Source organism: Prinia subflava, chromosome 2 (assembly GCF_021018805.1).
Source record: "Prinia subflava isolate CZ2003 ecotype Zambia chromosome 2, Cam_Psub_1.2, whole genome shotgun sequence".
In the NCBI taxonomy this organism is placed as follows: Eukaryota; Metazoa; Chordata; class Aves; order Passeriformes; family Cisticolidae; genus Prinia; species Prinia subflava.
The window spans coordinates 15,494,174-15,606,530 of NC_086248.1; the positions used below are offsets into that span (position 1 = coordinate 15,494,174).

Below are 112,357 nucleotides of genomic sequence, written 5' to 3' on the forward strand. Positions count from 1 at the left end.
CAAGAATCAATAAAAAAGGAATGATGACTCACAGTTTTATTAGTATATTCAGTTTTTCATGAGCTGAGTCTTCAACAGTTTAATCGGGCCACTGAGATCTTGATGAATTCATATATTCCTGACTATTTATCTTCTGAAACCTCAGTTTCTGCTTTTCCATAGCACTTAAAATCATGAGGGAAAGAACTTCACTACCCTCAGAGAACCTGAGAAATTTCTAAAAGCTAGAGAGGTTTGTCAAGGCAGAATTCATCTTGGCCACAGTACCTGAGGCAAAGAGGTGGTGCTCAGGTCTGTGAGGAGCCTGAACTGGGGAGGAAGTGAACTGCCAAAACAACAAACATAACAGGTGGTCCAGATGACTGACAGATGTCCTTCCATCTTCCACCCTCACAAGGCATAAAAACCCCCATTGCTAATGGGACTACCATTTCTCTCTGCCTAACTAGAGGATCAATGTAACAGGAGAACCTTATTTTGACCATTCCTTGTGATTTTTGGTCTTTTATCACAACCTTTGATAATAACTTTATTTGTATTAAAAATTCATTATCATATTTAAACTTGTTGCTACTATTTTTTTCCAGAAAATTTTATTCAAATGCAGTTTGAATATCTATGGACATCAGAATATAAAGTTCATACAATCATCCCTAACAGAATCAGATACAAATGTGTTTCTTTGCTTACAGCATAGTCCTTAACCATGGTTTTCTTTTTCCAGCAAATGGGAGGATTTGTTTCCTTTACTGCTTCATACACTTTCTGCATCCTTTTTAGCTGTTGAATCCTGCTATTAACCCCCTCCAAGAAGTAATCATTTGGTCTCCCCAATGTTGTACAACATCAAACAATATATTATTTGATATAACAAACCTCCTTTGCTTGAAATCATTCATCTCTGACTGCACTCGTGAAAAAAGTCTTGATAAAAATCATAATTGAGTAACAGTTCTTTATTTTCAGTGTTTGTCAAGTACAAATTCTTGAATATTTTGGCCAATTCTTTCTATCAACTTTTCTTTTTTCTCCACACCAAAGTTTAAGGACTGCAGGTAAAAAGCAATTTGCTACTAGATTAAGTATTGACTTGTGGTGCATTTCATTCAGAACAATTTGTCATAACTACATCAACAGCCTAAGAAGGGGCCACCAACTTTCTGTGGAACAACATGCACTTCTACATAATCCTAGAATAAAAATGTCTATTGGAGTTACATTCAAAGGTGTTAATAGTGGAAAATTAAAAAGCCCATCTGAATTGCATGAGGCATGCACTGGATTTAATGCTTAGGACTCACCTTTCTCTAGGTTGTGATTTATGTCAGCCAGCACTGGAAACTCATGGCCTGTTTTTCAATCACATTTTACATCTGATTTTTAGCTGTACATAGAAAGAAAAATTAATAAGTTATTCTAAATGCAAAAGCAAGGTTTTCTTCCTAAGTGTAGAAGAGATTCCTCTGGCTGTCCGACAGTGGTTTAAAAGTGACTTAAAGTGGGTTGAACAGCTGAAATGACTCCAAATGTACAGCATTTATTTAGTGCCAGCAAAGGAAGTGTACAGCTTTGTTAACTTGATCTCCCTTCTTTCTGCTAAGGATCCATGAATATTGCCAATGGAAAAGAAAGAAATCTTGTAATGCCAGGCAGCACAAGTGAACACTGAATTCGGACCTGTCAATCCAATCCAGCATGCTGAGTGGCTAATTCAAAATAATGCAGAAATGTATGAATGGAACAGTTAAAGGAAACCTTTAAAACACTCACAGCAAAGCAAATGCAGTTCACCGTAGTTAAACTGTTGTACTTACAACAAATGATCTGTACTGATTACTTTAGGGCACTGACAGCAACTGAAAGAAACATTGGAAATATTGGAAACAGCAATAAAGTCAGGTGCCCTGTAAGGGAAGTTCCTAGTGCAGGGTCAGCAGTGGGAACAGGACTTTAAACTAAATTTTGAGTTAATGAAGCAGATGAAAGGAGGTGTGCTCTTCAAATTAAAGCACACAGTAGGTATCAAGGTACCCAAGCTGATTTTTACTGACACTAGAATAAACTACTGAGTTCCTGAAAAAACTTTCCAACGGGAGGTACAAGGAAAAATAATAAAACAGAACTTATAAACTGATTTGATTAATTTATAGAAGGAAATATGTGAGGTGGCTGTCAAATAAAGCCAGAGACTGGCTATGGAGAGGTGACAGTACTCTGGTATTCGTCTTATACTTTCTTTATCAAATATCCCACCTCAAAGCAGATGCAGTTCTTATCAGAAGAGATGTTGTGCCCAGCCTTCTCAGTCACAAAACCAGTGTAACTTGTCCCTTTCTGGAATTCGACAATGATAAAAAATAAATAAAATGAGGAAATAAAAAGCTTTCTGCCTTGTGTTTACAGTGTCCCACCCTATAAAACCCTTCCTGCTTGTACAGTCCTTGCCCCTTGTCCTACACAGCCACTCCCCAGTTCCTTTAACTGGATTTTGGTTGCATAGTGAGTCAACAGGCTTAGTAAATCAGCATAAAGCATTACATACTTTCATTAGTCACATGCATTACCAGAGTGGTTTCATGTTGAGTGCCTAAATTATGCTTACTTACATTATCTTGGCACTATCACACTAACTCCATCAATATTTGTAAAGTGCTATGCACCTGCTGTAGAATAGGAACTGTACATGTAAAATTAGTAATTACTACTGTTTATCATTAAACAAAAATTTGCATTTAAGTCCAGATTCCTGAATAATCTTGTGCTCAATCTAGAGTTCTACTTCAGAGCACTGGAAAGAAAAAAATAGTACAAAGGACAATAGTTTTATGGTAGTGTCAAAAATCAATAATTATATCATATGTTAAATTAAGAAATCTCAAGCTTATCATTGGTGGGAAAGAAGGATGTAGTCACATAATGAAAACATGTGCTGGATGAATCAGGATGATGTGGCCACTTGGTTCCCCCCTGCTAGTTGCCCTCTCAGCCATTACTTGGGAACACTCAGACTGCTCCAGAAACTCAGGAGAGTGCCTGCCTTCCTGGGACGATGCAACAGCTATACAAATAAAGAAAATGTGTGTCCAGTTGTGTTATGTTTAAAATCTTGCTTATGGGCAAAAAACGCACGTTCCTTATGAGGAAAGACAAGAAATTATTTTTGGTATAATCCAGTCCCTGAGCACCAGCAACTGATGCCCAGCTGGGCTGGGAGTGAGTTCCTGCTCACGCCTCTGCTCAGAGCACGCGGGAAGCATCTCCATGCTCCTATATTCGCTCTGTGGCGTAAAGTCAGCCTGACTCAGGGGCTCAGATTTCACTCCTACACCTGCTTCAGCTGCTGGCCCCACTTCATCCTGCCCATTTGCACTGTGGCTGCAGCAGAACCACAAGCTGCTGGGAGTTAAGCCAGCACATCCTTCACTCATCACCCCCAAATCTCCTGCTCTTTGGACAAACTTTCCCATTTTGCTGCTTTACTGAGGCAGCAGTATTGCACAGCTCCGTTTGGCCTACAGCCTCTCATTACTGGGGGCTGCTCCAGGCTGTCAGCCCAAGCCATGCACGTTCCTGACATGCAGTCATCAGTAGGAAGAGTACAGTCAAATCCTGGTCAGATCCCAGCAGAGACACACGGCCCCATGACTTCAGCTGATATATTAAGCACATTGCAGCAGTGCCATTTTGAGAGAGGTGCACACAGCAATTTGAGGGGAGCATCAGGCATATGTCTCTAACTTCCTGGAAGGCAATGGAGCTGAACTGTGTCTGGACATGCCCTGACCTCCAGTCTTTGCTAATTAGAGCCCAATAAAGTGCTTATATTGCCTTCAGTACTGAGCTTTCTGAAATCTGTTTGTTTTTTGTTTTAAGAAGTCAGTTTTTCAAAGGACAAAGAGTAGAAAGGTTTTCCATGAAGTGTTAGTACAACACAAATGTGGCCATTTTTCCTAACACCTTGTCTGGAACAACTTCTTAACAAATAGTTCCCTTACATGTTAGAAGAATTATTGGGTGACTTGATGCACTGGGAGAAATCCTTCCATGCTCTGAGTGATATTATCAAAATATTAAGCACTGACTTTGCTATGGTTTGACGAACATCTCTGTAAATAGGAAAGAGTTTTCTGGACAGACAGTTACAATCTACAGTTAGAAATGGAAGAAACCAAGTAAGAAGTTTATGGCTGCTGCTTGCATGGATGATTGCCAATAGGAGGGGGTTTATATACATAAACTGAGCAATTGTATCACTTTGAATTTCATAGTGTTGAGTTTTTAAATTTATGTAATAAAGTATGTCTCAGCACTTCCCACAAAAGGTTAATATATTTTAAATATGCAATTATGTGTATAAATAATAAAATTGCAAGAAACCTGGTTTTGTCATGGTTGCAGCACTTGCAGACAAGTACAGTCAGCTCACATCAGAAATAGCTTTCAGAAGCAGCTGAGAGCTTGTGCTGCATTACTTGGTTTGAAAGCTGTCTCCAGCCAGATATGGGATAGTGATCTACAAAGAAAACCATCTCATACAGTTTTTCCCCTATGAGAAACTGCCTTGTATACTTGGCCAATTTCTTCACAGTGAGACATCACTGATGGACATGCTGTTTTGAAACCCGTGATAATGGTGGAGCATCTTCCCCAACACTATCTCAGTAAGGGCTGTAGAACTGTTAAGTCAACATCTCCTTAAACCTCCTTCTCCAAGGTTAATTTATACTAGCAATATCTGGTTTTGTAGAGGTTTGTCTCTTAAGTGAAAATGGTTTATGGCATGTGGTAAATTCTGCAACCTGTACTTCACTAAACAGTCATCATCATCTGTGTAAGGATAGTGGCTTGTGAATTAGTCTAAGGAAAAATTTAGGCAAAGTTAACTTTTGATTAACTTTTAAATTGTGAAGCTGCTTTAGTAGGTGACATCTGTTAACATGAACGATCTGTTAACATGAAAGGTTAACATGAACACCAGAGGTCTGTTCTGCTGGTCTGTTTTACATGGAAGCTGTCCCAGGCAGTGCAGCAGCCAATGCCTTTTGGCAAGGGGGCCTTTGAACACTCACAGAAGCAGATCTCTGTCATGGGAGGTCCTGGTGATGAACTACATACAAATCACTTCTGCCCCCTCTGCTATGGCAGATAAGCCACAAAAAAAGTAATTCATTCTCACATGGAAAATCCAGGTCTTGATATCTGAAAAAGAATATTGAAGAGACTGGTTTTTCCCACTGCAAATACTGTGAAAACAGAGGAGCGTGAGTACATGGTCACCACAGTGTGAGGCCAGGAGAAAATGCGCCCCTTATCCACATTAAGAGGCAAAAAATCACAAAAAATTATTGCAGGCATGGGAGAATTGCAAACTCTGTCAGGGTTCCTGAAAAATAGATCCTTTTGTGAACAGAGACCAGAAACACTTTGAGCATTGGCCCAGTGATGAAGCCACCACTGGCACTTTCGCCAGGCTCTGAAAAAATAGTCTCCTACAGACATAGGGACATATGATTCCCATCCTACAAGTTCCCTTCCAGTGTCAGAGGCAAGCATCCTAAACTCCTCTGAACTTTGATCTGTTGCTTTTGAGAGAATGAAAAAGGCAAAGATAATGAGCATTTTATGAGATGCTTGTGTGACCTCACATAGTGGCCACAGTCCACGCCAAATGAGGAAGAGATATGTGGGACATGAAAACCTTCAAATGCAGAAGAAATGACAACTCCTGTCCTAGTCCAAGCATTTCACAGGTTGACTTTTGGCTTATTTGCATACAATACCACGGTTTAAAAGTGGATTTTCTTAGCAATCTGATGGGACTACTTAAATACTTTCTTGTACATTTTGTGAATTAATCTATGACAAAATAGCCCAGGCAGAAGAACAATCACAAAAAGTACAAGCTTAAGCAAATATAGACCACACAGCATGAAAGAAATCAGGACAACATTTTGCAAGGCATTTTGCAACTTATCACTGTACATGGTTGCAGGCAACTGCTTATTAAAATATCTGTAAAGGGTAGGGAATTAAACAAGTTCAGCATTCATTTCTCTAATGCCTCTTGGCTTAGGTCAACATTGTTTAGGTGACTGTTTCATGACTGTGTAACTTTGTTACCTATGAACAACCAAGGACAAAATGTTCTGCAGATCCCATATTGTGCAAGGTTGCTTTTAGGCCAAGTCAGGAGATGGCAGACTCAGTTCTTCCTAAACTGTGACAGAGAAGTGTATGTGTGGCCATAGGTTTTTGCTGTCCAAGGAGGTGTGGGTTCACTTGTTTCAGAACCTGTTGAAACAAAGGCTTCATCCAAATGGGTGCTTATGAATATCCCCCAACAGTCTCCTAATCCTGCAGGACAGAGGAACACTGCTATTTGAGGTTAACTTGGCTCTTTCAAATAGTGCAATTAAGGAAATATTTGTATGCCATAAATAGAACACTCTAAAAACAAAAAAATATTTTGGTGTATTCCTGATGACATGGCTTGGGCAATTGAGTCTGATAGTTTACTTTCAATGCCAGTTCAGGGTAGCCCATCTCTACCATTTCTTGACTAAGACACTAGAGATTTCAGGCAAATTTTCCTGCTCTGAAAAACCCATAAAGTATCAAGTTCTCAACACCTGTCTTTCCTTCCTTCCTGCTTTATCTCCTCCTCAGTGCTGTATTGCCTCTGTGCAGTGAGTCTGTGCACTGCTCCCCAGAAAGAAAATGTGACTTGCAGACATAAAGAAAATCCATGTTTTTATTGCCTTTTTGTTTTGTTTAGTTTTGTTTTTAATTCACATTAGTAAGCAGGAAAGTCAGAATCTAGTTCATTAAAGTGCAGGCTTTGGAGGATTAAAATAGTCTCTAGATTTGGACTAATAAAAAAAATCACAAATCACTTTCCCAAGGGGAGAAGGTTGTTTTATTGGGTCCTGTAGGAAACCAGAAATGCTCCTCCTAGTAAAATACAGACCAAGTTCCAAGCAGCACAGCATGCACATGGCTATTATAACCTTGCAAAAGTTTCAGAGATTGGAAAAAAACCCCACAACTTTGGATTTTCCCATTTGTAGGACAAAAAGTATCTACATGAACAAGGAGGAGAATAATGCAATTAAACAACATAAAATTTTCACTGTCTTCAACACAAGCACATCTGTCAACAGGCTTTTTCATGTCAGGTATAAAACACATATATAGTCTTCTGTAGTGCTCCAAAATTTAAAAACAAAATTCTGCCTTTTATTTTTTTAGGATCTATGGTGGAATTGTATACATACTTACTTCAAATATTGAATTAATTAATATTTTTTATGGTACGTGATGCAACTTACATACCTTTATGAAGCCTCAGTGATTATTTTCTTGGCATTTCTCTCTTTTTACTGTGAATGTTTTGAGCAGGAACCATGCCCTTGTATTTATTTATGTAGAACCATCATGCTGGACACCCTGCTACTCCTCTTCCATAACACGGTTTAAAGAAAGAGGCTGACAAGGAAGCAGATGGCTGAGAAATAGATGTCCAGTCTTTGTCTTCTTTCCCAAACACACAAGCAGTAACACCCATCTGTTACTGAAAAACAAGGAGGGAAAGCCTTTGCAGTTCTGGACAGACTAATTGCATGTTGGCCAAAAAGAGACTATTGGAGCCTATGATGAAAGGAAAATGAAGTTGTTGAATCTTTGCTAAAGTCTACACAGCTGAAAATGCAGATCCATGAGAAATGTCTGAATTTTGAAAAATGGCTGTAGAATCTCTTATCCAAGGGAGAACCTGAAGCTTGAGTGTGGTGTGTCTCCAGGTATGTAACATGCCACTCCCCACAAGGAGATGGGAAGGGAAATAAGGAACACAGGAAAAAGAAAAGAAAAAAAGAAAAAAAGAAAAAAAGAAAAAAAGAAAAAAAGAAAAAAAGAAAAAAAGAAAAAAAGAAAAAAAGAAAAAAAGAAAAAAGAAAAAAGAAAAAAGAAAAGGAAAAAAAGAAAAAAGAAAAAAAGAAAAGAGAAAAAAGAAAAAAGAAAAAAGAAAAAAAGGAAAAAGAAAAAAGAAAAAAGAAAAAAGAAAAAAGAAAAAAGAAAAAAGAAAAAAGAAAAAAGAAAAAAAAAGAAAAAAAGAAAAAAAGAAAAAAAGAAAAAGAAGAAAAAAAGAAAAAGGGGAAGAGACCTTAATCCAGAGTAGGTGAAACTGCAGATAAGAATAAACTCCAGGAAGAGGAGTGATTTACCTGAGTGCCATACCTGGCACTATCCAAAACCTCCCACCAGCCCACACAAATTCATCATCCATAAAGTATACAGGAACTACTAAACAAAGATTCTATAAAATGATGGAGAGAAGCATCTTTATGCTGCTTCCCCTTTATTTAGTGACATTGTTGCATGTATACATAAAACCACAACTTGCAATTTCTTGGACTTGAAAGTTGAATTGAGTCCTTCAATAACATATTAGAAATACAAATCTTTTTATGGTTGAATAATAGAGCTTCCCAGCAGGCTTCTTGAATTAACAGATTTCAACAGAAATTGGGAAGGACTTTAAATTACTTTTTCATTCAAAGGTTCCTCTACAATTAAAAATCCCAATCTGCATAACATCCATTAGCAAATTAGTACAGAATGCCAAAAGGAATGGTTTATGTCTGCTCTGAAAGCATTTGTGTTTACATGTATTGCACTCCTGATATGCACAAAGCCTGTATTCTTGAATAGAAACTCCTAGCCAACAATTTATCTTGAGGCTTTACCTTGCTCCTTATGCGCTTATGCTTCATTTGTAAATGGCAGAATTTACCTCAAATCTTTCTGACTACACTAATTCAGTAGACTCACAGAAGAATAATAGTTGGATCATGAAGGGACCTCACCAGAATGTTGAGTTCAGGTCCTACCCTGCTCAAACTTTAGTCAACTCCAGCAGGTTGCACAGGACCTTATCTAGTTGGATTTCAAGGGTCTCCAAGGCTGAAGACTCCGCAACTGCTCTGGGATACCCTTTTCAGTGTCTGACCAGACTCACTGTAAAGAAATTTTTTATATATTTAAGTGGAATTTCCTATCCTTCAATCTGTGCCTATTACCAATTGTCCTTTAGGGGCAGCAGCGAAAGATGCTGGTTCTGGTCTTTTACTACCTTAATCCCTTCTGGTATTTACACACATTGATATGATCTACTGAGCCTTCTTTCCTCCAGTTTAACAATTCCAACTCTCTCAGCCTCTCCTTGTACGACACATCCTCCATTCTCCTACTTATCTTTGGGACCTTTCACTGAGCTTTCTCCACTATGGGCATATGTTGTGCTGGAGAGCTCAGAATTGGACACAGGTCTCAACGTGTGGTCTCACCAGTGCCTCACTGGAGAGGAAGAATTATTTCCCTTGACCTAATGGCAATGCCTGGCTGTCGTTGGCTGCCTTTCCTGCAGCTGCACATTGCTGGTTTTCAGTCAACATTTTACCTAGCAGGAGCCCTGGATCCTTTTCTGTAAAGCTGCTTCCCAGGCTCCAATGTGTACTAGTGCATAGGATTAATCCTCAGCTGCTACAGAAGTTGGCATATCCCTTTGCTGAATTTTATGAGGTTCAAGAACAAGAGTTGGCCCATTTCTCAAGCCTGTTGATGTCCCTCTGAATGTTGGCACATGCATCTGGTCTCAACCACTCCTCTCAACCTTCTATTGTCTGGATACTTGTTATGGGTGCACCCTGACAGCACCACACACTATAAGCCCTGGTATCTATCCTTGTGGCACTTTATTAGTGACTGACCTCCAGCTGGACTTTGTGCTCAGCACAGCACTTTGAGCCCAGCAGTTCATCCAGTTTTCAATCCATCTCACTGTTCATTTCTCTAGTCTGCACTTTGTTAGTTTGTCTGTATGGACATTACAGGACACAGCATTGAAAACCTTGCTAAAGCCAAGATAAACCACATGCCCCACTCTCCTCTCATCCACAAAGCCAGCTCTTCCATCACAGAAAGTCACCAGACTGGTCAGATGAACCTTCCTCCATTTATATCCATATTGACAACTCCTAGTCATCCTGCCCATGATATAATTGAAAATAATTTTCTTGAGGATTTGCTGTATTACTCTCAGGGATTTAGGTGAGGCTGACAGGCTTGTAGCTCCCTGCATTCTCCTTCTTGTTCCTCTGGAATACAGCATGGATGTTTGCCTTCTTACAGGCCCTAGGAACATCCTCTGATTTCTATGACCTTCCAGATACAATTGAGAGCAGCCCTGCACGCATGGTTGAATCCCACCAAATCCTACTGACTTGTGTATGCTCTATTTGTTTAAACGTTCCCTAACTCAATCCTCCTTTACTAAGGTTAAGTCTCCAGAGCTCCAGACTTTTCCACTGATCTCCATGGCCTAGGATCCCTGAAAGCAAATCTGACCAGTAAAAACCAAGACAAGTAGTTTAGTTCTGTGGTATGAATAATTCAGTATTATTTAGCTGTAATATTTTTGTATCTGTATTAGTAGTAGCAAATGAATGCAGGCAACGACAGAGGGATGCTTCTTGAGCATCCTGCACCTGAATAATATCTGTTTACAACTAATATTCTTAGTGCTGAACATGGACCTTGAAAGTTGAAAAACTGTTATGAGTAGCTGAGCGCCTCTTCCTGCAGAATCATATTGTGATATTGGCAACACAAATCTAGTCTAGAGAAAGAAAAAAGAATAAAAAATCTCTCACAAAACTGGAACAATATTTCAATTATCATAAAAAAGCCAAATTCCTCCTTGTGAAAAGAATATGAGAAAGCATTCATTTTTTCAAATAAAATCCATAACTTTTATACCTAAATACTGCAGATAATGCAAGAATGAAAGCAATTGTTGTCATGCCTTCGAGAACTGAATTTTGAAGTTTCTGATTGAATTCCTGTTATTGTATTGTTAAGGAAGTGGCCTTGTTCACTGAGCTGAAGCAACACTGGAAGAGCTTCCTGTTTAAAGCAGCAGGGAGTGCAGCCCTGAGAACATCAATCACACAGTTCATGATATTAACTCGACTGGAGCATTGCAAGAACAGGGCTCCAGTCAGCTTCAAGGGTCCCCTGCAGGGTTATATATGGCAAGATCCTGCAGTTAGTATTTCTTCACTGTGACACAATAACCCTATAACAAAAATGGGAAGAGAAGGAACAACTTTACTGTACTAGGAATTGATCAGTGGTTTAGTATCCTCTCTCTCCCAAGTATCTTTTTAAAAGGTGCAAAAATCTGAGAAGTCAATTACATAATAACCTACACGTGAGTTTCTTTGACAGAAGAGTAATTTCTTAGCTTTCTAACTAAAAGTCTAAGGCTTAAAGATTTATATCCTTTGTGATATCTTTTATATCCTTGTGATTTTAAATTGTCGTTACTGTTGCTCTTATTTTTTAAAATACACTTATGAAAGCTTTTATGTTCTGGTAGTGATTTCTAAAGAATAAATACATACTTTTAAATTTGTTGTTTGTTCTGCATTCTTTCACAAAATTTCTAGACAAGGAGATGCAGTGGTCCTATGAAATCTTTAATAGTCAATTCTTTATTAAAAGTAAATGTAATCATAATTGATCAATAAAATGCCAAAACTAGGAGCAGGATCAACAAAAAAGCAGCAATATCCTACAACAAAGATCTGTGGACAAAACATAATGAAATGGACGATTCTGTCAATAAACATCCATCTCAAAAACCACAGAGGAGATAACAGACAAACCCTGCTTTTACACACAATGTAAAGGGTGAAAAGAATGAAGCACAGCAGGATAAATATATCTAATGATATGATTATGATTTAACTGAACTATCAAGGAAAAAGAAAATAACTTCTATATACTGATGAGTATATTCAATTTAATAAAATGCTTCTTCAGTTTCCTAGATTGATTTTCTGAAAAATAAATTTATATCCTAGAGTGTTTCAGGTATACATAGTGCAATTGTAGGAAGAGTGCTCCTTGACTGAATGGTTGAACTTTATGCAAAGGGCTTCACTTATGCCAGTAACACCATTTATAGAAATGGAACACCTATCCGAGCTTGTATATGACTTGAAAAACTCTCAGAAACCTGAACACTATAATGCAGCTTTGACTAGTCTTCCCAGAATATTACTTACTAAAGTTTTGGGCATGTTATTAGGAGGACTATGGTATTATGACTTATCTCACAAATTTGTATTTGGAGAATGTTCACACTCCATATCTCCTGCTTGCAGATGGACACTTCGCAAACAGGACATGAAGCTAAGATACAATGAACACAAGTAAACCTCGTGCAGTATTTTTATTCTCAGTGGCTGACAGTGTGAGGCTCTTGGTTCATTTCCTCTCAGGTCTGTAGTCCTCTGAGCTGACCAGCCTGTCCTGCTGCTCTGAACAGAGAAGGCTCAGCCACTGGGACAGATGGCAACAGCTCCTTGTCTGTTGTAAAATGCAAGAGAAAGGCACTGGTGAAGCAGGCGAATAACAGAGCAAGTGCAGAAACATCCAGTGATGAGTTCAATTGCACTGGGCTGTTTCTGGCTGCAGCAGACAGGTCAATCATACAAAGTACCTATTTTCCATTCATCACATCACTCAGCCTGGTTCTGCCACACACCACCAGCTCTGAGCACTAAAAAATCCATCCTGACCTAGTGGCAGTCAAAGAGGAGGCACCTCAGGCTGTGCTCACTGATGTTAGAGTCAGGAGCAGCAAGGGAGAAATTTTAAGAGCAGGAGACCCAATAGTATGTGGAGAAGAAAATAATAGGAATGATGGGACAAGTAGGAATGAAGTGTTTTACATCCAACCTTATCCTTTCTAGTGCAGATATGTGCAGTTGTAACAAAGAATTTAAAATTAATAGCAGACAATAAAACGAATAAGGCGCATGAACACTGAAAACGTCTTATGACAAAACCTTAAAAATGTTTCAAAAATAGAAGGATAATTTAAACTCAAACAAATACACATTACTAACACCAGAAATTCCTGAAGGAAAATTTCCTCCTTCTTAGTGAACAGAAATATGATAAGATTGAAAATCATAATGCATAAAAACAGGCAGAACCACCCCAAACTAAGTAGCAATGACCATATGGACTGAGAAAGCTATTTAGTGTGAGCCAGTCCTGGGATACAGAAAAAGAAAATGCCATCATTCTCCCTTTCTCTCCTTTAACTGTGAACTTGAAGTAACTGAAAGGAAAACTTACTTGGTAAGCCTAATTTTAAATTGCATTTTTTTGTTATTTACTTTGCATCTCCTCCTACAGTTCAACCTTTGCTCTTAGACTACACTCATTTTATTCTGAAAGCTTATTTTGGCATTAAAAGCAACTCTGAAGCAACTTTGGGATGAATAAGGCATATTATTATTTGAAAAACAATTAATCCAAATAAAGAAGAAGAATCTTAGTCCTATCTTGTTGCACTCACCTATGGCAAGTGGGAGGAACCTTGGGAACTGAGCTCTCTAAGCAGCCAGGATCAGTTTGAGATCTTGTAATATCTGATATCGAGGAAAGGCAGGTATCCCCTGTCAGCCAAGGAGACATGATACACAGACAGCCCAGAAACCTGAGAAACTTGTAAAAGCTGCTATTTCCAAGCCCTGCTGTTGCAGTATGACAGGAAATAAAACTAACTTATATATTCACTGCACACTTACTCATATACATTTCATCTGAATATGGGTTTTTAAAATAGTTAAATCAATGAAAAAGGCAGACCTGCCAGTTCTTTACTACTGTTTTATAGTAATAGGTTCCTTGCAAGGTTATCACCAACCTCTCCCATCCACTCTATCTCCCACAGTCTATAATAAATATTTAATTAAGCTCAAAACAGCTGTTCTTAAACTCATAATCTAGCTTTGAAGTTCATTGCTTTATTTCAGTTCTGGAAAAAGGGATTCTGTTCCCTAAAGTTTTCAATTATCAGAGTGACAACAAAACCCCTATTGCCTGTGGCACTGGTTATTACATTTTGAAATGCTGTACACAGTTTGGACTGTTTCTCCATAAAGAGTTTTTGAGTAGAATTTGCTTTTAAAAGGTAACCCATTTATCAGAGTAACTTCTTGTTGAAGTCAGTTGGCTTGACCTTGTCATGAAAGCAGGAAGTTCCTTTAGCAAAGAAATTACAATGACTATGATCTCTACATAAGAGTTGATGCTTACAGCTGAACAGTAAGCTTTAGTCAGCTTTCACTCATCCTTCTTTAGAAGCTCTGCCTGATTTTGTTAACAGACTTTGTGCTGTAATTAAAAACCAAGATGGTCTGAGCTGAACACGACTCTATGTTTTTGAGAGACACTGATGCATTTCCTCACAAGAGAATTGCCAAGATGTAAGCACTTGGAAGAAAAAAAGATTATCTAAATAAATTATATGATTGAAACTGATTGCTGCCTTAATAACAAAGAAGGTGGTTCACTCTCAGAGCAGCTCTAAGACTAAAATAAGTAAAAAATCTGAAACCAAAGCATTCTGCTAAAACAGCCAAAGGGAGACTTTATCTATCATGTATCTAAACTGTCAAAAGGTATTTATATTTTTCCTCATAAGTAGAGAGAGAGAGACAAACAAACATTACTTGAACTAGCAATCAACAGCATCATGAAGAATTACAATAAATATTAAGGAATCACACAGAGCACTAAATCACTAAAACAGCTGAAATTGCTAATTAAAAGATTATATCATTTCAGAAATTAGCTGATGCATGTAAGCCTTACTGTGCTGTGCAGAATATTCAAAGATATAGCAAAAGACTGCTTTGCAGGAAGGCTGAGACAAAAATACAAATACCTAAATTTTAATAGATTTTTTAATTAAAAGTATTTCCATTTGACTGGCATCAGCTTTTGCAGAAACATTATTCTCTTTGGAATGAAGTCTCAAATATTTCAGGTTAAGCAAGCCAGATACGAGAGTCTAAAATCAGACTTCACCATGCAAAAGAGGTCAACTTTCTAACAGTGAAACTCATTTTCCTTTTCATTTATTTTGTTAGAAGGAGTTTCAGTAATTTTTCCTATTTTCTGATTGTGAATGTGTTCCTAGAATGGCCTTATCAAACAAAGAGGAAAAAGAATTGTACACAATGGTGCATCTAGAAACTTTATCCCTTCCTCTCCTCTGCCACAGTTCTTCTCACTTTATTATTTTATTGTAGAGTGTCATATGGGAAGAGTGGTATTGTTAGCACCTGAACATCTTGTATTGTCATTCAAATAAAGAAAGTTTACAGGAAGCCTCTAGTGTTTGTTACTTCATTCTGACAGACTGAGGAATCTCTGTAGGGCTGAGATGCCTTCAGACGTGACTATTTTTGTAGCCAAGAACCATAAGCATTTATGGGACCATAAAAAGTTAATCAGAACATCAGAAGTTGCTCATGGTATGCCAAGCCACTCTCCTGGAATTACTTCAATCACCACACCCTCCTGCATTCTGTCTGACAGCCTTTGGTGGAAAGAATTTCCTTGTGGAAGTATCACTTCTTGTTCTCTTACATGAAAGTATTTAAAACAGTAGGAATGTAAGTCATGAAAGCTTATGAAAACTGTCCAATCCACATGAAATTTTACAGATTCACTACTCTCAGCACATCAGCCTCTGTGTATCACTCACCAGCCTTCTTTCTCACAGCATCATTTACCTGTCAGGACCAACTGCACTGTCATTGTGTCAGAGTGATGCAGAACGCTACCTGTCACCAGACAATGCTTCACCTCCCCACACTCAATATTCTCACACAGGTAGGAAATTATCTGAAAACATCTGTAATAAAACCTTCTTTCAAAGGAAAAAGAAAGAGGAAAAGCAGAAGACCTAGTTTTACTGCAGTGCCAGTGCCAGTTCTTACCATACATTTCTACAGCAGACATCAAAGACAAGCCACATTTTCTCTGTCAGGAATCCTTTATTTTCTGTTACTTTCTTCTCGAGTAACATTTGTACACTTCATTTTTAACTGCAAACTCAGATTTTCAGCTCTGTGGGGCAGGACACCTTTTGCTCTTCCAGGTAACCAATCTCCCCCACCATGGGAGGGTTTCAACAAAGGGACTATTATTTTGTAACTGCTTTCAAGATCTATTTCTGTGATGTTGTGCTCCCCAACACACACCTTCCTAAATAAGAGCACAAGTAAGTCTTCTCAAAACACCACATTTCTCCACTGAAAACTTGTGAAAGACATAATTGTGTACCTTAATGCCATAGGTGCAAACTATCTATGATAATACTGTGATACCCAGTATAGGTGTATCTTTGACAGATGAACTCCTGGGATCCTAGGAGTCATATAGGAAGGAATATTTTTGCTATTTTCTGAGCATTGCAAGAATAAATACACTGACAAAAGAATACACCTTACCAGAAAAATAAAACACTGTATTTTAAATCCAACCAACATTTATGCTGTGATATCATGAGTTTGTTTTCAGGCATTTTGTTAATTGGAAATAAGGAGTTCGTTCAGTAGGTCAATTCTTTGCTGCCAGTATTTCATCAAAGCATCAGTAATGGCACCTCCATGGATTTATACAGATGCACCAGAATAATTTCTTGTGATTAGACTGATTCAGAATTAGGTATCAGCCTTTTCAAAGCAGCTCTTTTCTGGCTTCATTTGAGAATGTTTAGGGTAAGTCTTCCAAAGCTTTCTGTGTGTAGATATACATCTTCCTAAAAAATCAGATGAAGTGAGCTGTGTCTTCACATACATAAATATATATATAGTGTAATGCAGACTGTACTGAGCCTAGTGACACTGCACTCCTGTGAAGTTATTCACATATATACACATCATTTGCAGGTTTAGGTTTAGGAGACTGATTCAGAATTCATTTTTGAAAAGTTTGGGGGTTTTTTCCCCTTTCTGAAAGCAGTTCTTTCTGCTTTACAAGAACATGATGCTATTGCTTCTGCAGCTGCAGACGCTACCACAATTGTAATTGCCTGTCATGCAGTGAAGAAATCTAATTAAAACCACTTATTTGCACCTATTAACCAGTCTCTTCAAATTCAGACAAAAGACCTTACTACAAGCTAGAACATAAGTACAGAGTGCAGTCTGCAATTCAGTAAGAGAAACAACGTGTGTTTTCAGATAATTACACTTACCTCCATTTTCCTATTACCAAATAGCATTAACCATGAACTTAAATGGTTATGTAAATCATTACACTGGCCACTAATCCAGACACAATAGACTGCTAGTAGGACATCGGACAATGCATTTCATCTTTTCCATGCTTAAAACTGTGACATTTTTTGTGTTGAGGGCAAATTTCCAATTGTGTTGTGGTTTAGAAGTCCAATACACAAAAATTTAAAAAATGTTTGATAAACTGCAAGGCATAACTTGCAGTTTTATCTCAAGAGCTCAAGTGTTCTTAGGTAAGACCAGAATATTCCTTCGGAACCTCCTTCACCACATCTTTTAGAACAATTAGTATTTCAGTTATTTCATAGGGAAAAAAATCTACAGAAAGCTCTAATTTAAATAGGCAGGCAGGGCAGTAAATCAGAATGGTTTCATAAGTAGCCTACTGCACAAGCTCATCTGGTAGAGTTTTCTGCACTTCCCTAATGTGATGCCTTCACTGAGGTGCTGACTCTGTTTCACACTGGATGGTGTTGACGGGACAGGTGGAAGAGTTGTGCTGTGCACAGTTCAGTACTGTGGCCATCACCACATCACTTCTTGCTTTCTTCAATGAAACAGCACTGCTAGACTGAACCCACTGAAGAAGTACTGGTGTTTGTACCATTTCATATTTCTGTAATTAAGAAATAGGCCAGTAATAAACTAAAAACTGTATCTTATGGCCATGATAGACAGACTTCCTGAAGTCCATGGGTTGGTGTAAGAACAGGTTTCTTTACCCCATTTTTGTGCCAGTTTTTCAGGGTTCCAGGCCACCCTCATGCCCAGTGTGTATCCATCACTCATTCAGCCCTGTGGATGTCCCTGCTGAGGGCCCATGTAACCGTCTGAGGGTTCGGAGCCGGACATAGGCTGAGCTCTTCATTGCCTCAGCAGGTATCTGCACCCACACGGTGTGGGGCTACCCTCAGCGACAGACACCTCCTCAGGAGCCACCTGGGCCGCTGGGCACCCACACCGCCGCACCGCGCTCCCTGCCCGGCTGTCCCTGTGGCCGGCTGTCCCTGCCCGGTGTCCCTGTGGCCGGCTGTCCCAGGCTGGCTGTCCCAGGCCGGCTGTCTCCGCCTGCCCACCCCGCGCAGGGAAGCGCCACTTCCCTTTAGGTGCCCGCATCCATCACCCACCCGCGCCCTCAGCGCTCACCCCTCGCACCTGGGCGCAGGTCAGCGCTCAGAATCACAGAATCAGGTAGGAAGAGACCCCGAGATCACCGAGTCTTGTCCATGAGAGAACGCCACTATGTCAACTAGACCAACACTGACTGGTCTTTCCTTAAACACCTCCCGGGACGGTGATTCCACCACCGCCCTGGGCAGCCCGTTCCAGTATCTAATAGCTCTTCCTGCGAAGAAAGTCCAACCAGACTGTCCCCTAGCGCAGGCTGTGATGGGGTGAGGCAGCGCGGGGCCCTGCGCGGTACCTGCGCGGTGCGCGCAGCTCCCACCCACCCTCAGCGCGGAGGGGCCGCCGCGGGGCCGCCTCGTCCCGCCCAGCCCGCCGCGGGGCGGGGATTGGGCGAGCCCGCCCGTCACTCCGCGGCGGCGCCGCGCAGCGATTGGCCGCCGGGGCTGTCAGTCATCGGAGGGACCGCGCCCGCCCCTTGTTGTCACGGCGCCGTGCGGGGCTGGGGCCGCTCGCGCCGCCGTTGTTGCCGCCGCCGCGGGAGCCCGGGCGGGGAGCGGCTCCCCGGCCTCGCCATGGCCACCAGCACCACGGGCTCCACGCTGCTGCAGCCCCTCAGCAACGCCGTGCGCCTGCCCGTCGACCAGGTGAGGATGGGGAGGCGCCCGCCCCGCCGCCGCTCCCGCGGGCTCGCCGGGGAGGGACCGCACCGCGCCCCCGCTCCGCGCCGTCCTGCCCCGCCCCGCCCCGTCCCCCCGCGGCCCCTCCATCCGTCGGTGGGGCCGGGGCAGGGCGCGCAGCGCCCAGAGCCGGGGGCGGCCGCGGTTCCCCTGCGCACCCGCGGGCGGTGGGGGCGCCGGGGCGGCGGCCGCGCTTCGCGGGCAGGTGCGCCCGCTCCGCGCCCGCCCCGCCTGGTCCAGCATCCCGCCCGCATCCCGCCCGCATCCCGCCCGCATCCGACCCGCTCCTGCCCGGCCCTGCCTCGCCCCAACTTGTTGGCATCGTCGGTCGGCCAGATGTGGATCCGCAGCTGGGAATGGGGCCGGTGTCAGCGCAAGGGATGCAAAGGTTGGGTAATAATTGCAAATGCAAAGCAGGGCGCTGCGCCTGGATGCGCCTGCCAGAGGGGTTTACACACGGTGTTAAATAATGTGCGCCGCACACAATGCTGCTGGGAATTCGTATGTGCTTTGTAGGCTGAGCGTTTCACTGGTATCTATTGTCCGAGTGATAGAAAAATTCCTGAAGGCTGTTAATCCTGGTGTCTTCACGAAACACGAGAAGATTACAAAATAAGATTGGAAAACTGAGGTTTGCTGAGTTTAATCGCTGAAGTTGAACCAGAATGGTTTTTTATGGGGGAAGTGGTCTAGACCTCCTAAATCTACAGAATATTTATGTATTTAGGAATACATAAGAAAAGTAATCTGAAGTAACTCCTTATATAAATTTTGTAGCACCAAGAAATTTCATGTTATGGATTTTTTTTAATACTTCATTCATGTACATATGAGTGAAACACATCAGAGAAAACAGTCTGTGCTTCAGCAGAGGCAGACTTGGATGGCTTGGTTTTACAAAATGCATCTAATAAGTGAGAGAAGTAACTGGAAATGAAATATAGAGGAAGGAGCATGCCTAGTGAAAGTATTTTAGAAGTGACTGAGTTACTCATGCTTATTTTTTCTTCCTCCATTCCCTAGCTATTTGTTGGAATGGAACCACAGTTAAGGATATACATGAAAAAGTACCTTCTAGAAAGCTGGTGAAACAGGCAAGTTGAAATTGAGCTTGCTGTGATGGAATAGATACTGGGCAGCCCTTGCAGTGATACCTTTGCCTGGGATCAATGGCACCTCATGGCTTGGTGCCTCATACTGCAGGGGGTAAGCTGCTCTTGCCAGGTGCCATGTGTTCCTTTCCATAAAATGTGCACCTTCTACAGGGTACTGTAAGACACATCAGAGTTGACCATCTTTTTGTGGCATGATGCTGGGGGTGTGTAGTTTTCTACTCATATTAGTAGTCATAAATGTAATTGTTTTGTGACAGTGAGTGGCTACTACCAAAATTGTTTTACTATTGTGGGTATGGCATTTTGGTGATAATGAAGTTACTTTTTATCAAAGCCTGGAAAAATTCCCTGTATTGAATGTTTTGCAACAGATGCTCCTGTAGAGCCAAGAAGTTTTTATAAAGTACACTTGGAGCTCTGTTGGAGCTTTTGGGAATAATCACGTTGAAGGGTGGCTAAACATGTAGTTTAGAAGATTTGTTATAAGTAGCTGGAAGTTAGACACACATTGTTTTTAGACAGCAGTGGAGTGGACATAATATAGGTCCAGTTGTGTATGAGGAGCACTAATTGTGACTGGAGTATGAATTGAAGAGCTTGAAAATTATGCTGCACTGAGGAAGAAGGTATCTATTAAAAAAGCAAAGCTTTTTGCAACCTCAGCTCAAGATTCTATCTTGATAGTAAGTTTGTAATACAGAAAGAATGTGAATTGTGTTCAGTGTAATCAAATCAAAGGGAGTGAAGGAGATAATGAGGGCAGGGAAGAAAAAGAAAGTGCTGATACTCTTTGGTGTGTTTGTCAGAGATTATGCATGACATTTGGTGATACTATAAGCATATTCAGAATGAAAATGTAGCACTGCTTTGAAAAAATAATAGAAGAATGAAGGTTTTTTGGTTAGTACATTGTTTCTACTACTTGCTCCAAATCTGTACTATGACTACAGTCATACCAATATAGCAGCTGCTTGAAATAGGCACTCTGGTATAATACCAGCACTCAGAACTGCTGGAGATCAGTAGGGTGTTTTTTCTCCACTCAGTTTCAGTTTTGACCACAAATAGATACTAATCTTTATCCAAAATGTTGCTTAAATTGTGATGTAGGTTTATGCCATTGCTATCTAATTATCCTGCTAAGGCATATAACTCTTGCAAGACAATTTGAGGTAGCATGTGTCCATGTTGCCTTAGTCTCTGGCATTCAAGTAAATGAATGGAGAACCTTCCCTATTTGGCAGTGGATGGAAGTAGAGATTTAAATTCAAGGCGAAGTTGCTATCTCTAAGATTAATCAATCAGATCCACATCTCTGTGTGGATCAAGTGTGAGAAATTGATTACTTTTTTACTTAATGCTTGGCAGAACTAGAGGCAGAGGTTTGAAAATGGTGTTGGCTATGTGCAAGTTGGAGGTCAGTGCTAAAGATGAGGGGTGAGCTCCATCAGAGCCATTTGACACAGCAGTCTCCTTTATGTGCCCAACCGTATTGCAGAAGAAAAGCTTTGTTACTTTAACAATTTGCTATTCCCTGACATTTTTTTCTTGGAACTAGAGTACTAGGTAGCTAAAGGAATGGAGAAGAACTAGTTTTCTGCTTTTGTGTGTATCACCCAACAAGGTATTGTGCAGTAAACTTGGTGTTAACCTTTCCTTTGGCTCTCGTTTTGTCTTGTGCCAAGTTAACCTAAAGGGCTACTTGGAAAAGTGATGTGTTCTTTGTAGGCTTCTTGGGCCAGTTTTTCTGTTGTTGTTTTCAGTCATTTGATGAAAGGGAAGATGCTCGGTGTGAGCAAGAACCTACATCAAACTTACCTTTCTTCTGTATTTTGTAGTAGGAAAAAAGTCACTGCTTGGGGATGAAGCCTCATAGAAACTGCTTCCTTTCACATCTTGGAGAATGTAAGTTGGCTGCTCAGAAAGGGAAGCATTCTGTCAACAGCCGTGGCACATTAGATCCTTAAAGTTAATGAATGGGTGAATAAATATTAATGTGCTGCATATTCCTTGTGTCTTCTCAGGGGACAGAAGGAATAAAAGTAGCCATGTCCTTCCCACCTGGACAACTTCCCAAGAGAAGTATGGGAAGGTTTAGCATAAAAACTGAGCTGCTACAGTATCACATGTTGGACAATACGTTGAGGTTCCAACTTGAATTATTTTATTGTAGTTACATCTGTCACCAAGCTTTATATCTTTCCTATCTGTTCTTGTGTCATGTTTATGCCTCTGCTGCTTCTTTCTCTAAGGTGAAGCCTGACAAATAATGTGTTGGACTTCAATCTGTTTCCAGTTCTATTACTACCTTGCTGATTTTCTATTGACAAATGGCTTATCTTGATGATGTATCAGCTTACTTGTAATTAAACTGGAAAGACTGAACAAAGCTTTGACAATGATTCTAGGAGAGCAAAACTTTCTTTTTGGCTTTTTGGTCTCTGTGGGGTTAGGGGAGTTCAGAGAATAATCATTGCTTTCACTGCTTCCACCAGAGGGAGCAAAATTTTTTTACAGAAAATGAATAGAAATTATAGGAGCTATTTCTGCCCTTCATTTGATGTAGAAATAGATAATTTGTATTAGAGGAATAGTTAAGCAGGGGAGATAGGAGGCTGACCATGACAATATGTGAACATCAGCTTTTTATATGAGTTGTCTAAGAGATTGATCTTGAGATCATGAAATCTGAACTAAATGATTATCAGTCTGAATTTCAGTGATTATCTTCTAGGTAAGAACAGGAAGAATGTGGCTCCAACTACTAACAGTATAGCTATGTGAAGATATGTGGACAGAATAAAATGTCATGCTTATGATTATGCACTTGACTTAAACTCCAGGATGTAAAAATAAGCATTGTTTTTTCAACAGAAGAAAAAAAAATTCTGTGCCATTTCCACACTTTTCTTGATTTTTTCCCAATCTAGTTTTAGCTTTTATTTGGTTAAGTTTGCTCATACATACAAATTTTGACATGACTGCCATCAATCTTCAAAGAATCTAAATTGACTTTTTTATTAAGAATGGACATAAAAATCCAAGTCTTCCTAAACATGAATTGCATAAATCACAGCAGCTTCCTTCATTTAGTGGTCATAAGCCAGCTTGCTGTACCTTTATGTAATTTTCTGCATATGTTTCCTTGTACAGAGAGTTGCCCAGGTTAATTTCATCATGCCCTTAACACACTTGGTTCCACATTAAAGCACTGATGTACGTTGAGCCAGTGTTTCACCTTTAAGCCCTCAAGGAGAATGGGCAGGATGTTTTTTCCTTGTATATGTCTATTAAATATTTATTTCTTACATGCAGATGATGTAAGAAAGCAATTTAGCAATGTTTTCTCTTTTATTTTGATGCCTTGAAGGTGAGCACAGCTGTAATTTGGAAAAAAGGCAAGGCTTGGAAGTGGGGTAGGGAATTTTGCTGAGAAGCATTATGCGCCTGATTTGCCTGCAGGGTACATCTGAGTATGTCTCCTAGTTAGATCTGTTATTTCACAAAATTTTAAATGGTAGGGATGCTTTATCATCCCTTGTTTTCTGCCAAGACAACATTACGTAGCCTCCTGAGGGCTGAAATATTTTAGTTAGATAAAAGCCTTTTTGTCTAAACATGGAATGGATATCAAAATGTTTGTCCTGTATAACTGTCCAGAATTTAGATGGCCTGACATTTGGGTGAAGCATTATCAAACTAGAAAAAAGAATAAAGTGAAGAATGTCCCAAGTTGTCTTCTTTCACCATTGGTTCTTAGACCCTTTTGTATGGTTGTGGAACCCAGAGCAGCTCGTTACTGATTTTTCAGATATGACCCAGGAAATTTATAAGTAATAGATGTGAGTAAGATTAGCATCCATGGGTGTGTAAAATGCAAACACTGAAGACAAGGGAGTGGTAGGATAAGCAAATTGTGCCCCTGTTTTGCCCTGTACTTTGCTTATGTGCTGCTGGGAGCAGTCAGGAGAGTGAAGAGTGGATGGCAAAACATGATCTTCTGTGATGATAGACAGGGACTTGAGTTGATGAGAAAAAGCTGGAAGTAAAGTTCTGTTCTTCATTCTGTATGTGCTGTTCTCAGTGGCTGAATGTTTAGAATTGTTTGAGTTTGCTGGCCAGGTTTTTAGTGGTTTCTTAACTTTTCTTTCAACTCTTGGAAGGGAGGGAATGTATCATCAGAAGGGTCCTCTGCAATGACACCTTTCCTAGGTTTTACTGTCAGTGGTTAAGTGTTGAGTTACTCAACAAACAATAGGTAAAGAGTCAACTCTGCAATGAAAAATACATAGAGCAGGATGAAAGGGTTTGGATAAGAGGAAAAATTGACAAGAGGAAGTGACTATCTTGAAGGAAGAGGTGAAATCTGTCATGAACAGAGTTGGAAAAGAAAGCAAACACTGGTTACAGTGTTAAAAAAGATTTATTAAGTGATAGAAAGATTTAGTGCAAGATGGAAATACATCTGTTATTAAGGTTCATGTATACTGTTGTGAGGATGTAAATTAGAGCTGCTTTAATTCTTAAATATTTACAGAAGCAGCAGTGAATTTTCTTCTCACATGCATTCATACTGGGTATGTTTTCTTCAGTTTTTTGCAGTCAGTGGAAAAATTCAAATATGATTACACCTAAGGTTTCTACAGTAAACACCTGAACTAAGCATTCTTTACCTGAACAGTGTAGAGTCACCTGCTTTGTTTTGTCACATTGTTTTTCCATCCTTATGCAAGTTGTTGAGGTGGTGTAAGTGTGGACATTCACCTGTGCTCGTGACAGTACAACCCATTTCTGAATCCAAAATGGGGTTCAGAAATTGCTATGAAAATACTGCAGTTCTGGGATGTTGAAAAGAACTGGTGGAGTGCTCAAAGAACAGTCTAATAAAGAAAAAGAGGAAGGCATAAGGAAGATAACAGGAGTCACTTTTTACAGAGTGCATGGTTACCACTGTGTTGCTTTCTGTTTCTGAAGGGTTTCTGCTGGAAATCTCTTGTACCACAGCTGTGTTGGTCTTTTCTCTCCATGGGCTTTTTCTCGAGTACTGTGCTGACTTTAAGCAAGAGTTCTGAGAACCAATAAAACTGACATAGATGAGTGATCTTTATCATTCAGTACTCCTGACATTTGTTGACTTTTAACTCATGTTTACCTGTTCTTGTGTTGACCTAATGAGGCACTGTGATACATCCTTTGCAGCCTTGATTACAGAATGCTTTCTTCATATTTATTATTTGACTAATGTGCACTTTTTCTGAGTAACCTATGACCATTTTTTTTCCTTGTTTCGCTTGAACTAGGGAGTTTAGACTGGAGTTTTATTTTCTCCTGGAAAGTGAGAACAACTACATGTAGCCAAGTGAAAACCTGTTTGCTTGATGTGTGCATCTTCACATTATTTGAAGTTGATATAGCTCTTCAGTATGGATATTTAATTTTCCTTCTTTCCTTTGGGAAATATTTTAAATTCAACATCAGTTGAATCAACATTGCTATCTTTTAGCACTTGTTTAAGTGAACAGATCTGTTCAAGAATTTCAATTTGTCTGCAAAATTAGATAAGTGCTAGTTATGCCTACTTATTTTAAGTGATCATTCTGGTAGCTAAGCCATCTTTTGCAAAGGAAACCTTCCATAGCTCTGCTTGTTATTCTGGAATAATATGTCCAAAGGTGAAGAAGCTATTTTGGTTTGGCTACACTGTCATGATTTTTGGAATTTTGGTGTTTTCTTCTATTTCCAGTTAAAGTGACCTAAGCTACACAAGATGTACTTATTCTGAAATGTGGCTTTTGAGCTTACTAGTTGTATTACTGCAGTGTTATGTTCTGTACTGTAATGCTACCTGTACAGATCATTCTTAACCTTGCTGACATGCCTTTTGGCTGAGTAATGCTCTTGATTCTACTGCTTCCTCTCAATCTTATGTATGTGTATAAATACACACGTATCTAAACCCCCCATTATTCAATTGACTAAGCATGTCATTGAAAAAGTGGACTGAAGGCCCAGACTAAAATGAATTGGGTTTTATTCTTCATGTGGAAAGGCTAGAAAGAATTTGAGCTTGTCACAAATCTTAGAATTTTAGAAGTTCAGTGATGGCTGAGATTTGTAGAAGGTCTACCCTTAGAATACATTAGCAAATCATTTGCTGTAGTGGAATTGAATGTAGGAGTCAGATAAAATATTTTAATATAGAGGTATAATTCTAAATGTTACTAAAATATTATTGAAAATGGAATTAATTTGAAAAGATGTAACATCTCAAAGTAGTGTCCATTGCTTGTAGAGATTGGTGCATACTGCAGATGTTTAAAGGGCTGCTGTTATGGTGCTTTGAGATGAGGCTTGGCTGATCTCATGAGGATGATTTCTGAATTGGGAAAAGCAGGGAGATAATAGACATGGAAGAATATAGACTGTGTTGAACAGTAGTGTGTTCAAGGGAGAGTGTAGTGAAGCCCTCTCCTATTTTTTTTCCTTCCCATGGAGAGCACTGAGAAGCTGACCATTTTAAAGATGAGGAACATTTGTTCTACTGGCTAATTGAAATCACTGTTGTGGTTACCAGATTTGTGCTTGCTACAAGGACAAGAGACTCACTTTCAGTGTCTCACACTTATTTTAAGATGTATTTCAGTTTCTCACATACCAGGAGAATATAACTGTAGTGAAGTAGATCTTAATTGAGAAAATTTCAGTTTCTGGTTGCATTTGAGAAAGCTCCATAGGTGTTGGTTATTTTGCTTTATTTTTAAATGCCTAGGAAAGTGAGTAGCTTGTAAAGTTTTCGCAAAATTTCAGACACTGCAGTGGTTCTCTGGGCTTGAAAATAAAAACTTTTTGTTCAAATACACATTTGAATACCCTGTATTTATAGAAGACACAGAATAGAAATTTTCAGTTCCCCTGGAGCTGCTAGATGGAGCTTAAAGATTAACTAGCAAAAAAGGATAAAAGAATATAAAAGTATGCACACAGGATGATAAACATAGCTGAAACTGTTGGATAAACAGATGAGGAATATAGTGGTTCTTTTGCAAAGTTGTCTCAAGAAGTAACAGCACATGCCCAAAAAAAAGTTCAAGGAAAGGCCACTTTAATATTGAGGCACTCATTGAGTATGATCACCAGAGACCCCTTTAGAAAACCCTCTAGGACTATAAAGGGACCATAAACCCTCTTCCAGTAGGAGACAGATGCATGCAAATCAATTCTAGGAAAAATGATGTTTATGTATTAGCTAGGAAGTACACTATAATGAATATGTATGATCATGATGGAATAAATACCCTTTTGTCAAGTTTCACACACACGTTTGATTAGAGAAGATATCTTCTGAAAGTATCCAGCACCGTAATAAAGAATGCCTGCTTTCTAATACTTCAAATTGTGTTATTTTCCAGCTGATTTTGTTACTGGTGTACTGCTGATGCATGTGACAGAGCAGAGATTTTGAGTTCATCTCATTATGTGCATGTGCATTGCAAGTGTGTGATAAAAGTCCATGGTTTTAAAAGCACAGTGACTGAATTGGTCTTTGTTTGGAGCTGTGTTTTGCCAACATAATGCTAGGCTGTGGTGTTTTGATGTTGTAAATTCTTTTTCCGTGGTAGTCTGAGATCTGCAATCCTTAACTGGCCAAACCAGTTTTTGCTTAACAGGAGCAAGTGGTTTAGGCCCTTATTGTTTCGGAAGAGAGAAGAAAACAAAACACACAAACAAAAAAACCCAAGCCAGAGATCTTAGTCTGATTTCACCTTTGAACCTAACTTGCATCCTAGATTTTGGGTATTCCCGTGAATAAATAGCTGTTTTTGGCAATTCATGATCTATAATGGGGAATTCTTAAGAGCCCATCAGAGAGAACACCCTTCAGCCAGTATCTTCCTATCCTTAATGAATTAGTTTTGGTTGTTTTCACTACAACATGTATATTGATGTTTTGTTTTACATCTTTAGTCATACAGTTTATCTTAGAGTAATTCTGAGTAATGATTAAGTAAGCTTTCTTTGAAAAAGCTTATTGGATTTGATGCTCATTTATCGCACAAACCAGATTACTATTGCCTACATCATGTTGTTAATTATGTGCTTTGTTCTCTTTAGCATACTTAAGAATTGCAAACTGGAAACTGGGAGTTAATACTGGAAATAGAAATATTATTACTAACCTCTGTCATAATTTGGTTTGATATTATGGACTGAAACCAGCTTGGAAAGGAAACATTGAGGATCTTATGTGTAAATCCTTTCAGCTGCCAATAAATTAATGGGAAGATGAAGTGGATGTGTGCAATATTAAAAAGCATTTGCCAGGGATGTTGATGTTGACTAACACAAATGGAAGCAGCACTTCAAGGAAGTGGCTGCTATTAGAAGGCTGTGCTTGGGGTTTTCATCTGAAAAAGTGTCCCTTCACACTGGTTACTGTATAAACAATAATATAGTCTTTGCTACAAAGAACACTGTGCCTTAATACAAACATCTCCCATGCTGGTATGATTTCAAAATAATCCCTGCTGCTTATTCTCCATTTCTTCATGTTTCACCCATGAAGCAAGGTTGAGACGTTACAGCAGGAGTGCTAATTAGTTATTTTTTCATCATGTAAGGCACTGAGTATTGATTGAATAAAAAATGCGTTTGAGAGCACTTTTGCAAGATTTATGATCCTTTTGGTTGAAAGAAGAATCTCGTTTCTTCCTATCATTCAGAGAAGAAAGGTTCTCTGAACTACTCTTAGTATCTGTCAACTTTATCAAATACCCTTGCTAGTATCTCTGAACTTCTCTTCCTGACATTTTCCAATAAATTGAAGAAAATGATCAAACAGTTTGATTTTTGAGCCTTGTAATGGAGTTGCTTTTTTCACCTTTACTGTGGAAAATGTTGTTTCCTTTTTTCACCCCTTTAATGTTAGTGCAGCAACTTTCAGGCAGTAGTTGGAAAATTGACATTGGTTTCAAATAATAGTCATTCTCATTCTTCAGTTCTTAGCTGTCTGGTATTAGAGATAATTGTGTTTATACTTGATGTTGTTTTTTATACTTGATGAAGGTTAGAAGTGGGATGGAAGAATATCCATCAATACTGCTGGCTGGTTGCTGTGGAGAAACATTAACTCCCCTGTATGTTATAACCAACTTTTAGTGAACTCTTGTGGATGTTTTTCATTCCTCAACTCATTGTTTTGGTGGGAAAGGGAAATAGTTTTGACTTAACTTGGAACAGTAACAAGAAAATAATGATGTTTAAGGAACAAGACACAGCTGATGCTTCATTAATTGTGATAAGGTTTGGCAATTTTTGACAAGTATGTGTCACCATTGTGGTGTTTGAAGAGGTTTATGTTTAAAACGCTGCTACTAAAGTGACCCTGCAGATTTGGAAAAAAACATTAAAGCTTTAGCTTTAAGGTCTTTTTAAGGTGTATGTACATTATTCTGTCTTGATCTCCTAGCTCTTGCAAAAACTCATCTCAAAGTGTTTTTGTAGTTCATATTCTATTTTTTTCCCCTAAAAAGTCTTTTTTTCTCTAATAGCCATAGAGGTTGAGAAGAACCAAAGGCTGGAGAAGAGGAACGCTGCTTAGTGCACCTTGCTCACTGGCCCTGTCAGATAAATGAGGAAACATAGGTCCTAACTTCTTTCTGTGGTAGAACAGAGACCCAAAAATTGCCATAGACAGGGAGACAAGTAATGCTGGTATCTTGCACCTCAGGAAAACTGAATTCCAAGGGGGAAATGTACCTTGGTGTGGCTAAGAGGAGGAATGGGAGTACTCCTAAATCTCTATCTGCAGAATTGCAGATATCAACATGTCCTTGACTGTTGTCTGTGAAGCATCTTGCATCTTAAACTTGTTTTAGACTCTGCACATGATCAGGTAGGCTTTAGTGCTTCTGCTTCTATCTGGATAATCTTTTTTCAAAGCCTGATTCATCAGCAGTAAGATCAGAAGTGCTGCCTTATTTTTTTTCAAGAACAACTTTAAGAAAACCCACAAAAGAACAAATAGACAAAAATCCACAGAAAAACAACCCCCCAAACAAAACAACCAAACAAAACGCCTGCATCAGCTTTAATTCATCCAAAGTGTTTTATTGAGGGCACAGGCATTCATTTCATTTTAGAGATTTGAATACTTATTTTTCTTCTTCTTTGAAAAAATAGGTTAAAAATGAGGAAATAGAGAAGCACCAGGACAAGGTAACTTCCAAAGAATTTGTGTGGGTTGTTGGCAGAAAGAGTAAAATGCAACATTGCTGAGTTATCTTTGGTGCTTCACCTGCTAGACCACTGTTTCTCTTCTGGAGTACTTTGTTGGAAATGTTCTTTGGGTGTCTCTCCATACCTTGCTATAGCTTGTAAGCAAAACTTTGTGCCATTGTGTTTCTGCTTTTCAGTGGATTGTTAGTAGGCTGTGTGGGCCTCTATGATTTACTTGTGCCATCCAGTTGGGAATAATCTGAATCAGTAAAATTCCTTCTCTGCCTTGGCTGCTGTTCTGTATGAGACAAATGCCTTCTGTGAAGTAGCAGGATTCTGGAGGCCTTGACTGCAGCAATTGGCTTTTGATATTAAAATACAGCTTATATGAAGAGGAAGCTGAGCCTAAAATCTGAATTAGTAGATAAAATTTGCATATATTAAAATTAGTTTTGTAGAAGAAATAAACTTTTCTTCTGTATTTTCTTTTTAATGTGGACTTAAATTTCTTTAACAACTTATTAAAGATGCTGTCTGTGTTGTAGAGTTGGAAACTTCCAGCTGTTCAAATCCAATGTTATGCTAGAATTTCCTCTTGATGATGAAAATCCTTGTGACAGTCAGTGACTTTTTTCTTTTTTTTTCTTTTTGTTAAGAATTGATTCCTGAAATACATTTTCCTTAGCAATAACTTTGTTTTTTTACAAAAGCATGGCATAAATTACATTTAATTCTTTTACAATACTAAAATAAATGTCTTTAAAAATTATATACTTTCTACTGACTTTGGCAGAGGTCGTGCAAATGGAGGATTTCTTATGTAGATAGCTTAATGCAGTTAATGATATAATGGATTTGTATTTTGTGTAGTTACTCCAAATATTAAAACTGTGAATTTGTATTCGTGTTTTACTAACACATTTGGCATGAGTTGTGCCTAGAAACTGCAGTGCTTGTATGACTAGTTTTGAACCAAAATAGTGGATTTAATTTTGAAATTGCTAGGTTACACACAGCAGGATCTGTAATAGCTTAATATGTCTAACACACTTGGATCATTCATTGCTGAATAACTGGTGGTGATAATTTACATTATAGTTATGTTTTCTATTCTTACGTGCATATAACTTTCCATTACACATTGCTCTCGCTGTAAGATTTTGGGGTGTTATTCTCATTGGCTGAGCTATTGATATCCTGATGAGGAATTAAAAAATCTGTTTATTTTCTTATACATGTGCCAAATTATGCTGCTCAGGGTGAAACTTGCCATTCTGTGGCAATGTGTTTTCCCTGCCCCCATGAAATCTCAGGTTTAAATGGATCTAGGTTAGTTAGTTAGTTAGTTTGTTTGTTTTGTTTTTAAATTCTTCTGTGAAATTGAAGCTGCTTATTGGAACAGGTTTTATGACCTCATGGAGGCACATTACAATTTGGTTTGAAGAATGCATCATGCAGCTTTAGGGAACATGTTGTCTTTGTTCTTTGTGCCTGTTCTGCTCGCATCTGACCAAGTCATATGGTAGTGAGCAAGTTGTATTTTGCCCATACTCACAATGTTATAAGAGCTTGACCTAAGTTTTCTTAAGGTACACAAGTATACCATTCCCAGTTGTTGAAGTTTGTATATATAACTTTTGCCAACAAAATCACTGCTTGGTTGGGTGCCTGGTTTTCATGAAAGCTTTCAAGATGATGTCCATCCCTGTCCTTGTTCCTGCTTGTTTGTGTCTGTTCCTTTTGTCTCCTAGGCAGCCAGATAATTTTTGTCATTATTTCAAGGCAAACTGTGTATGTGAAGGCAAGTTCTTCATCTATCTAGTGTGGATACAATGAAGGTGTCCGTCAATTCCCCACTGGTCAGCGTGGCTTAAGATGGGAGATGGAGTTGGGAAAAGGCTGAATGTTAAATTTTGGCATTGTTTACTAAACCAAGTAGAGCAGTACAGGAAAAATGTTCCTGTGGGATGAAGTGGTTGGTATTGAAGATCCAGCATGGGTGCAATAATAATTTTGGGAAATACTGCTTTTGCCTAGGTTAGTCCATGGGCTAAATGTACGCTTGTCTTTGGAGCAGATGCTCTAGTTTAGTTTAATTTACAAGAAATCAGGTTTGTGTATCCAGACACCATTGCACAGCACTTGCCAAAGCACGTGAAGTGCAGATAACTGAGAAGCTTCAGGAACCCCTTCTGATCTAAACTAAAACACTGTGTAGATGCACATATTATCTTGCTGCTGGAGTTGGAAGTGCATGTGTTGGAATTTGGGAGCCCACAGAGCCTGTTTGTCATTCTACTTCCTGTAGTATTGGTAAGGGATGAAACTTCTTTCCATGTGGAAATGAGTACAAGTGGTAGAAGTGAGTGCTGTGGATTGAAAGCCACAGGTAATGGCAAACAAGTATTGATTTTTGTTGTAGAAATTCTGTGTTTTCTTTTAAAATGTAAGTAGTCAAGTATTCAAGGTCTTGACCGAGTGAATATGTAACCTGTGATAGCAGGTGCTCAAATGTCAGAGTAAGTGTCAGATGAAGATTACCCCTTGTGAGTCTAACACTGCCCAGCAGTGCTCACAAACTTCCACATGAGCTTCTTTATTTGAATGCAAATCACTAATAAACCAGAGTTTTTTTGTGAGCTGGAGAAACAATAGGGGAAAAAAAAAATTGTAGAGATGATTTAAAATTTTGCTTGAGTTTTGAGATACTTTGGGCCTGATTAATTAGCATGCTGGATAATAGAATAGCAGCTGAATTTATATTTTCAAAACATATTTATATTTAGTTCCAGTTAAAGCTCTGTTAAAAGTACTGACTGAAAAACTAGGCACTGAGTGCCTGAAATTGAGCAACCAAAGTTAGTGGGCATTTATTTTACCTTTTAGGCTTTCATAATTTTTGCACTAGTCATTCACCTTTAGAATAGTAATATTGATGTTACAAAATTATTGCAAAATTTACATTTATTGTAAGTATTCTTACCATCCAGACAGAGCTGCATAAAATGTAAGGTTTTTATATTCAGTGTAGAATGCAGATGGTAAGCATTTAATGGGTCACAGGATGAGGGCAAAAACTGGGCAATTGTCCATTTGCTGAATGAATCAGAAATACTGCTGGGGAAAATAGAATGAAGCAGCAGAAAGAATATAGTCAGAAGTAGGTATGTATAAAGGCTGAACTCAAGTTGCATGGCTTTCAAACTTTAACTGTTGCATAGCTTGGTTTTACAGTTGCCTGTTTAAAGCTTTGGGAGCTTTACAAGTTCTATAGGACTCTTGGTGCTTTGTAGTCTGCATTTTAGTGCACTGAGACAAGGATAAGGATGGGATTGGTAAGAGTAGAGAGGAGATGGAGGGTGATGTGTGACCATTGTGGTGATGCCTTAGATTGCCAAGTATTGTATATGCTTGTGCACTTTTCTGGGTAAGAGCTCTTTAAAAATACCCACTGGCAGTTTTGGATTCATTTGTGAGGAAGACTTTTGGAAAAGGTTTCTGCTGCTTGGGTCACTTAGGTTTGTGTTTGAAAAACTGACATAATAAATTCACATCCCTGGAAGTTGGCTTTTGGGGTTTATCTAAAGGTTTGTTATCCTGCATTTTATTGCTATTCTCAAAATACTCTTCTTGGAGAAGGTGTTCTGGGTTTGTTTGTGGTGTTCTTTGTTTGTTTGTTTGGTTTTTTGTTTTCTTTGTGTTTTTTTTTTTTTTGTGGGGGGATGTTTGCTTGTTTTTTTAATTAACGGGATATTCTTTTTCAGATACAGATATGATAATTTGAGTAAATAGCTAAACTAAGAGCAAGTGCCTGAGAAAGGTACTCCCTTTTCACTTCCTACCTTCTGAATCCTTTCTCAGGTTTGCATTTTGTGTTTTGTGTGAGGATTTTACACATTGCTAAACCTGCAGGTTCATCCTGAATTGTGAGATTCAGGGTTTGTTGTTTTGTTAGTGTCTGCTGCTAGAGAGTTGATACAGGTGAGAAATGGCAAGCACTTCTACCCTTTTCATGGTATTAGTAGGAGCCAGATGATGACTTCCCTTTTTCCCTGGGTCTTGCTAGCTTGCTTTTAGTGGTAATCTGAAAAAGGACACCATGTGATACCAGTTGGTAAATTATCTATATTGCAGTCAAAGCACTAATGTCTGGGCATTCAGTAAAACCAGCAATGCAAGTGTGTCCATTTCAGGACAGGTATTCATGCCCATTTCTTCTCTCTCTCTCTCTCTCTCTCTCTCTCTACCTACCTGCCTACCTACCTACCTAAGCTTCACTATGTATCTGTGAATGTGCAACCTTCTCTGTCTCCCTTCCCCTTCTAGCCAGTCTAGAATATGAATTCTCAGGGTCAGAAAAATGCTTTGTGGGTTACAGAGCATAATTTTTGTAAAAAAATATTCCTACAGATGTTGAATGTTGATACTGAATTAATAATTAATTTTTTTTGTTTTAATTTTTCTTTCTTGCCCTCTTTTCTAAAACTATCACTTTGTTTCCCTTCCAGTGATTCACTTGACTGTTTTGTATGAAACTTTTCCACTAAATCCATAGAATCATCTTGAGTAATAAACCTCGCTCTGTTTCATTTGCATCATTGCTTATAAAGGAGAGAAAACAGGTCAAGCTATGCCCTGAAAGAATATCTCCTCATTTATTTAGGATATTTCAAGTACTGTTAAAAGCATAATAAAAATATGGGAGTAAGAGAACGGATGGAAAAGTGTACATGACCATTTAGAGAACAATTTAATTTAGGGAACCGCTCCTGTTAAGCGCAGCCCTGCCTTCCGAGTCTCTTCCCCTGCTGGCACTTAATGTTTTAACTTGGTGTTACAGCTTTGGGAGTGGTTCAGTTGTTACAAGAATGAGAGTTCTGTAGTTGTTGTTTTAATTGCTACTTTAAAAATGACCATGTCTGTTTACTCTGATCTTTACCTATTATGGCCCGAAACTTGAAAAATGATAAAGGAATGGACAAAGCTGAATGATGGTACTGCAAGTGTGCACTCTGTTGCTGCACACTTCAGTATTAGGCTTGCTGTCAGGAACATAAAAACAGTATTGTCATTGTAGCCTGTGGTGTTAAGATTAAGTATGTGTTTCACTAAGTGCCTTCAAACAGTCTAAAACGCTGTTGTGCAGAGGACCAGTCAAGCATGCAGGATGTGCAAGTTTCTTGTCTTGGAGTGCTTATGACCTGAAGCAGTGGTTCCCAAGCTGTTACTTGTGATGAGTTGGGATGCCACTATTAGACAGGGGAAATTGTTAAGCAGTTTTCTATTTGAGTAAAAAATAAAATCTATGAAGTGAGAAATGTTATTTTCTAAGTAAAGTAATTTATCCAGCTTTTTGTAGCTTAAACCACTTTTGGTAGTGGTTGCTTTATTTGAGGAATTTATTTCTTTGTTGTGCCCTTACTGTTAAATTTTTTTTCAGGCCACAATCAGAACAATTCTTTTCACTCACTAATTTAGTTTTATTCATTTCTGCTTTTGCTTTCAGTGCCCAAATGTCTTTAAATATTTAATATACAAGAAATTTTCTATCTTCTAGAATAAACGGCCTGAAGGGAGGAAGAATTTCTGAAACTATCCTACTTGAATGCACAAGAAGAAAATGCAGTGTGCAACCAAGCTGTTTATCTGATTACGTAGCACTGAAATGCACTTCATTGAGCCCTGCTTCTTCACAGGCTACTGAAGTGATCTGTCAGTGATTTTTGGAGCTGATACATAGTTCCAAGTCCTACTCACTTAAAAAACCAAATAAAACTGCAGCTCTGATTTTCACGTTACTGTGAGAGTGGAAATGATTTAATGGTTGATAGTGATTTGGTATTTAGAAAATCTACAGCAAAATAGGTAATTTTCTTTTCTTGATTAATGTATGTATTGCCTCATGTTCAATACATCTTTTCCTCTGAGCTGCTCAGGGGAGCTGGTTCGTGCTTTAGCCAGGGAGGGACTCATGGGAGAAGCCCTTAGACATGTTGTGGTAAAAGCCATGGCAAAGCTACAGGTTCTGCAAATTGCTAAAAATGTGTGGATATTTCTGTTAATTTTTAATATACACTTGTGTGAGATCTTCTTTCTTTTTTTTTTTTATGCAGGTCAACTTTGTAGTGTGCCAACTGTTTGCCTTGCTTGCGGCTGTTTGGTTTCGAACATACCTTCATTCAAGCAAAACTAGCCCATTTATAAGACATGTTGTTGCAACACTCTTGGGCCTTTATCTTGCACTTTTTTGTTTTGGATGGTAAGTTGCACTTAAATTCATTTTTCAGGAACTTTTAAATTTTTATTCCTGTGTATGAAGAACTTTATTGCCTAATTCTGGGGGGTTTTTAGCTGTTGCAAATGTACAGAAAGCTGTTTAAATATTCTGATGAGATACACAAATTTTAAAAGATCATCTGTTTGCGAACTGGTACCTACCATACTGGCTACCTATGGTTTTGGGAAGTTGAAGCAGGTGCAGTTTGTTTAGCTGGTACAACTATTTTTTCTGTAAACTTGCTGGAAGAGTATTCTCTTGAGGCACAGCACGGATGTGGAGACTAAGATACTTCCCAATAAATAGTCATGGCATGAGAGAACTCAATGTCTTTTTCTGAATATTGAATATAATGTGACTTTTTTCAGGAAGAGTTGCTGTAACTGTAAAATGTATGTAATGAAACTCCTAGTAGTGTAAAACACCTGGAAAGGAGCTGGCTTTGACTTCAGACTGTTTCATGGTTTGGTGGTTTTTTTAATGATTTGAAGGGAAGATGTAGATTATTTTCAAACACATGTTCTGTATGACTGCTGTTTGCATATCTTGATCTTTTCACAGTGTAGCAAGACAGAATGTTAGTAGTTAGAAAAGAGTATGCATTTACCTTGGTGTATTTTTTTCCTTCAAAAAATAGCTTACTAAATGGCTCACATCTTCCCAAGATGGTTTAAGTGCCAGTTTCATTTTATTGCATTGAAAACAAGGTGCTTACTTAGCTTTAAGTGTATAAAAGACTAATTTATGCTGACTGTTATAGAGTATTACTGAACTGGGGGGAATTAATCAAGCACTTGTGCAGGTGGAGGATGCACACAGTGTGTGCGTGCATCTGTCTCTGCACATGCAGAGTGTGTTGGCCTCTGCCTTGGCATGTTGCAGAAATCTCCCAACATTAACTGATGTATATTGTTTTGAAATTTCAGGAGAAGAAATCGGTAACCTTTATTCTGTAGATTTACATGTATGATTTACTTTTATCTAAAACTCTACTACTCCAGTCTATTTCTTAAGCATGTTGCCATGGTATTTTGCCTTGAGAGAATGATCTGATCTCAGACTTCCAGTGTTAGCACCACAGATAAAGAGGATGATATGGGAGATAGGGGCTACTATGTAAGAATTTTTTTGAGAGCTATGTAAGCTTAGAAGCATATTCTGTATCCATTGCTTTAGAAGCAGAAATCATTAATTGCAATTTGTAATTAGGTAGGGTTACTAATATATTACTAATATATTCAAATGTGAATTTTGGGTATGGGAGATTTTGTAAAGAAACAACCTCTACTCCCAACAGACAAATAAAAATTTGTGGAAACTTCTCACTGGCAATATGCCCTGGAAAAAAAGATAAGAGATGTTTTCTGCCATAGTAGAAATCCACGTTATTCTAATTTGCTTTGGATCATACTTAAATCTATTATATTTGCAATTAATTTCTATTTTGCAATTATGGAGCTAAAAACTATTTTAAAATGATGAGAACATAATTTCAGATGTTGAAAGTACACAGTCTTTAAGGAATTGGTACATCTCTTATATTTCTGCCAATGCTTTTTCCTTTTGCTTAAGTACATGTTATACAAGCAGGTTATTTGAGGGGTTTGGTTTTTTTGGTTCCTGTTCTCAGGGAATCAAGTCTGCATAAAGTTACAAGCCCCTGATACATCTTCAGTGACTTTTGGATTGTGCTGTAACATGTCTTATAACCATGTATAACAAGAAGGAAACTGTTACTGTTTTGTTACATAGTGTTACTAGTAAATGTAGTAACTTGTAGATGAGGTCATGCAAATTTAAATGTGGGAAGTAGTTTGAGATCTGCACCCTTTTAAGGGTATTTAGTAGTAGTTACGTTGTTATCTTCAATTTCAAGTGTGTTGGTTTTCAGTCACTTTTGTAGCACTTGTGATGGTGGTAGAGGGAGGGAAGAGAAGCAAAAATTCCCTTGGCATAACAGCAAATAGTATAAAAGGCCCAGAATATGTACCCTTTGTATGTAGTTAAAAATTACTATTTCATGTGGTATTTCAATATATCCCTTTGAATGTCTGAATCAAAGATCAATCATATTGCTACTGCTAGCAGCTCTGAAGGAGGAATGTTTTCAGTGACTGTAGTTCTGGTTTGGTACTCCATGTCAATCCACACTCTTCTAGGCTTTGATATCTTAGTAGCCTTTCTCTGTATAAGAAGCAAACCTCTTAAGTTTTTGTCATTTCCCTAATGCCTAATGTCTTTGCTACACAGTTTTGCTAATACTTGGCTGATTAAAAAAAAAGGCAACTAAATACTTTTTGAATTGACAATTACTATATTAAAATGTACATTTGAATTTTAGGTAGTCCTATCCTAAATGAGTAATTAGAGTTGAAATACGGGAGCATGTACAGATTGGATCTTCTGTAAAAGGTCAAGATTTTTCAAGGTTAATTCAGGTCCAAGTGACTTATTTTGCCTCAGTTCATCATGTGTAGGATGAAGGATTTTTAATTGGATAGAACCAGTTTTGCTGAAAGTGTTGGAAGTCATTTCCTTGCGAGTAGAGGAGGAGTGAAATTAGGAAATTGTTGGTGATAAGCTGAAAGAAAAAAGCATCACTAGCAAAATAATAGCTACTTTTTAGGCTGCTTTTTATGGGGAAAAAATCCCAAATTAGATGAGCTGTGTCACATGAGCATATGTAAGTGTGCTATTGAGGCACTTAAGGTACCAGAACGAAAAAATCAACTCACTGAAGATCACCTCTTTTCCCTTTTCACTGGCACTGCTTTGCTACCAGTGTTCCACAGCTTACTGAAGTGTAACTCCTTCAGAGACCAAAGCAAACCCCCAAAGCTGTGATACTGGGATAGCTGTGATGGTAAGCTGTGGAAAGCAAACAAGAAGAGCTTAGATCACCTTTGTGAAATAAATCTGTGGCTTGTTGGTGAGCTTTTCTTGTGTGTGTTTTTTGTGACCACTATCCCTTTTAAAAGTTACTGACAACCTGAGACAAAGAGACTGGCTGGACACAGTTACTGTTTCTGTTGAGTGGGGAATCTTGCAATATTGTGGATATTAAGAAATTGCTAGCCTTGTCTGAAATATCTATTACTGTAAATGGGTAGAAAGATGAGTATGCAAATTAAACCACAAAACTTTTATGTTGTTTACAGTTATTTCCTGAGAGAATAACGCCAAATGGAAGTATTATAAGACATATTTTGTGTTTTAAGAATTAGCAGCATTTGCAATATCCTTGATTGAGCTAGAGCATTCTAGCTAGGTGTCTTGTTTTTGTTCATTACTGCTCTCTGTGCTATGCTAAGGGAAGAAGTTCTCAGCAGAAAGAAGGGTAGCAAAAAACCTAAATTGAATAGAAGGGTGTTTTTCTTTGGGAGTGGTGATGGCTTTAAACTTTGAACCTCTTTGATTTCACAATAAATGCATGCAGTTGTCATTAAAGAAAATGCTATGAGGGTTTACTTTTTTTTCCCCCTAGGTATGCCTTACATTTTGTTATACAAAGTGGAATTTCCTACTATATCATGATCATAATAGGAGTGGAAAATATGCACAAGTAAGTTTCCATTCTAAAATTTATTTTCTTTTGCTTTTACAAGAATGCTACTGTTAAGGGGTGTTTTTTTGTAATGGTGCATATATACCATAATTCTAGTTCTATCATAACATTTCAGTATTTGAATTCTCTAACCGTGGTTTTATTTTCAGGAGAGAAGATGGCTTATCTGAGAATTTTTGCCAACTTTTTGAAATATCTAAAGATCATTAAAATAATACCCCACTGAGACATCGCTGGTGTTGTACGCATTCTTATTTTTTTCATCATTACCTAATCCGAATTATTTCTGGGTGTTAACAAAAGACAAATGTAATTTGGTAACAGCCAATGCTAGTTGATTGAAGATCTTAGAAGGAAGACATCTGAATGGAAGACAATTTGTGTGAGAAATTTCTCTAGGTACTAAGTGTTTATGAATCCTTTTTATTTTGATATCAATAGGAATGCTGTCTTAGGTTAAGAATACATTTATGAAACACATACAACATTATTTTAAGTTTGAATGCTTGATTATATTAGCAGTATATCCAAATCCATATAGAATAACACTTTTTTCAGTTTTTCTTTTTCAGTCATTCTTAAAAACACGGAAGACATTTGTTTTATTGCTGTATGCATGTTTTACTGTTCCACTAGCCTAGAGATCAGAAACAAATTAGGTTCCCACTGTGTTAATTCCTGCATAAATGTTTAGTAAAATAGCAAATTGTTGCTTGAGTAGGTTCCTGAAGTATGTGAGGCTGTTAGAAAAGGTGCTGGTAGAAGAAACAAAGAGGAAAATTGCTTTACATAGAAAGCACAAAGCCGGGGCGACCTTAGTTTGTGATCCTCCTACCTGTTGGAATATTCTGCTGAATTGTACTGTGATAGTGAATGTAATTTTATCTTCTTTTGAAATGTTCCATGTTAGGCTCTTATCTTCAGGATTTTCTTCAAAGCCTCATGTATTCAAACTACTGTGAATGCGAGAGAACCTCATTTGATTGGATAGCTGGTTTATAGTCATATATTTCTTTGATTACATGTTGTTGTAAAGCAACTTGTTAATGTGAATTTCTCTTTAGACATTGAACAATGTAAGCTATAACTTATGTTACTTAATATTCTAAAAGAAATTATTAATGTGGTTAAATGCAGCAAAGGGAGGTACTAGTCAGGAACACTTTGGTCTTTATCATAACAAGTTATGTAGGTTTCTTGAAAATGAAAATCCAGCAGCGGTTTACATTCCTAATAGCGTGAGACAGGTAGGCAGATTTCCTGCACTGTGGCAAGGCAGCACTAATTCCTGTTCCTCCTAATTCATGCCAGCTGCTTAAACTGCGTGGCCTGATCTACTGAGATGTTGGCTGTGCTATACACAGCTGTTACTGTGCAGCTGGGAGGGGAAATCTAGATTTATTACACAGCTTATGTTGCTTTGTCACCATGTGAATTAGTCTGCCATTGGATAAAATTAAAAACCCCTTCTTTCAGTGGAAGAAAAAAAATGTAACAGTCGTTTGTTACTTTAAACTGTGAACAATGTGTGGCTGCTGTATGGGAACCTCAAGGAGGCATTTCTAGTAGGTGATACAGCCAAGACTGTACGAGGTTTGCTCCCCCCACTGCTGGAGTATCCCAGAAGCAGTGATGCCTGTAACTTTAACTAAGGAATGCACCAGGTACATTTAAATTTCTGTCAGGAAAATGCCACTTACAGCTTTCTGTTTGGCAGTCTGAATAGAAACGAATGTGAATTACTCCTCTCCCCACCTAAGTGTTTGCCTTCAGGATATGAATGTGTCTCATAGAGCCCAGGGGAGACTGAAGGTCAAGTGCAGCTGGTACCAGCTGGCCTCAGGACTGGAGAATGTCAATGTTTCAGTGGGGATGTGTGTGTATGTACAACTAATCATAGTGCTTCTATATACCTGCATAGCCCCAGGTTTGGGATTTGCTTTCTGTATTGTAGAGGACCCATTGGCTGGCAACCCTACTTAGAGGTTACCTGTATTGTTCCATGGGCATCTTAACCTTGGAGTCAAACTTCAAATACCTATATGTGATGTAAATATGGATTCAAGTGGATTTTGTATTGGAAAAGCACTTGTGTATTGTAGAAGATATTTTTGTCTATTATCTAAATTCACTCACTGACCTAAGTTTTCTTCTTTTACCTGCCCGGCTGGCTGTCTTGTAGATTTTGTGAGTGTACGGCTAGGAAAAATATTATTCATTTCCTTCCTGTTTTCCCTACCTGCTAATATAGCTCCTCAGTCTCTCCAGCCTCTCTAAGAATTGCTTAAACAAGTGAGAGACAGCTAAGTTTTTTAAAATGCTATCAGTTCAGTTGCTGTGCACTGGTTTTACAGGCTTTCTTACCCTCTGAAGCAAAAAAAAGGTTTTTTGATCAACTTTTTCATCCTCCAAAGCACTTTTCCCTTTCATGGTAGCTGTTATGTCTGCTATCTGTGGTTTGGTTTTGTTTGGATGGACATAGAGATCTTAGTACTGTTCCTATGCCCATGTGTGTGAGCTGTTTGAATGTGGTGATATAAAGAGATATTGGAATTTGAGTGAACAAACTTTGGTTGTAACTGGTCTGGTATCTGTGAAGGTGCTCCTGGTCATACCTTTCCTTGGGATTTAGGAATGTTAGTCCTCGATAAGTTCCTTTATGCTCCAAGCTAGAGCCAAGACAGAGGGGAAGGCTTCCCTTTGCCTTCACTCCTTCCTGTGGGGTTGACAAACAATGAGAGATGTGGCAAAGGAGTTGTGGAAGAGATTTGATGGTTTTATCTTTAAAATCTCAGATTAGAGCCAAATAAATCTTGATCATCTGAGTAAACTAATCCCCCTGGAATGTTAATTGTGGTACTTTACTTGTCATTCAGATGTTTAATAATGCTGAATGTCATGATTTTTCTGATGCTTCCCTAGAAATCAGACTTGTATTCTGAAGATTGTGAATGGAAACACTGACTAGCACCAGGCAGTGATTCTCTGTATGCTGGAGATTTGATGATTACAAAAATAACCATGTAAATGGATGTCTGTCTTCAATTACTTGAGAAGTAAGCACTTGTTGAAGTTAACAGCTGTGAAGGAATTTCCTAGTAATCCTTGTGAATTTCTTCTAAAATATTTGCTCTAAGTAGTTATTACAAGTTCATCTGCTTTAATAACTTCCTGTAGCACTCCTGGCTGAGCCTGAATAGAACTCAGTGCATGACTTAAAACAATGAATGTGTAAGTTGAAAAATAACTTGGTATATTATCCTTCCTAAAATTGCAATGTTTGAGTGGAAAGGCCTTTAACGAGCATGTATTTTGTAATTACAGGAAGTAATTGGAGTGAAAATAGAACTACAGTTTTCTTACCTGTAGTGCCTATAACTTTTTGCTGTACTTCTTAATAAAGATTAAATACATTTATTTAATCTTGGGGGGAAGGGATGTGTGTCCCTATAGAGGTATAGGGAGAAGGAAGGATCGGAGTTATCTAGTGTCTGCAGGTTTGCAAAGGTTGATACTGAAGTAGAGAGCCTGAAAAAGATAACGCATGGGCATTTTCAAAGTGTTGTAGCCTTCTCAGTTGGTTTGGTACAAAAAAAGATACCTGCTACGTTAATGCAACTACAAAAAAATCTGGTTATATATTTTGTATTTCCAGAGAGGAGTCTAAATCAGTCTTTTTCCTAAATCGCCACCTCCCTTTTAAAATTTTATTTTACACTTGATTGCTAATGTTACTCAAAAGAACAGAGTTCTCCAAAGAACAGGGTTTTAAAATAATGCCATTGGCATATAAAACCTCTTTTATCACACTTGAAAACTTGGGTGAAAAAAGATTTGACTTCTGTTGTAGGAAGTAGCTGTACTTTATTGAGTATTGATCTTTACCTGAAGGAGGGTTCTGTTACTTCCTACACTGTGTTTGGTTTCTGTAAGAATGTAGAGGACAACCCTAGCTTGGAAGGAAGCAGTAGTGTAAAATTGCTTGGGTGTGTTTGAAATCTGTTGGGATGGAGTAGCTTTTTGGCCTGCATATAGATTTTTTTTTCTTTTTTTAATCTTTGTGCTCAAAGTGAAGCCAAGCACAATCAGTCAATCAAAAAGTTGATAGAGTAAAGTCAGGTTTTGGGGCTGTGTATTTGTTTGGTAATCTCTGTAGCATCTATACAGATACTTCTTCAAGGCACATTACTCTGCCTGTCATGCTGCCAAGCAACTTGACTGCTAGCAAATGAGCTCTGAGTCATGGTATCATTGCTGCATGCTTTATTACCTCAACAAACTATTGATGTCAAATAAATCAGCCTTCCTACAAAATGAAGTGGCAGAATAAATTGTACCTAGAAGAGTTCAGTGAAAGCTGTGTTCTTCTTCAGCTCCTGGCAAAGACAGCCGCTAATAAGAGTTGATTAAAAATTCTGGTTGCATGGCATTGACTGAATCGAGCCAGTGGTGTTTGGGACAGAGAGATTATGTGCAAGAGTGCCATGTATTACAGCAAATTTTCTTCTCTACGAGCATAATTATCCATGATTTTTTTTATTCTTTGGTGAAATTTCTTGCATTTGAGACAAATTTCACTTGACTAATTATGACAAGCTCAGCAAACAATAATTACATTGTTCTTAATGAAACTGCTGGCTGTAAGTTAGGCAAGTCAGTTTTGCTTGCAGAACTGCAAGCAGTGGTGTATGAAGTGTCTGGGTTGGAGCCAAAAAATCATGACCCTTGATACCAATGCACTGCAAACCATAAAAATTCTGTTTGTAGGGGTTTTTTTCCCTATAAGGGAGAGTGGATGTAAATAAAAAGCATTGTGATTTAAAAAATACAAAGTCTCAATTTTAAAATGCAGTGTGTCAATTAAAGATGTTAAGTTTCATATAGCTTTTAAAGCTGATCAGTTTTGCAGATCAAATATCTTTACTGGAAGTTGAAGACAAGATCACAGCATCATAGAATAGCTGTGAAGGGAAGTGTTTGTGATTCCTAGCCTGCCTGTTTAAAGTAGGATCAGCTAGGGCAGGTTGCTCTGTGAAACCCAAGTCTTCCCTAGTACTGTCATGATCCTCAATAGTTCCAGTTGTCATAAGCATGCTAGTCATTTCCTTTTGGTGTTTTTCTTCCATGTCTATTATAGCTTAAAATTTATTTGAGGTGACTCCATGTAGCTTAGTTTTCTCTCATCTGATCTGAGCTTGCACAAAAGTTTTATGCTTTAATTTTCCCTCACTCAGTAATTGTCCAGATTTGCTGTTAACTTAAATTGATTACAATCATTTCAATTTAAAGTGAAATAAACCAGCTGTACTTGAGACAGTTAATTTGATAGGAGGAGACCATCTTAGGCAACAAATAGTAGCATGTCTGTCTTTCCTTTTTTTATAAGAAGTAGCATCAATAATAAAAAGATAGGTGAGGGCAAAACACATGAAACAAAGACTATGCCAAGAAAAAGTGCAGAAGTCTTGTGTCTTTAAGTCAGTAAAAACAGGTGGAAACCAGGCTGAGTAATGACGAAATGTCAGAGGGATTATTTGACACTGCAAGTTGGTTTTACTTTGGATTAACTTTTCAGTTATATTTGAAGACAAATGTTCTTCCAGTTTTCAACCAAGAAATCCTTTCTTTTCTTCTTGGCAAAGATGGTGAAGGATCTTGAGGAGAAGCTGTATGAGGAGTGGCTGAGGTTGCTTGTTCTGTTCAGCCTGGCTGAGGGGAGACCTCACTGCAGTTACAGCTCCTTGTGAGAGGAGGAGACACCAATCTCTTCTCTGTGGTGACCAGTGATATGACCCAAGAGAATGGCCTGAAGCTGTATCGGGGAGTTGAGGTTGGATATTAGGAAAAGGTTCTTCACCCAGAGGGTGTTTGGGCACTGGGCTCCCCAGGGAAGGGGTCCCAGCACCAGCCTGACAGAGCTCAAGAAGCATTTGGACAGTGCTCTCAGGCATGTGGTGTGCCTCTTGGGGATGGTGCTGTGCAGGACCAGGAGTTAACTCTGTGATCCTTGTGGATCCCTTTCAACTCAGCATATTCTGTGATGCTGTGAGAAGGTATGCAATTGATTTACTTGTACTCTCTTCATTATGGACAAATTGGATTTCTTGCACGTAGCCCTCCTGAAAGCAATTTTCTTATATATTGGTTGGCATAGTTTTTAGTTGAGAAGCTTAGTGTTTTAGAATAAATGTAAATTTCAAAATTTCTGTTTAAAAGTTGTGTTGAATTGTGTTTGAAGAAAAGTGGGAAAATAAAAGATAGAAATCACAGTATGGTTTAAATTTACTGTACAATTTATGGTAGCTATTTTAAATCTGAACTTTTGGTGTTCTGTTTTCTGGGAAATTTTAGGTATGTGATACTTTAACAGGTTTGTTGTGTGTTTACATCTGGTAAGAAGATGCAAGTACCTTAGACAATGTAGCATGGAGTTAATCTTCAAAACCGGATAATACTGAAATAAAAAATACTTAGTATAAGCAAGTGCTAAGCAGTTCTTGCAGTCATTACTCATCACAGGCACAACAGGAACTGTGAAGTCAGTAGGCTTGCAAAAGGAAGCTCTGGGTAATTTGGTGTGTGATTACTTAGAGTGAATAATCTGTTTTATTAATAGATCATACCACATGGAAATGTACAATGCATACAAGTAATGCACCATTTTAAACAAGAGTCACATGGGTAGCTTTCTTTTTCTTGGTATTCTGCTTTTTCTAGGAGAGTCTGTTTTCAATCCTGTATCCTGGAAGTTCTTTAAGTGTCAGGCTTTTCAGCTCATTGGGGTTTTCTGTTTTGCTTCCCTCCACCATAATGTCCATTTGTGATACCACGTTTCATATATGCTGTCATCATCCCTGTGCCTAATCACTGTCTTCTGGCTTTGATACCAAGTGCTGTTTTTACTGGTAGGTATTACTGTTTCTGTAAAAAGCTTTTTGTCTTCAAATAATATTAATCTCTTGAATGCTTTAGGGATATCTTGCAAGGTATGAATTAGGTGGTATATGTACAGTGAGATTAAATAGCAAGATTTTACCATTTCCTTACATAAGGTGTACAAATGTCAGCTAAAACTTGGTAAATGTATTAAAAGAAAAAACTGTAAAACCATCTACATTTTTTGTCCCTACAAGACAGGAGGTCTCACTGATCAGCAGTATCCACTTGTCTTTAATTATAATGAAACAGGAGTCCAGGCTCCTCTGGATCTTTTTCTGTGCATGACCAGGTGCTCTGAAAAGCACACTGGTACATGCTGTAGGTACATTCTTCTGCAGAGAGAGGATGTTCATATAACAATGTAGTCTTGGTGGTGTTGGTTTTCAGTTGTCCTGATTGCAGTAGGTTTTCTAAAGGTTGTCTTCAGAAATCTATGTAAGCAGTGTGATTGTGATTACTTAAGAGTTGTCCCCACATTAAGTTGTTGCCATTTTATGTGATAACGAAATTAAAATTCGGTCTGTGTGGCCATGATCTGGTATAGTCTATTACTGTAGCTGAGGTACCTTTCCAGAATGGCCTTAGTACCAAGCTTCTACCAGAGCTGCAGTCAGAAGCCAATGACTTCAGCAATCCTAGCTGCTGGGGAGCAGAATAACAGCTTTTGCTGTGTTTTATATAAATGTCTGAAGCGTCAACATCTGTGTCCAGATAGGGTATCTCACACTGAAAAAACTAAGGCTTTCGGATGTGATAACAAAACTTGATTCATGAGTGGCTTCTGAAAAGTGTGTTAACATAAAGCTTGATTCTGATGTTGGTTTGGAGTAAAGTATGCAACTTTGGGGGCTGGTTAGTTTCTCTAGTGGCTCTCCATAGTCCCTGTTTGAGCCATTAGTATATGTGACACAATCTGTATAACTAGAAGAAGGGCCTAAATAAAGGAGCCTAAGACATCTAGAAGCAGAATGTTTGGGTTGTTGTGCCAGCTATGTTTTGCTACTCATATAACTACTCAGTGCGTTTTTCAAAGATCCTGCAAAAGTATTCCCTTTGCAGTGCAGAAGTGCATTTACCTCAGGAATATGAAATTATTTTTGCTCTTGAACATCATCCTCATATGAATGAGAGTTGAAATAGAACATACAATGTGAACTCAAACACACAAATATCAGATGTAGTCTGTGTCCAGTTCTTATGGTAGAAGAAATCTTTTTGCTGGAAGTAGTAAATCCCATATATTTTAGCAGTTAATAATAATGGAATTAAGTAAGTATTGCTTTCTGAAGTTGGTTAAATGGGCAATGGTAAAAGCAATGCCAGTGTTTGCTAATACATCAGTTCCTTACAAGCATCACCATTTTGTGTTTATGAGCAGAATCAATAAAGAAATAAAATAATTCTTAATCTTTTTAAATCTTCTGCTGTAGGTGTTACCTGATGTAAAAATATCTGTCATGCAGAGTAATTCTTGTAAACTTACTCTTCAGGTCAGCACTGAGAAGCATTTGTTTAAATTATATTATCAGGATGGTAATGACCTGCTGTGTGCTTTTGCTCATTGTGAAATGAAGCCATTATTTGTCCATAGTGTATTTCTCCAGTGTTTCATAATCACCTATTGGATTTTCTTTCCTTACTGTCTCATAGTGTGAAAATATGTGATCTGTTTCTTAATTGTGCTTTTTCTCCATCTTCTGCAAACACATAAGGACATGGTGACACTGTCCAGTTTGTTCTGGATACACTGCCTCAGTTTTCATGCCACAGGGCATGAACAGTGATGACATATGTTTGAAATGGCATTTGATCAAGGCATCAAACAGATACCTGAGCAATCTGTGTTAAGTCACTTTCCTTTCCTCTGCTTGGCTGTGAAAATTCTTGCTTTCTTCCTGTTTGCCTCTGTGTGTTAAGAACTGTAGTAGGTAGTGATTAACAGGTAACTCATGCAAATTGTGGTTCATTGTGCAGGTGGGAGAAGATGGAGTGGGAAAGAGGAGACCAAACAACCCAAACAGAATCACTGCTACTTGAATTACAGGCTTTGTGTATTTATGGTTGTCCTGACCTGTTCTCTTATACTTGAGTAATCAGATAATGTCATTTGGTAACTTCAGCAGACAATCCTTGAACTTCATTGTGGTCAGTTAAGGATTCTCTGTTAAAGGGAATCTTTGCAAATGGAAATATTGATTCATTTTGCCAGAGAAGTTCAGAATACCCTATTGCTGAGAGCCTGAGGGATTCCAGAATAGGACTCCTGCCAGATGGATGCTAGTTGGTGGATGCTTGAGATGCCAAGAGATCTCAGGAGGCAGAGGGAGAAAATGGATGATAGCCTCGGTTCAGCCAGACAGTTCTCGTTAAAGACTCAGCAGTGAGCCTTCCTGTGCAGCAACTGATTGCTTAGTCTGCTCTGTCAGCATCTTATTTCCTACTGGCAAAGTTCTGAGCTTGGGGTTCTGGGATTGACTCATACAGGAGCAAGTCCTGGTTTTTAGATGTGCATTTTCTGAGATAATCTCTTGTATTAATTGTAACAGCCTGAAAAGTCTGTGCAGAGTTTGAGATTGGTTGAACTTGGAAGGAACCTCCCAGAGATCACCTTCCTATTTAAGCAGGGCAACCTAGACCCAGTTGTTCAAAACTATGTCCAGATGGCTTTTGAATATCTCTAAGGAGGGAGAGTTCACAGTGCCCCATGGAACTTCTACCAATGTTTCCTGCTGTTTGGAGAACACTTTCTGTGTTTGTGCACATTGCCTCTGGGCACACTCCTGTCACTGAGCATCATGGAAAAGAGCCTGGCTCCATCCTCTACGTAACCTCCCTCCAGGTATTTACACACATTGGTGAGATCTCTGTGAGCCTTCTCCAGGCTGAACACTCCCATCTCTCTCAGCCTTTCTGTGTAAGAAGAATGTTCAGTCCCTTATCTCAGTGGCCCTTTATTGGATTCTCTCCAGTGTATCCATGCCTCCCTTGTATTGGAAAACACAGCACTGTACCTGACATTCCTTGTGGCCTCACCCAGTGCCCAACAGAGAAGATGGGTCGCCACCCTTGACCTGCTGGCAATGCTTTGCCTAATGCAGCCTGGAATGCCACTGGCCTTGGTGGTAAGAGCATGTAGCTGGCTGGTGTATAAAATAGGCTGTTATTGAAGTACAAGGAGCGTTCATTCTGTAAATCAAACATGAGGGTGTTTTTCCTTTAAGAAAAGCTATTTAGCTACTTAAGTCTACCAGCTTCAAAAAATTCCATTTTTCTTTTGTAGAAGTGTTTCTAGCCATGTTATTTATTTGCCTGCTTTCTGTATCTGAAGCTATAATGGTTTATTTTAGTTAGTTTGATTTTGCTTTTATCATTTTAATTATAAAGCAATACCTGAAGACATTTGCAGATTTCCTGATCAGGTCTCTGTTGTAGTATTAATGGGCTTAAAAAGTTGTGGCCAGTGGCTTGATGTCCTAGTGGAGACCTGTGGTGCGTGGTGTCCCTCAGAGGTCTGTACTGTGACCAGTGCTAAGGGATTGAGTGCACTCTCAGCAAGTCTGGCAATGACATCAGACTGTGGTGTAACCAACACTGCTACAGGGAAGAGGTGCTGTCCAGAGGGACCTGGACAGGCTTGAGAGGTGGGCCTGTGCAACCTCCTGGGGTTCAACAAGGACAAATGCAAGGGGGTAATGCACTTGGGTTGGGGCAATCCCAAGCAAGCACAGGCTGGGTGGAGAGCGGATCGAGGGTAGCCTTGAGGAGAATTCAGGTGTGATGTGATGAGATGCTCAGCATGAGCAATGTGCACTTTCATTCCAGAAAGTCAATTGTATCCTGGGCTGCATCACAAGAAGCGTGGCCAGCACGTCAAGGAGCTGATTCTGCTCCTGGGGGACCCTACCTAGAGTGTGCCTTCAGATCTGGGGCCCCCAACATCAGGATATCAGACTGTTGGAGTGAGTCCAGAGGAGGACCATGAAGATGATCAGAAGGCTGGAGGATTTCTCCTGTGAAGACAGGCTGAGAGATATGAAGCTGTTCAGCCTGGAGAAAGGAAGGCTTCAGAGATACTTTAGAGCACCTTCAAGTACCTAAAGGGGGCCAGCAAAAGAGCAGAAGAGGGACTGTTCACAGGGCATGTAATAATAGGACAAGAAGGAATGGCTTTAAATTCAAAGAATGGAGGTTTAGATTAGATATAAGAAAGAAATAGTTCCCTGTAAGGGTGATGAGGTCCTGGAACCAGAGAAATTTTGGATGCCTCATCCCCAAAAATGTTGAAGCTCAAGCTGGATGGAGCCCTGAGCAGCCTGGTCTAGTGAAAAGTACCCATGGGCAGGGAGGTTGGAACTAGATGATCCTTATGGTGCCTTCTAATCCAAGCTATTCTGTCATCCTATTAATTGTTCTTCCACAGTTCAGTCCATTTCTGGTTCCTTTTGACTCTTAAAAATGGAAGAGCATGATGGGCTGTATGTGATTGGTTTAATCTTATTTTTTTTCAATCCCTTGATGAATAGAAGCTAATGCTGTGCTTGTGCATTTGAAATTGGCTGACTAGTTCAATCAGCTTGAGCATAAATTTGGCTTTTAAGATAATTTTCTTTGCATGTCAAATTGGAAGCTGACTGAAGCGGGTACGATCATTCTAAATCTGTGATATTTTCAAAGCCTTCATCCATTTCCTGTGGACTTGGTGTGTCCTGCAGACCAAACTTTGCCATTCTTTTGTACATTCAGGATTCCCTTTTTGTAGCTGGACCTTGTATTTCCATTCTGAGTACCTGCTAATGGTTGCGTTCTTGTGAACTGGTGCAACTCCTTGCTGTTTTCTTTCTGCCTGCCTCTCTTGCCTCTATGGAGAAACTGTGTGGTGCCATGACCTTCTGTGTGTGAACCATTGTACTTTTCTGTGCCTTTCAGTTTGAAGGGTGTGTTCATTTTTTTTTTTTTTTAATTTGAACTCGTGATATTTATCTGGCTGTTTCTTATGTTTTTCTGTATCTACTCAAGTCTGGGCAGATGACAACCGTTTCAGCTTCAGATAGGAAAGAATTTTCTGTATGTTTCTTCCAGGATTCTGTGTTGGATGATATTAATTAGAGAGCCTGCTACTTCCAAATGTTTTTAATGCTCCTGTTCTTTTCCAAGGGATTAACTACTCTCTCAGATACAGGAGGCTGTCACAGCATCTATCAGAATCTCATTTCCTTTAGGGATCTTTTTAAAAGATCGTTTTGAGATAATCTTTCTTGCTAGGGTATCTTGATTATGAAAAAACCCAGACAAACAAACAAATAACCAAAACTCAATGAAAACTGAAGAACTCAGTTTTCAGAACTCAACCAAAAGCCTCACCCTAGAACTAAGCCCCAAACCTCCCCAAACAAACAACAACAATTTGGGCGTTTATTGTTGTTTTATAATCTGATACACCAAATCCTTGGGCATTTATTGTTGTTTTATAGTCTGATATAGTTCAGTATTCCAAATTCTAAGAAGAGGGAAGGACAGCATGAAAAACAAGTTGGGAACAGGACCTCTGAATTAGTGTGCATAGGGACTTTGCTAGGTATTATTATTTTCTACCAATAGAGTTGTGAGGTCTTTTTTTATTTTAAATCTTTGCGTCATGCTTTCTGACTAAATCTTGGGGGAAGGGATGATTTAATTTCTCAAAGGAAACTAGTAGCTTTACCCTTTAAACATCATGGATTGTTTTGGTGATTATTTGGCTGCAGTAATGAAAGATGCTGTATTATTCATGAAATGTCAATCTTCTTGCTGTTTAAACTAGATAAATACAATGAAATGTGATTTCCAGAACTGCATAAATAGAACTCCAAATCCATAGGAAACATTTCTATGTAGTAAGAGAGCATTTCTGTTCCACTGGAACATAAACCTGTCCAAAATACAGGGTGCAGAAAGTCTCCTGTCCAACTGCTAATGCGTAAGTCACCATTTAAATTAAACAAGTATATACCTTCCTTTTAGACAAGCTTAGACTTTTAGAAAGAGATTGGATTTTTAGATTGATTCCTCAGGATCTGTCGCTATGGAAATATTAATTGAAAATTGAAGGCTTTTTTTTCTGAACTGGGGACTATCAAAAGTATTTTCCAGTTAATATGGGAGGAGTTGTTTGTTTTTTGTTTTCTTTTCTCCTTAAAAGCATAGAAAGTTTCTGTATTTAAGTGTTTTAGTATGGTTTTGATTTTTATACCCTTTGGTAGTCTAGGTAGACTATGAAGAAACCAGCAGAAATAAGGAGCAGACTAGAAACAGTATTCCACTTCTTTCTACACTGTCTTCTCTGAGTTGCTGGAAAGGAGAAAACAATAAGACTTTTGTCAACAGATTAACACTTCTTGAAGTGCCTTTCTGAAGGAAGAAGCCTTCAGAAATTTTTTATGCTTATCTGTCTTCCTGTTTCTTACTTGTGCTCATCAGGGCATGTCTTGTGAGATCAGTGTGTGGGTGCAGTTCTGCTGCAGAGTCCAAGATCTCTGCTTGAGGAGGAGAGACAAAACTTCTTATGGAATGTAAATCAGGTTCTTAATCCACAACTTCTCTACACCTGCCCCCTAGGTATATATACACAATTGGGTTTTTTAAATTACTATTTTAGAGATAACTTGTCTTACAGTGGATTACTATTCTGTGTAGCTTTTGGCCACAAGCTTTGTATTCCTATTTGGGATGGTGCTGAATCAAATTAGAGTTCTATTACTAGGTTTGCATCTTGATCATTTTTTCCCCTTTTATGGAAGTAAAGAAATCCATTATTCTAAGCATAGTCTATGGATTTCTGCATTTCTTCAGAGATTCTGTCTGCTTTCTTGTAGTCTCTGATTTCCCAAAGGAATTAATAAGAAGTGCTACATGGGACTTTGCAAGGAGAGAAGCATGTAGAATAAAGACAATACATACAGAAAGGAAAAAGTGTGGGTGAGAACTTCAGCTCAGTTCAATTTTTTACACTGCTTTTTTTTTTGTACATTCAATGATGTGTTCTGTGACTGATTGCAAACAATTTTAATACACAAAATATTTGAACAATCTGTAAATTAGAAGATAGAAAAAGATGTTGTAGGTTACTTCTCTCTTAGCAAAGAAAGGTTTCTGAATTTCCTGGTGCTAAAGGTTCATCCTCACTTGAAAATATTTGTTTGCATTGATCAGGAGACAAGGGAGGTGTAGATTGCCCGCCCTCACAGCACAGCTGAATTCCCAGTCAAACAAAGTTTAACATATGGAATGTGTTCAAAACCAAGTACATGACTATAATGGGAAATCTTTTCAGCAAATGTAACCTTAGTTTGACAAGATTGGAGGCATTTAAAAGAAATTTGAGTAGTACTAGAATGGTATGACACAAAACCAGCTCCTGTGGGTGTGTCTTGTACTTGAGTTTGTCTTGCCAGATCGTCAGCATCTTGACTGGCTCCCACAGCTGTTTTTCCTGCCTATTGCACCTGATCTCTTAACAGGTTGTAAATTATAAATACTTTAAATACAGATGTCTCTTCATCTATGTACTGGAAAATCTTTTAGGCGGAGTCCTTTTCTCTCCTTTTGAAAAATATTTCTTTGGTAAACAAAATCCAATATAGAATTCTGAAGGGAATTTGAGAGTTTATCTGGAGCTCCGATCCAAGTCAGTATGAAATCTTTAAAAATAATTCTAAAATTCTAGAAAATTTCTGGTCTTGTTTGGCAATCTGTAAAGGTGCTTACTATGCTTGCAGTTAGGTTGCCCTAGAAATCAGCCCAAGTTTAGCCTAAATCATCTACAGTTTGAGCCTCTTTCATCTGTGTAGGGAAGTGTATTTCCCTTGTGTTTGCAGGAATCTTCTATTTACATTGTCATCTTTCAGTCCAGTAAAGCCTGAACAAATCTATTTAATTCTCTCCTTAGGTTGTGTTTTCAAGCCCTTTGTCCTTTTTTATTTTTATGTAGGTGCTTTTGGAAATCTTCCAGTTGTTCTATGTCATTTGGAGATGTCCTTCTCATAGCAGGTTGAGGTATTTGTAGTGCTAAGCAGAGTAAAAGGCTTATTCTGTCTGTTCAGCAATGCTGTTACTTTCCACAGATCCTTTCCTGCTCTAATGCTGCCTGATAGTTGGTTTCTGTTACAGATTTTTATGGCAGATTATTTACAGCCAAAACTGTGCTTTGCATGTAACTTAATTCAGCTCCATTTAAGGCTTTTAAACCTTTCTTAGTGTTTTTTTTTTCCCAAGATTTTCTGATCTACTGAGTGTTGGCAATTTTTATAATGGAATGCCTACTTGAAGATATAATTAATGTACTTATGGTTACCAACATATTTAATTTTTTCCCGTTGTTTTCATAGGTTTGAGCTAGTGGAGTGATATCTGATACATCCTTATGATTTGATGGTATTTCATCAGTATCTTTTTTTGTACAATTTGGATTTGTGTTGGTATTCTCTAGGAGCCCAAATGTTGGGATTAAGACAGACTGACTGGCTGTAGGCATAACTTTAACCATAGCCAGCAACTAAATACCATGCAGTACTAATAAAAAGGGAGACAAAGAAATAAAATTGCAGAGAAAGAAGTGATGCACGGTACAATTGCACATCACCCGCTGACTGATGCCCAGCCTGTCCCTTGGCAGTGATTGGTCCCTGGAGCCAGTTCCCCCCAGTCCCTCTCCTGAGCATGATGCTCTGTGGTGTGGAATATCCCTTTGATTGTTTGTCACCTGCCCAGGCCATGTTCTCTCCCGGCTTCTTCTGTACCTCCTCACTGGCAGAGCATGAGACACTGCAGAGTCCTTGACTGGGGTAAGCACTGCTCAGCAGCAAGTAAAACTTCAGTGTGTTATCAACATTATTCTCATTAAATCCAAAGCACATCACTGTGCCAGCTACTAGGAGGAAAATTAACTTTGTCCCAGCTGTTCCTCACACTGGCTGTGCTAAGGATAGGTTTGATCACGGATGGCAGTCATGCTCATGTGCAGGCCACATCTGTTAGTTGCAGTCATATAATCAAGCTGTACTTTTTCTGAACAAGCTTCTGATTCAGTTGTGCTGCACTGTTTATCTTCTAGATGTTTATAAATACATACTGTGTAATAAGCTGACAAAACCCTTTATAGTATTTGATTTCAAGTTCAAGGGTCTATGATTTTTTGAATTCCCCCTTCTACTTTTAAAGACAATGTTCTAAAGAAATGTAGCCCTTTTTTTCTGGTTTCAAAGAAATCTTAGCCATGCTAAATTTTTCTTGGTGGATAATTATTAAATATGACTAAGCATCATTTAGCTTAATATCTTTATAGAGTTTACTTGTATTTTGATTTGTCAACTCCCACTTCTCCAGCTTGTTTCTGAACCTTATCTTCGATTTGCTTTCTGAAATTGTCCATACTGCCTTTATGATTTAAAGGCTATTTGATCTGTGTGGTTTTGGGACTATTAAAAAGAAAGATGCCTCTAATGCAGCTTCTTGTGAATTGTTCCTAGGTTTTAAGCATTTGTTAAAGAGAAAGGGCTGCTGTCAATTGTGTCATCTTCAGTTAGGAAGCTAGTAGAAGTAAGCTGTTTCTGGTGAAAATGTAGTAACCAGACAACTCAATTACAGGTATTAATGATCTGAAAAAGACACTAATAACTGTAGAATCACAGAATGGTTGAGGCTAGAAGGAGCCTGTGGAAGCTGCCTGGTCCAATCCCTCTGCTCAAGCCAGGCCACCCAGAGCATATTGCCCATGTCCATGCCCAGATGGGTTTTGAGTATGTCAAGGGAGGGAAGACTCCACAAGCTCTCTGGACAAGCTGTGCCTGGGCTCAGTCACTCCAAGTAACAAAATGTTTCCTGTGGTTGACACAGAGCCTTCTGTGTTTCAGTTTGTGTCCACTGCCTCTGGTCCTGTAAAACAACTGTAAACAGCCTGTCTCCGTCCCCTTTATACTCTCCCTTCAGGAATTTACGTACATTGATGATGTCCCCCTCAGCCTTCTTGTCTCCAGCTGAACAGTCCCAGCTCTCTCAGGAGAGAAAGTCCAGTCCCTTCATTATCCTCGTGGCCTTTGGGACTCTCTCCGCTATGTGCAGGTTTCCCTCTTGCTGAAGAGGCCAGAACTGTGCCTGCCACCCCAGGTATGGCCTCATTATGCAGTATGGGGAATATGTGTCACCTCCCTGGAATTACTGGCAACACTTGTTAATAAACGCTTGCAAGGTTTGGCTGAATGAAGCAGGTAATAGTGTTTCGAAAAATTTCAGAGCTAACAGGAAAGAATAAATGGACAGAACAAACCAGGCTTGGTTCAACACTGAAAAAGCCAACAATACATACTTCAATGGAGGCTGTTCGATTCTGTGGGGAACGTGGTGGCTTGAAATTAGGAATGGGACATGCATGACCTCCAAGAAAAGCTTTATAAAATAAGCTATCTGAAGTGGAGAAGAACAGGGAAGACCCAGTGTTGTTACATGGATAACGGGATGTCCTGTAATTCTGAGCCCAGTGTCAAGGACCTTTTCACATGAAGTACTGCACTTTTATTATGGATTATTAATATGCATATACATCCACATTATTGTGGATTTGGAGGAGATAAATTAAAAAAAATTAGGTGTGGAAAATTCAGATGAGGCATTGTGGATGTCTGAGTTGGCTATCCTTGAAGAGGAAATTAATTAAAAGAGATGTAACATTGTAAACTGCCTAAAGCTGTTTGTCTGCATAGGAAAAACTACATTTCTCTTGTACCACAGTGGGAAGGGATCTGGGATGAAAACCTGGATTTCATCGTCCTATCTGCTGGGAAAAGCAGGAGTTATGATTGTCCTGTTCAACAGGACTACTCATTTCTAAAAATAACTATTTCTGTTTATGGCAGTTTCTTGCCCTAAGCTTGTACCTACTTTTAAGGATATAGCTAGTTCTAGCTATGAATGGAGATGCATATGAATATCATAGAAAAGTCAGCTTATTAATTTTTCCCTCAGGAAGAATGTAAATCCAAATTGCTTTTAAAATCTCTCTTTCAAAGGGGGCAGGCATTTGCTTCTATCTCAGTTCATAGTGGAAATAGAGGTTTTCATTTTCTAAGATGTTGCTGGGGCTAAGACTAGAAAAATGCTAAGAAGGGCCTAGTGAAGAGAAAGTATTCTGGAAGGTTTGTCAATGCCAGGTGTCAGGACCTAAAATGGTTTCCTACTGTAAGGAGCAAAGATAAATAAATCTTCAGGACATAGACTTCTAAGGGGAGATTTATTAATTCATCTTGGCTTCTGATGTAGCACCGACATAATATTTCTATTGTTAAACCAATAAGTTGTTTAATTAAATGTATTTCAAAATCAAGATTGGATGCTTTTGTGTGGAAGATTCCAAGAGTCAGAAAATATTTTCCATTAAACTGGATTCTGTGATCACTATTATTGATTCTAGTCTGAGTGTTTTTGAGCTGTATTCCTGGCATTATTTCTTGTTATGCCTGCCTGGGTTTTGCCTTTTTACTAAGTGTCCTAATGGAACTCTCATTCTTTCACTATGAAAGCAACATTTGTTTTCTAACCAGGTATTTTCTAGTCTGAGCTACTGTGCCATGTGGTTATCACAAGTGCTTCTGATGTACCTGTTCTGACATGGGTACTGTGTTAATCAAGCCATAGGTTTGATCCTTTATGTAAAACCTGAAAATTGCCTAAGAAGTATCATAATCAATAGCAGTGAAAGTGTTGGTGAAAGGCATTATGCCTAGCTTCTTCTTTTGAAGATGTCTTGGTTTGCAAAGACAGGTATCTGTCAGGGAAAACTGGAGTTTCCCTTGGAATGGAGAATGTAAAAACCCCCTCCCTCCAAATTATTACAATTTTGCAATTAGGAGCTTTCAGGCAAAAATATGGGAATAGGAATAACAGTTGTTTACTAGGAATATTAAAAAAATACAAATGCCGTAATACAAAAAAACCCCAAATAAGCAAACAAACAAAAGTCCTAGAAAACCCTGACATAGAGATATGATCTGACATCCTGTTGTCAGGGTGTTGGAAGCAGTCCAAATTAGTCTTCCTGGAGTAACAGATGTCTCTCTGTGGAGTAGAGATGATTCTGTAGAACAACAGGTCCAGTGCTGGTGAGATGGGTCTGGTCTTCCTCCAAGAATTCAGTAGAAAACCGGCTGCATTAGTGTTTGGGATTGCTGGTTTTATGCTGGTGGAAAGGCTTTGGCTCCTCCCACTGGGTGGAGCATCTCCCAATGGAATGAGGTGATGTTATCAGTCATGTGAGAGGCCTTCAATGGCCCATTCACAGGGGATGTCCCTCGGAGGAGGGTGGGTGGAGGAAGAGATAAGAAGGCACTGCCTTATCTGCTGTTATCAGGTGTCACATTACCAGAAGGCATCTGCCCTCTTCCCCCTGCTAGAGTTACAAGAGAGAAAGAGCAATATCTCCCAACCAACTTCAACAGATGAAAATAGAATACACATTTTTCAACCCAAGGCAGAAGAGAAGGATAGGTGGAGGTAAAAATTGTTTCCTCCCATGAGAGCTTGCTTAGGGGTTAAGGACTGAGTAACTACTGAAGTGTGGCAAAAGGAGAGTTGCAGAGGAAGCTGCCGATGCCCAGGGCTCATTGAGTGGCTGCAAGGCTGTGGTGAGCTGGAAACAGGCAGCCGGTTCCCAGAGGGAACAGGGAGAGCTTCTGAGGGCCTGGGGTGCTTGAGCAGAGTCTGCCACTGTTCAGAATATACTAGACTTGGCTGGAAGTATGGGTCTGTCTGCCAAGCACACAATGAACAAAGGGAGGGATGTGCTTTTTGTTCTGGCTGCCCTACTTGCTCTCAGATTTTTCTGTTAGGAATTTAAGCTTCTAGTTCTTGTTCTAGTAAAGTGTGTTGTTTTGTTTTATTGTGTGTCATGTTCCTCCTTTTTGTGTCTGTTCTCTCCCCACCCCCCGAAAAAATTTAAAAGCTTTTAAAGCAATTCTCCAAAACTACATGAAGAGGGGAGGGGTGTGAGAATCCAGACACACAATTTTAAAACTGTGGCTAATTCTGGGTGCTTTGCATAAGTCCTGTCCTTCTTTGACTAAGCAGTTTGGGTTATTCACATGTGAAGGCTTTTTTCCAGAAGCTTTCCCACAGCAAATTGTAGTGACTGTTGGAGCAAATGGTTAGTAAAGTAAATGATTTTTTGGATACCTTTCTTCTCAGATGCTCCCCTGTCATTTTCCAATTATTTATCTTAAATTATCTTTACAAGTGGTTGGTGTCTTTAATAAAAATGCTCATTTTTTCTGCAGTCTCTGCCACCTGTACTAAAAGTGAGATGACACATTTGCTCTTATAGTTACAGGCCTCTGCAACTTAAAAATGTGTATTTGGGAATAAGTAGATTTGTAGCTAGAGTGATAAGAGAAATCTGACTTAACTGTGATGCTTGCAGTGCAACAGAATCTGCTATTTAAATTAACATTTTAGGAATTACAAGTTTGTGTAGGTGGTACATGTTCCTACTATTAAGTGAAAATATTGGGATTTTAAAGTGAGAGTGCTGCCATTCCATAAATGCAGCAATATTTTATAACTTTCTGTATGGAGATATATAGGTACCATACAGATGAAACTCTGTGCAAAAGTATAATTATTACATTTATCCCATGTAGCAGCATCTTAGTTGTGCTCCAGTATTCATTGCTGTAATGTAATTTCTTTCAGTAGGGTTTGCTTCACCCTGCATCAGTGGCATTATTCTGTGCAACTCTCCCCTCTTGCAAGTCCTAGCAAGCATTTGGATTATTTGAGGAAAATCAACTTGTTTTGGAACAAAGAGCTGTTAAACGCTATTGTTTTATATTTGGAATGCACATATATTATGATGTAATGGCAAACTTTGATAAAAGAAATTGCTTATTTTCCTTCTCATTTTATCTTAACAATTAATAAACTGTTAACAGTTAAATAAACTGAACAAATTCGTAGAATGAGGGACGTCAAGGTCTCTGATGCAGCCTCCTGCTCAAAGCAGGGTCAGTAGTGGGGGCAGATGAGATTATTTAGGACTTGGTTCTGTTGGGTCTGGATAACCATTGCCATCCTATGCTCTCCTTCAAGCTGATCATCAGCTAGGGGTAGATATAGATGAAGTCGAGTTGGACCTTGAGAACAAAAATCTTCCCAATGCCTCATCATTCACATTGAATTAAAATTACCTGCATTACCACTTCATCAAACATCTCTGAGGCTAAGGAGACAAAGCTGTGGGCTGCTTAACAGCAGTTCTGATTGTCTGAGGTTCCCTCTTTGTCTTGTAAACCTGGTCTCATGGTTTTGTGGTGTTCCAGTGTGATTGGGCTGTGATGAGTAACGATGCCTTTGGATTAAAATTTTTGTCCCTTTATTCTTGCAGTTGTAGATTTTATAGGAGACAGGTGTTTCCACTTTTTTATACGTCATTGCATTATTTGTTCACTGTTGAAATAATTTGAGAAACAAGTTCAGTCATTGCAGAAGTGCAGCATGTCTGTGTCTTGTTGAAATAACCAGTTTAGGCTAGAACTGTGCTAATATGTTCATAGTCTCCTAAAATACCTTCTCTTGAAAAGGCAGAAATAATTTAGGGGTGCACTGCTGATTGTTTGGCTGTACCACTGATCTTAATTTACTAACAGCTAAAGGCTGACCTATGTACTGCTTTTAATTATAATTGAAATGTCTGATCTGTATGGCAGAGCTTCATACAGACTGAAAATACTTCAATGAACCATCAATTGATAGGTTTAAGACTACTGTGTTTAGTTATTAAGTGTATAATTCTCTGTGAATTGTGACAGCACTGCAGCTCCCTTTTGTAGGTGTCCTTTACACTTGATGCTGCTTCAAGTAGAATGTTTTTTCTCATTATGGCTTCTGTTGTTTCTTTTTTTCCCCCATCCTTTCCAAGTCAACACTTGTTATCTTTGCATCTCCAGAGATGAAGTATGACAAGGTTCAGGCATTCAGCTGAAATCACTAAAACAAAATATGAATCTTACAATCTGTTTGCTTGTTTTAAATTCTGTTGTCTTCTCCCAAGACTGCCACCAACCCTTCTCTTTCTGTTGCCTCTTTCTAATTCAAATGTGTGTGCTGGCATAAGACTATATGTGAAACAGTGTTACAGCAAACAGTACTTGTTCCTAACACCCAGCAGAAGTTTGAAAAGCATTCCATCTTTAATTTTTTTTTTTTTGTAGCTTATGCCTTTGTCCAGCAGAAAACCACTAAGCTGGTCTGGAGAATCTCTCTTATGAGGAAAGGCTGAGGGAGCTGGGCCTGTTCAGCCTTGAGAAGAGGTGATTTAGAGGGGACCTCAGCAGTGTATGTAAATGTCTACAGGGGGGTTGTGAAGAGGATGGAGGCTCTTGGTGGTGCCAAGAGGCAATGGGCAGAAACTGATACACAGGAAGTTCCACCTGATCATGAGGAAGAACTTCTTTACTGTGTGAGTGACCATGCACAGAATCAGGATTCCCAGAGAGGTTGTGGAGTCTCCCTCACTGGAGATATTCAGGAGCCATCTGGACACAATCCTGTGCTAAGTGTTCTAGGATAACCGTGCTTGGGCAAGGAGATTGGAGCAAATGACCCACTGTAGTCTCTTCCAACCTGACCCATTCTGTGACTGAAATTTTCCAAGTAATAGAAAGGCCTAACTAGACTATGCTTTCAGACTAGTAATGTCTTTACAGAATCTTTTCTCAACTCTTCAACAGCTAAAAGTGGGAGGAGAGTGATTACTAGTAGCATAAGAGCATTATAAGTTATTTAAGAGCTAGCACTCCAGGTATTCAATAGCAATTGAAATTTAGCCCTGGCTGGACAGATACCTGGCAATCTAAAGATCAACCAGTGAGATGTATTTACATTGTGAAAATATAATGTAATTAAATAGCTAGTGACAAAACAGGCATATAAACTCAACATGTTTTGTTTCACATGAATAGAATACAGCTGATCCAAACCCCTCATGGAGGAGTTCTCATTACTCTGGTCTGAGACTTTGTGGGTACCTCTGGATTTCAGTCACCAAAACAGTATGAAATTGTTTACTTAGAAGATACTGACTATTTCCTTTCATATTCTCAAGTGACTACTAAGTGTCATAATCCCTGAACATGTTAAGCTGTATTTTTTTAAAGGCATGCACACCAGGACATGCACATTTAGCTGAAACATTTTTGCAAATTTGGTTTATCATGAAAATACAGAAGGAAGCTGAACTGCAGTGATACTGCCAGGCTTCACAATAATGAATAATCAGAGTGTGTTCTGTGTGCTTGTGTTACAGATTAGTTTGTCTTGACTGTTATAATATATGTGATTTTTCAAAGTCTTGACATTCCTGGCAAGTGCAGCGTAGGAGCTTCTGGATGCATTCTAAATTTCTGGCTGACTGGCAATCACACTATTTTTAGACTTGAAGGCTTACAGTGTAGAGTTCCACATGCTTAGAATAAAATTAAATTCTCTCTTCTATCTGAAAATTAGTGATTTTGATTAACTTGAACACCATTTTTAAGTATGTTACATCTTTTCTAACAAAAACTTATTTTGGAGAGTAGACAAGTTTAGTATTTAGGTGTCCTTATAATAGTGACCATACAGCAGTTCAGCATAAACTAAAATCAGGGAAAACTGCAGAGCCCTGGGAGTCCAGATGAAAACTAATGGTGTCTTTTGCCTCCATTTTGAAAGTTAGAGGAAAGGATGCAACCAGAAATAGATGTATGGTGTGAGTTAACTTCTGACTTTGTGGCTGAAGCTATCATGAGGGTTTGGGCGTTATGACAACGGGACATTCTTTAATGACTAGAGTCTGTTATGGAGCTGGAGCTCCTTGTGCAGCCACAAAATTACTATATCACAGAAATAACTGAACCGTGGTGGGCCAGCTCATGTGTCTTGAGAATTGTGATGGATGGCTATAGCTGTTTTATAAAGACAGGCAGGGAAGAAGAGGAGGAGGAGCTGTGCTCTATGTTAAGGAGAAGCTTGAATGTTATTAGCCATCTGTGGTGATCATGGAGGCCCTTCTGAATGCCTCTGGGTCAAGCTCAGAGGAGTTGTCTCCAAGGGGAGTCTTACAGGAGACATCTACCATTGACCTCCAAACCAAGATGACAGGGCCAGTGAAGCAACATTTAGGTCACTTATGCAAACTTCAGGTCAACAGAACCTGGTTCTTATGGGTGAATTCAACTACCCAGACCTTTGTTGGAAGAACCATACAGCAGTTGCTGTGTCATCCATTAAGTTTCTGGAATGCACAGGGAACTGCTTCCTCGTACAAGTGTTAGATGTGCCAACCAGGAGTGAGGCACTGCTGGAGTTGCTGCTCAAAAAGGGACAAAACCTGTTCTGTAATATCTCAGTGATAGCCTTGGTCCCAGTGACCACAATATATTGTGGCTTTGGGATCTGGCTGAGCATGCTGAAGGCAGTTCTGGGACAAAAACCTGGAGTCTAGAAGAGCACACTTCTGCTCACTCAGAGCTCAGCTGGAAGGGTTCTGTGGAGGATAAAGGAGCTAGTGAGTGCTAGGACTTTTCAAGAGTGTTTTTTCTGGAAGCACAAAAGCAATTCATCCCCTTCAAAGGTGAGGGGATTTAGTAGAGCAAAAGATCCCCTTGGCTTAACTGTGAGCTTCTGAGTGTGTTCAAAACCAAAAGAGAACTGCAACAGAGATGGAACGTGGATGAACACCTGTTGAAAACTGCAAGGACAACGCCACAGTGTGCAGAGATGCAGTTAGGAAAGCAAAATATCTCGTTCTATGTAATCTTCCTGCAGATTATCACAAGAAGCCTGTGATTGGGAAAAGCCAGCATAGATTCCCCAAGAGCAATGATGCTTGACAAACCTGATTGCCTTCTGTGACAAAACAGCCTGCTTGGTTGATGGGAATGAGGAGTGGATGTTGTCTACCTGGATTTCCCCAAGGGTTTCAATACCATTTCCTGTGGCCTTTTCCTAGAGAAACTGATGTGTGATGGCCTAGATAAGCCATTTATGCAGTGGGTGGGGAAGTGGCTGAGAAACTGCACTCTCAGCCAGGTGCTGATAGAAGCCTCCTCTTTAAACGGGCAGCCCATCCCAAACTGGGCCCCCAGGGCTTGATATTTGGCCCAGTGCACTTTAATATCTTCAGATGGAATCTGGAAGATGGGATGAAACCTAATTAGAGAAGTGGACGCTTTGGAAGAGTGTGTCATCCTGCAGGAAGGGCTGTGTAGGCTGGAAGAGTGGGCTGACAAGAACCTTGTGAAGTTCAACAAGGGCAGTGTAAGGTCCTGGGAAAGCAAAGCCCAGGAGTGCAGCACAGGCTGGGATCCACCTGTGTGGGGAGCAGCTCTGGGAAAGGGACCTGGGGGCCCTGAGGGGCAGCAGCTCCAGGGTGAGCATTGTGCTGCTGCAGCAAAGAAAACCCAACAGGATGCTGTCAACAGGGGCATCACCAGCAGAGAGAGAGACAAGTCATTGTCCAGCTCTACTCAGTGATTGCCAGGCCACATCTGGAACACTGGGTTCAGTTTTGGTCCCTGCTCTGCAAAATAGGATGTGGACGGGCTGGAGAGGCTCCAGAGAAGGCAACAAAGATGATAAAAGGGCCAAGCAGCCTGCCATATGAGGAGAGGCTGAGAGAACTGGGTTAGTTCAGTCCGGAGAAAAGAAAGTTCAGTGGCGACCATATTCCAGTTTTTAAAGGGTGGCTACAGAGAAAATGGAGTCTTCATATGATTCCTTGGGAAAAAGGGAAAAAATGTCATGTAATGAGTACAAGTTACTCCTGGGAAGATTCTAATTAGGCATAAGAAGAAAATTTGTCACGCTGAGAACAATCAAGCATTAGAATAATCTCCCCAGTGTAATGGTGGATTCCCCAATATTGGACACTTACACTTACTCAGCTGGACAGAGTGCTGGGCCATTTGTCCAGACTGTGCTTTTGCCAGGAAAGGTTGGATCAGGTGATTCTGTGCCCTTCCAATCTGGTATGCTGTGATCCTGTAATTCAGTTCAGTGAATTGTAATCTGTAAGACACTTGTTCATGGAATGCTTGTGTGCACCAGTGTTTCTGTATGTGCTATATAGATGGGGCAGTCAGAGGGATTGAAATAGCTCTGTAAATTTAGCATATCAAGGTTCTGTGGATTTCTACAATGGGAATTTGAATGCCTAGAGAATAGCCGTATAAAGAGGAACATTGCATTTGTGGATCTCGGTTTCAGCCACTTGTTTGTAATCATATGAGTCTGTGAGAGGTTTCCCAGGCTGCTGGAGACCACTTCTCTTCCTTGATTCTGCCTGTCTGTGCTGGCTGTTCAGTGGTGTTATGGTGAATTGTCTAATGTGCAATGGGACCTTTGTCACTGTAATCATAGTAAACTTCTGTATCTATGTAATGTGTATTTCTTGCTGTGAACAAAAAGGTGTAAACTGTTTCTTGTAAATTATTTTTAAATTGTTGCTCTGAATTTAACAAACTTTGAATTGATAATATTTGGCTTTTAGTAAAAACTGAGTTTTCCACTGTATAATGGCTCGAATTATGATGAGAAAGAAATTTGAGTATATTTTCTAATTCAGAATAGTACCAGTCATGAAAAGTACAACTCAAGATGAACTCCCTTCTTAGTCTCTTTTTTGTAGTTCAAATTTAAAATTAATACGTCTCTTTAGAATTCTCTTGTGACTTTTGTGTTACCTGTAGATAAAAGAACTCAAGTCATAAAAAGTTTCAAGTAATAAAAAGGAAGCTTTGAGCTGGAAAAATGATTGCAGATGCCTTCTTTGTGTGTAACTTGCTGTCTCTAGACAGTCCTGCTAGAAGCAGAAGATTTTGTTCATTGATAAATAGGTAGTGCAAAAGATTTGGGTGTGAGAATTTCATTCGTTTGGACACCCTGTTTGTGATGAGGAAACAAAAGGTTTTAACCTGCATAAAGAATGGCTCATTGCGTTTGGTCATATCCCTGCTTGTACAAAACAGAAGAAATCGGTAATATGAGGATATTTCTAGATAGTGAGTATGAAAAGTGTTTGAATGCTGGGAGAAAGAAAATGTTGAAGTAAGGTTGATGATTAGTTATTTTCTTCAGACAATCTTAAATGTATTTTCTCTATTATGTGAATTCAATGAATTGAAAGTTGAGGTCTATAGTGAGTTCTTGCATTAGGAAATGTGAGAGAGAATAACTCAGGAAGGTAATGGAACACCTTGATAAGGAGTGATAGACAAATGGCAGTAATATGGGTATACATATAGATGAATAATTCATTACTTTAATGTCATATCTCAAAGGATAGTTGATGAACAACCTGAAATTCCTTATTCCTCTTAGCATTAACATGAAGACTGTATTTTTACATGTAGCCTGTTCCATTAACATATATTGTGATTAAATCTACGCAAAAGTATCTATTAGTTGACTTCTTACAACTTATTGTGAGGGACAGGTCATATGATAAATTTGTCTGGAATAACCTGAGCCATTCTCATTTTTAAAATGTCTCTTATTTTTAATAAATTATGAGATAAATTGATTGCACTGGGCATTTGAAGGGAAATTTTTGAAGCGTGTTAGAAACTGACAACCAGGAGTGGTTTGTGTGTCTCCACTGAAGGGCAGGGACATGACAAACCAGAGTGCAAGCAGTACAGTGGCTGTGGTAGGCCAGAAGTGCCACTAAGTTCAAATATACGTGAAATAGGATCAAGATAGTATTCCAATAAATCAAAAATGTAAAAAGTTATTGGTTATATAAATACAATATGTATAACGTGTACATACATACGTGGCCAACATAGTTACATTCTAATTTAAAGATCATAAATACATCTTTGTGCAATATTGTTTGTCTGTGGTGTTGAAGTAGGTCACTTCCCTAAGTGATTGTGCCATAACCTGGACTGTCATTGAGTAGTTGTTTATTTTGCTGTGGGGTTTTTTGGTATGTGGTGTTTGTTTGTTTGTTGGGGTTTTTGTGTGGGTTTTTTTGTTTGTTTGTTTGTTTGTTTTGTTTTCCATCGCTAGCTGGAAGCATGAAAAATGTTCCAAAAACAAATGCAAGGCTTTTCCATAATGGGTTCCCTGTGTATTGTGTATTGTTCTTTTTTGCGGAGTATCTCAAATTCATGCCCGGAAATAGTCATTAGGGTTTCTCACATGTGGGAGAAAAATCTACACAAAAATAGAAGTTGGCATCTTTTATTCCTGTGTCAGGCTTCATCATGGAGCAAAGAAAATGGAGCTACCCACAGGTTTTCTCCTGACTGAGAGCAGGAAACAGCTGATTTAGGTCTCTGCGTGTGTTTCTGCAGGACCATATGACAAATACTGTGACAGTGGTGACGTTGATGCATCATGTGAATGTTATATACATCAGCATGCATTGATTAAAGGATGCAGGAGATAGGACATTGTAGCAGTGCTTTAACTGAGCTGGGGGATGGGGATTGAACAGAAATGAAACAAGTAATCTGAAGGGATAAGTCTTTCCACGTTAAAGGAATGTTAAGCACTGGAGGAAAGCATACATTTCATTTATGTGATGTTTTAAGCAAATGATATTTTTCAGAAATGTTTTTATTTGTTTCAGAAGTGTTTTATGGCAGCCATTGTGCTGTTTGAGATGTATATCTGATTGCAAGGTGGTGTAAATAGCTCAGCAAGGTAGAGGGCTGCAGTGTTGGTGCAGGTCTGACCAGCTGTGGGGCTTGCAGTGGATTTAGTACCCTGCTGAAAACAAAGAATTGTTTGAATCCTTCTGGGAGGCAAAGCAAAAAATAGGGTGGGAAATATAAATACCATCATCCCCTCTGATAAAATACCTCTGTAGGGCATTTTGTTTTGAAAAATGATTTAAAAGAAAATGCAGCTGTGTTGGGTTGTTAGAACAAACTCCTGGCCTCCCTTCAGTCTTGGATTCATTAAAATACTTGGGTTTTGTAAGTAAATCTGATTCCTGTGGCCTTTTGTTTTGCATGCTGCTTGCAGGGAGTTGGGTTGTTTATTAATCTGCTGGCTGCCCTGTGTACTGATTCTGGCTGCACAACCACCTTCTCAGCAAATCATATCCCGCATGTTCCCCAGCTGCTGCCATCCTTAACACATGCAGAAAATGTCTCTTGGCTGGCTGAACACAAATTCCAGCTGGCATCACCTCATGCCTGAGCAAACCTCGCCTCTGTCTCCCGGCCGTGTTGCAGCCATGCTGGTTCTTTAGCTCACGTGTCAGTCTCAAGGCGAAGATGTGGGGCTGCGGCAGGGACTGAGGGCTGAGGCAGCTGGAGTCTGCTCCTTCCCCACGGAGGTGGGGATGTGCTGGGCACCAGGGGTGTGTAGCAGAGCAGGGTGATGAGTGGGTGAATGGCAATAGCAGCTCTGTTTTATCTTCATCCAAGATGATACTTGCCAAGTGCCGAGTTAATAGCAGGGATGGGTTTAATGATTGACCTTGCTATTGTTTTGCCATGGAGAACTTGTTCTGTTAAACTGCCTGTGAGTCCTGGTGTAAGGCTTGCTGGTCCACTGAAAGAGAATTATTACAAAATATTTTGTTCTTAGCAGTTCTAATTTACCATTTCTAAACCATTGTAACTATTAAGCCTGCCCTTTAAAATAGCAGTTGCAGTAGTTCCATTGTTGTCAATGTTCTGTAATGACATTTTTATTTCCTTAAAAATACTCTCAGAAGTTGTGTTGCTCCCAAACTCTGAATAGGAGACTATTTTCTGACTCTGTGGTCTATGTGTTTCTGCTGGTTTGCAAAATTAATGATACTGGGCACAGGTCTGGTGTTTGCAGAAAAGTTACTTATGTATCACATAGAAGAAAGAGTAAGCATAAAATCACTTGCATGCTGTGATGCTGAAACATCCTATAGCTAGGCAAATATTATGCAGAAAAATAAGTGAACAGATGAAAATCCACAGCACCAACTTGTAAGCTATTTGTTTTCTGAGTTATGAGTACTCATTTTTGTCAGAAGATCTCAAGGTTCTACTTCCTTCATCAGGGCCTTGTAAGGCAGATTCCAGCATTGTGGAGTTGACAGATTTTGTTGTGAGGCTCTTAGGCTTTCTTATTTGTGTTTTTAGGTGCTCTATACTACTGTCAACTTTTTAAAATGCAAAGGTCAGACTTGGTGCTCTTATCTGCATTGTTTACTGTTATACTTTCAAGTGATTGCAGAAATAGGGGTTGATATGACACAATGTGGTTTTTCAAGTGAGAGAGAACTTAGGTGACCCCTCATGTCTCACCTCAGTTTAAAATTTGGACATAGTCAACTCTCAGCTTTGAGTTTTCTAGGGGATCAGATCAATTTTTTCCCCTAGTTCTGTGTTCCTTTTGGAGTCTTACAGGAGGAATGAATCACACAATATGTTTCTTCCATTCGAAGGAAGACATAAAAGCAACCTCCTTCCTGCCTGTCTTCTGTTTTAGATGATGTTTCTCTCATTTATGAAAGTCTGAAGCTGGTCTCCTTGTCCTTGAGATGTTCCAGAACTGAAGGCAGCAGGGGGAGAGGTTGGAAAGTAAGGGAATGTAACGTTAGGGAAGATCTGAAGTGTTTTTTGCATGCATTTTTGACAAGAATAACTGTGTTGCATTTGTCATGTATTAACGTTGCATTTGGAGTATGGCCTGTAGCTATAACTGGAATGATAATTTCATTTAGCTTGGTAAAGATTTACTTTACCAACCCATTACATTGCCATTATGTAGCAAAACATCAAAATACATTAGTCAAGTGATAATGTCAGCAGCTGATCTGCAGTAAACAAATGATCAAGCCACCACAAATGGTTCTGGGAGCTCTGAGCTAATGAATCCTCGTGTACCCAGCCCTGTGTGTCTGTGTGCAGGAGACAGAGGGGTCTGGAGAGGGTTTTCTCTGCTGCAGCCCCTGCAGCCCTCCTGCCATGGCTTGTGTCGGCTGCTGTGGGAGCTAAATGCTGGAGAACGCTGTCCACTTGGTAAAATTGCTTGAAAATGGTTGTCAGACCCAAAAATCTTCAGCTGAGGGTTGAAAATGGGTGGAATGTGATAATCAGATTGCTTATTACCAAAGCACGATGGTCTGAATGTTTCCTTCTCTGGAAATGAGCTCATAGAAGGTCTGGTTTTGTCTTTTTATTTGTTGTTTATTTCAGTACATTTTGGATCTCCACTTGAAGTAATCAGAAGGGACAGACTAATGTGGGAATTGGAGGCTTCTGGTGGCCAGAAGGATTAACACTGCTTGTATTTTAGAGGCACACACACTTTGAGACTGTTATTGTTCATAGCATAAAACTGATGCATTTCCTAAGAAATACCAATGATGTATGTCACTAATGCATACATAAACAAATTGTGTAAATAGGCAACTCTTTTTGGTATAAAAACGGCAGATTGGGACAGAGTAATTTATCTTGCAACTCTCAAACAGTCAGAACTAAGCTAATTCTAATCAATATTTCTGTTGGCTTGTGCTGGATGATTGCAGAATTAGATGTTTAGCTTTGACACTTTGGACTTTTTTTTGATGTACATTTTTCCCTTTGAGGTTTTGTAAGCAAATATTGTATGTTCTATCTGCACAGAGTTGAATTTCTCTGTGTGAACAATGCAAACTGATTATGATCATTGGAATTAAAAAAGTTAATATAGCTGGATTTTAATAAGAATTCAATTCTGACCCTGGAGGCAAGAATTAATTTTTTTTTTAGGTTTTTTTTTTTAATTTGCCATAAGCTGTAGAAAAACAAAGAAGCAAACCCAGGCAGCAGCTTTCAGCTTGGGAAGGACTTGGGAAAACTCAGAGGCTATTCTGTCACCTTTTCTAAAAATCAACGCAGTATAATGTTACATGGTGTGTAGGTTTGCCTTTTGAAATGGAATAATTACACATTTAAAGAAAAGAAAAGTACTTTTTTCTAACATAGTGGAAGAAGTAGATCTTGACTGGACATGAAGCCTTTATTTCAAGGCTAAATCTGTAGTACATGTGAACTAGCTGGTAAAAAAGCACTCTGTGTTGATTGGTTTATTTAACTTTCTTCGAGCAAAACAGCATATTGTGCTGTTGTCCTTCTACTGCATGAGAAGAGCCTAAAATAACAGAAGCTGTTATGACATCTCTCAAAGCCTGCCTTTGTCAAGGTCACAGTTCTATTTTTGCTGCATTTTGTGCAAACAGAATAGGTACGGGAGGAACCTGCATTTTATAACTACGATGCTGAGTCCCCCGAAAGTGTAAAATTAAAATGCAACTCCCACCCCTTGTTATGCAGAAACATAACATACATTGGCTGATTGTTAGCCTGGATCTGTGTGCTGCTCAGCTTGCTCATCAGCAGATACAAAGCTCTAGAGTTTACCTGTGGATGTTCTTTCTTGACTAGCAACCCAAAATTTCTGAGGAACACAGGTAAAAGTTGGGGATTCTGCTTTTAAACCACATATGTAATCTTTATATTCTTAAACATGTGGAATGTTTGTATAAGTAGGTTCTGCTGGCTCATTCAGTTCTATCAAATCTGTGTATTTTTATGCTGAAGATGTTGAAATTAACAGCTTTTACTCCAGTGTGTTTGGAGTAACAGAGGGTGGTAAAGGTGAGGGTGTGCTTTGGAGCCAGAAGTTGATAGAGGTGTAGTATGCTGAGGGTTCTTAAACACATGGATAATGTGTTTGAATCTGGGTCTGTAAAGCGCTGATTGTTTGGGTGTGGGAGAACCCTGGGAAGCAGTTTCTGTTCAGCAGAAGCAGCAGCTTGTTCTGCTGATCTGCATTCCTGGGCATCTGTGTCTGAGCTCCTGCTGAGGGGAGGACACAGCTCTGGATCCTGGGCTGGATGGAGACTTCGTCTGAGCCTTTATGTCCTCCTGTTATACAGGATGTGCAGGATGGTTGCTGTATGTCCTGCTTTTGACTGGGACAAGGTTTCTTTTCTTCCTAGTAGCTGGTGCATTGCTGTTCTTGGGATTTAGTTAATAACACACTGACATTTGGATTGTGGCTAGGTGATGCTTACTCTAAGTGTGCAGGTGCATGTCAGATTGCCATGCTCTGCCAGTGAGGAGGTGCACAAGAAGCTGGGAGGAAGCATGGCCAGCACAGCTGACCCGAGCTGGCCAAAGGGAGATTCCATGCCACAGAGTGTCATGGTCAGTGGATAAACTGGGGGAGTGAGTTACCTGGAAGGGGATTGATCTGCTCCTCAGTGAGCAGGTAGTGAGCAATTGTAGTGTGCATCACTTTTCTCTTGGGTTCTATTACTTGTTCTTCCTCTCCTTGTGATTTCAATTATTATTATCAGTATTAGCATATTTATTATTATACCTAGTTGCACTTAATCAATTGTGCTTACTTCAACCCATGAGGTTCACCTTTTCTTTCCACTTCTCCCTTTCCCCTGGGTAGTGGGTGTAGGTGGAAGCAGTGAGGGAGTGGCTGCCAGCTGGAGTTAAACCATGATGCTGTGTCATGTGGAGTGAATTTTTAAGGTGACACTGGATAAAAATGCTTTGCCTGTAGGAAAAGAAAATCAACTGTTCAAACAAAATCCAGCCACTTTGCACTGAAGTGAGCAATGCTGGTGTGATTGTTGTGTTGGCTGTGCTGAACTTGTGAGGACATTAAAAAAGAGGGGTACAGAGATGAGATTCAAGTTTTCTGCGTTAGCTGAAATGGTGTTTCAGGAGTCATTCTACATAATGCTAGCAGTAGAAGGTGTAATAGGAAATGCATGTCAAATTCCATCAGGGTATTTGGAGACTAGAAAAAAGTTCATGTAATAGGAAAGAACCAAACCCTGTATATGTGTGTGTATACATACACATACAGATAAAATGATGCTTTTTTGTTTTATATGTATACATGAAGTTAAAAATTCCTGACATGTATGTTGCTTAATGTTATTTGTCAAAAAAATGACTAGACAAAAAATATGTAAAAAGTAGACAAAAAAATGTATTTTATGCATTTTATTTGCTAATAAGATATTAATTTGCCTTTTTTAAAAAAAAATAGGAATAAATGGATGTTCTCTTGATGAACAATTTCTGTAAAGAAGTACATGGAGAAGCTGCTTACTTAGTATTTTCTATATACTGTAATATTTATGTGTATAGTTTAAAGTACTTCAGTTATATGTTAGAATATACTTTTGAAAAACATCAAGTAGTTTACTTGATATATTTCTTTTTTAAGCAAAGATAAAATTTTATGGGTAGAACCTATTACATACTGTTATTAGTGTTCTGAGAAGTTAAAAATTGTAAGGAATTGAAATATTGTACGGAATATCTGTACAAGAAAAGCCTTTCTATATAGTAGGCTATCCAATATAGTTTGCTGATTTTTTTTTTTTTAACTTTTAATCTGGAGTTAAAAGTATCACTGTGTTCTGCTTTCTGGTATGTGCTACAGTGTCTCCCAGATATGTCTGAATTTGTTGCATCTGTTGATAGATAAAGTAAGGTTGTATTGGCAAAACATCCTGGGAATTAATCTCAGACATATTTTAAAATAATGTTTTTGTGTCTTTCTGTTACGTAATACAGTGTTCATTGCAGGTCAGTTTGTCTAAAAGTTACTTTTAATAATAACAATGTTGTGACTTGCTTGTAGCTGTTCATGTTCAGTGTGAAATACTTTTGTCTTTCTGCTTGCAAGAATATTGTACAGTGAGAAGCAAGTACGGAGTAACACAAACTTTTAAGATCAATTGCTTTTCTACTGGTGGAGAAAGTTAGGCCTTGGGTAGAACAGTTGCATTTGTGTGCAGCCTGTAATTGGCTTTGTAGTTGGGTAAAACTTGATGTGGTTGAGCTGTGCAAATCTTGACTCCGTTTTCTGATCTAAGTTTTTGGTGAATAAATCATGGAAGAGAATAGAAAACATGCAGTAAGTTCTCAAAACATTTTCACATCTTATTTGAATTTTTTTAAGGTGGATTTATATGAGAGTTAGGATGATCAGCAAGTTGCACTACAAACCTGCAGAAGGAAAAACAGAAATGATGCAAGCTGTCATAAACCTTCTAAGTTTCTTTAGGGGAGAACATTGCTGTACTTTGCCTGATGAAATGACGTTTCTCATCAACAAGGGATATGTGATGTGGCATGACTAATGTGCAGAGATGCAGCTGGAAGTTGAAAAGCATTGTATGGGTTACAAGTTCCTCTGTTTTACTCATCAACTAAAAATTTAGTCTTCCAGTCTGTGTGGAACTTGGAGCTGTGGCTGATGTAGCTGGAAGATAGTTAAGATTCATAGTTGTGTTTGGTGGTTGCCACATAGCAGCAAATTTCACTGCTCTGTTGGAAGACAGCTTTTGTTTTAGACTGAAATTTGGACTCTAATCAAGAAGTTAAAGGTGTTTTGTTTTTCTTTCTTCCATTTCTGCACTTTAACTTCAGTGGGGGTATTAACTGAATATTGTAAGAAACCCCTACCATGTTGGTCATGAGGACTAATATTTATTTCATGGAGTCATGGATTAGTTTGAATTGAATTTTAAAGGACATCTAGCACACCCTGCAATGAGCAGGAACATTTTCAACTAGATCAGGTTGTTCAGAGCCCTATTCAAGCTGACTTTGAATGTCTCCAGGAATGGGGCATCTCTCATCTCTCTGGGCAACTTGTACCAGCATGTTCTTCCTACAAGCACTTTTCTACCACTTAGTCACTCAGTATAATACTGTTTCTAGATTATGAATGGTAATGAAAAGAGGAAATAAATTATTGCTAAACCAGACCCTCTAAAACTACTTTTTTTCACCAAAACACATGTAATTTAATGGTATATAAGGCAATCTGTAATTTCATAGTTGGATGCTTTAAAATAGTAAATGGTTATAGTACATTTTTCAGTTAAAGGTTAAACTGCAAGTGTTCTATATAGCAAGTGTCAGATTGAAGAATAATTTCTTTGGCCTTCGATTCTCTTACCTTAACAAATTTTTGCAAAATACTTATCCAGAAAAGAAAGTCATTCAATCCAAGTTCCAAGGTTGTCTTGCAGTGTCCGTCACTACTTCACCTAAATCCAGTCCTGGCTGTGATTTTCAGTTTGTTGTATGAATATTTTCATTCTAACTGGATTTTGAATGCATGATACAGTCTGCTGTAGGGATTGCACATCAGTCTTGTGGACATGAAATAAGAACTATACCGTTCATACATTGAAGTCCTAAAGGATTAGTTAAGTTCCTGCTGACATTCACTGTCCTGGTGGACTTCAAAAATATCTGCCAGATTTTGTGACGTGTATTGGCAAATCAGTTCTCACTAGTGTGTTATTGAGAGAACAGTATGTAAAACTAATTTTATCATACATATAACACTTCCATAAGGTGGTTCATGTATGTGTTTTTTCTTACCTTTGCTCAGGATCAGCTTAACAGAAGACAAAAGGCATCCTGTTCCTTTTTCACTCAGCTGTGTTTAAAATGTGTATTTGAAAATTACTTGCATTTTCCAGTTTCTTTGAAAACAGCAGCAATACGATTTGTAGTACTGAATTTTGAATGCATAGCAGTACATGCAATGGAAACTATTTGATGTAACATTTTCAAAACTTCTATGTTCATACAGATAAAAATTAACTCTGAACTACACAAACAACAACAACAAACCCCAACAACAACAACAAAAAAATGAAAAAACCCCACCACCAAAACCTTAACAGATTAGTTTTCTCTTTATAGGACTTCCAGTTTTTACAGTGGCACTTACAATTATAAGTTCTAGGCTTTATTTATGTGAATAAATATTTTGGCTACTGACAATAAGATGTATGTGTTTATACTCCACATTTTAAAATAAAAGTATGTGCTTGCATAGAATAAACATTACCAGAAAAACCTCAGGCAGAATAAAAGTGTAATTACAGATTCCTATTATGTAATATATTGTAGAAATAATTGGAGATTAAACTCTATTGAAAAGGTACTTTATTCAGTGGAGAAATGTTTATGATCTTTAATTGAATTTCTTTTTCCCCATTTTCTTTCCAGGTATTGCTTTGTTTTCGCTTTAGGATACCTCACTGTGTGCCAAATTACTAGGGTCTATATCTTTGATTATGGACAATATTCTGCTGATTTTTCTGGGTAAGGAGAAGAATAATCTTTCTATCTTTTCCTCCTGAGTGATAGACTATCTGTTGTTGTGGGATTTTTTTATTAGTTGATTTACTCCCCAAATTAATGGTTTCAACCTGTAAAACTTTGGGAGAAAGCTGAGCGTGTATGTGCATATTGGTACACATGCAAAAATATAAGTAACTATGCTTTAATCATACAAAGAGAATTTTTGTGGACAACTGTTCTTGTTAGCACCACCAGTCTGTTGTGTCTTGTTCCTGTCTGAATGGTATAAAGGATTTGGTGGCTGTGGGAATTTTTTCTCTTTGATTTTTCCATTAAAGTGTCTGCTACCATCCTTGGCACCATGATGAACCTTGAATTGTGTCTGGTGTACTTGCTTGCCTGGCACAGTCTGATACCACTTTTTGAGGAAAATCTGAACATTTTATGGAATTTAGCTTTTAGCTTCTTTCTTTTTTTCATTTTATATTAGATGTTCCAGAAGGAGAAAGCTAAGGAGACAGGCACCTGGATGTTGAGGTAGTCCCAGAGACCTTGGAAACAGAAAGTTTTGTCTCTGTGTACCCTCATTTTCTATTATGAACTTATACCTATATTTGACTTGAATTGTATAGGAGCAAAACAGAATTAAATGGGCAAAATAAAAAAAACCATATTGGTAATTCTTCTTTCTGCTATAGACACAGGGAAGTGAAGCACAACATTCCTTAGCAAAAGTTTGTTATTATGATAGTGCTTTTGTTGTTTTAAAGGTGAGTGTATATTCTGGGGGAAAAAAAGAAGAGATGGGGGAGTATTTGCTAGTCTGCTTAAATACTTTCCAGGGATACTGTGAGTGGCAGTGGTGTGGTAGTTTAGCATAACCTGTAGAAGAATTGTACCTGTTAGCTTTGTTGCTTCTCAGTCTTTATTGGTAACAGGCTGTAGTCCAGGTAATTAACTTGTAGGCTGAAGCCAAAAGCTCTCATGGTTGAGTTCATCTTTTCTGTTATCTTTATCTTCTTACCTTTTGAAACATCTTTCTACATTTGTCGTACATCCAAGTGTGTGCCCTCCAGGCAGATATCCCAGTTCCAATTGCAGTCAGCAGAGATGTGATGGATGTGGACAGCAGAGCCTGGAGGGCACCTCAGCTGACCCAGCACTAAGCATCTACCTGAGCGTGAACTGGGTCACTTGTCAGATGCCCTGACTCTATTGACTCATCTCCACTGGCTGTAACGAGAGCTTACAGCTCAGTCCTGTGCATAAAGACACTCAATTTACTGATGTTGAATTTAATTTCACCATTACTAGTGAAACTGCAATCCAGATGCTGTCCCTTCCAGTTCACTGTAGGACCAAGGTGTACAATCTTGGCAGTGATCAAAGTTCTGAGCTGGCTGTGGAAACAGTGTAATTCCACTTTATTGTTCTCATTCTTGAAACAATTAGTAGAGCTTGAGCACATCATTGCCCAAATGTGACTGTACTGCCTTCAGATGTGGCTCTGATGGTTTGGTGGTAGCTCACAGATTTCTGCTAGTCTAAACAAGTCCAAAGATTCCCACATCCCATCCCTGGATATGTTCAAGGCCAGGTTGGATGGAGCAACCTGATCTAATTGAAGCTGTCAATGCCCAGGGCAGGGGTGATGGAGGTAGATGATCTTCAAAGTCCCTTTCAACCCAAGCTATTCCATAATTTATGAGCTCTGTGCTCTGGACAGAACTGTTCTGAAGCCTAGATCCAACTCTGTTTGTATGTTTGAGATGGCAGATTTAAACCACCCTTTCATGCACCAATTTGGGAGCTCGGTGTATACATATCACATTGAGTCTCTGGTATACACTGCATCTGCTGCCTTGACATGAGACAGAGATTACTTCCAAAACAGGCAGAGAAAGAAAATTTTCTCTGGTTCTGGGAAAGGCAAGTAAGCTCAAGAAAATAACTAAAGTTGCCTAACCAGCTGCTGAGCTCCAGCATGAGCAAGTTCTTCTAAAGATGTTGGCATGGATTCATACAGTGGTTTGCCCCAGAAGACCTTTGAATGTGTGTTTACCTAGGTATTTCTCCTAGCATGCAGTGCCTGCCTGAGGTACCCAAGCTGAGAAAATCTGCTCAAAATTTGAAGGAAGGTCTCAGTGCACTGACAGTGGAGAAAGCTGGGGACACCTCATGCTGGAGATGCAATTGCTTGTGCAGAGCTGTGTGGTCCTGGCTGCAGTACTAACAGATCCCAGCTGCCTCCTTTGCCTTTCTGCCAGCACCTAAAAGGGATTGTTAAAATCCTGCTTCACAGCCTCACTGTGCCAGGAAGGACTCTTCCTCTTTTAGTCTCTAGATTTTTGCTCCTCAGCCAAGTATTTGATGATACTGGAATAGCCACTTTAGGAGGAAAAAAAAAAATAGAATACCAGGGTCTGCTATGATAACAATGACAGATTTATCAGCTGGAATTAATGTGAGGGCTGCCTGAATTCTTCTTGGACTCCATCCTTCCACCAGGCAGGACCCATGCTGTCACATGTCTGCTCACAGAAAGAAAACCCATTATGTTTAGAGTCAGTTGGGGATTCCTGCCAGCACCAGGCAGGCCTACAGATTAAATGCTAGAAAAAGATATGAGGGATTTACCAGACTATCTGTTCCTTTTTAGTCATCTTCCTTTATGACCCTTGTGTGTCACTCTGGTCTTGATATCAGGATTTTGAGGCACTAGTGGCAGCATAGAAATTTTTTTTTCCCTGATTACGTGTTGAGGACTGGAAATAATTGTGTACATTGAAACCCTTTTAACCATTAACAAAAACAAAAAACAAAAAACAAAACAAAACAAAACCCCAAACAAAACAAAACAAAACAAAAAATCAATTTGATGGATTGAACCATATGGCAAAATACTGGTGTAGCCCTATTAATGAGGGAGGACTTGATGGCTTTTAGATTTATGTTTCTGTGACAACTTAATGTGTTACAAAAATGCCAAGTGCACTCAAGAATTGAACAAAACTAAGTGCCCATTGTACAGAATGACTATTTTATTGTGAGGGTATTTTGTTTGTCAGGGGTTTTTTGTTGTTTAGTTGTTGTTGTTGGTTTTTTGGTTTGGTTTTTTTTTTTTGTCTTCAGCTCAGATACTTCTAGGTAAATTCAACCCCTGATGTGTTTTTTGAGGTTTGATTTCAAAATTAAATTTCAAAATTCTAGTATTTTACTTTATGCATTCCCCATTGCTTCCCTACCCCAGGGAGGGGGTTTGTAATGTTGAGATTCACATCAGGCAAAAGCTCTTCGATACTGTGAAAATGGTATAATTTCTCAGTACTAAACTGACTTGGCTAGCCAGGGCAGAATATTTCTTAGACAGTTTAAGGTTCACTCAAGTGTACTAAATTCAGAACAAAGTGAACTCTGAGCCAGCATAATTATGCTGGGATTTTGTTTTGCCAGATATGTTTACTTGAAGCAAATAATAATTCTTGATGGAAAAATCAAAGATAGGATCAGATGTTAGTAGAAACCATTGAAGTGGTCTGCATAGCTAAATAATTTAATATTCAACTTTGCTATAGTTTTCTTGTCCTTTGCTTACTTCTGCTCTAACTTAAAATGAATATAATTGCTCTGTCCTTTCTTCTTTACTCTTCTCCCAGTAAAAAAAGGTAAACTGTAGTAGAAAATACTTATGAAACACTTCAGTATTTGTAGAATCTAATGCAGCAATAAAAGACAGGTGATACCAAATACTACATTTAAGGCTTAAATTCTTTTCATTGCATTGAAAACCCTGCAGTGGTTTGAGCTAAGAAACAAATCACTTTGTTCCTGTGTTGAAGATGTTCCAGCTTAGAGTAGTTAACCTGCACTCCTAATTTATTACCCTGGTATTTATAAGTGAAAAAAATTCCTGAATTTGTATCTAATTTTTTCTTTCTTCCCTTTTTTTTTTTTGGTGACAGTCCAATGATGATAATTACACAGAAGATCACTAGTTTGGCATTTGAGATTCATGATGGTAAGATTTCTTTACTGTGTTTAATTTTCTATCCAAAGTAAATTCTAGGAAAGTTCATCATGAGTCGGTGAATTAGTTTAGACCAGTTTTGTATTTCAAGGCAAAATAAATTCCTGTGTCTCAATCGTTTGATTGATGCTTATTAATGAAAGTATGGAGAGATGTTGCTCGGACTCTACAGAAGCTCTAAAAATGCTGACATTGTGCAGAAGATAGGACTTACCAGAAAACCAGTGACACTTTTGGGGTCACTCTGTAAAGAGCACTGATATTCTTTTGGGCTGAGGTATTGACTATGAGAGTTAACTGAAGAAGTTCTTTATTCAGAGACCTCTGTTGCTGGTGGATAGAAAAAGAACATGTAATTTCAGTTGTTGAGCACCTTTTGTTTTAAAATGCTAATTCTTGAGCACTTCCCTAGTTTCTGCCATATATGCTATTTTTGTAAAACCTTTGTGTGTTTTGTTTTGTTTAGTATCATAATTACATTCAAAGCTAACAGATTGCTGTGAACAGGAAGATTATCTAATTATGTTTGTCTTTTCTCCTGTCAGATCTATCCATCAGATAAATGGGCCCTAGTTGTGACAATGAATCCTAATGTTGGTTTTCGTGGGTAGGATAGTTAGGTCTTCAGTTACCTTGAAATTCAAAGGAGCAATTTTCATTTTAAAATTTGAAAATATCATCTAATAAATCTGTCCAATTAGCTTCTATCACTTGGAGCTACAGATGTCAGTTGAAGATTTGGGAGTGTGGCTCCAGACACCTGGATGAAGACACTTGCTGTTCTGATATTGCTTATTAACATTGTGCATGAGGTTTAATGTGTTGTTGTCTCATATGCATCCTAGCTTTAGTGCTGTTGATGTTTTGGTTTTTTTTCATTCTTATTAAGTGGCACTGTCTAGAAAAGCTTGTAGGCCTAAACATTCAGGAATATGAAAAGTTGGGAAAAGACCTTTTAAAAGTATTTTTTAATGAATGAAGACAAATAGTACTAGGCATATCTAGTTGGTCAAAACCATTGATGTTTAACTTCCAGAGAAAATATATTCAGAAGTAGTAATTTTACAAGCTATAATCAACAAAGTACAGAGTACACAAGTTAGTGGAAACAGGTTATTATAAAGAAGTAATAGTTCTAGTATCAAGTATGAGTGCTTCCTCTTACTATTATTTTGCTAGGGGAAAGAGCTATTCTGAATTTGCTGACATCATGCACAAATAGTGGAGTGGTGGTATGGAACAAGCATGTGAGTGTTCCTGGCAATCTTGAAACAAATGTTTCATTTAGTCAGCTCTATTCTTAACTTTCATCACCGACTAGACTACTTAAATTAATTAACTTTCCTACTTAAATTAATTCAGATAATTTGTATTTTCTTCTGGATTTCGTTATAGATAGCACTAAATTATACTATAATTCTTGAAATTTTGTTCTTCATGGACCTTTAAATTCTTTGTCAGTGCTTGAGAAGTAGTTAACATTATATTGGAAAAATTTCTCTCTGGTTGTGTGTGTGGTTTAGCTGATACCTTGAGTTGGATGGTCACAGTTGCAGTGCAAACATGACTTTCAAAACTGATGTGATCAATGTGAATTCAGGTGCAGCTGATAATCTGGTATTGGGACGTGCTAAGAAAAGATGTACAAGGAGACTAAGATTGCATTAAAGCAAAAATTTTTAACCTTAGACAACCTAAAAGAGATCCTTCATGAAAAATTAATGAAAACAAGCCCTGCTGTCAGTGGGCTTTTGTTCACTGAACAAAGGTCCATGCTTCTACTGGAAATTACTTAGAGGTGTACTGACAGGAGAGGAGATAATGTTGCAAATCATTCTACTAAGTGATTAATGGCACTCTGAGCCCCTAGTCACACCAGCTTGACTATATTAATCACCAATTACTTCATTTTCCTCCCTCATTTTTTACCAGTGCATCCAAGGAGAGTAGTGAAAATAAACAGCTGGAAAAGAAAGTGTTGGTGTATTGGAAGTTCCTGGTAAACTTCAAGATTCCAGTGGTAGCTGGGTTGGTCTTCTGGACTTGACCTTCCTGTGGCAGCCAGTTTGTTGTGTTCAGCTCGTTTCATTTGAAGGTCCTGGGGTGACCTGAGTGTAGCCACAAAGGCCCCTCATTCATGCTGGATGTTCAAATGTCTGTCTAGCTAAGTGGATATACTTGATTCCAAATTGAAAACTAGTATGGAATCCCATACACAAATAACAGCTACCCCTATAATTGTTGCACCCTTGTGCTCTTATCATGAGGGATTTTTTAAGCAGGGAAATTAAGTGCAAGTTGTATAGGATTTGGATTTGATGATCCTTGTGGATCCAACTCAGCCTATTCTGTGATTCTGTACTTTAGGCTTGCAGCATAATACAGACTTTTCAGAAGTTTGCATGGATCACAAACTCACATCTGGAGAGATTTGGAGTATGCCTTTCATTTATTCTGATTTACATTTTGAACTTCAGTCTTTGATAGTTCTTACCTTATTACTCAGATAAGCAATGCTAAAAATGAGTAGTCAGTGTGTTAACACTTGCTTTGTATTTTTTGCTGATTACCCCTGCCATCTCACGTGTTTATTTTAGAGGCAGAAATGTTTTTACGTGATTTGGAAACTGCTGGTGTCCCTATTAATTCTTTATGGCAAGATTTAGATTTATTTATGCAACATTTCAGGTGAATAATAAAGTTAAGGGAGAAAAAGATATTTTATTCTTTATTAAAACAAAAAGGTTGCAGCTGTTTAACAAAACCCATTGCTTTCTAATATTTCTGTTAATTATATCAGTGAAACTGCCGTGGTGGGATGCTGGTTTGGGATTTTTTTGGTAACTTGTTGCTTTCTTATTATGCTTAGGAGTTCCTTTTAATGCTCTCTCTCCAACTACCTCTTGAATTTTTAATTTTTTTTAATTTTTATTTTTAGTATGCTCTCTTTGTTTAATGACAGCATGGTAGCATGGTGATTATTGTTTCAGTATCAGTTGTCAAAAAATTTTTATTGCATGTGTCATTAGTGGTTAAAGGAATTACATTGTATTTTTCCCCTACTAAGTCTTCAAGTATAGTTTTGTGCCTGCGTTTTGCTTGTATGGCTCTCTGAATATTAAGATTTGTAAATTTTCTTGCTTTTTTGGTAGGGTTTTTTTTCAATTTTATTCAGTGGGTATTCATACCTATTTGCCTTTGTTGCTGCCAGTGTGGTAGTGCCAACTAAAACTTATTATCTGTCTGTCTTTGGATCTTAAAATGTTTTAATAACAACATGCATTTGAGCTTAGCTGGTGATTCATTTCAGAACCGCAAAATTTACTGTAATTGCAACAGAGCCTGCAATAGGATCTATGTTTATTATTACTATATAATCCCATGTCTAAGCATTATTAGTTAGCGATTAGCCAGATTTCCATACAAAACAAAAGTGGCTAAGTTTAACCACAAAGCTGGGGTGATGCCATGATATGTTTGTAAACACTGTTGTAGTGAGAACTCAGAAGCAGTCGTAATCTCCCATAATCAAGTCTGTGTGGCAGGATAGTGGTGTGCCTAAGGGTGTTGGGTTTGTTACCAGTAGGATATGGGCTCTTGAGAAGGAATGTAAAGATAGAACTTCCTCATGATCTAGACCACTTGGGAATTTTTTTTTTACTGATGATTTACAAAATTTTTTTACCAAGGAACATAGCAGTATTTCCTGCTTTACAGATGAGAAAATGGAGTTACAGTTGCTGAGTGACTAAATTGTTTCACCTCTCTAAAAGATGCTTAATAAAACGAATTTTCTTTATTCTCTGCTGTGTGATTTTGTAGTAAGTAGGAGCTGCAGTTGTGGTAGTCTCCTGCTTTAGGACAGAAAAAAGCAATTCTTAAAATCCCCAAAGGAATGTTACAAAACTTCATGAGTTCCCTAGCTGCAGTGAGCTGCTGAAGTGGGAGTTCTTCATCTTTGGTGTGTAGTAGGCAGGGAATAGCTCTGGTTTATGAGGTCTCTGTACCCATGGGCCTGGGAAATAGTGAACATGTATTAATTCATCTCATATTGAATAAGCATCAATGTAAGAGCACCTCTTCCATGTTTATTTTCTATGATTTAAAAAATCTTAACGATAACTTCCTGAAAGCAGACAGAGATCATCATGTTATTGCACGCTGTGCTAAAATGATAAATGGGCCTTCAAGGCACTGAGAAGACATTTAAACAAAACCCAACAAAACAGAGAAAGCCACTAACCTGATCTCAAACAATCTGCTGGCTAGAGGGAAACCTTAGTGAGATAGGGAAATGAAAAATTATTTGGGGGCAGTATGTTTGAGACAGCAAGTGTGTTGCTCACAGTTATTTAGGCCTTAAATGACTTCATATATATGTATGTGTATAACTAAAACCTGTTTTAAATAGACCATTTCTTTCCTCCTACCTCTCCAAAACCACAGATCTTATTTCAGTGGTTAGATTCCTCTGTTTCAGGTTTGAGGGTTTTTTCCTCCTCTTTCATACCACACCAATGATGTGAAATACTTCATTTGACTAATTATCCTTTTTTAATGACTAATCTGTCTTTATGCAAGTTCATTTGGACACACTGGGTGGTTGCTTCCTCTTTCTGACTTAAGGGTAAAATAGTGACATGGAATATAATGGCAAGGAAGGCTTCTGCTCCAGTCAGTTTGCATTGTGTGGGCTGTGAGAGACTGAAGGCTCTGTATGGGACACTTCACTAGCCATGTGGTGGCATCTACATCCATCTGTAGGTGTCCTTGTGTTAAATTTCTGTTGGTATTCAATTCAGAGATTCACTACCTGAGAACTGTAATATTATGGGCCTTAAAGGTTACAGAATCTTTCAAAATTCTTCCACGTTTTATTCAGTGCCTTTATTAGCATAGAAGTGTTTGCTACAGAACCAAGGAGACGATGTGAAAATGTAATGATGAGGAAGAGAAAAAGTGCTGCATGAAGTTAGGGGGTGATAATTTATTCTTCAGTGTCTTGCCTTGAGTGAGTATAATGGGGATAACTTCTGACTGTGAAGGATCAGGACCAAGGAAGGCATTTTCCCAGATCATAGTGAAAGGAGATGGCAAATTGGTAACCCCTCTGTATTCTCAGCTTTGTTGAAGCATAAAAGTGTGGTTTTGAAGTCATAAGTGTGTGTAGATCATGGCCACACTGGAGTCACACTAAGGCAATAGCATTATCTTCTTTGTAGATAACAGGTGTTTCCATGAGTCATAGAATTAAATTAGGTTTTACTTCCCCATAGCTCCTCAATCCATTTTTTTTTCATAAGGCTGACTGATTTTGATATCTCAAAAAATTGTCTCCAGTTGAAACTTACCCTGGATCAAGTGTAAGGGCTCCACTTTATGGATTTATTGGCATCAAGGAATGGGATTGAAGGCAGCCTTTCTATGAGAGGAGGACTATCTTCTATAGAAAAACCTATTTTCATAAAGCACATTAGGATTTCATATTTATATTTCCCCGCTCTTTTGTCAAACTTGATTAGAAATTGGCTGTTGGGTTTAAGCACTAATGTGGAGGAAGATAATTGATGTGTGATCCCATAAATTTGATTTCCTTTAGGAAGCTATGTGCATAAAGTTTTTAGTACTTGCAATGGCAAATTAAAAATGCAAATGTGAACAGCAGGAAATGGCTGCATGTGGGAATGTCTGAGCCACTAGAGAAGGCTGCAGGAGGAGCTGAAGTAGCAATCAGGCAGTGCTGGCTGGTATTAGCCACGGCTGTCTGAAGGAGGGAGCTCTACTTCTTCTGTTCCCCTGAATTAGTGTATTTCATAATAAATGAAGATGTTGAAAGTCTTAGGTCGCCAGCATTTCAGAAATAGCCACATATGGCAAGAAGGTGAGCTCAGTCTTGCTGCTGAACTTGGGCTTGGACTGCCCCCTTCTGCTAGCAGGGGTTAGAGCTTCTTGTTAGTGCTCAGGAAGAAGACTGTGGCACCTTTGCTGCCATGCCTGCTTCACTTGACCTTGGTCACAACCTTCACTTGCAGTGCAAAGCTGTTCTTGAGGTCTGCCATAAGTTTTGAATTGCTGAAATCTCTCTTGGACTGTGTTCATTTTATGCATCAAAAACTGCAATGACTAATGGAAATGTTTGGGGCTTGTCCTGTTTCCAGAATTGGAAGTAAATGGTTTTAAAACCTGCAGACTTTAAAGTCTCGACCAATGTAGGAGAAACTGTTTTTGTTAACACTTTTTTCAAGTTGTCTTAATGCTCTCCTGAAATCCACGTGATTTCATGTTTAGGCACTGCTGGATAGAACTGAGATATGAGAGTTTGTAATTTTGTCAGTAAGAACTGTTTGATCCAACTCCAGCAAAAATGTTATGTGACATAATAGCTCTGAAATTGCTTGAGGCAAATTACATTACAGCACGAGGCTTATTCTGCTGAGTAAAGACACTGCTAATTAATGTGGGGGGGGTTTAGCTTTTCTTTATTTTTTCTTTTTCCTATCTTCTTTCCTAGGAATGTTTCGGAAAAATGAAGACTTGACTCCATCACAGAGGTGTTTGGCTGTAAGGTAGGCTTCAGACATTCTGCTTTGGGGATGTTTTGTGTGCTTTATTAATGCTCTGTGCAGTCTCTACAGCTTGCATTCAAGACAGAGTTTGAAAGCTCATGTAAAACAGATCCATGTTTTTATATATTTGTAGTTTAATTTGTATGTCTATTCCTCTGAAAAATATCACTATAAGTAGGTTTTATAGTTATTTAGAATTACATTTTAAGTTCTATGCAGTCTGTGCAAATGAATGCTGTATTAGATAGGAGACTGAAGTCTAACAGTACACATAGGAATTAGCTGGTGAAGAAACATTGTTAAAATCTGTTTTTCACTATTTAACTTGCCTTTTCTCATTTCTTTATTCGGGACACTTGAAAATACTATGTTGCTTTGGGCAAGAGAGTGTTGAGACCTTTGCTTTAATTGAAGTTATTGCCAGTTGACACAAACCTTTGTTTATTGATTCAATTGTTGAGGGGGAAAAAAAAAGAGAACTTAATACAGTTGAACAAACACTTAGGAAAGCAGCCTTCCCTTGCCTTCCTCAGGCTAAGATTCAGTCAAACATTTCTACTGAGGAAGGAAAGACTTGATATCAGGAGGTCTGTCTGAAAATGCGCAGTATGGGTTGGAAAGAAATGCTGTGTGTAGAATGTGTCAAGCTGTGATTACTCAAGACAGAACCTGCTCTTGTCCATGTGGTTTTTACTGCAGTCAGAGTGAGCAATGGCACGGAGTATGAGCTTTCCTTCTGTGGAAGTCCTGAAGAACTACACAATCCATCTCACGAGTTGCTTGTCTTTGAATTACAGACGCATGCCAAGTCTACTGGAGTATTTAAGTTACAACTGTAATTTCATGGGTATCCTGGCAGGCCCGTTATGCTCTTACAAAGACTATATTACTTTCATTGAAGGCAGATCATACCAACTGCAACAGTCTGAAGCAAATGGGAAAGAAGACACAAAGTATGAACAAACGGATCCCTCCCCAAATGTAAGATGTATGACTCTTGCAGTGCCGATGCTTATGTAATCATTGCATGGAAAGCTTGGTTTGCACTCTACATTTACAGGCATAACTGCTGAGCTGTATCTGGAGTTCATTCATAAACAGAATAGTTCCCTGTTCAAAAAGTCATATGCTTATTTTTTAAAGGCAGGTTTTCTCCATGGTTTCCACTCTGGATCTTGCGGATAAAACCAGATTAATTTGGAGCTTCCTAACAAGCTTATTTGGTAAAAAGCCATCTTCATGAATGTTCACTTCAATGCATATACTATGCATAAAAACCCAGTCATATGTAGCAAATTGAAAAAGTCATAGAAATAGTCCCATTATTCATGCTTGCAGTCATGTAGAGAGGTATTAAAAACAGATTTCAATCTGAAGATGCAGTAAAAGACGTACTAGCCATAACATTATGAATAGTACTCCAAGCCACACAAGTCTTTTTTCTCTTTGGTCCATTTTAGAAGAGACCAAAAACATAGATAGGATAGTCCAGTTGATCATGCCTTACAGGAGAGATTGTATGACCTGAATTTAAATCAAAACCTCACAAAACTTGTTACTTTTAAAATTCAGTCCAATTAGGTTAATGCCCAGAGTACTGAATATTATTTTTCACTCTTTTTGTATTGTCTTAAATAGTAACCTATCAAGCATTTAAATTTGTACATGTCTAAGATGATTCTTACCTCACATAAGAAGCAGAATTTTCACTGGGTCAGTTGGAACACTTCACATGGATGGCTTTTGCTAACTCCAGTTTGTCCATGTTCTGCTTATTTTGAGACCAAGTGTTTTTGGAGCAGATGAAGGCGTTCCCACACCTAACTGCTTGTCTTGTTCTGCCATCAGAGGTTCCAGCCCCACAGCTGGGCCAACAGGGAGTGCTTCCCAGTCGGTTTGGGGCATCTCCAACCCCTTCCATCCTTGGAAAGTGTGTGGGGACTCTTTGCATGTTCCATTCTACCCATCTGATGTGATTGTAGTAGCTTGCACGATTGGAATCTAAACTCAGGGCTGGAAGATGATAGCACTTGAAGGTGCTCCACAAGTGGACAGAGCACGTGAGCTCACACAGGTGAGCTGTGAAACAAGTTAGGAAGGGTGAAAGACACAGGGAGAATTCCTTGTGTAGATTGGCATCACATGGCCCATGCTCTGCTTTGATGTGTTATATTGACAAAGTTGCAGGCACTTTTGTGTCTAAACATTGTTTTGGCCCAGTAAAGTCTTGTGTACTAAAATCCTATTTCTGCAGAAAAGTCTTATGTAGTAAAATTATTGCAAACGAATGGAAGCAAACAAAATCTGCCTGTGTCAGTACCTCTGAACACACATCTACTGATTGCCTGATAGGACTTCCTGGCTTTTTACCACATAATCTTGCTAGTAATATAGACAAGGTCTAGAAATAAATATAAACCTATGATGGCTTCTTCTTTCAGGTAAGTGGTTTTCCTTAAAATTAATTGCTTTTAAGATGCTTGAAAATTTTGCAATTTATGCTGCATTAGCTTTTGACATAAAAACAAAGACGAGCGCTTTATGCTCCTGATACTTGATCTCCCAATTGGTGTTAGAGAAATCTGGCTGCATTTTGTAACACCAGTGAGTATTGTGTGCTTTTGGAGAAAGATGAATGACACAATTTTGCTGCATTTGCTGTATCAATTAAAATATTCATTGTCTTGTTTTAGAAGAATGTTTAAATACCATTAACTTTATATTAATACTTTGAATTTGTTATTATTTCAAGAAGAATAAATTTTTAGGTAACTCAAAAAAATTTGAAGTGTAGTGGGGATCAGCAAATGTTAATGTCATAAATAAGAAAGAATACTTGAGCTGACTTACAATAAGCTTCATTTCTTGTTAAATATAATTACATAACCAAAGTAGTTCATGCCAGCCTCCTCCTTTATACTGTGTGTTGACTGCATGATGTTACTTGGATTATTACTTTTGCTGTGTTCATTGCATGTTAAATGAATCAACTCACCATATTAAAACTTACTTCTTATATCCTTCCTATTGTGCCTTTTTGCAAGCTATCAGTTGTTGGTGCTCAAAGTGGTGTCAACTCTCAGAAATTAATATCTGTCTTTGTAAGTTTCTTTTTATTATGGCTACCCTTAAAATACAAGATTCCTGTCAGCAGATATCTGCTTTCTTGATTATTATGCAGAATCTTCCTACAGGTTATAATGTTCTTGCCTAATTAACTATAATTTTTATCTGAGGTACCAACCTCCCCAGAATAATGTGCTTTAATACCATTCAATATTATGTATTATGTACAGATTCTTTATCAAACTAAGAACAAGTTCATTCAATTAAAACTTTTGAAGATTCCTCTCTACATTTTAATCTATTTAATATATTATACATGTTTATGTAGTCATTTATTTCTAAAATTTCTGAGTTCTGGGACTTTTTTACCTTTATTTCTTCAATTAGAAAGTTGCTCCTGAACCCTTTTCTCAATTAGGTATCTAGCTTTCGAGATAATTATATTCCCATCTAATTTATGCACATTTAGTTTTGTCCTGGAACTGTCTTCTGGCTTAAGTACCTCCTTCCCTTCCCTTCCCAGTGTTGATCATATTTAATATTTTTATACAGGCATGCCCAATTGTTCATCAAACCTAGACTAGGTCTTTTTACCTCCTTCTTGTAAAATAATTTGTATTTTGTGCTTCTTCTGAGGCCAAAGTTATCCTGCATCTTACTGTCCTTTAATTCCTTAACAGAACAGTTATTTTGCTATGTTGAAAACTTTAAAGAGTAAATGAAATTAAACTTCAAGTTACTTCATCCTTGTAAAAACTGACCAGCCCTCCTATGTGACTGTGCTATTCAGTGATTGCCAATTTCTGCCTTGCCAAAGAAAGTTTTATTAATAACCTTGTTAATTAAGTAATAGAAAGCGAATGAAGGTTTTACCAAATGTATTTCAATTGGTGATTGAACAGTTGAACAATAATTTTGTTGGTGTCAGTGCACAGTGTTGTAGTCTGATTCAGATAATTTGATTAGTCTGAAACTAACTTGTCGTGGAAAAACAAACAAAACCCCACTAAAACCCACCAAACATACAAGTACACCTTCCCACCAAAAAAATTCCGAACACCCCCCCACTCTATGCCAAAAATCTAGGTTTTCATCTGATTTGTTCCTCTAACCTGACTGAGCCTACGGAGCACGAGCCAAAGCTGCAGCAAAGGCGTGGAGGCAGGGCAGGACCTGCTCTGTGCCCCGTGTTTGGCTTGGCCTTCAGAAACTCTGCTTAAAGCAGTCTGGAACAGCAGCTCCCTGGCTTTGTACACGTGGGAGATCGATCTCCACCACAGCTTCCTAAGGACACTATTATCCCTGATCCCTGGAAGTGATCCCAGTCTGCTGGGGTTTATAATTATTGAGTGAAGTAGTGCAATTAAAAAAAAAAAAAAAAAAGTTTAATTTATGGTAGAATACTATATGAGTTCATCTTTTTTTCTTAAAATAGATTTTGTTGAAATCCTGATGCTCTTTCTTCAAAGAGGTGTTTTCACCTCCACAATTTAGTTAAGAACCTTTAGAGAAATACAAAGCATATTTGTATGGCAGGTGAATTACATATTTACTAATAGAAAAATTGGTAAATAGAGGCAATGGCACAAAGCAAGTCTTTGAACAGAGATAAGTGGCCAAAACATTTTTGAGACTTTGTGGTCATCTTCAGATGGAAAGAACCTATTTTCTATGTTCATACTTATGTTTTAACTTGCATGTTACTGTTACCAGCTTATAAATATTTCTCCTGCAGAATTGAACGTGACTTGTAGTTATGGCTTAGGCCTTAAAGTTAAATCCTTGCAAATGTCTTCAGAACTTGGGGTGATGCCTTCTGATACTTACAAATATCAGACTTCTGCATTTGTCAGATAGTGCATACCAGAATTAAAGATTCATTCGTTTCAGTAGTAACTGATTTAATGAACATTCATGTCTATTTAAGATCCTGAAGGTGTTAAGCCAACTGAACTTTCCCTCTGCTGTAGCAAAGAGATTATTAATAGTTCTAGAATAACAAAGGAACATCAGAAAATTATTGCTTTTCTTGTTGTACTCTTGTAATAGAATAAAGTATTAAGTTTATTAGAAAGCAAATAGAAACAAATAATTAAGCACTAGCTTTAACCATTAATAGGTAGTTGCCGCCTGAATTATCTGGCTGATGTTTTTTTAAATAGCTGGTATTCCTGATCCTCTCTGAAATATCTTCTGAGATGAGCCAAGTGAAATACATGTAATATGCAAAAATACCCTCACTGTTTTACAACTTCTCCAAGTCTAATTTTTAATCAGTTGTACCACTTCTGACATCTGTGCAAGTGGGTGAATCTTTGATGCTGTGTGTCTTGCCAAAGTGTGTGCTTTCAGCTGGACATTTACTGCTCCATTCTGTATTGTGGAAAAGAATTGTGCTTTATTTTGGAACTGAAACTGTGGAGCTGAACTCTCAGTGAAGCAGGATGTTATCTTTAAAAGTTTGGGTGGGTGTACTGGAAACAGATAGATTCTGATTATATTTTTGTTCTGATGCCTCAAACAAAAGTAGACCGATTGTTTTCTTTTCAAGTTTAGTATTTGTATAATTATAATATAAATGAAAACTGTGATGTTTAAATATCGAGATTACATAAAATAAAAACTTGAAAATTACATTTTAATGAATGTACTTAAATTTACATTTAAATGAAAGTCTCAAACTTCTCTTTTGTTGGTGTTTGGTTTAGTATTTTATTTGGGACTTTCACAAAATATGGTATCTGCCCTTGGGATGTGGATCAGCCTAGTGACTTAGAGCAGTTAGTGTCAGGTGGATATTGCTATCTATATGTCTTATTATAGAACCTTAGAAAAGTTCTACTGAAAATACCTGCTCTTTACTGTGGTGGTTATAGCAAAGCTGAGTTTTGAGAAAATTTGAGTAGGTTCTATCTGAAAATACTCTTTAACATATCTGTGAGCGTATTGTTTGTCCCATTGTAGCTTGATCACTCTGATTGGGAAAACAGGTATATCTAGAACTGATTGGCTGAAATTTGGGCTGAAATTCATAAAATATTTCAGTATTTTAGTCGGTTCAGAATTTAGATGCTGTGATAATCTAACAGAGATGATTGATGTTTTGCATTGGGCAGCAATTGAACACCTGCGTTATGCCAAAGGGTCCTGAAAAGAAACAGAGGTTTTGCCATTGTTTTGGAATCTCTGCAGTAATAATATTACTTTGTCCTAGATTATATGTTTTATGTTATGATGTCTTAACAATTTAATTGCTTCAGTAATTGGACAAAAAATAAGAAACCAAAACTGAGTTGCAAAAGGTGCTCTGGCTATTAAAAGCTTTTAGAGACTCACTGTAGTCAGACTGGATTTGTTGTGTTGGCCAGAAGTGATGCTCACAACTTGATCAATATAAAAATATTCCTCTAGTCTCTATAAAGTTGATTTTTTAAAATAAATTATTTTAAAGTTGCTAGTACATATATTGCTGAAAAATTAACATATATATATTTGTATAGGGAAGGAAGATTATAACTTTCCTTTGTTTCCAGACGATAAAAATGAAACTTACAGAATCTCCCATCTTAAATTTTCAGATAGCTGTGGCACAGAAACTCTTGATCTGTGGACTGTCCTTACTCTTCCACATGACTATTACAAAAACTTTGCCTGTGGAATACAACATTGATGATAACTTCAGAGCTACAGCATCATGGCCTGTAAGGTTTTTCTACCTATATGTGTCTCTTATGGCTGCCAGACCCAAGTATTATTTTGCATGGACTTTAGGTAAGTGTATGTTTAAAAATATAATAATAACAAAAAGAGCATGCGTTTAGAGTCACCTGAGATGTGCACACTTAAATGTGTATTAAAAAGTGGCAGTGCCCTCTTGAGGCCTTAGGAAAACCTGATTGCATTAAAGTCTTTCAAGGTGTTAAGTACATTGGGTAGTGTCTCTCTTTCTGAGAAACAAAAGCCACCAGAAGTGTAAGCACAGTGTTGGGAGAGTGTTGCAAATGAGATCATAGTCTCCTTTACAAGTCTGAGTGAAACCCAAGGAGTTTTAGAGAGTGATAGTGTTTCAATGAACAATAACTTTAAAAAAAGAAAAAATAGTAAATCTAGTCTGATGTACAATCCTTCTTTTTGATTGTTGTTTTTTAAAATTTAAAATTTATTTGATATCTTTATTTTTCAAACTTGATTTTAACCTCTTTCTGTGGTTAATTATCAGTAACTTGCTTGATGTTATTCAGTCATGATGGAAAATAAATACTTTGGAATTCAGATGCACAATACTGTTGTTAATAGTAGGTGACATTCTCAAAATTTGATGACACTTCAGTTGTAGTCTTTTTTTACTAAAAGCTTGAATGACTGGTGGGTTAACATGCTTAGTAACTTATTTAAGACACTTGAATAGATTATATAGTTTAAAGAATATTTTGCATTTCCCTTCATGTTGCTTGTAAAAAAACGACGCATACAACAGGAAGATGCTTTATTTAAGTAAGCTGACATCTTGAAAGTGGCTCACACAACAGATTTCGTCAGCTTCCTCCTCCTCTTCAGTTTTACATATTTGTCATGGTTCTTTTGAGAGAGAATCTGTGGGAACAATGCAATAAAGCAAGCTTTAGGGTAGCAGAGCAGTATGACTCATTTACAGCTGCTGGTTTCATTCCTGGTCAATGAATGAAATGCTTTCAGCTTGTCTGGATATAGTAGTTCTGGGGCTTGTTGTGGAAAGAAATACTTTTGAATATTGTTCTCTTATACACCCATATCATCATCTCTAAATAACTGTAGTCATCTGAAAAGTGAATAATTTTAGTTGAGCTTTTTTTTGCCTTTAATGCTTCAGTTGGATTCCTCCTTGTGCACTTGCTAGCAGTGTAGAGCTGGCATTCCTATGGTAAATACCAAAGAAAATAAACTATGTACTTCTAGTTTGTCAGCCTCCTTCCTTCCACTTTGTCTCATCTAAACTTATAACAGTAGGAGTAGAATGTGAGGGGCTTTAACAGTTTTACTGGATGTTACACCTTGGAGTTGTACATTACTATTCTTTACATTTAAAAAAATGTGTTAATGAAATTAATTAATTAAAATGCTAGTTAATGAGTACTTACTCCAGTTACGATCTTTGCATTCTAGCTTGTGAAAGATTATGGAGTTTGTGTCTCCAGCTGTTTCTAATTGAGTGTTAAACTATTGTCCAGTGTTTGAAGTTGGCATAGCAACATCTGATGTAAGGCAGAAATTTTTATTGCTTTCAAAGATATTTTTAATAAAAATTTCACAAGGAAGTAAAAATATTATAAATTCAAAAACACCTCGTTTCCTTGTATGTGCTCATCCTAATTTCAAAAATACAATTGAGGAAATGTTAGTATCTCAGCTAACAAAGCTCAGGCAAAGGTGGTGACTGAAGGTGACAGGCAGTTACTTTCTGACTGTGAAAATCCCTTGTATTTTTCTACGTGGTCCAGATGACAATAGCAGCTTCTTCTCCTAGGGAAAAATATTGTTTGCTTAGAACATGTGACCTTTGACATGCACTGTAAAGACTTCACATTCAAAGGTGTTGTAACAGTGGCCTTGTGCCATTAGTGGAAGTTTGACAAGCTCTGCATTCCTTAGCAAATTACTGTTTTCTTCTGTTAGGTTTGTGCTGCTCTCTGTGAGGTGCTGTGAATGTGCACCTGCCTGGAGGGAATGAAACAATTTAATCTTTGTGCTTTAAGCATCGCTGTTGCTGCATAATGAAGACCAAAGACATGCACTGAGCATGGAGCTGCTGTCTCAAATCGCTACAGCCAGCCACTGTTTTGTAGTCTTGATGCCTCTCATTGAGTTTTTCTGTCTGATTGCTCAAGCAAGTCTAAGTAGGTGGTATGAGAGGCAGGGAACATCTGCACTGTGAAGCAGCTAATGCTATCTCTCATGCTTTTGTGCAAGTTTTTGAATTGGAAGCCTATGTTGCTTGGGTTGTTTTCTTTGTTCAAGTGATCCTCAGTATTTAAAGGAAAAAATAAATGTAGTCTTTAAAATGTGGTAAATGTTTTGAACAAACTACATGTTGTGCGATGCACAATTTGTAAAACAGTTGATAATTAATTTGTTTCTTCTTGTGTCATTGCAGCAGATGCAATTAATAATGCAGCAGGGTTTGGTTTTAGAGGCTACGATAAAAATGGAGTTACACGTTGGGATCTAATATCAAATCTGAGAATCCAGCAAATAGAGGTTTGTTTCTGGCTCTTTCAAAAAAACCTACATGCCCATGCAGATAGTTGCTCTTAATTTCAGTAACTTTTCCTACGCATTCTTTCCTTTAGATAGTGAATGTATTTTAAGTCAGAAATTATGTGTTCACACCTTTAGAAAAGGGTAGAAAACAGCCTGGTTTTGAACATGTTCTACTCGTCAATTGACTTCCAAAATATTTTGTGGCTATAAGTAGTTGAGTAAATAACTTACTCAACTCATCACAAATTTAATGGGGGGATTTATAATTTATACACAAGAATTTTGAAACACATTTTGACACGCTGCAATTATGGAAATAATTAGTTTGTTTTACTTTACAGTTTTCCACAAGTTTCAAGATGTTTCTTGATAACTGGAATATCCAAACAGCTCTTTGGCTCAAAAGGTATTTATTTCTTGAAGGAAATTTTTCTCCACTGAAGTTTCTTAGATAAGTATTTCTTTGAAGATGGTATAACATGTGAAACTAACTCCCACAAAAGTCACTTGTTTAGCAACTCTGTGGGAGATTCTTCCTGTAATACTTGAATGAAGCCTCTGAGTTTAGGGCTTCTCTCTTAGTGTAAACGATCAGGTTATGACAGAAGCTGGTTTTCTTCACAGGCCTTAGGGAACCTGAACCTGTTAATCCATGGGGGCGTCTTTTTTCCTTGTCTTAGCATTTAGCCAGTGCATGTTGCTGAGAGCAGCAGGCAAAGTGGACATCTCAACCTGTGAAAGCTCTGCATTATTTTTAGCCACAGAGTGATACAGGGACTTCCACACATTCTGTGAGAGAACTTTCTGTGCTCCTTCCATTATGAGTGCATGACAGACATAAAACCCTACAACGTGCTGTCAGCAAAAATTCCAAAAGAATCTCTCTCAGCTGCACTCTTTTTCCTTGCCTGGGGAACAGGCCCTGTGCCCTGTGAACTACATAATTCTGCTTCCTTGGTAAGGAGAAAGCAGAAGTGTTCTTGAGTAGCACGTGCGTGTTGTTTCCCTTCTTCCAGTCAGACTGCTGTGTTGGTCTACTAGCCACAGGTGCAAGTTTAACTGGGCCCCCTATCTTGGGATCACTTAAAGGACTTTGCCCCTTATTCTAGGATAGCTGGCAACAGGATGTCTCTTCCATCAAATTTCTTCATAGTATGTTCTCTTTCTCCCATAATTTCATCCCTAAATATTTTGCTCACCCAATTGAAAAAAGAAATTGAATTTTATGTGATTATTCTGGTTGGCTCAATAGTCAATGCAATCTGTTGCTAGAACAGTCAACAAAAAATGGCACATTTGCATGTATTGAAATGTAGTATTTCAAAAACCAAATATGTAATTTAGCTATTTTGATTTAGCTAAAGAACAGAAGTTTGAGTATTAAAACATAATAAGAAAAGGTTGTATTTCAACAAACTTTCAGTCTCCTAAATAGAATGATTCTGAACAAAAATTATTAGTGAAGAAGCATAATATTTCTGTCAAAAATTGAAAGAAAAAAATGCAAATCAGTTGCTCAGGGTGATAATAAAAGAAGATGTGAAGAAAAATTAAAGCATCTCCTTTAATAAGTATTTTTTTAAATAATAATAGTAGAATCCTTGGGGATAGTCTAAATTGATTCTGTCAAAGTGAAAGGGTGTGGAAAGGTGGATATTCTGTGAGAGTTTTGTTGCAAGCAAAAAGTTGTTTAAGTTGATCATACATGAGGTCCATAAATATAATGGTAGAGAATATATATTTTGTTACTAATTATTTGGTTAGCTGCAATGTTCCAACCATTTGCTTAGAGGACAAGCTAATGGATTACTTTAAACATCCACTTTTAATACCTCACTTATTTACCATTTATAGAAGTACCTAAAACTTTAGCCATTTATCCCACATGAAATACCAGACATTAGCATTTGTTGTGCTCTTTTCTGATAATCGCTAGAAACTGAGCCATCAGTTAAACCCTGATTGTATGTAAAAACAAACTTGTAAAAAAGACAGTTAATGGAGCTACAGATCACGAAGAGGTTTAGTAAATATACAATGTAGATCACAGTATACAGCAATTTAAAGCAATTATTGTTACAAGCATGTAAATTAAAATAGGTATTTACATAGTAGCATATATCAACAATATATACCATTATAGTGTTTCCTGGCTGGGAAAGTTATGTTCCCCCTCAGCCCATTCTCTCTCTTTTCCAAAGAAGCCATCTTATCCTGTTTGTCTTTGGTCATGTTTGCAAAACCTCCGTGGTTCTGCTTGCTCAATTCTGATGACTTTCCAAACCTCCTGTCTTCTTAAAGAGAGTAGATGTAGTACTTCTGCTAAAACCTTCAAGGTTTTTCCCTGGCTTTTTAGAGGCAGAGTTGATTATTTTGAGTGGATCAGTTATAATTATTTTCTTTGGGTAATACTGTGATGTATTAGAAAGAGTGTTTTGTCTTTTTTTGCAGCAGCAATCTACTGTTGATTCACGCTTAGCTGATACTCAGTGCTTCATACTGTTATCCATATGCATACTCAGCTGCACTTTTTTAGTAATGTTGCAGGAATGGTACTGGTTTTTGTCTTCCGCTTTTCTTACTAGATGTTCTATGCTTTGGACTTCATCTTGTTGATTTCAGAACATCCTTCAAGTCTGCCAAGATAATTTTGGATTCTAGTGCTCTCTACTAAGAAAACAGTGCCAATCTCAGCCATTCACCTTCCACCTCAAAAAAAGAAGGGAAGACAAGGTGGAAAAATACTTCTCACTCTACCACCTAAATTAGTAAAGAAATTATAGAACCAGACTGAAAACAATACCTTGTTGAACAGTTGATGCATCTTCCCACTTTTAGGGCATGATGGATAACCTGAATCACCTATATTTGAATAGATTTTCTCAACCTGTTGTGAAACAGGTTGAGACCATATATCCATATAATATTTGGTGATCCTAAAAATAAACCAAGGAAATATGGTCATATCTCCTTGGTTTGTTTTTAGGATCATCAAATGAAACATTTGAACATGATTTATTATTGCCAAATCCATGGAAGCATTTAAGTTTACTTTTGACTCTTCGAAATTGAAATCAAATTTTTTTTTTGTACCATTTTACCTCACTTGCATTGATACAGCTGAAATTTCGTTAGTTAATAATAGTGAGTTGGTTAGTTAATAATAGTGAGTTTTGTTCACTCTTGAATGCTTTCCAGGGACAATTTCAGTACTTTAAACTAAATAGAGACTGAAGACATAGTATCACTTTATTAATGAGACATTATTAGCCACCAGTTGTATACATTTAGAATTAACCCGAACACACAACATTTTGCATGTATTTAGTGCTTTGGAGTAATAAACATTTTTAAACACTCTTCTGTAACTAATTCCAAGGCAATTAAAAAGCACACATGCACATACACAATTACATGCAAACTGCACCTTGTCTCCTGAGGATGTGGGGGATTCCAAAGCCTGCTTGCATGCACTGCCTGTGGGAGATGTGGGTGCTCCAGCTCGATGTGAATGTGCTGATTTCACACGTCCCCTAGAGGAGCCTGGCACAAATCCAGGTGCCTGCAGCTGACAGGGCTGAGACACTGCGCCCTGGCGTGGGGCACTGCACTGACAGGGCCCTAGCTGGGTGCAGCTACTCTGTGTCTACCAGAGGTGCTCTGTCTTGGCCAAGACAGAGGTCATGGTGTTGGTGGAGTGACTTCTGGCAGTGTTAAACGAGGTTTTGATGAAAAGTATTTTGCTCCAAGATGTCTCCCTGACTCAGTACAAATTTTCCTAATGCTTTGCCGCTCCTGAGGCTGACAGATTCTTTGTCAAAAATGTCTCTCTTTACTATTCAGCCTGGCCAGTGTTGCTTTCCTCTTTAAGGTGATCTGTTTTGGGCAAATGTCCTCAGATAGTTTGGAGTATTACACTAGCTCCATGTTCTCATCTTAATTGGCACTGTGAGTGAAGCCCTTTAGCAAAAGGAGGGTGTTGTGCTCATATCCCGCTGAAGACCTCATAAGATAAAACTTACCCCATCTGTTTGACTGGAATAAACTAAATTAGTAAATAACACTTTTAATCTTCCCCTATTCAGATCCTGTCTTTTTACCTTCTGTTCTTCAACACTGACTACCTCAGTAGGTTTCAGTAATCTTTTCTTTATGTGGAAGTTGCAGCAAAGTAGTTAGGTTAGTAGTGGATGTTGTGGCTCTTGCTATCATTAACTTGTCATCTTTTAATAACAGATGTGCATTCTCTTCTCTTTGTTACTTGCCACATGGTTATAAAATCTTTTTACATATTGGTGTCTATAGTCTTTTTAGTTAAAACTCATTTTTGTATGTTAGCTGTAGATTTGTGCTCATGCATGCTTGTGGTGTTTATTTTTGCTTTGTTAGTTTGTATCTGTTTCCATATTTCCTATTGCTTTTTGGTTTTCAGATCATTAAAGGCATTAAAGAACTCTTGATGAAGCCATATCAGGACCTTACCATGTTTCCTATCATTCTTCCACATCATGATGGTTTGTCATTGTCATATAATGTTGTCTTCTAGAAACCACCTTTCTTGGATTCCTTTTTCCCTTCTTCCTTCTAGAATTCCTTATTATAGGACCTTGCCTAGTAATTCAGAGTCTCAATTTTAAAATACCACAGAGTTCAGCATTCTCCTTATTTGATACTCTCTCGGCACTAGAGTATTTATTACAATTTCATCATCATACTCACCTAATTCTGTTACACATTTTCAACAGTAGTCTTTATTATTCAGAATTGAAGGTTGTTGTTAGTTTTCCCCTGCTCCTATAAGCTGCTCTTACTTTATGGAAAACATACACCTGACTCATCCCAAGAATCTGGGGGTGGTTTGTGCCTTCCAGTGCAGCTTTTCAAACACATTCTTTGATGGCTCAAGATCACTTACTAATGTCAAAACTCATCTTTGGATGCTTGTGTATCACTTCATTAGGAATAAGGACCGTGTGATGACACTGAGCACAAGTTTAGTACTGAGGGCTGGAACTGGGAGCCATGAATAGCTTGAAGCATTTTCTATAACCCATAATATAGTGACAACATTATTAAATAATAAACTGCAATTGCATTGAAACTTCTGTGTTGAAGATGAAACTGGTATAAATGATAGCAGAGAAGACTGTGGGTGATTTGTTTCATGTTACTTATCTTGAATTGTTTCTGACTTGCTAGAGTGTGCTATGAGCGAGCCACCTTCAGCCCAACGATCCAAACCTTCATTCTTTCTGCCATCTGGCATGGGGTTTATCCAGGATATTATTTAACATTTTTAACAGGAGTACTAATGACACTAGCAGCACGAGCTGTAAGTACCAACCAAGTATCTTCTTAAATAATAAGTTTCATAAAAGCAAATTGATCATGTTTTTTGCTCCAAAGATGCCCTTTACTGTTGATACTGTTTATCTGTCTGATAGTGGTTTTTTAGTTATGAGAACAGTGGGAATGGTTAGTTAAAAGGAGGGCTTGATTGGTGGAAACAAACAAGACTATACACAGCCTGTAACATCTTTGTAGCATATGTTTTGTGGAAGCTCTTCCTCTGTATTAACTGATGGTGTGTTACAATAGCATGCTGAACAGGTTGATGTTATCTAAAATAATTTTGAAAAAATCAGTGATGATGAGTGGCTTAAAATTTAGATGCCAATGCTATAGATTTCTAGAGTCTGCTTCATCCCTAATTTCTCTCCAGTACTATTGTAAGGATGATAACCAAAGACTGTTCCCCCTCAAGCAGCACAAAATCTCTAGTGCAGTTACTATTTCAAGTTGGCCAGCCAGTATGCAGTCACATTAACAAGTTTTTGCAGTTGCTATTCAGAACCATATGGAAACAGCAAATCTGCCAAGAAATCTCTCACAGTTCTCCCTGAGAAAGCTGTGTAAGAACAGACAGGTTTATCAGTCACTCGGTGGAAGAGAGGAACAAATTACACATCAGATCAGAGCAGCACAACAGAGCATTTTTTGTTGAAAGAACCAGGAGAGTGAGAAATGGAGCAGACTGCTCTGTGGTTACTATAATAGCTAGGGGAAGGTGGTACTTCAGATTTAGGTTGTTACTACATCAATAAAACAAATGCTCCTTTTTCTTCACAAGATACAGGTATAGTTCTTGTTGGACAGAACTGACTCCTTTCTTTACAAGAGATACAGCTTCTTCTTCCAGATATAGCACAGGGAACTTCTGACATTTATCAGCAGAGGGCTGGTGCAAAAGGCAAGGTTCTGGGACAGTTCACAGATAAAAGTTGTTTACTTAGTGAGATGAGCCCAGTAAATTCGAGTACACACTGCCCTTCATCCTGGGCTTCTCTAGTAAACTACATTGTATTCATGTTTCATATTGTATCAATCAATAGGCTAGTAAAAATATTTTGAGTTTCTGTCTCAAAAGGTACTTAATATTAACTAAGATATGTTAGAGGTTATTTGTTATTTAACTCCACTAGCTTTTAACTGCAAAGTTTGGCAGCACTGGTCCACACTTCATTCATAATCCAAATTCTTTTACTGCCTTTAATCATTACACATTTCATAACCGGGTGTTTACTAGTGGCAGTCATAGATTTGTGTCAAAAGTTGTTCTTCAAGTCCTAAAGTACACGATTACAAGCAATTTTGTGAAGTTTCATCTGAGTTCTACAGAGCTCAAGAACAAGTCCTTGCATGTGACCACAGGAATAACTAGAGGGAGATGGCAGTGTGAAGTGGATGTAGCTAGAATTACTTGTTTGACTTAGCTTAACTAAGCAAAGACTGAGTGGGAATGTGGTATTCACAGGGCAGTTAAAATAAGAAGAACAAGAAGGGTCGAAAAGGGTTTTTAATGTAAAGGATTAAGTCAGCAGGAGCTGGCCTTGGATACGTTCTTTGGAACAAGGATTTCTGAAGAAACTGAGGGTTAAGGAAGCCAAACAGTGCAGTCGGGTGTGCAGCTTTTCAGAGGCACTGCTTCAGTGCAGGTGACTGGGAGGTGGCAACTGTAATATCAAGCTGGGGTCAAAGGCTGAATTGAGCCTATCTTCGTTTTTCAGCACAGAAGAGTGTGAGCAAGGATAACACTTCAGTCAGAGGAAGGAGAGGCAAAGATTTACTGATGTCTTTATAATTATAGACTTAAATAAAACTGAATCCAGCCCTGTGTGGGATTTGGATTTGGGATTTTTAAATACTTCCAGTATTCAATCTTTTGAGCAGAATTTTAAAACAAAAGAAGATTCAGCACAGAAATTTGAGTAATTTTATAATAATTCCACTTGATAGAAGACTCCTGAAATATGTAATTATTAACTGATATTTTGTATATTCTGATATGTACCCTGCTTGCCTTAAAATATTTTTATTAACAAGTGTACTAAAATGGCTTACTATATAGAAGCTTTTATCAGAAACATTCTGGCCTTCACTTAGTCCAACACTCTATATTTACAGAATGGCTTGATAGAATACAATGTCTGCCTCATTCAGACAAGCAGTGCATGTTTGCATTGGATTTAGGGTAGGATTAATTTATTTAAATTCTGTGTAAATTGATAAATGCTTAAATTCCCATGCTGAATGAAGTGCAGGGAATTTGAGTCACTTCCAGTTGAAGTTGATGGGCATTTTGAATACTTCAAAGGTATTTGACCAAACAGCAACATTTAAATTTATCCTCTGACCTTTGTGCCAATGCAGCAAACAAAATTCTCAGGGTTTATTCCTCATCTAACTTAATATTATCTGCTTTTTCAGATAAGAAACAATATCAGACACTATTTTGTTGAATCTCCTGTTGTTAAACTATGTTATGATATTGTAACATGGATGGCAACTCAAGCAGCAATAAGTTACACAGTCGTGCCATTTGTACTGCTCTCTGTAAAACCCTCTTTCACCTTTTACAGGTAAGCATATTCTACCTGTTTCCTTTTCTTTAACTTGGAATAGATGTATTTGCAGTGGCAGAAGATTTCTGAAGCTATTTTAGTGAGATAATTCTAAGATCAATTGTAGATGAGAGAACTGTATTTCTAGTGAACATAGTGTGTCTTGTATTGCTCACATTTTCCTGTCATAACAGACTTATTTTTCAGGGGGTAGAGAAAAAAACCCAACCAAAAACAAAACCAGAGGATACCTCTGAAATTACTATATGCCTTTGAACTATTTTATAGCAAGACTAGATTTTGACTTCCCAGAAATAACTTGTGAAAACAGTTGAAAGCAGACAGTCCTAAATAATGTGAGGGAAGACTTAATTTCTGATTTTCCCTTATTTTACTTTTCTTAAAGGAAATATTAATGTTTTCATATCTTATGTGCAAAGTATATCTGTAAGAGTGGTCAGAGTTTCATTGATTTACTATTTCTGTTTGTTTTTTAGCTCCTGCTATTTCTGTCTTCATATTGCCAGCATCCTGGTGTTGTTGGTATTTCCATTGAAAAGAACTCAAAAAGGAAGTAAAAAGCATGAAAGTTTCCAGCCAGTGTGGTCCAGAAAACTAGAAGAAGAAAGTCTTTTGCAAAAGAACAATTATTCCACAACAAATAATAGTATCAGTCAGAAACAAGAAATAACCTGCAGATATCAAGCATTAAAGCAGTGATTGAGGAAATATTATGATGAATATATTTTGTATGTTTTCAGAAACCCATTTTTAGCACCTTTTAAAGGGGTTTGTATTTGTTTGCAAAGATATTTAGTAAGAAAAGAATGCATTACCTAGGAAAATCATATACAATAGCAAGACTGGAAACAAAACAAATTAACCCCTCCCATGCCATGTCCCTGTGGGTCACGCCTTATATGAAGATATTTCCATTATTTCAATGGGCACTCAGGACTTGCAACGTATGTCCATAGGGTCATATGTGTGCCCTTTGCTGAATGTACGTTGTATATCCCAAGGCACTGATGGGGTGGAATAAAATTGTGTCAATCTAGGATTAACAAATGGAAATTAATTTTTCCAACTGAATGACTTGCCTTAAACCCTCTATTTACTGAAATATTGTTTCTAAGTGGGCATTTCAAGTTTGATTTTATGTGGAAAGTATTTCAAATATCTAACATTATGTGCTATAAAGAAGATAGAAGATGCAAAGTCACTAGAAGACTTTGGAATCTTTCAAAGGGAATTGCAATAAGCATCTCAGTATTTGGAGGGTTTTCTTAAAGTATCTCAAACTACTAGGGTACATCACAGAACTGTAAACACTGATGCCAAATTATAGTTAGGTTTCTTTGATAGAGTATAATTACTCTGAGTGGATTAAAATAGCCCTTCTGAATGGATTAAAAACACCTCAAGATTTATCTTTTCCAGGGATTGATAGCTCTAATGTAGATTTCTTTTACTTTAAAGTACTTAAACCCAATAAAACACTGCCAAGTGGGCTTTGCAGCCAGAGGGGGAAAAGCAGCCACAAGGCACAGAAGACAATGTGCACTGGGATTTCAATTAAAGTGCAGTTTTGCCCTTAAATACCATAAATACTTGTTCTAGAATAGAACTGTTTTACAAAAAGTAATTTTTAATACTTAAAGTTATTTTGAACTTTCAGGCATCAGTTAGTTGATGATGCTTTCAGTAAAAATAGCAAAATTACCTTGAAGCTCCAGCACATAGGTAGTCAAACATGAAATGACTATCACAACCAATTTCTATATGCTTGATAATTGATGAACCTTTATCCAAAGAAGTGTGTGAATTTGAGGAAAAGCTTTTTCTTTGAATTAGAATTTTAGATGCAAATTTCACGTCATATTTCTGGGTAACATAATGAAAGAAAGAAATCCTTCAGAATGTCTGACTGTCTGAATTATGGAAGTGTGTCAAGGAAACAATGCAGTGGTTATATCTATTCCAGACCATTTATTGTGATGATGGTCAGTGCTAGAGTACTACTGTTAAAGGGCTACATTTTAATTGCATATATTCTGTATTTTCATATAATTTTTTAAGTAAACACAAACTGTTTATCCATGTGGGGTTTATTTTTAATTTTAAACCAGATACAAAATAATGCTAGAGAAAAATAATGCAGCTGGTTGATTAATAACTAATAAATGATTGAGAAAATTTTGTCATAATATTTTGAAACCTTAAGTTTTCTCAAATATCTAGTTCCAGGTGGATGAGTATTCTTACTGCCAGAAGTGCAATGATAGTCCTCAGCTTTGGGGATATTGCCAATCAAAAATCATGACAGTACTCCCTGAGGAAGCAGAGCCTAAGTTAGGTCAGAGTTATTTCCTTGCTGTCATAGCTCTGTGTCTGGCCCTTGGCTCCTTCCCTAAAACTCCAGGAGGAGGGGAACACAACTTCCCATTTATGTGGGTTAGCACTAATTAATCTACTCTGAAAGGGGCAACTGATACGAAATGAGAGTGGATGAGTCTGATAAGATAAGCAGGGATGTTCATTGTTTCAGTGACAGCTGTATTATCTTGAGAATAAAATAATCTGACTTCTAAATCCTTACTTTGCCCAGGTAGACCTTCCCTTACATGGGGTTGTGGTTGTCATATGCTTCTTTGACACCACATTGTGTTTTTTTGTTGTTAATAAGTAAGGGTATGCTAGTTTGTTTGATCATCCTTGTTAGATACGGAATCAGGAAAGACATTTTTTTGCTTTCTGTACTTGAAGGGACATTTACGTAAAAGAAAAAACTAGATTTGCACATTTCTGGGTGGGTAAGTAGAAATCGGGTTGATTCTTTCAGCATTTGTTACTCTTGAACTTAAATTCATCTTATTGATGAGTCTCCAAATCTGTTCAAACAAACACTTTTGGATGCCAGTACAATGTGCTGTTTTCCTATTCATGTTCTCGTACTCCAGTTTTATTGTTTTGGCATGTGTGCCCATGTGTGCTATGGAGGCTTACTAATTCTTCTAAATGAAATATGGAAACAGTTGTAAAGGCTCCCAGGAAACAAGCAGGTTTAGGGTAGTGCAGTCTGGTACTTCAATGTGAGGGAATTCAGAGGTACAATTTTGTTCTGAGGTTTTTTATATAGGGAAGTTGAAACAACTAAGAATATACATTCATGCTTTCATTGAGCATAAGTGGCAAAATACAGGTTTCAAAATTGGACATGACTTTTTTTCCTTCATGACTTCAACTCATTATGTAATTGCAACACAAGAAAATTATGACAATTAATTAATTCTGCACAGAATTTAAGTATAGTGTCCTAGAATTTACCCTTGATTTGCAATTGTTAAATATAAAAGTACTTTGAGCAAAAATTTTCTCTTCATGAGAATGAATTCTCTTGGGGACTATGGAAAGGACTGTTTTATTTTAATGGCAGCATTCTGATTTTAGTCAGACTGGGGTTTTGATGTTTCTTTCCCTCTGCTTTACTCATTTTCTGCCTTGCTATCACACTGGATCCCGTTTATCCATTCAATCAGAAAGTCAAGAGCAGCCAGCCCCTATACTTTAGATAGTTTTTAGGTTTTACACACAGCATTTGATAATACTGAATTTGAAAGGATAGCAATGATTACTATTGCTCTTCCTGACAAAAAATGTAGAAAGTATATTTCCTATAAATGTTTCAGACATGAAGGAAACATGGTTTTAAGTATTCTTTCACTTATTAAATAATGTATATCCAAAAGGCAAAAGTGTTTCCTGTATTGCAGATCAGCACACTATGAAAAATTAATGCAACATATCATTCATAATTTTATGGTGCTTTGCAGATATTTGCCTATTGTGAACAGCTCATTCAGGCACTTAATGAGTTAGTGCTAGTTAGTAAATGTAGTCACCCTGATAGTAACTACTTGCTTGCTTAACGTTTTTTAACTTTTATGATTCTGTGTTAATGAGAGAGATATATATTACATATTTAAATAATACTTTCAGTGGTGCCCACTACTGTTGTTATCAAAAAGGCTTTGTTAGCTTTGCAGTTACAGATAACGCCTTTCTTATTCAGGAAACTGATTCTTCCCTGGCCATTCCTTAAGTTGACATGTAGACAAGATTTCAGTAATTGGTGACATTTGAAAATGTATCACATGTAAAAATATTGGTATGCATTTCAATACGCTCTTGATAACAAACCACACTTTAGTGAGAAGACCACAAAGAGACCTTGGTATATTCCCTGCTCTGCACTGCTATATGGTATAAGATTTACCAATATAGTAAATTATTTATTAGAGGAATTTTACACTTGAAGAACTTGTTCTGTTTCCCCCATGGGAATAAGTAATATTAATATAAATGCTAGGCTTGTATGACAGGATGCACACTAGGTAGTTTTGCCTCTTTTGATGGCTTTGATTTGGATGGTGGTAGAATGTCCTCTGAAGCAGAGGAGATGTTTGAAATCATCACTTCCTGTCTAATTCATATCAAAGTAATATTAAAATAATCTAGATTTTTTTTTTTCTCTCAGCAGCTTTGCAAATTGCTGACAATTTGTTTAAGTACATGGTCAAATGTGTCTTCACGTTTGCATACAAATGTGTAGCTTGCTTGCATATATGTAAACTTTCACATGTTCAACTTTGTAAGTTGGCCTTGAAAGATAAAGAAATTTTAAAGCACAGGTTACTATAATTTAGGCTTTCATTTTCCTGATCTTTAATTCTTTCACGTTGTAACTCTCATTGAATTCTGAAATCAGGCTTGAGAATTTAATTTTCATTGAAAATTTTAAAATACTACCATCTGTGTAGAAAAATGATCAGTATTAGAAAAACAAATGGAAATAAATTTAAGTATTTTAATATGATGCAGACTATGTATTTAAAAAATACACATTAGTTCTGTGCTGATTCATCACAGCATTTCACCATGTGATTGACCTTTATGTATTTATTTAAGTCCAACAATACTCTGAACTGCACTTGGTGTATTTTTTAATTTTCCTGTTTAAAAATCAATTGACAATAAGTACTTCAATAAGTACTTAAATGCTACTCTGAATAAGTAAGCAGACACTCCAGTGAATTGAGCTACTCTCATAAGATTACCAGATCTGTCTGCATCTCAGCTAGCTTGTGCTATCGGTCTTCACCTTCACAGTCTTGGTGGAAAAGAAAGGCAGTGGAGAAGTCTCTAGTCAGAACGTGTCCCAGCTGTGCCACACAATTCCTGCAGGGAGCTAACCCCACGTGCAGAGCTTGGCAGAGGTCCTACCTGCTTGTGAGCCAGGCTGCAGCTGCTCTATGCTACATCTGCCTGGAGTTTTGACATGTTTGCTGTCTTAATCTCGACATTTTGCAACGCTATGAAATCCAGGCATCCACAAAGTCACCCTGCAAAGTTACAGCTACAAATACTGCAACACTTGTTTATTACGATCAGAGCTAAATGAAAAAAGATTTCTTAAAAACTTGTTTCAGAATGGGCTTTTTGTAGGTTTTTTACAAAATCTAACCATCAAATGTATCAATTTTCATCACATTAAATATTTAAACCACAATTTTGCTCAGTTTAGGTATACAAATGTGCAAAAGTAAATGTTGCCACTTTATCATCATTTGTGGATTAGCTGTGTGTCTAGTGACTTAGACCTGGTCTTGGTTGTAGATGGTTTTAGATTTTCTGAACCCATGTGCATATCCATATAAACATTGTGTAAATTTTGAATTGAAAAACTGTGTGACTTCAGATTGAGATCTGAGGTAGGGCTACTTCTGGAGGAAAGTTTTTGTATTGCTAGTGACTCAATCCAGCACCTTATTCCAAACCAACCTCTTGGCAAAAGAGACCTCTGCACAATCTTCTTCCCTTGGTTTGTTCTCTAAGGGGGAGGTACCCCAAGCTGGATTTTCATTCAGGTTTCACTACAATATGTCACATGAATGGATAGCTGTGGCCCGTGCTCTAGCCAGATTAGACTTGAAAACTGGGACAGTGTAATCTGAAACAAAAAAATAGAGAAAATGGGGTGCCCGGAGACTGGTAATCAGAAAAATGCAACACTGCTTATTAAAGGTGCAACAAGTACTACAAAAAGTTAAGGAGTATTTGCCTATGCATCTTTTGCCTTGCTCTGTGTTTTTCAGTTCTCTTTACATCTTTTCTTTGTATCTTCTTTTGTCCAGTGGTGTTGACTATTTCTATGAAGAATCTGCTGATGTGTCTTACTGTGACAAAGGTGTCAAAATGCTACAATAGTAATTAGGTAGTTACTCTTAAATCCCAGACCTCAGATGTGTTCTAGATCAGCTAGAAAAGCACATTCAAAATGTATTGGATGAAAAATAGTGTAAGATGGGTAATATAGCATTATTCAAAGATGTTGTAATAAGTTATTCAATTTAAGAATTTAAAATATGGAACTTTATTCTTTCTTGCCTTGGTTACACATTCAAAGGAATAGTTTTACCTCAATGCAGAAGTAGTTATGCCTCTAACCACCCATATGTTAAGGTGAGAGAACACCCCTAAAAGTGGATAGCTACAGTATTCCTAAATTTGCCTTTCCTGGTTCAGACTATATACATTGTCAGTGAATTTCATTTTTATTATTCCAAAATATATATTTTTTAAAAAGTGTTATTTTTCAACAGATCCATAAACTAAATGTTGGTGTATGGTAAAATTAAAATACCACTGTTAGTTACACTGTGATTGTGATATTTTAATAATTACTTATTTCTAATTTGTCTCAGCAGTGCTGCAGAAGCAGCATGCTGTTATGTTTTAAAGGTGTTTTTAACTTGCCTATAAATGTTCTTTTCTAATTTGTGTCTTTAAATCTGATTAAACTGTAGTTTAAAAAAAGTGAACTTGTTTTTCTAAATTCTTTGCTGTGTCTTTAATGAGTGGTGAAGAACAAAATTATTTTAATGCAGTTTCTCCTTTTAGATTGCTAAATAAATATACATTGTATGCATTTACACTGTTATTTGGAATGTTCTAGTTCAAAACTGCTTTTATTTAGTTTGTTTTCTAGAGCCTATGTACAAGTATATGTATATAATTACTTTTCAGTAGAGCTGCAGAATTTTGAGTCTAGCCTCTTGTTACTTGGGAAAGGTGCTTAAGCAATTTAAACTCTCCATCCCAGAGCATATTGCTACCTGATGAGCACTACTTCTGGATATGACAACTGCTGGAGTTTTTAGCTTGAGAAATGGAAACCTCAGAACTGAGAAATCAAATCTGACACTTTGAAGAAGCTGTTGCTTTAATTGCTGGTTCCAAAAAAGCGGGGCTAAATGTGTACCATACATGCACTTTTTTTTTTCTT

At 38.1% G+C, this 112,357-nt stretch overlaps 1 protein-coding gene across 2 annotated transcripts; it reads left to right on the forward strand.

Moving 5' to 3' along the window:
• Positions 1 to 18,759: 18,759 nt before the first annotated feature.
• On the forward strand, positions 18,760 to 112,000 carry MBOAT2 (membrane bound O-acyltransferase domain containing 2). Of its 2 annotated transcripts, none has more exons than XM_063425166.1 (13): positions 18,760 to 18,943; positions 36,420 to 36,565; positions 40,068 to 40,145; positions 77,141 to 77,236; positions 81,178 to 81,233; positions 87,754 to 87,808; positions 88,606 to 88,789; positions 94,453 to 94,645; positions 97,005 to 97,108; positions 97,453 to 97,517; positions 102,311 to 102,443; positions 104,879 to 105,030; positions 105,510 to 112,000. In XM_063425166.1, the coding sequence occupies exons 1-13, from the start codon at positions 18,872 to 18,874 to the stop codon at positions 105,730 to 105,732; spliced, it is 1,557 nt and encodes a 518-aa protein (XP_063281236.1). In that variant the 5' UTR covers positions 18,760 to 18,871; the 3' UTR covers positions 105,733 to 112,000. The 2 variants fall into 2 exon arrangements, with proteins under 2 accessions (XP_063281236.1, XP_063281244.1); XM_063425174.1 differs by lacking the exon at positions 18,760 to 18,943 and adding an exon at positions 19,230 to 19,364.
• The last annotated feature ends 357 nt before the right edge of the window (positions 112,001 to 112,357 follow it).

Excerpts from the sequence above, each read along its gene's own strand:
- MBOAT2 (XM_063425166.1), top strand. The coding sequence starts at position 18,872 with ATGGCCACCAGCACCACGGGCTCCACGCTGCTGCAGCCCCTCAGCAAC. Across the intron at positions 94,646-97,004 it reads TTATTTTGCATGGACTTTAG|CAGATGCAATTAATAATGCA; the intron begins GTAAGTGTATGT and ends GTGTCATTGCAG. Across the intron at positions 97,109-97,452 it reads TGAGAATCCAGCAAATAGAG|TTTTCCACAAGTTTCAAGAT; the intron begins GTTTGTTTCTGG and ends TTTACTTTACAG.